Source organism: Oxyura jamaicensis, chromosome Z (genome assembly GCF_011077185.1).
Source record: "Oxyura jamaicensis isolate SHBP4307 breed ruddy duck chromosome Z, BPBGC_Ojam_1.0, whole genome shotgun sequence".
NCBI lineage: Eukaryota > Metazoa > Chordata > Aves > Anseriformes > Anatidae > Oxyura > Oxyura jamaicensis.
The window spans coordinates 20,952,848-21,070,271 of NC_048926.1; the positions used below are offsets into that span (position 1 = coordinate 20,952,848).

The 117,424-nt window shown below is 38.3% G+C and overlaps 3 protein-coding genes across 8 annotated transcripts; 1 reads left to right on the forward strand and 2 right to left on the reverse strand.

Moving 5' to 3' along the window:
- Positions 1-17,158: 17,158 nt before the first annotated feature.
- Positions 17,159-52,097, reverse strand: ERCC8 (ERCC excision repair 8, CSA ubiquitin ligase complex subunit). Of its 5 annotated transcripts, none has more exons than XM_035309258.1 (12): positions 51,963-52,097; positions 50,411-50,506; positions 50,168-50,269; positions 44,431-44,554; positions 42,705-42,786; positions 42,117-42,185; positions 40,539-40,605; positions 37,977-38,080; positions 36,472-36,596; positions 26,601-26,798; positions 21,340-21,426; positions 17,159-18,931 (listed from the first exon to the last, which is right to left on the reverse strand). In XM_035309258.1, exons 1-12 carry the CDS (start codon positions 52,037-52,039, stop codon positions 18,863-18,865), a joined length of 1,200 nt encoding a protein of 399 aa, XP_035165149.1. In that variant the 5' UTR covers positions 52,040-52,097; the 3' UTR covers positions 17,159-18,862. The 5 variants fall into 5 exon arrangements, with proteins under 5 accessions (XP_035165149.1, XP_035165151.1, XP_035165152.1 ...); XM_035309260.1 differs by lacking the exon at positions 51,963-52,097 and adding an exon at positions 47,810-47,974 and having other exon boundaries at positions 50,411-50,428; XM_035309261.1 differs by lacking the exons at positions 50,168-50,269; positions 51,963-52,097.
- Positions 52,098-52,172: 75 nt separating this feature from the next.
- NDUFAF2 (NADH:ubiquinone oxidoreductase complex assembly factor 2) lies at positions 52,173-112,906 on the forward strand. The gene is made up of 4 exons (XM_035309264.1): positions 52,173-52,377; positions 92,100-92,189; positions 99,318-99,358; positions 111,759-112,906. The coding sequence occupies exons 1-4, from the start codon at positions 52,251-52,253 to the stop codon at positions 112,014-112,016; spliced, it is 516 nt and encodes a 171-aa protein (XP_035165155.1). The 5' UTR covers positions 52,173-52,250; the 3' UTR covers positions 112,017-112,906.
- SMIM15 (small integral membrane protein 15) lies at positions 112,900-115,131 on the reverse strand. 2 transcript variants are annotated; one of them, XM_035309265.1, is made up of 2 exons: positions 114,989-115,131; positions 112,900-114,786 (listed from the first exon to the last, which is right to left on the reverse strand). In XM_035309265.1, exon 2 carries the CDS (start codon positions 114,759-114,761, stop codon positions 114,537-114,539), a length of 225 nt encoding a protein of 74 aa, XP_035165156.1. In that variant the 5' UTR covers positions 114,762-114,786; positions 114,989-115,131; the 3' UTR covers positions 112,900-114,536. The 2 variants fall into 2 exon arrangements, with proteins under 2 accessions (XP_035165156.1, XP_035165157.1); XM_035309266.1 differs by having other exon boundaries at positions 114,971-115,047.
- Positions 115,132-117,424: the final 2,293 nt, after the last annotated feature.

The window sequence follows — 117,424 nt, forward strand, 5'->3', positions numbered from 1 at the left end:
CATGGCTACACGACGATATTATTTTTTTTTTCCTAGAGATATTTGCAAAAGGCATTAAGGACATCACCCTATATGTACTATGTAAGGCCATCGTACTCCCGTATGTAGAAATGTGGACACCCAATGACTTTCTTTTATGAGAGGACGCACTCCGCATCTTTCTTGCACCTCCTCTCCTTTGAGCCTTTTACACCATCTCGAAGGGACAGCGGTTAGCATCATAGAATCAACTCAATTCTATGAGCAGAAAAAAGTTGGCAAAGACCTTCATGATCATCAAGTCCAACCATCAACCTGACTTACTGAGTCCATTCACTAAACCATGTCCCTTAGTGCCACCACATCCATGCGTCTCTTAAATCCCTCCAGGCTGGGGACTCTACTGCTTCCCTGGCATCTGGTTCCAGTGCCTGACCACCCTCTGCATGAAGAAATTCTTCCTGGAGTCCATTCTAAGCCTTCTCTGGCACAACCTGAGACCTTAAACAGCCCACAATCCGAGTTACAAGACCACAAAACAAAAAGAAAATAAAATAATGTGTGGATAGACAAGCTGTGCTCCATAGTTCCTATTCACTTACATGGGAATGTAAGTGCTCTAGGGATCCCTCAAGTCTGATCCCTCCTGTACACCCCTGGCCAGCTAGCACAGACATGAATACTCATCATCATATTTTCCTCCACGAGAGAAGCAGACAGTCTTGGATTATAACACAGACTTTTAGTCAAAATATTACTTGTATCCACTTTTTCTTTAACCTTTGCAAACAAATGTGAGGTTTTCACAGGAAGCACCTGGACCACCACCAGACACAAGCAAGACAACACATGCCTGCCCATTGTCCTTAAAGATCTTCTAAAGGAAGACACACACTTGCAGCATTATCAATCGCAACAATTCACATAAACATATCTGGACTCCTCATATTTGTCCCAGCTCAGGTGTCTGTTAAGTAGCATAACCACAGCAACAGCGAGCACAGAGCAAGTAACTAACGTTTCCTCGAGGGCTCAGCAAACACTTATCAGGCTGCCGAGGCTGACAGAGCTGGCTGCGCTCAGTAGGCACCATGGCAGGAGAGGGGAGGAGAGGAGAGGAGCTGACTCTATCAGCTAATACAGCAGTTGCTTGTGTTGCTACCGGGCTGAGCATTGCCTCCTTTGGGGGATTTTACTGGCCTGGCCTTATTAGTGCCTCATGGAAAAAATGCTGTGCAGCCCATGTCGGACAAGCAGATGATTCAAAATTAGCAGGCCAGCATGGATGCATTTTTATTCCCATACTGTCATTGATCTTTAAGGCAGGTTTTTCCATGAGAGTGATCTTTTAAGTAGGCAGTACTAACACGTCACTGCTGCTGGTCAGGTGGGAGACATGCTTCCAGAGGTGCTCTGAGTACTCTGTTTTTTCCCAAAGTGCTCAAAAAAATGGTGACCTATTCTCCATAAACACCAGTGATAGGACCCACAGGAACGGGGTGAAGCTGAGGTAGGGGAAGTTTAGAATAGACATCAGGAGGAGGTTCTTCACTGAGAGGGTGGTTGCGCACTGGAACAGGCTCCCCAGTGAAGTAGTCACTTCACCGAGCCTGTCTGAATTTAAGAAGAGATTGGACTGTGCACTTAGTCACATGGTCTGAACTTTTGGGTAGACCTGTGCGGTGCCAGGAGTTGGACTTGATGATCCTTATGGGTCCCTTCCAACTCAGGATATTCTATGATTCTATGATTCTATGAAAATTCCTGCATTTCTACTCTGCAAAAACATTGCTGCCAACAATTTAGAGCAATGTGTTTTTGCAAATAAAACTGTCTCTTTTTTGTGTTTGAAGGAGTGCAGCAGAGCTATCACATAGTGACAGTCTTAAGGATATGAGTAGAAGTGTGACTTGAAAAATTCATTCTGCCTTGGAGAATCTGCCCTGAAACCTAAAATGTTCTGTAGAAGAATCTGGGGCCAGTGTGAAAGTAAAGTGGGAAAAAATCCTCCAAACACACCAGTGAAACTTTTAGTCTGAACTGAGTAAACCAAATGGTTTCTTCCAAAAAAGGTCCCAGTCTTCCTAGTTTAGCTGAGAAATGAGTTGTCAGTGAGAGCCTTGAAATGCAAGGGGGAATGCTGCTGGGGTGGCTGCTGCGAGGGCTGTGCTGCCGCTGAGGATGCTCTCCCAGGCTGCTTTGGCTGCTGCATCTGGGGACGTGCTCGGCAACAGGAGATGTCGTTCTTCTTCTCTTGCAATTTCTTTACTGTTGGGGCTGAGAGTTTAAATAGGTCAAGAATAACAGGTGGAATTGGGAATGTGGCTTTGTATCTGATGGCAGAGCATTATCTGACTCTTATGTGTAGGTGGGAGCTGAGAAAAAATCCTTTTAAGTGGACTTGTTTTCATATCTCCACCCATTTTAACATGCCTTAACACTCACTCTAGTGTAGCTACAGGCAAAATAATGAGTTATAAGAACAGCTCAAACAGAGATTAATGCAATCCTTTACAGCATGTTGAATCCTATATATATATATAAAAAAAATCCTAGTCTTTCAAAACAAAGCTTACACTTTCTTTGTTGTTACGGTTCAATGAATTAATCCTGTGTTAATCAACAGCATAGTACTACAGAGTAACACAGAGCCCCATGTTCTTCAGCTGGAAAAAAACTGGGAGTTACATTTTCAGGGAGGTTTGCAACAGCTACATTCTTAGACTGTTTTTGCAGCAGAGGTACTACTTTCTCTGTGCATGTGATGCACACACACAAAGATGATTTTTAGAGGGAGAGAGACTGGGATGAGTTCTGTAATCTTATAAACCAGTAGTTTCTCTTCAAGTCTTAGACACTGGATATTATAAAACTGTTAAATAAGGCTGCCAGTCCTTTTCTGTCGTTCTAACATAGCTCCTCAAGTATTTCTAAAACACACTCTGAAACTCTCTCCCTTTGCTGCTTCCTTCCTGACTATTGTCTTATCCAGAGGATTTACTGTGGTTGAAGTAAACCATTATTATATGTATCGTGCCCACCTTTGCTTACTGAGAGATGCTGTAAGAGGACAGAATAGAAATTTTGAACTTAATAGCAGAATTTTTAGAGACATCTCATGCTCTCATCTGCTAGGCTGCCCTCAGCTAGATCTTGGTCTTCATTGCTTATAATGAGTTCTACATACATCTCATAGTCTCAAAGGTGACACAAGCTCATACATATGAATGCAGATGAAATCTCTCTCTGCAGATATAATGTCACTATGACACAGAGAAAGGTCTAAATTACTGCACTTACTATTCTCTCTCAGCCATTTTTAAGGCACTTTGTCTCTTCATCAAGTTCTCGAGACAAACAAAAAGAAGTTGCTTCCAAGCACCTTTGCTTCTTCTGGTGGTAGCATTTTCATATATGAGGCCATGCAGGAATTAGGGCTCTTTGTCAGGACATGCCCCCTAATCCTTCGGGTCTAAGACCTTGAACATGGAAGAGAATACTGAAGTAAGTCATCCTAAATACTGCCAGTTGGTGTAATAGCAATGAACAAATAACCATACAAAAATAAAATAGCAGTTAATAATAAAGAACTACAAGAAGCCAGCATCATTCCATTTCTCCCACTCTCTGGTTGTCAGTTTGGTCAGTTCTCGTCCCAGGTCTTTGATTCTGCTAGAAGATCCGGGTGAATTTATAGCAGAATTTGTAATAGAAATAATTATTTTTCTTTTTAAGACAGAAATTGAAAGGCCATTTGAAATTTCACTGGAATTCCTGAAAGCAAAGTGATCCCACAGTCCAGCTTGCCTTTTATTCTTCCTTTTAAAATAGTTTAGCTATTTCAGTCTAAATGGTGAAACAGCTTCTCCCGTGACTTAAAATTGAAAAAAATATCTCAGTGTCACTAAGGAAGTGGCAAAATATTCTGCAAGAAAACTCTCACTGACTTTGGCAACTACATTTGTTCATCTCGTGCAAAGGAAAGGTTCAAATATCTGTATCTCTTAATCTTGCAGGGAAGTCCAGGTGAAGTTGTAAAGTTCTGAGCATGTAGGTCAGGTTTGGTTTCCCAAATTCAACATGAGTGTAGACACCATTTGGAAAACTCTCACAGTCTCAGGTTCCACCAAGAGGAGGTTTAGATTAGCCACTAGGAAGAATTTCTTCACGCAGAAGGTGGCCAAGCATTGGAATGGGCTATCAGGGAGTCACCATTGCTGGAAATATTTAAAAGAAGTTAGGATGTGTCTGTAAGGGACATGTTTTAGTGACGGGACTCAGTAAGTCAAGTTGATGGCTGGACTTGGTGGTCCTGAAGGTCTTTTCCACGGTAAGTAACCATCTGCTACCAGTGCTCTTTCATTGGGTTTTCTTAACTGTATCATATTAGGTCTAGTGGGGTCATTTCAGAGCTTTGCTTATCCAGCCAGACATGCCCTTCACCCTCTCCAAAAGGCCTTTTTATGTCTGAACTCCTCCACCTGGGCCTGATTCACTGCAGTCATCCATTTGTCTCTGTGTGGGATGTGTGCAGCCCTCCTGCCCACTGCAAGCGCCCAAGCCTCTCTCAAGGAGCTCACTAGAAAGCTTCATCAAAATCGAGATCTCCAACAAACTGTGCCACTGAAAGACAGGCTCTTGCACTGGCTCATTTGCTGTCAGCACCTTTTGTGCCTCCCCACACGGGCATACTCCTTTACCCTGTGTTTTGTTGTTTTCCACGTAAGATTTGAGCTTGTCTTGCTACCAGCCTGTGAAGTGTGAGTGAGCCATTGAAGCATTGCTAACAGCTGAGTTTCAGAATGTGGCAGGCAAGAGTCAAGTGTCAGGGAAATGTGTGCCTTTCCACAAATGTTTTAATGGTTAATCTTTAACAGTTAAAAGGCTTTTTGATTAGAGTTCCTGAGGAAACACCTTGTTCCCCCTCCACCCCCTCAACAGGCCATAAAGGAAGGTGGGGAGGCTGAGAATGGTCTAAAAATGTGAAAGGAAGGTGGATTAGATAGAACAGAGAGAGAGATACAGAGAGAGAAATAACCTGAGCAGACAAAGCAGGGTAGTTTCCATACAAATTCTTTCCATTACGCTGGATTTCTTTTAAGGACTCTGCTGAGACAGCAGGATTTTCATGCATGGAAGCTGAAGAAGCAATCTAGTCCTGCTTTCCTTCTTGCCACCTGAGGTGGGGCAAAGTTAATTTTAACTGCTTTGAACTCCCTCGCCCAAACTGCCAGGACGTCCCTGTGCCTGTTCAGCCTGTCTTGAGCTGAACAGCCCCGAGGGGCTCCAGCGCTGCAGACTCTGGTGGCTGCTGCGGTGCAGACCTGGCAGGCAGCGGTGGTGGAGGTGGTGGAGCAGGGCTCTTCCTGCTGACTCTGCCTGACCTTGCCATCTCTGGGAATGACTTTGTCTCCTGCAAAAGGTGGTAGTGCTGAGAGAGATAATGTGGGGTTTGGGATAATATCTATGCACTTGTAGATTTCTGCAGTGCCAGTCTGGGACATCTTCTCGGCTGCTTTGTATCAGCTCAGATTGTATCAGTTCTGGGACAACTATCATTTTCTTCAAAGCAGTTCTGACAACAGAGCATCAAGCATCTCTGTCAAGGCACTCTATGCAGTGTTCTGTAGATATCCTCTGTATTTCTTTGTTAATTATCTTGTAAAATCTTAGAATACATCCATAAATGTAATCAAAGACTACTTTGTTTTGCTGCTAATGTTAGGTAAAGGTTTACCTACTATATTAAATCATTCACATGTTTACTGTACCTGTACTCTAACATCGAGAATATATGAATCTTAATATAAAGAAGGGGTAAAAGCTTTTGGATAGGAGAAATGGAGTGGATGATGTGATCATGCAGGAGAAGCAAGATATGTTTGTTGGCTACAGCCAGTTTTCCATTCTCTAGGTAACTGATGGTTTTGGACACCCAGGACAATGTGAAAGCATGTGATACAGCTGAGAGCACAATGCAGAAAAGTCTCATGAATATTTAAGACGTAACCATAAACAAATGTCTGACTCATTTTCTAGGACATAATGACAGAAGTGGGTCTTGAGATCTGATAAGAATGAGAAGTTATAACCTGGGTAGACTAGCTTGGTGTAAGGTTGTAAAAAGGGTGGAGATACTTGTTAGAAGAGTCAATGAACAAAAATTGCTCACACAGGCTAGGTCAGAATTTTGGACTGTATTGAAAGGAAAGAAAAGTGGTTGAAAGAGGAAGTGACATGGTGGAAGAATAAAAGCATATATATATATATATATATTTAAAAAAAGGAGCTAAAAAAAAAAGGTAAAAACAATTAGCTAGCTCTTAATACAGGAATGATCTAATGATCTTAAAATTTGTGGCACCTTTCATTAAATAGGTGAAATAGGTGGTAGGCATGGGAATAAGTGAAGAGGAAGTCATCAGGATGGGAGATGAGGGAATGAAAGTTAATGGACTCTGAGACACTGAGCACAAAAACAAACAAACAAACAAAAAGTTAGACCAGATTTTATGAATAGTTATATGGGAAAAAGTGGTAAAATCTCAATGCTGGATGGAGCAGAGCTTACAGCTTTGTGTCGTGGGGGCTGCTGGTCTTAGATATGATGAAGGAAGACAAGGCAATGGAGAACACTTTAAAAGAAATTAAGTAATGCCATTTGAACTTGCCTAAGATTAAGGTGAAATGGCATTTAGAAAATCATGGGGGAAAAGTCAAAAATGTGAAATTTTGGTAGAGAAATTTTAGTAGAGAAAGATTATGGAGAGACAGCATTTACAAATCAGGATAAAGAACAAATATGGCAGCTGTTCTATATTGCAAAGTTATAAAATAGGGAGACACTTTAATTTGGCAATTAGTAGTGCTCCTGATTTTCTGCAATACTTCAGTTACACTTAATTAACTAAATTTCCTTTTACATAAACTAGAGATTGAGCATTTATATGAGAGCTTTTGTTATTAAGAGTAAGATTTTAAGAAGCTGTAGTTGACCAGGTAAAACAATAATGAAAACAAGTCAATTGTAAATCAAAAATAATATTTAAATGTCAGGTTTTCAGGACAACCTTTTCCTAGTGACTTAATGAACAAAAGCCGCAATGTGGGAACTAATGAGCTCTTCCAGAAGTATATTGCACTGGGTCCAAGTGAGTTAAAAAGCAGCTGTTACTCTAGAAACTGCCTGTATATGTTCACATAGGGTTACGAAAAAGCTAATGAATCCTCCCTCCCATTTGCCTTGTTCTGTGGGTATGGTTCAGCCCTAACATAGCCAAATAGGTTTCAGATCAAAGCCCTCACGTTCTTCTGCTCAAAAACACTATTTGACCTGGCAAACCGCTGTATGCACCTAAGCACGTAGCCATGCCAGCCAAATGGAAATGGGGAAGCAATGGGAGGATGGGCAGAAGGGCTGCCCGGAGAGGCTGGATGATATTTCCAAAGCAAAGAGAGCACCAGTTCTAAGCAGAAGAGCTTGATGAACACTACTCAGTGAGCAGAAGGTTGAAGATTTGAGTGTGGAGACAGGCTGGGACTGAGTCCCGGCTTGGCGAGCTGTGTGTGGGCATGGCTGTGTGCAGCAGAGAGCAGAGAAAGGAGATGCAAATTAACAGCAGTGATTAGAGGCAGGAGCTGGAGACCGTGAAAGACTTGAACTGAACTGCCTCTGGGAAAAGCAGTGGAGACAGAGTGAAGACAGAGCTGTGTGGTGTCCACTGCTCTCACAACCCAAGGGTGGAGTGGCGCCTTCACTCGCTGAGGTCCGTGAGGTCAGGAGCCCAGTGGTGGGCACTGCCATGATGACACACTGCTGCAGCACAGGGTTGTTAAGCATCCATGCCCTGTGCATGCACAAACAGGGCTCTACCTTCCCTTCTGTAAACTAGAAAGGGTGCTGTGCTTCTTTTACCTTCATCCTTCCTCTGCCTGTTAAGCTTAATGCTTGAGCAGGCTGGTGAGCTACAGAACCACACTCTACTCTTTGACTTGTACAGTTTTTCCTCTCTCTGGCAGGAAAAGAAACCTTGCTGGCTCAGTTCTTAAGGTTTCTGGGACATATAAGCATTCCTACTGATAGGAGATATACCACTGAGAAGACCTTATTACGTATTTAGGGTAGACAGAACAAGCCTGCTGAAGTCCTGAAGCCTATAATCCCAACTCAGGGCAATTCTGCTAAGCAGCAGTATCACTCACATCCCAGAGGTCTGCATGTCTCACAGATACCTGCATTTAACAGGGCAGCCCATCACAGAGTGTTATTTAAATTACTTTGATATACTTCGTTAGTCAACATAAACTTTAATAGGTATCTGTAGTGGCAGAACAGGATGAAGCAGCTGTTTCGCACATTCACTTAGGCCCTCAGGTATATTAGCTGTGTGCAAAACAATTAAATGTTCTGGAAACTTTCTTTATAAACAATGATGAATAGCATTCAGATGGTGGAGCTCTGTGCAACTTGAGAGATGCATTTATTTATTTATTTATTTATTTATTTATTTATTTATTTCCCTGGGAAACAATTTGTGCACTACCCGGAGAACGTGCCACACAGTGCGAGTGAGTGCAAAATGTGACCATTTCCCACAGGAGATGTGCAGAAATCCTGCATGGCATAAGGCTCCTGTTGCACAGTGGCCGTGCAAAACCACAGGACAGTGTCAGGCTGTTTGGATACTTCGGTTGCTAAGCTTCAAATCAGGAGGGTGGTTATGCATGCTCTATGTAGAAAGGTATACTCTCTGGGCCACATACTCCACTTGGAAGCAGTAGTAATAGGCAAAAGAAAAGAGCTTCATTCAAATCCATTTTACAAAGTCCCAAAACATTTTTTTTCATGTTTGCTAGCATGAGAATCATAATCAGCTGATTTCCTTAGGAGTTACAGTACAGTGTAGGAGGCGATAGCAACAGTAATTAAGTGTTGAGCAACATGAGACACTCCCTCCTGACTGCCACAAAACATGAGAACTCGGTATTCTTACCCTACACCTCCCGTTGGCATATCCTTTATTACAGCAAACACAGACTCCGCAGGCTGCTGCATTCACTGTGCTCTTTTGGTGGGTAAATCCACCAAGAACAGGACAGAAGCGTGCTAACCCTGGAGCAAGGATAGCAGCCTGGCCGTGGCAGCAGGAGGCTCCGCATGGGTGGATGGAGCAGCACCACATTAGGCTGGGCTGCTGCAGCAGGGCTGCTCATGTAAGCTAGAGTTTAACACGTCTGGATGATGCTGCTGCCTGCAGAGTAGACATACCCTAAGTTACAAGAAAGGATCCCCCCGCCCCCCTCCCTTTCCCCCAGACAAGATTTTTTTCTTAAAATAGTCCTGACAGCTTAAAGTTTCACTGTGCAGACCAAGACACATTTCTGTGGATGAAAGTAGCACAATGCAGGCAAGCCTTAATAGCTACAGTTCCTTCAGAGGCCACCCTGAACTACTAGCACAGAGGATTATGAGTCAATTTTAAATTTTAAATACAAATGGAACTGGCTTGCTACCAAATGTAAGTCTATTCTTCCCAATTATCTCCACTGAGAGCATAACATATTCCTTCATTTATTATGAATTCATTTTTTTGGATCTAACTTTTCTAAAAATATGATTCCAGATTTTCTTAGGATATTTTAATGATCCTTTTGGAGGCTAAGACCTTAGACTTAGAAGAATATCTCAGCCTATCACAACTAATATAAAACAAGTATGCAAAGACTTGTAACTGATATGAAAAAAGTATCCTAATAGATAAATGCTTGCAGTCAACAGAAACAGAAAATGCTCAGTATCTTTCAAACACAGCCACTGAGATAACCAAAAAAACTTTTTAATAACCCCTCTTTTCTCTGCCCCCTGTGTTACTCTATTCTGTACTAAACAAAGGCATACTATTTTTGTTGCTGAGTAAATTACCCCATTCTTGCTTAAACATGTTACTCTAGATTACAAACATATGGCTGTAAAAATAACTGGTTGGACTGATTTAAACTGCTGATGTTAATCTCCAATTTGGCATGAGGAAATTTACTATAAAACCTTTTTAGGATCACTGATGCAGCTCTGTCCCACAGCTGCAAGAAAAAGGTGGATTTGTAATCTTCAAAGTGTTCTGGGACAGTAGCACCTCTCCTGTGAGGAGAGGCTGAGAGAGCTGGGCCGCTCAGCCTGCAGAAGAGGCGGGTGAGGGGGATCTCACCAGTGCCTATAAGTATCTGAAGGGAGCGTGCAAAGAGGACAGAGCCAGGCTCTTCTCAGTGCCAGGACCAGAGGCCATGAGCACAAACTGGAGCACAGGAGGTTCCTTCTGAACACCAGGCAGAACTTCTGGGCTGTGCAGGTGACAGGGCACTGGCACAGGTTTCCCAGTGAGGCTGTGGAGTCTTCATCCTTGGAGAACTTCAGAAGCTGCCTGGATGTGGTCTTGGGTCAACCTGCTTGGGGTGTCCCTGCTTGGCTAGAGGTGGGACCAGATGGACCCAGAGGTCTCTGCCTGCCTCAGCCCTTCTGTGATTCTGAACAGACCTCCTTAACTAAAAGTCTCCATCTTAGCACAAAACCGAAATGCATAACCAAAAGCGCTCTCTTTTCTTTCTCCCATAATTTGAAAGCAAGTGGAGACAAAATGAAAACCAAAAAAATCCTCCGTATGCCTGTGCAATTGAAGAAAAAAAAAAAAAGAAAAAAAAAAAGTTTCATATGTAAGTAAAAAGATCTTCTTTAGTAGTTCCAATTTTTTTTTCCCAGTCTCTTGGGCCTGGTGGAATTTGGCAGGAGTGGGGTGGTTACATGCAGCTGACATAGTGGATGACATTGGTTAGCTGTCATCCCGGCAGGACGTGTGGGCTGGTGGGTAAGGCTGACCACACAGCGCACGGATATGATTAGGAGGGAAGAAACTGTGGGCAGCAGCTATGCACCTGCCTGAATTCCTGGCCACTCAGTCATGCCTTTTTATCCTCCATTCCCATTGTTTTCATAAAATAGACCGAAAGAAAACAAAAACAAGGGGAGGAGGAAGAAGGCATGTCCATTTTGTAACTCATCTTTAACTACAAAAAAGGACTTCAATTACATGTTTTACATATTTTCATTTAGTCGGATGTTACAAGCAGGTAACTGCTCTCTACTGAAACCAGTCTTACCTTTAAGATTGTCTCTTAGGTGTCAAAACCTCAGCACACATCTCCATGGCTATGCATATGGCAAGCATTCACACTCTCTCTTTGTGGACTGCCGTAACCATGCTAGTCCGTGTGTGTTGTATGTCAAAAAAAGTAGCGGGACATTTCCCATTGATTAACTAATATGCCCATTAGTTAACCACAAATCTCAAACTTTATTTGTATAAGCTAATACTAAGGCTACGTGTTCATCCTGACAGGTCCTAGACCAACATTCAGTGAAGGGCTTGCAATTCTCTCCTGTATGCACTAGACTTTTACCTCCCCCAAAAAATTGCTAAGAAGAAAAGTAAGAACTTTCCTCTAATGGTGCCAAAAAAGTATCATTTCTATTTTATATATATATATCCTGTATATACCTTATATATATATGTATACACACATATACATATATACATACAAGGTAGGATAAGGGCTGTAACACAAAGGTGAACGCTGGGGAAAAAGTAAATTCTGTTGATATTCCCAAATCCAAGAAATTTTTGGCTTTGCAATGACAGGTGTCATACAGCCCAGAATTTAAGCTGAGTATATGAGAAACTTATTATTGATTTAAAAAGATGTCTTGTGCAGTGAGAAGCCTGGCCTGACTACAAATCCAAACAATGCTAAAAAGTGGCAAACAAATACTTGCATTTTCAGTCTCATGAGCATAATATAACAGCAAATATAAGAGCGAGTATATCAGGTATAGAGAAAGGGGCAAAAGCAGGGAAGCACATGGTGTTAACCTGTTTTTTACAGAATTTGGGAGTTAACTGTCTCTGTATGCTCACTTGCTGATGCTTTCCCCCAGGTCTGTGTAAAACAGGAAAAAACAATCTGCTTGTTGCTTGGATGTCTAGATGCCCAACTCTTCAAGTGTCATAATTTAGACATAAATAAATAATCAAGGAGTCCCGTCTGACCACAGAGCTCAGCTTTCACTCAGGCTGCAGGAGGCTTTTCTTAGGTGATCTGGATTTCTTCAGTTGGGCTGGATAAGACTGGCTTCCACCTCCACTGTTTCCCTCGGCTAGAAGGGAAAGGAAAAGCTTTGATCTCTTGTCAGGGCAAAGGCATTCTATCCCTCTTTCGGTACCTTGTGTTTCAAGCTCAAATAAAAGCCTTCTCATCTTCCTTGGGATGCAAAGCAAGTCTTTCAAGCACTGGTAAATTCCTGGAATGGCCTGAAAGGATGAAAACATTTTCTATATTTTCTATATCTGTATTCTAACATGACTGCTAAATCCCAGTACCTGCTACTGAGATAAAGTGCTCTCCTGTTCAGCTCAAACTCTTTTCCAACTCTAAATTTCCTTACTCTTTTTAACATCAGCTTAAAATCCAGTTATCAGCTTGCTGTCTCTTAGTAAATGACTTTATTTCAACACGAATACAGTACTCCTTCTGACACCTGAATATGTTTTCAAAAGTTTTTGTTTTTTTTTTCTCTGATTGACACATGAAGTGCAATTAAGTCTGTATTACCTCACTTGCTGTGTTTCTGTCTCTGAAAGAGCTCAAATACTATAAAAATATGTGCTATAGAAACAAAATAGTCATAAAATAAGGGGAAAATTCTGATATAACTAGTACATTAAAAAATCTGGAAAACATAAATAATAAATTTACTACATCTAGAAAAATGCCACAGGAATTTTAGAAGAATTTTCACAGAAACTGATGTCTGAGATGATGCTCAGTACCAAAAGGTTTCAAAACTTGGACACTAAACATCACCTATCAGCTACTGCCATTATACTGAGGGTTTGCAGCTGCTTGATTGTAGAAAGGGCCTGGATTCTTGCCCAGATGAGACAGAGATGTTTCTATCTTCCCTCACCAGAAACATCTCTCCTTCCATCAGGAGGGAGGAGAACATCATCAACTGATAGCAGAAGAGAATATGGGAAGATGCCTGTGTAAGAGATAATAGGTGTTAATAGGAGCAATAACCCCCCCAGGCAACTAATTCCTATTTTTAGCTGTCTGGGACAGCGTCAAACACTAACCCAACAGGTACCTGAAGAAATAAATACTTGGGCAAATAAATCCCCAGCCCACCTCTTCCTGAGCTGAATCCCACGTTGCATTCATGGCACAGCTTATGCAAAACTGGTGTGATGCAAAAAGTTACACTGCAACAGCATGAAAACGAGCCCTGTAAAGTCATAGAGGAGTAGAACAGAGCAGAACAGTTCAGTTGGAAGGGACCCTCACAGACCATCTGGTCCAACTGCTCGGCCACTTCAGGGCTAACCAAAAGGTAAATCATGTTACTGAGGGCATTGTCCAAATGCCTCTTGATCATTGACAGGCCTGGGGCATCAACCACATCCCTGTGAAACCTGTTCCAGTGTTTGACCACCCTCAGGGTAAAAGAATTTTCCTAATGTCCAGCCTGAACCTCCCCTGGTGCTGCTTTGTTCCATTCCCTCGTGTCCTGTTGTTGGTGACCAGGGAGCAGAGACCAGCTCCTCTCTTTCCGCTTCCCCTTCTTCCAGTCAGGCCGCCTCTTGGCCTCCCCTTCGTGAGACTGCAGAGCCCGAGTGTCCTCAGCCTCTCCTCAGACAGGCCTTTCTAGCTCTGTTGCCTTCCTCTGGATGCTTCTAAATACCTTAACATCCTTTTTGCATCGTGGACCGCTGAACTCCACACAATATTCAAGGTGAGGCCACAGCAATGCTAAACACAGCAGGAAAATCACCTTTTTTCCATTTTCAGATAATCAAGCTTTTGTTTGGAAGAATCCCATGGGACTTGGCCCTGGAAAGAAGATGGCTCCTGGAGAGCTGGTTGATTTTCAAGCATCACCTCAGTTCAAGCATGATCCATCCCTGCTCACAGGAAATCAAGCAAAGGTGGAAGAATATCTGTGCAGATGAAAAGGCAGATCCTGACAAAACTCAATATTAAAATAGGAAGCATACAAGAGGTGAAAGCAATATATAAATACATATATATATATTTGTATTTATATATATTGTATTGTATATTTATATATTATATTGTATATTTAAATATATAAATACATATATATATATATTGCTTTCACCTCTTGTATATTTATATATTTTTTATATATTTAGCCAAAAAACACTTGGATTTAAATCTGGTGATGGATGTGAATGCCAAAAGAAAGCTTTCTACAGGTATCTAAGCAGAAAAAGGAAAACTACTAGGTAAAGTGTGGGCCCACTGAAAACGTGGGCAAGGTAACTGGAGACAAAGGACACGGGAAAGACTGAGGTACTCCGTGCTTCTTCACCACAATGCTTACTTATGAAACTGGCCTTTAGCCATTCCAAGTCCCTGAGATGAATCAAAAGGAGAAAGAAAAGATTCACCCTTGGTGAAGAAGAATCAGTGAGTGAACAGCCGCACAGACTGGATATACACAAGTCTGTTGTGCTTGACTGGATGCACCCACAGCTGCTCATGTTGTTGCAAAGCTGCTCCCAGTTATCTTGCAAAGGTCATGGCAAGCAGGAGGGGTTTCTGAGAACTGTAAATTCAATTCTGTCCTCAAAGAAGGTCAAGGAGGAGGATACAGACCATTCAACCTCACCTCCTTCCCTGCGAAGGTAATACAAGTAACCCTGGAAACCATTTCCAGACACGTGAAGCAAAAGAAGGTGACTGGGAGCAGTCATCTGGGGAAATCATGACTGATCAGCCTTCTAGCCTTCCCCAAGGGTTCGTCTATCTTGGCAGGTGAGGGGAGAACAGTGGGTGATGCCTACCCTGACTTCAGTAAGGCTTTTGATACTGTCTTGCAAAGCACCCTTATACATAAGCTGAAAAACTAGGTAAGTGGACAGTGAAACAGAGTGACAAATGGGTGAAGTGCCAGGCCCAGAAGCTTGCAATTAGTGGCTTAAAGCCCAGTTGGAGGCCAGTCAGTAGTGGTACATGCCACAGGTGCATACTGGAGCCAGTACTGCTTAACAACTTCACTAATGACCTGGATGATAAAACAGGATGCACCTCCAACAAGTTTGCAGATGACATATGACTGGGAGGAGTGCTTGGCACACCAGATGGTTGTGCTGCTGCTGCCATTCAGAGGGACCTCAACACATGGGAGAAACAGGCAAACAGCAATCTCATGATGATCAATAAAGCAAAATGCCAAATGCGGCTCCTGGGGAAGAACAACCCCATGAAGCAGAACGAGCCATGGATCAACCTGCCAGCAACTTTGTTGAAAAGGACCTGGGAGTTTTGCTGCACACCACGAACCAACAGTGCACCCTTGCAGCAAAGAAGGCCATCAGAATTTTGGGTTGCATTAGGAAGAATGCTGTCAGCAGGTTGAGTGGGGTGATCCTTCATGAGGAGGGGCTGAAAGAGCTGGGAATATTTAGCTTGGAGAGGAGAAGGCTCAGGGGGACCATATCAACATCTATAAATACCTGATGGAGTGGAGAAAAGGCAGTGTAGAGAAGAGGAAGTCAGACTCCTCTCAGTGATATCCAACAATGAGGCAAGAGGCACTCGGTGCAAACTGAAATACAGAAAATGTCATTTAAACCTAAGAAGAAACTTCTGCTGAGGGTGCTCAAACACTGGAACATGTTCAGAAGTTGTGGCGATGATCAAAACCCAGCTGGACACAGCCCAGAATGATCTGCTCTAGGTTACCATGTGTGGTGGTTTTACTCAGGTGGGCGGCCGAGCTCCACCACAACCGCTCTCTCACTCCCCCTCCTCACAGAGGAATGGGGAGAAAATACGATGAAAGGGGCTCAAGGGTTGAGATAAGGACGAGGAGATTGGGCAGTAATTATCGTGATGGGCAAAACAGACTCAGCATAGGGAGACAGTAAGATTTATTGCCTATTACTAACAAGCTAGAGAAGTGAGAAACAAAGGAAAGAAACGAAAAGCACCTTCCCCCCCCCCCCCCCCCCAACCGCCCTCTACTACCTCCTCCCCCCAAGTGGCGCAGGGGAACGGGGTAGTGGGGGTTATGGTCAGTCTATAGCAATTCTTCTCTGCCGCTCCTCAGTCACTCTTGTCCCCTGTGCTGTGGGGTCCCTCCCACAGGATGCAGTCCTTACCGAACTGATCAGGCGTGGGCTGCCCACATGCAGCAGCTCTTCAAGAACTGCTCTAGATATGGGTCCATACCACGGGGTCCATCCCTTGGGAGCAAACTGCTCCAACCTGGGTCCCCCACAGGCAGCAGCTCCTGCCAGGTCACCTGCTCCTGCGTGGTCTCCTCTCCATGACCTTCAGGTCTGGCCCGGAATCTGCTCCGGCAGGGGTCTTCCACAGGCCGCAGCCTCCGTCGGTGCAGGTCCACCTGCTCCACCGTGGTCTCCTCCACGGGCTGCAGCGTGGAACCCTGCTCCACCGTGGTACTCCATGGGCTGCAGGGGGACAGCCTGCTTCACCATGGGTCTCACCACAGTCCGCAGGGGACTTCTGCTCTGGCACCTGGAGCACCTCTCCCCCTCCTTCTTCACTGACCTTGGCGCCTGCAAGGCTGTTCCTCACTCCTCTCACTCTCCCAGGTGCTGTGTGGCGCAGTGTGTTTTTTTTTGTTGGCTCAGCTCTGATGTTCTCTCATCACTTATTGGCTCAGCTCTGGTCAGCAGTGGGGCCCTTACCAAACATGGGGCAACTTCTAGATCCTTCTCACAGAAGTCACCCCTATGGCCCCCTACTACCAAAACCTTGCCACGTAAAACCACTACACCATGCTTCAAGGAGGGAGCTTGCACTAGATGATCTTCAGTGGATCCTTCCAACTTCAATGACTGTGTTCAAAGCATGGGAAAAAAAAGAACAGAAATAATACAACACTCATTTATGGGTTTTGCTTTTATAATTTCTCACCTTTCTAAATAAATTTGGATTTCTCTACCTCTCCCATTTTATACACCATTCCAAGGCCACCACAGACCTGCATTCTTGCCTTTTTTTTGGTGTGCGTGTGCATTTGTGAACCTTTTTTCTTACATCAACACCATTTATGGTCATGTTACAGACAACTGAAAAGTGATTGAAAAAATAATTAATTTATTCTTTGATAAGGAGCTTTGCTACGACTAACTGAGCAACATTTTAGAAAATCAAATACCAAACACATGCATTGCAGTTGAAATATACAAAATTGAAATGAACAATTATCACATGCAAAAAAAGTCACCCTTAATAATATTAAAAATAAAATAAAATAAAAATATGTAATCTTGCTTCAAATTTGTTCCCCAGGTTTTCCACTTTTAGATGGAACAGACACCGTTGGTAATGAAAACTATCATCAAAAAAAAAAAAAAAGTAGAAAATTCTCTTCTCTAGTCTTGTAAAATGATAGATTGGTCCTTAAACTAACTTCCTTTGAAACTTCTGGAAGTCTTTCACCTACCAACTATCAATCTAATAGGTCAAGTTAAATTTTAGGTCTGCCTCAGCAAATTTGTACTATGTATGAAACTTGCTTAATCATAACATTCCCTTGATATGCCGACTCTTCGCTTTGTATTATTCCACTTATAGACTGATATAGAAACAGTCTTTATCTTGTATAGATATTAAAATACAAAAGCACAGTGAGTTAATTCCAGGATGCATAATAATCGGCCTAACAATGCACATTATACAAAGATTAACTAATTTTCTTTCATTTATTTATACAGTATTTTTTTCCTTCTGCCTGAACTTTTGCTCCTAGCATCACATCTGTTTTGAAAGGCATTTTTTTCCTGGAAGAACTGTATGGAAATCTGATGGGAATCTCCAGCTGAGGTCTCAGACTGGTGATTAGGCTACGTCTGAGGTACAAACTAGTGACTGAGATTAGACAATGAATCTAAAAAACTCCTCCTTTCCAAAACAGAGAAGGTCTTTGGACCAGTAATTCAGATGAAAGCAGTTTTGAAGGACTACATTCAATATGTCTTGGCCTATGATCCATTCTTCGCCTTATACTATACCTCAAGCCTGTTTCTGTCCAGGAATTCTTCATACTGGCAAGTGATGTGAGCAAGGCATACGTAGACACCTGATCTTGAAAACCTCTTAGCATGAGCAATAAAAACTTTAATAAAATTAATCTCTGTTCTTAACTTTATGGGACAGATTAAGATACTAGCTGATGGGATCACCACACAAAAAATTTTGAACAGACAATGCCAGCTATACCTCTCTTTCTGAACTGAATAGAGCTGAATATAACTGAAAATTAATTAAATGCAAAAGAACACCACAAAAGCACAGGTACTTGAAAACAGACCCATTCCACTCCATCTAGACATTGCAAAAATAAACTTAAAGTAACCCTGACCTAGTCCTCCTTAAGGCAAAGTACTTTGTATCATCTCTCTCTGAAAGAAAGGGATTATCTCGCTATGTATTAATGATACCAGAAACAATGCAATATTAACTGGTCCCAAGGGCTTTTTATTTTTTTCTTCATCAGTTGTTCAACATGGAACAAAATACACAAATACAAAAGGGTCAGTATAAATATCAGTAAATCTGAAAAAGTAATCCTTTAGATGTGACAGTAACAGTGAATAAACAAACAAACAAACAAACAAAACCAAAGAGAAAAGTGGAAACTTATTTCTGAAAGACCTTGCTTTTAACAGAGCATTACATGGAATCTGGTCACAATAAATCTGACAACATCCACTTCTGTAGATAAAGTCCTTGAATGCAGTGCTTGAATGTCAATTTTATATCACCATGTAATTGAAATTCAGCCTTCATCATCACTGCTGCTCCATGCATCTTCATATGCTGGATTTAAATGCTGCTGAGGCAGACACTAATGAAAATAAAAATTGTCTCAGTGGTTTGTTTAATTAAAAATAATAAAATCAAATAAGGTCAATGTTAAAGGCATTTCTTAAACTACTATTTGTAGACAAACTATTGTGTGTCTTATGGGTACTGGATTTTTTGTTAACTACTTCTTGGGCCATTTTGCTGTTTTGAGACAAGATAAATTATAAGAAGAAACAATATTTAATTACATTTTCAACAAAAATATCTAAAGCACTGGCTGAAAGCTTTACATATGATAGATAGATATGACAGGTAGATATTACTGTTTGTTTTGTGTCACTGGTTTCTGAATCATAATTTCACTAGCCTCGTATAACTTGGCACTAGTGTCTCAAGAGGTAGTCCTGGCCTCTATCCACTTAGAGACACACAGAATGGTTTGGCATGGAAGGGAGCTTAAATATCACCCAGTTCTAACCCCCTGCCATGGGCAGGGACACCTCCCACCAGACCAGGTTGCTCAAAGCCCCATCCAGCCTGACCTTGAGCAGCACTTCCAGGGATGGGGCATCCACAGCTTCTCCGGACAACCTGTGCCAATGCCTCACCACCCTCACAGTAAAGAATTTCTTCCTTCTATCTAATCTAACCCTACCCTCTTTTAGTTTAAAACCATTCCCCCTTGTCCTATCATGCCACGCCCTGACAAAGAGTCCCTCCCCAGCTTTCCTGTAGGCCCCCTTTACATACTGGAAGGCTGCTATAAGGTCTCCCAAGAGTCTTCTCTCCAGGATGAACAACCCAAACTCCCTCAGCCTGTCTTTGTAGGAGAGGCTCCAGCCTTCCTCTGGACTTGTTCTAACAGCTCCATGTCCTTCTTGTGCTGGGGGCCCCAGAGCTGAATGCAGAACTCCAGGCAGAGCCTCATGAGAGCAGAGCAGAGGGAGACAATCACCTCCCTCGCCCTGCTGGCCAGGCTTCTTTTGATGCAGCCCAGGATACGTTTGGCTTTCTGGGCTGCAGGCACACATTGCTGTCTCATGTTGAGCTTCTCATCCACCAACACACCCAGGTCCTTCTCCTCAGGGCTGCTCTCAATCCATTCTCTGCCCAGCAGCTAGTTCTCAGCTCAGCTTCCTTTGCATCCACTCAATGGTTCATGCGATCACACACTGCACTAAATCATAGTCTGGATTCTGGGTAAAACTGCTTTTCTTTTTTACTTCTGTCCTGGGTTCAGATTCTGCACATACCGGCACTCAAGTGTCTGTTCATGAGAGGTAGCAGGAACTAGTAACTGATGGAGGGCAGAACTGCTTCTTTCAGAAGCAGTGCTAATTTACAAAATTTGCAAATAACAACTGCAGCTTAACAGCTTTCAAAACAATGGCACATTTGACAGCTCTGTAACGTCATACTTAAAGTGGCAGTTATAATCAGAGCTAGTCATGCAATGTATTTTGTGTTTATTTTTTTTTTTTAGTGTTTAAAAAAAAATACATTTGCCAATAGCAAAATTCTCAGCTAAAACAAGAATGTTTATTTCAGGTCAGTTGAACACATTTTGCCTTTGTCCAACTTTTGAAGCTACTTTTTAAAATTTGCTTAAACGTAGGATAGTTTTGAAATATGTTGTGTTTCAAAGCAAAGAAATGTTACAAAACTGTTACAATTCCTATCATTTCCCCAACAAAATGAAACATTTCAGAAATTTAAAAAAGTGGATTTTTTTGTATGCTATGAGCCAAAACATTACTATCTCTTGATTTATTAACACAAATATAGTTTGCCATGCTCTGATTTTGTGAATGGTTTCAGTTTCTCATTATCTAGAAATTTCTTCCCCTCCCCTCAAACTGTTAATTCCAATTTTTATGGCCTGGATCTAATATGAAGAGGAAAAACATACACTCTTGGAAAACACTGCTTTAATGATCTTCCTGATAACAGCCTGAATGTCTTGCCTCAGATACTACAGTTAGCTTACCAGAATCTTCTTTTTCCTATTTCTGCATCAAAAATATTTGGGTGTGAAGTATAGCACCCCTAATCTTATTGTTTAGTAAACTGTATATTCCTAAACAAATTGAAACCCTTCCAATACCTTTCCAATTCCAAAATAGCATAAACTACATAAAACAGTATGGAAATTAAGGAACTTAAAGTCAAAGTTGAAAGACTTACAGCCAAATGACAAGTACTACTTTTAATTAAACAAGAAGCTAGATATCTGCAAAAGATTATATGAGACTAACAATGAAAAAGCCCTCTCAAAACCCCACAACAACCAGACGGCTGCTCTGAAGCAGTAGGTGATTCTCCTTTAAATCAGCAATTGCTACAAATACTGATGATCTAACACCTACTTCCTATGTAATTATTTCCCCCCCCAAGTATAACAGTCATAAAAAACATAGTCTAAACTGACAAAATATTAATTATAATTACCTTGTCAGAAACATCATCAGGAACCGGCTCTCGAAGAGCTGGTATCCACGCGAGGATATTGCAGTCTTTGCCACCACTATAGAGTTCCTTTAAGAGAGCAATCAAAAATGACTCCTATACAAATATACTGGACACCAACCAATGTTCAGGAAAAAAAGTGTATGACATATTTATTTAGAAATAAAGACAAATATATCATCTCGAGTTTGTAATATAATCTTGATAAACAATATGCTTTAAAAATATGCTAAGCAAAAAGAGTAAGTTTTGGTATTTCCCCAGACTGCTCACCAAAACACTACAGCTCTTATTTGAATGAACTTTATTGCTTAAATGCACTTTTCTTCTTCTCTCTTTCATGGGTCCTGAACAGAAATCTATTTTAAAAGTTAGTAAGCATAAAGGATGATTTATTGTCAATGGGGAAGTAAGAAAAGGAAAAAAAAAAAGGGAAAAGGAAACATTTTTTTAATGTAACTGAAAAGTATGAATCAACTCAAAATCATCTAAAAAGATACATGCCAGCAGAGTGCATAAGTATGGAGCAAAGAAGTATTAAGTAAACATAGTTTCAGTATGCCTAGGGAAGGAAAAGAACAAATAAAGAACAATATGAAACCTGTGTCCTGCTGGTAAGGCAGAGATCAGAAAGACCGATTTATTATTTTTAATATAAATAACCCTATTTATTATGGTAATGACAAAGGACTGAGATCCCATTGTGCAAGGCACCCTGCAAACACATGGAAGCAAACAGTCTCTGCACTGAACAGCTAACAGTCAAATACAGCTTTATCTATGTAGTTCGTTTGTATATGAACTTCTCTGTCATTGCAAACTGAGAATGTTTTGCTAATGAGAAATACTGCACGACCTTTGCATTACATTTTGCACTAACAATACTTATATTTTCCCAATGAACAAGCACAAAGTTATTCTCTTATGCCTTCAATCTTTAGTCATACTCCTGCTTATTATATAAAATGTCTGACAACACTTGAGTGTTGCCATGTGTTTAAACTGCCCAAGAGAGATACACAAAATATTTTTTCTGTATTAAGGCTGACATTAAAAAAGCTTTGCTTTAAACGTGCTGGCTTCCGAACCCAAGATAATAACTGTGCATATGTGCATAATTATTATATGTTGATTCAACATAAATTCAATAAACTATTCCAGTTCCATCTTTGCAGAATGTCTCCTTCTGTATTCTCTATATTTAATTCTAGAACTGCCTGAATTACACTGCTGGTGTCGGAACTTAATGCCTAATTCCTCAAAATACCCATTTAGTCTTGGGTATTACTGGGTAGTTTTATTCAAGTGAGCTAACATACTCACTTCTGTAAAACCACTCCCATGAATGAAGTTACTCACACATCAAACACTTACAAGTTTAGAGTTTATAGTTTTATGATAGAGAAACAACCTACTTATCTTGCTTAATAGAAGACTACAGGTCAAAGTTACACCAAGGTACAGGTCAAATCTCACTTCATCCTGTCAGCAGTACTTTACTCAATCATCCCCTTTTTGGCAGGATGCAGAATATCACTTGAACTTTAAAACAAGAAACTCCTCCCCCCCTCCCCCCCCCCCAAATTCCTCTTTGTAAGTAATGTAATGGGGACATCAGCATACTTCCACTTAATCTTTATTAATACTTGTCTCATTTTTTGATCCTGGAATTGCAAGATCTTCAGTTAATATACACTGCATTGACTAATATTTACAATTAATTATTACAGCGTGAAATGGTGACTCACACAAAGTCAGTCAAAATAGGTGCCAGCGGATAAAGCTCCTTTCATGTTTACAGTACAGTATAGTGTAATATTTCCATATGATGCTTTAAAACTCCGAGGAAAGGTTGCAATAAGACTGAATCTAACTTTTAGTTTCTTTACGTGTTGTCCTATGCTGTATTTGCCAAATACCTTTGCAGATGTCATTGGCATTTCCTGAACAATAGAAGTAACTATAATTTAGAACAACAGTGGTTCCTGAGACATGGCTAATATTTTATGACATGTTATTTGTGCGTGGGGCTTTACTTCACTTCTTTTTCTGAGAGGGAAACGTAAGTCTTGTTTGTTTACTTAAATTATTTTAAGCAGTTAACATCGCACAATGGTATCCAGCATATTCAATCGAACAGTAAACATCATCTAAAAGATTTCACAATGAGGATTTCCTCTTCCACACCACCCTTGAAATTACCTACCTCTGATTAGATTAATGGCTCTTATTAATGGGCCAAATTCTGCAGTTCTTATTACTCAAGCAGACTAACGTCTTATTAACTTCACAGAGAGATTTACGTAAGGAAAAAAAATAGGCCAACAATAATATAGTGGATTTTATGGCTCTATTCCCAGGATCTCATAAGGGATATATACACACATTAACTAAATCTCTTACCACCCTGTGGAAATAGCTCCACACAGTATCTCAAACACAAAGGGTTTTCCACACAAACCTGCTAATTAATTTGGACCTAATAAGAACAGACAAAGAGTAATATCATTGGATTGCAAATAGCTAGCTGCTTGGGTATCTGGCATCATATTGATTACATGGCTCTGATCAAACAGAAGAAACTTCTCACCTCAGATACAAAATTGGTGCAATGTTGAAGTGCCTTTAAAGACTAGGCCAGTTATGAGTTGAAATGATGATAACGATTAAAATACAGCTAAATAAACAGAAAGAAAGTAAAGGACTGGCTGCAATCAATATTAGCCAGAAGCTTTGAACATAGGAAAAACAGTAAGGAAAAACTACTGACCAAATTTGGGGGTGGGTAGGAAAAGCAGTTTGGGAGGGTTAAAGAAAGAAAGAAAAAAAAGTTTAAAATAATATTAATGAAAAACAACAACAACAACAAAAAAAAAAAACTAACAAAGACAGAGACCAACTACTAGGTGGAAATAGTAAAAACTACACAGAACAGATGTAGACCTAGTTTCATATGAACAGAGTTTACCAGTTTTGGATGTGCTAAAAAGTAAGAAAGTTGTGAGAAAATGTCACCATTAGGTGAGTAACTTGCAAAGAGACTTAGAAGAGTTGTCTCAGATAACTTCTGGCCTCATTATGTCTTAATAAACAATGAAATATGACAAAGCAGAAAGTGAGCTAATACACCATTCAGAAAAACTAAACAAAAGTAAGTGGAATAATACAGATATTGAAGAACGAATTGACATTTCTTTAACCTTAAACAAGACAGAGGAAACATGAGTAAAGGAACTGGTTAATGAAGAGTTAAGATATTAGGAATATAAATAAAATAAAGCAAAACATTTTGCAAATAATCAGGTTTTACCAAGCAAAATTGATTTTATTTACAATTAGTTCAACTGAAAATAGAAATGCACAGTTGTGAATTTCTCTAACATACTGACTTAATATTGCTTGCAGGAGTAAAATAGAATAAGTAACTATATATTTTACAAATATGGCTGCATTCTCAAAAAAAGGAGATGTAACTAGGAAATCATAGTTTCTAGATGAATTATATGAAGACTGATCAATGTAATTGTCTCAAGACAGAACGAGCTATTTGGAAGCACAAGTGTGAACATAAACAGATGAAATACCACTGCCACTACCTTCAGTGCTGACACAAAGACTATAATAATGTGATTCCATCAGAGAAACAATTTAATACTACCAAAGGCAAGGACATTTAAAGAAAAAGAAAATGCATCCACAGTTCAAGAACGCAGAAATGTACTGTGGTAAAGCGTGAGTCTAAAAGAGAGTCAGGGATCACAGAGGATAAACAAATGAAGTTTCTGTCAACATAAACCTACAGCTACAGTGACTGAGCACCCACCCAATGCAGCTCATGGGTGGATGTACACATGCTCACAAATCATGAGTGATCGTTTTCTAAGGATCTTAAAAGGGAAGCACAACACAGAAAGATGCATTTCCAAACTGGAAAACGTGATATACATTGAGATTTAGGAAGTCTCATCTCTTCAGCTTATCAAAAAGAATACCAACGACTTTTATATAAGCACACCATCACTTTCATTTGGAAACTATTCTTAAAAAGACATAGGGCTTTTTACTCTAGTCAAGAACAGTCAAAAAGAACTAATAAACAGAAACTAAATCCAGAAAAGATGTATCTTAGATATTACATGAATATTCCACCTTCCAGTGGATACTCTACCTGACATTCCAGAATATTTTACCATGTGTAGTAAAGCCCTGGTTCTATTGACTCATCTCTGTAAGTTGTTTAAAACTTTCTGTGACGTCTATCTCAGTGGCAGGGAAACTGTGTTTAAATCAAAGTTACAGGACTCAAAGCGAGAGCCACTAGATTAAATTCTGATGTGTTTTATAAGAGGTCACAAAAAGTACCGCTAGCCCTTTCTTGACTAAAATATTTCTGCCTGATATTTTAGAACTGAAAGACTAGAAAGGAGCAGCTGGAACATTAGGCACAATCCTCAGCACATAAAGGCAAGTATACAATGAACTTAAAATCCATGCTAACCTTTACTCTGCTCTTGCCACACCACAAGCCATAAGAACAATCTTTTGTAAAATATCACATGACAAATTGGTCTTTGTTACTCTTAAGTCTTAAATGATGTGAGAAAAATATACCACAGGAGGAAAGGAAAACTCTGAAAGAAAATAAAAAAGTTTGGCATAGCCACAAATCCCTGTAATGCTACGCTATCTCTTAGATGAAACATTTTCAGATTAATTTAAGAAGCTTACCAGGTTCTCAATGACTTTATTGAAACTGTTCGTAGATCCAGTGATGGGTATAACTACAGACATCTGAACAAGATTATATTAGCTAAATACTTCAGAGGTTTCTCAGTACTGCATGTAATACTAATGCACTTCACCTCAACGAACAACACATTCTTTCTTACTGTGAATATTCTTTGGTATTTCAGGGAAAGGCAAATACCTCCTCTTCACTCTTACAGAAAACACGAAAAAGTCTTAACGTATAAGATGTATTAATAGCAATATACTGCCAAAAATTATTATAGGAATATGGAAAGTTACGTATGTGAGAAGAAATGAATAGTGGACGGAACCCAGCATACAAAGGGCCATCACAGGAATTTGACCAAACCTTTTTTCAGTCAATACAAAGGCCACAGAACTCTCTGTTTAGTCAAATTTTTTGATTAAAGTTCTTCCCTGAAAATGATTCTTTTTCTGCATATGGTTTGTCAATCTGCATAAATATTCCAGGTTTTTGCCAATACTTTACTTACCTGAAAGTTAGGTTGAAATACACAGCAGTCAACAGTATTATAATGTCCTCTCAGCATAGTTATCAGTTCTCCTGAGAAAACTGTATAAACAGAAATAGTACTACCACATGGTACAAAGGCAAACTCCGGACTACAGCCACAAGAAATGGCGAATTTGAGTCCTTTTCTACTTTCATTGCGGACTTTGCCATAGTTCACCTGCAAAATAAAAGATTATGTAGTTAGCTATTAATTAAAACAACATGAGATAATTTACATAAAAAGATAAATTTTATTTCTTCATTAATACACAATAAAATTCATTAAGTAAGCTTCACAATGCTAACTCAACCCTTGAGATTCCCAATTACTGATGTGTATCAAGAGAATAATTTTGTCCTGTTAATGTTCACTCTCGCCTTCATATTAACTTTAAGGAAGGGAAAGAAAGATATGCCTAAAAAACAGCAATTTCACACTTAGAAATAAAATTTGCCTAGGTTGTTATGTGCCAGATTTACACTGAGTACCTAAACTACCACTGAAATCAGAACTGGTTCAGGAATTACCTCCTTAAACATACAACAAGATGATACAACATAATTGCTTTCTCTCAAATACTGAAACCATTAAAAGAACTCATTACACACAACACTATACAGTTATAAGACATATTATCTTAGGTTCCAACAATTGGATACTTAAAATTTAAAGCTTTAAAGATGCAGCAATTACCTTTTCACAGCAAGTTCTCCTTACAATATGCCAAGTGCACACACACAAAAAAACATTGATACATCACATCTAAATATTATTTTCAAATAGGAACAGAAGGAAGAAGGTAACAATGTTTCTTCTAGTTGGTAGTGGGTGTAGGCCAAGCCACAGGGTTTTATTTACAATTTCAGCAGGAAGTGTAAAGTTAGTGGTCTCAGCCTAGCTTTTATTGAGTGCATTCATGTCAGAAAGATATTTAAAATCCCACCAGTTTCCTGCAAGACTTTTGCCCACAGACTGAAGAAAAACTGACCTGCCATTACTTTTCACTCTGTAAGTAACCTTTATCAGTCACCCAATGCTGCAGAGAACTAAACTTCTGAAGTGCATGCACCAATAGGATAGCAAAGAACAGAAACACCAGTCTAGCCAACACAAGAACTAGCTCAAGAGGTTCTCAGTACGTCATCCTTTGCTGTAGGAAGAAAGAACAGAGGAAAAGTATCTGCAACACAGAGATCCTGCATCTCTCCCTCATGAGTTAGCAAGAAATGACAGAAGATAATAAGCAGCCTGAAAACAACTGAAGGGCAAGCAGAAGGATGGCATGAGTAAAGGATGTCAAAGATAAAAGAGCTTAATAATTTGTTAAAATATTATCTACTAGTTAAGAATGATAAACAAAAATTCCCTGACCATATAAAAAATGTTCCTGCCCATGGCAGAGGCATTGGAATAAGACAGTCTTTAAGGTCCCTTCCACTCCAAACCATGCTATTCTATGAAAAATGCCTGTCTTCTATCAGCAGCTGAAACCTGGAGTTCACCACCAAGAAATTCAGTATTGTTCACTGTAAGAACACCTGGGCTAAGAACAAATGCCACATTTCTGTGACCCTGGCTTATGAGTTGTGTGAAGTGCCTTGAAAATGAAAGTAGCATTACAAAGAATAGCTTATTAGCATCTATACATCCAAGCTCTTGATAAGTCTTATACAGATAAAAAGCTCCTGAAGGTTAAAAGCGTTGTTTCCAAACTGGGAAACGCTGCAGTTGGAAACAGCAGTCTAAGTAGGTTCTCTATAATATATCAAAAGTAATTCATGAAAAAATACAGAAGCGTATTTACAGGAACAGCTGTACTGGGCTTACGTGACAAGGTTTTGGTAGCGGGGGGGCTGCAGGGGTGGCCCAGCAGCTGCCCCCTGTCAGATAAGAGCCAGCTCCAGCCAGATCCAAAAGGGACCTGCTGCTGGCCAGAGCCCATAGGAGATATTTGCACCTCTGCGAGAGCATATTTAAGAAAGGGGAAAAAAAATGCTGCGTAGCAGCAGCTGGGAGAGCAAGGAGTGAGAAGCAGCCCTGCAGCCCCCCAGGTCAGTGCAGCAGGAGGGCAGGAGGAGCTCCAGGCAGGCAGCAGCAGTTCCCCTGCGGCCTGTGCAGAGGCCCCTGGTGGAGCAGGCTGTCCCCCTGCAGCCCATGGGTCCCACACGGAGCAGATCTCCACACTGCAGCCCGTGGAGGAGCCCCCGCTGGAGCAGGTGGATGTGGCCTGGAGGAGGCTGAGGCCCATGGAGAGCCCCCGCAAGAGCAGGCCCCGGGCCGGAGCTGCAGCCCGTGGAGAGGAGCCCACACAGGAGCAGGGGTCTGGGGGGAGCTGCCGCCCATGGGGGACCCGTGCTGGAGCAGTTTGATCCTGGGGGATGGACCCCATGGTACGGAGCCGTGTGGGAGCAGGTCTTAAAGAGCTTCTGCCTGTGGGCAGCCCCCACAGGCTCAGTCTGGGAAGGACGGCGTCCCGTGGGAGGGACCCCACGGGGAGCAGGGGCAGAGACGGACCATGAAGGAGCAATGGAGACGAAGCGTCAGGGACTGACCGCAGCCACCATTCCCTGTTCCCCTGTGCCCCTTGAGGGGAGGAGGTAGAAGAGGGTAGATGGAGAGAAGGTGGTTTTAGTTTGCTTTTATTTTCTCACTGCTCTAGTCTGCTAGTGATAGGCAATAAATTATATTAATCTTCCTATGCGAGTTTGTTTTGCCTCTGACGATAATTAGTGAGTAATCTCCCTGTCCTTATCTCAAGCCATGATCCTTTTTTCATCATGTTTTCTCCCTGTTCCTCTGAGGAAGGGGAGTGAGAGAGCTGCATGCCCGAGTTAGCTAGCCATCAGCATGAAACCATCACATCAGTATGCCTTACACCTAAATAAACTTAATCAAAACTATTATAATTTTGACCAAAAAAAAAACCATATTTTTTAATGTAGAGGGAGAAATCAACTACAAATGCCTGAAATTCACAAAATATTTCATGATTTAAAAGAAATAGTCTTTCCAATAAAAGTAACAATATTTTAAGACATACAAATTCACTGTACTACATAGCATTATACAGATCTTGTTTTCAAATAATATCATTCTGTAACCATTGCTCTTTGACAAAAATGCACACCTACTTGTATATGCGCTGTTAATAAAGCTCCCTGGGTTAATTTTAAAGCTCTCTAATTTCCATGGCTTTTAGTGAAAAAAAAATCTGTGTTTCTCAGTGTGAAATCTTTCAACAATAAGCTAACACATTTTTAAATGTTGTCAGGTAAATATTCTAAAACAGATGTCTTTCCTTGCCAGGTTCCTGATCTGTACCATGTTGATTGCCTTCATACATTTGAGGCAAATACAAGGATCAGTCAGGATGAGCCAGGCAAGGAGGGAGACTACTTGTTGCTGTAAGGTTAAATAAAGTGTGCTCATAGCTAAGAGCACTTATGTAAGAAAAATTTAGTAAAAAGGAGTCTAAAGAAAAATCTCTCTCATCATAAAAGTGTGTATGAAGAAAGAGTTTTATTAGCATACAGATAGGTTGTTTTTTTTATATTGAGAGAATATTTTAATGAGATATGGGTATTACATTATGTCCCTTGTGGATACTATTGCTCATTTTGTAAAGATAGTGTCTGTAAACACTGACTGTGTTAAGCCTTGTTAATGCTAGCACTTTTAAGAGGCATATTGCTGTGCCTATAAAGAGCAATTAAAGTCCTTTTCATAACATGTCAGCTCTAAGAGCCACAATTCCCAAGTCACAACACTACTCATAGCAAAGGCATGTACAATAAAAGGGAGGAGTAAAGGCTAGGAAGAAAAAAAAATCTGGATATACATAGTGTAAACACTTCTGTTGGTAGAGATGCGATGGAAAAGAAAGAATGCTGCCAAATCAAGAACTGAATTAAGATCATAAAAACTGTTTTTGTTCTTTGCACAAAGAAAGAAGCAAAAATTTGCCTCCTCCTATTTGATTATGCCTATTCTCAGTGAATCAGTGCTCTGTATTCCATTTTGCAATAAAGGATGCACACAAGATGTGAACAATTCCAACATTAACTTCTTTTACTAGCAGAAACAATCCACTAGGCCCCAAGCTAGTCTTACTGCTCAAAAATTTCACGTGCATGGATTAATTTCTGTATCTTTTGATGGAGGAATATTCAAATTTGAAGAAAAAAGAAGACAGATCTATCACTGAGGTATAGAAGGACTTCAGAAAACCATTGTGAAGACTTGTTAAGCATTATATGAAGGTGCTTAAACTTGTGATGCACATTTTCTTCTTTGCACACATTCTTCAGCATCTTGATTCTCTTTTGTGCCCAGTAGGTTTCTTAACAGGGATGGGATGCTGAATCATTGCATTTTAGAACTTACACCTTTTTCCGTGGCAACAAATAACATGTCTTTATTTTGTTTTATGCCAATGTTTTACTGAGTGATTCATCACAGGGGTCTTATCTTAAAAGGAAAGAAAAGACACTAAGTGCTATTACTGGTTTATAATGAAAACCAACAAATCTTGTCAAGAAGTCCCCATACTCTGAGTTTATAACTGTAAAGGAAAACTGTTCATTATCTCTTGTAATGTTCAAACCACAATTCACTTTTCCCAATTACAATGTTTATTCTCTATCATCTACTCATGTAACTAGGAGTATTTTTGAACAGCTTGTGACGTTTGTTGGTTACTGAGACTACTGAAAAACTGCCATGCAAAATGGTCTCTTCTTTGAAATAACTAACCTTAAAAAAGAATTATAGTTTCAGTGGTGTTATTACATACCAGCTAAATAAGTGTATCTGTACCACAGTTTGAAATTCTGCTGCAAAAATAACTATATGGTATTCAATAAAATTAATTGATAGGGTACATTCTCTTTGATCTTCACAGTTCAATTTTTATTTTGATCAGACTTTTTGTATTGTCACTTAGCTGTGGAATGATTGCAATCAGCGAAAACACATTATGCATTGGTTACGTGCACTGTTTTAATTGGCTTAATATCCCCAAAGGAAGTATAAAGGCACTAACCACATATATTAGGGTAGTGAGGGAAGAACATCATGTTGTCTTCTACAGGAAAGCTACAGTATCACTTCCACAAGGGGATCCAAAATTGCTGTATTTCTTTCTCAACACTGCAAGCACAGTTCCTGTTTTACTTCCATGCCCCCACTCTGTAGAATAGTGCTGTTAATGGACGGGGATGTGAGCATCCTACAGTGGCACTGGCAGCTTGTTCCTTGTGCAAACTTCTCCAAATGCTTCCTGTTAGACTAACTCCAGCGGAGTATATTAAGAATGATCAATCATAAAAAAAATAAAAAAATAAAAAATCTTTCAACATAGAGGAAAAACATGCTTTGTATTAAAACTGCAGTGTCACCTCATACCAGAGCTGGAACTTGCCCAACCTCATAAAGAACTGAACCAAACAGCTCAAACTACAGATTAATAATCAATTATTTCTAAGGAGCTCACTAAAAGTTCACTAGCTACATAGGTGCCATATTGTGCAAAGGCATGCCAGTTAAAGTGTGCGACAGGGGAGAAATGCAGTTTTTATATATGTAAGAGCAGTGTTTATATCTATAATATATACATATATATAGGCTGTCTTATTCCTTGAAACAACAATGATGCATTTCATCAGCTTAGTTATAATGAAATTGCAGCTGAAACGCACTTGCTACCTTGGATCTAATTGTTTCAGTTTTCTCAAGCAGTTAATCTTACATGGAAAGATGTGCTAGGAAGACACACTGAATCAGAATATCCTGAGTTGGACAGGACGCACAAGGATCATTAGGTCCACCCAGGACCACCCAAAAATCAGACCTTAAACTGTATTCATTTTAACATTTCTCAGTATTTTTTCCTATAATATTCACAACTTAGTTTCTTCTTCTAACTTACTAATTCAAGGAAGCTAAAAAAAAAAGGTGCACAATTTTTACTGTATTTAATTCACAAAAAGGAAAAAGAGTAGCAGGTACAATATCTCTTCATTGTTCATACCTAAATGTTAGAACTTATGTGCTTTTTTCAATGTTTAAATTGATATTACAGTCATTTGTATTTCTGTAGACTATCCACATAAAAATATACTATTTTTTTTCAGTAGAAGAGTTGAAAACATAAATCAGTTGGCATTCTAATAATATTTTTTTAAAAAAAAACTAACTAACCAAAACAAAAAATTATAACTCAGGACTCTTGGTCCTTGTCTCTCTCCACTGAGACTCTTCAGGGGTCTGTTGTGGGACCGGTACTGTTTAATATCTTTATTAAGTGACATAGACAGTGGGATCGAGTGCACCCTCAGCAGGTTTTCAGATGAAACCAAGCTGAGTGGTGCAGCTGATACACCAGAAGGAAGAGACGCCATCCAAAGGGACCTGGACAAGCTAGAAAAGTGGGCCCGCATAAACATCATGAGGTTCAACAAAGCCAAGTGCCAGGTGCTGCACCTGGGTTGTGGAAATCCCAGACATGAGCATGGACTAGAAGTCCTTGAGAGTGTGCCTGAGGAGAAAGGCTTGGGGGTTCTGGTGGATGAGAAGCTCGACATGAGCCAGCAGTGTGTGCTTGCAGCCCAGAAGGCCAACTGAGTCCTGGGTTGCATCAACAGAGGGGTAGCCAGCACGTGGAGGGAGGGAATTGTGCCCCTCTGCTCTGCCCTTGTGAGGCCCCAGCTGGAGTGCTGCATCCAGTTCTGGGGCCCCCAGCACAAGAAAGACCCAGGCCTGTTAGAGCGAGTTCAGAGGAGGGCCATGAGGATGATCAGAGGGGTGGAGCATCTCTCCTATGAAGACAGGCTGAGGGAGCTGGGGCTGTTCAGCCTGGAGAAGAGAAGCTCTGGGGTGACCTCATTGCAACTTTCCAATACTTAAAGGGGGCTTATAAGAGAGATGCAGAATGACTTTTTGCTTGAGCAGATAATGACAGGACAAGGGAGAATGGTTTTAAACTAACAGAGAGAGGCTTACATGAGATTTTAGGAGGAAATTCTTCAGTCAGAGGGTGGTGTGGAACTGGAACAAGTTGCCAAGAATTCTGTATGCCCCATCCCTGGAGGTGTTCAAGGCCAGGCTGGAAGAGGCCTTGATCTAGTGGTTGGCATCGCTGCCCATGACAGGGGCATTGGAACTAGGTAATCTTTAAGGTCCCTCCAAACCCAAGCTGTTTTGTGGACTCTCCGGATGGAAACAATGAAGTGACAGCAGCCACTTTCAGATCTGTCTCAAAGTCAGAATTTTCTAGCTTAAGCATCCCAGCTACAAAACAATCCTCCCAGTGAAAGCAAACAAACAAACAAAAACGAAATAGCCAACTTTTATGGAAAAGGGTCCATAAATGTCCTATATTAATGATTTGAGAAATTTGGGAGGACAGCTGAAACTTATCTGTATTTGTTTCTAGCACTTGCACTTAACCCTACTTGCATATTCAACCCCACAAGAGTACAAGCCAAACTTGACATAGTTATCAAGTATTTAAAGCTAGTTTACAGAGAAGTACTCATGTTTCCTATCTGCTGTTGTGTGGTTCTCTTTCTCTTCATAAAAGCTAGGTATCCACCAAAACCTCTATTTGTTGATAAAAACTACTGCTGAAATCAGGAATAAAAAATTGGGACATTTGGGCAAGGAAGCATATATAGGAATTTGGGTGGAGAGATGTAGAAAAAAACTGATGCATACAAGCAAACGGAGGTTACTTTTTTGTGTACATTTTCCCCCAGTGTGGTGAGAGATTCAATATAGTCACCTGCTTTTAGTGCAGGCTCCTTTATATAATTGTATGTCCAGCCAAAGAGAAGGGGGAAGGTGGTATTAGCAAGAAGGAAAAAAAAATGTTCAAAAGGACTAGCTAGCAGGGGAAATAAAAGGACTGTGGTATGAGCACATATTACATTCACATGCATTTGTCTGCTGTTGTCTTATAATTATTTTAAGATTACCTCTAGATAAGGGATAAGGTGTGTGAATAAAGAAAACTGAGCAAAATAAATCTGGACCTTAGATAACAAGATAGAATCATGCTACTCAATGCCAAAAAAAAAAAAAAAAAAAAGTAGAACAGCCAATGAAACAAGCCAATAAACTAACAGGCACAGAAAAACAAGAAACAGTGACACAGCTGGTTGTAGTAGAGTGAACAAACTATATTATCCACTTTGGTAATGGTGATTTGAAGACAGAAAGATGTTTGTATATAAAGTACTGAGAACAAGCTGGCAAATATGGGTAGCATGGGGACAGAAAAGTGCTTTCATTTAAATGCCTACAGGGAATGGTTTTTGCCCTGTTCTGAAACTAAGCATCAGAATTAAAACTGACTGGCTTACGAGGTGGCTCTGTGCAAACCTCAACAAATTCAACAAGGTCACACACCTGGATGGGGGCAATCACAAGCACAAAGATAGGCTGGGCAGAGAATTAGCTGACAGCAGCCCTGAGGAGCACTTGGGGGTATCAATTGATTAAAAATTCACAGTCAGTGGGCAAGGTGAGCCTGCAGCCCAGAAAGACACCTGTCCTGGTCTGCATCAAAAGGAGTGTGGTCAGCAGGTGGAGGGAGGTGATTGTCCCCCTCTGATCTACTCTTGTGAGATCCCACCTGAAGGACTGCATTCAGCTCTGGGCACCCTAATGTAAGAAGGACGTGGACCTATTGGACAAGCCCAGAGGAGGGCAACAAGGATGAATGAGAGGGCTGGAGTGGCTCTTCTATGAAGACAGGCTGAGGGAGGTGGGCTTGTTCAGCCTGGAGAAGAGAAGACTCCGGGAAAACCTCAGAGTGGCTTTCCAGTACCTAAAGGGATTCTGTAAAAAAGCTGGAGAGGAACTCTTTGGAAGGACTACAGCAGTTGGACAAGGGCTTTAAACTACAAGAGGGAAGATTTAGATTAGATATTTGGAAGAAATTCATTACTCAGAGGGTGGTGAGGCACTGGAACAGGTTGCCCAGAGAAGCTGTGGATGCCCCATCCCTGGAAGTGCTCAAGGCCAGGCTGGATGGGGCTTTGGGCAACCTGGTCTGGTGGGAGGTGTTCCTGCCCATGGCAGGGGGTTGAATCTGGGTGGTCTTTAAGGTCCCTTCCAACCCAAACCTTTCTGTGATTCTATGAAAACATTTCTAAGACAAAGATAAAATTTATTATCCTGACATCAATGACAGACCATCTTCCCATGACTAGCTAAAATCCCATGGAAATTGAGCTACCTATTGTGTCCTTCTTTCAATTTAAATATAGGAGACAATTTTATTTACTGATTAGAATATTAAAACAGGCCATAGAAAGCACTGGAGCATCAGAAGAGATTTTCTTCTTGTTTAGTTGCGATGCAAATACAGAGGGATAGAAAATTTTGACACTGTTCTAAGACTCCCCAGGAGAGATTCCACAAAAACATAAAGGAGAGCTGCAAGAAATCCAGACAGTCAATTAGTGAAACACTCTGATATGGACATGTGTCCTGTAAATAGTACAATGGCAACTGTAAAAAATTCTACAAACAGTCACCGTATATCAAGTTTTTCATTACTGTCTGAAGTATTTTCAGCTATGCTTACAAATAATGAACTTCAAGTTAACAATCAATCTTCAAGTAGACTCAGGCTTCTTCATATATATATATATTTAATTTTAATGAACAAAAATAAGAAAAGAACTCTGGAAAAGAAAATGCTCAAAAAGTCTTCAATGTGATTAAGCAGCTGTATCCTTTATGAAAATGAATAAACAGCTGAAGTTGTAACGACAGTTACACAAATATGTGACCTTTTAAAATCAAATATAAGTAAAATAATAACTGAAGATCCTTGAAAACTTACTAATGTATTTTCTCCAGTGGAGCTGTTCCAGAGTCTCATCCGATCATCCGTACCAATGGTCAACAGATGAAGCCCATCACTCATATAGCATAAACCATTAACTCTCCCATTGTGAGCTGTATTTGCTGTCAGGAAAAAGAGCTGGTTCAGATTTCTACAGAGGAATTTCTTTTTTGTATAGGCATTTAAAGGTATGGTACTTGAAGTACTGTTTAAATGGTAATGTATAAGTAAATTAATAATTTAACTATTGGTTTATAAAAGCATGACTCTCTCCATGGTCACTTAATTTAAAAGAAAAACAATAATAAACAGCTGGTATATACAACAGTTCATTGCACATATTGCTTATAGCTTAATAGAAATGCATTCCATTGATTTCACCTGGCAAAACTGCACATTCTTAAGTAGGATAAAGTGCTAAAATCCAGCTCCATTCTATCACAGCACAACTATGGTGCCCACAAATTAACTCACTGAGAAATAGAATAGGTATCTCTGTCTGCATTATACTGCAGTACACGATTCAGATATACCTCATCGGATAAGAAGAATAAAAGAAGTATTATCTGTTTTCCAACAATATTAATCACTGTGAATTATGCTACAAAAATTCCTTCATTCAGAACCACAATATACAGTCAGTTTCTACTTTGTGATTTAATACCACTTACTATGTATTTTTACCTCAGAGCAGAGACTGTTCAAGTAATTTTTTGGCTTTCCAAAATTAAGTATCTTTGGTCTAAAGTTGATCTAGAGTTAAATTTATGAACTATAATCTACAGTACTGAATCTTTCCCTTTAATTTAGTTTGCTTTTTAGGCATAGGAATGTGACCAAATACAAACACATGCAAATAAGTTGATGTTGTAAGCTAATAAGAACTGATACTAGGCACCATTAATGTGTGATGTACTGAAAAAAAGTTTGATTTAATTTTACAGGAAGCTAAATGATACTACCATAAATCTAAACTCTGTTATATACCCTATAGGATATAATTAAGTAACATAATTGATTTTATAGCACCTTGTCTGAGACAAAATATTCTAGTGGCTTGCACTGGAATCAAGATTAATTTAAATAGGAAAAGGAATGTTCTTTTTGTGGGTTTTATTTGTTTTGTCTTGCTTTTAAGAGAGGGTAATTAACTACTGGAACAGCTCATAAGGTATGAAGTGATTGTTGATTTTATGAAACCTAATCTACATCAGCAATGAATTCTTCTGCTCATAAAATGGATGGCAAATTTTCCCGTTTTAAGGGAAAAAACATTTAGAACAGACACAATCCTGTTGTCAAGGAGATGTCTCTAAACAATATCCCCAACCACAAACACAGTCTCTGTAACAGACGTACCTGAAAAAATTCAATGGAATGTGTTATGCAGTAGGTAACAGCTGGGTTATCATTACTGTCCTTGCTGGCCTTAGTATTCCATACTTACGAAATATAAGAAAGCTAGTTACATATGGATTACTACCAGTTATGGTCTGTTTTACCTGCCTCAGAAGATGCTTTGGTCTTTTCTCCATTGTGCTGATCAAGCGTAGTTAGACATCCAGATGCTCTCCTCACATCCCATAATTTTACTTTACTGTCAGCACTAAGAAAAACAAATTTCACTGATGTATGCATTAGGGAAAATGTTTTCACCCAGGTCGATATCTGACTTTACCCAACCCACCTGGCACTCACCCTGGTCCAACAACTACTCTGAACTACGCATCATGCAGTCACATTTAAGCCAATAGAATTTAATGAAGAGATTTTAAGACAGACTTCAGACTTCTGTTTATATGAATTAATAAATACAGCTGGTACCCTTTAGGCACCTAAGTTGAGTGAAATGGTTGCCTGGGAACTCAGGCAACTGCTTTTGCTATTGCAGCAGTATAGTGTCACTGGTACACAAGCTGGCTACCTACATGTAGGCTGGCTAAGAAGTCACATGCTCAGTTGTCATACAGCACAATGACTGAAAAAACAGTGTGACAGCTGGCTTCTGTAAGAATGTACTGGGTCTGTCTACATTGTCATACTGGCACAAGGAGGGAAAGACCAAGTTTAACTGTATCTTTACCAGCAACAAAACCTACCCTAACTATTGCATAGGTTTCTGTACAGATTCAGACAGCTACACTGCAGGCAGTGCACTTTGGCACCTCGATTTGAGCACTCCACTAGTGTGCTTTATGTGTACCACAAGATTCCAAATACGTGAGAAAAATTCATAGAAAAGGCCATTTTCTATGCACTAAGTGCATGTGTTTACCAAAATGATTGGTACAGTTCCCCTCAAATTAACCATCCTCTTCGATTAAAACAACCAAAAACATAGGTCACTTTTCACTCCAGTTAAACAAAGACAGTATAACCAAGCTGCTTCTTAGATAAGCCATCTTCTACCTGAAGTAAAACACGCCTTTTCCTGTTCATTCCCCAGTTAGATCTGCACAAAGTGAAAACACATATGGTAGACATATACTGACTGACCAAAACAAAAACAACCACCTATAAGATTATTCCACATCTGTTCTACACCCAACAAAGCTAATGTTTAGTTTTTTTAATGTAAAAGCAAGCTCTTCTGTGCTCCCCTCTACTACAGGCCGGTTCTGTTTACTTCCAAGAGGTATTCAAGCTAACACATTACTCTGCTACAAACAGATATTGTAGGACCATAAATAGAGGCCATTGAGGTTTGAGCTTATCATAAAGTGAGCAACCAGTTGCAGGTAGTTCACTGAAATATTCTTGACAACGGCATATAAGGAGATTCCTTATTACAAAAGCCTGTCATCCAGTTTTGATGATACAGTGTCTATTGGCTAATCTTTTCAAGCCATTTCTAATGAGAAAGAAAGAGCTTATCATCTCTATTGCCTGAAACTGAAGAGAATGGAAAACATTTAGAAAAAAAGATTAAAAAAAAAAAAAAAAGTAGTACTGGTCAGTTTCTCCTTTCTATATTCATTACTTCAGTGTTGACAAGTCTTATCCATATTTGTCTTGGCAGGCAGAAAGACTGCATTATGTTATTAGGAAATACTAGTCCAAACAAGTAGTAAAGTCCAATCAGTAGTAAATCAAGAAATGAAGCCAGGAGAAACATATTTAACATGCAATTACCATAACGCAACATAACAAGATAGGTAGATTTTATAGTTCCATGACTCTGAAGCAAAATGCTTAAGGAGATGTCAACAAATAAATATTTAATAAATATCAAAAATTGCTACTATTTGCGTGATGGAAAGACAAGGCAACAGTTTTTCATTTGCTAAAACAAAATCACACTGTTAAAAAAGTTCCCAACTCTTCTGAGCCTTCTAAAAGCACAGCAGCCCAAACCAAGGGCATGTAATCCTGTCATTGAAATGAATTGTACAGACTTGAATTCTGTAATTGAATTATTCAAATTTCACTCTCAGCTTAAAAAAACAAAAACAAAATCAGCCATTTCTCTCTATAATTCGAAAGAAAAAACTTGCCATTCAAAAAACTGAGTAATGCCATAAAAATCATATCTAACCATTTCAAAAGCTATAGGAAAGCCAAGAATATCTTTTACATTGAAAATTACTACAGTGAAAAAAATGGCCTGAGATTATCAACATACAATTCATACTGACTGAATTACTGAAGCTGGGAATAATTTTAGCTAACCTACCTGTGCTATTTGACATAACTGACCATGATTAACCAGGATGGTACTGAGAGTTAAGTATGTGTTACTTTGTTAAAAAACAGATTAGCAACATGCATACCATTAAACAGTTTGAAGTGAGCATCTCTATATTGCTATATAATTTGCCTGTAACTCTAAACGCTACTACTATTTTCAAAATTCAGCACAATCTTCCTATAAAGTAAGCATAACTTGGATAGCTCTTCAGGCTGCTTTTTTGGGGTAAGATCTACGAAAATGAAAATAAGTTAAAGTGAAAAATGAAGACTAACTTTCTAAGTGCATTTGAATTGTAAAGTACATTCACAATGAATACATCAAATTTTGCCATTAGACATTTTTATTGTATATAACAGTAGAGCAGCATCTCTACCTTGCTGTTGCCAAAATATATTCATGACGTGGGGACCAAGACACTGCCAGTACTTCTTGCCTGTGACCTACAAACAGTAAGAAAAAGCTTATATTATATTCTAGGAAAATATTTATATTTATACACACTATTTTACATAAATGACTAAAAATAAACCAAATGATTAAGTCTATAAAACAGACCAATCCAGAACAATAATCTAAATTGCCTAAATTGTAACATATATTTGGATTTTGTGAAAACAATTTTGAGCTAGAGATTACTCCCCTTTCCTCTTCCTCACATGGGACTGCAATAAGCTAAACATGAGGCATAGAGTATTATAGATGTATAAGTTTTGATAACAAAGATGGTTTTATATGTGCAAAATACAATATTTTGCACTGTTGTTGAGACTACTTTAAATATCATTATTAAATTTTAGCACTGATGTTCTCAAATGCAGAAGAAACATTACTACCGTTTTTCAGCAAGTCTTTACAAAATATTTAACAAAAAATATATACTTATGCTATAAAGCTTTATTCAGCTTACCCTTAAACATTCTGCTCTTGAATTTGGGGTAACCCTTATTATGTTCTAGAAATTAAGATAAATGTTCTCTTAGTGGTAACATACCCAGTGCAGCTTAGCGGCAAGAAATATATATGTAAACTTCACAAGTTAGAAAGTTTCAAAAACATCTAACAAATACAGACAATAGGAAGTCTGGGTCAACCTAAATGCAAAGACTGTAACTAAACTTCACATAATAATATAAACACACTCCTGAAAAATAAAGTCATAAAAATACATTCTTGCTATGCAGTTTAGAGCTATGTGAACCACCTTGATTCTGGTGCATTAGTTGGCTTTCCTTTACGTGACCATATGTGTAAGTTCTCATCCCTTAAAAAGTAAACACTAGGAAAATACCGGATTTTAGAAGTTGTGAATATTATTTGCTTTTTACTACAACCTCCTAAATATACTGGGAAATTCTTATAAAACACCTACATACCTGCTATTAGACAGTGCTTTGTAGCAAAGTAACACTAGACAATAAGGGCAAATTCTTATTAAGTGCAAAAAGTAATACATTACATAATAAGAAAAACCTATGGCTTAATAAATTAGATAAATACGAGGCATTAGGATGTTATTCTTCTAGGCTAAGTAGTATCTTAATTTTTATCGATACCAGTAAAAAAATATGCAAGCATCTCTACAGGATATTTTGTTAAAAACAGTGACTTTTTTGTTCTTTAAAACAGAAACACCCCAAAAAACAGCATACCCCATATTGAATTTATGTGAATACAAAAACAATACTATTAATTAGTAATCACTATTGATTAGATCATGAAAGTGTCCCAGCATTCATAATAACTATTCATTAATTAATATCTGTATTCTCCAATTCATTACCACTAGACTAACACCCAGAAGAATCTTTTTCACTGTGCAACTTTCCCAACTGGCACTAAATACATTAGTCATGTTACTTACAAAGAATACATTGTATACAATGTTTCTTTATAGGGCCTAGTTTACTCAAAGTAGTTATTGTTTAACATTTATGTTTCAGACTAAAAGTACCCTGCAGAATGTGAGAACAGGATCCAGACTTCAAGTCACAGAGCTGTACTTTGGGGCTTTTGGTACCAACTGTAAACAAGAGAAACAAAAGACAGCTGAAAAAATACCGTAATTGGAAAGAAAAACAACAATCTTAGCAGTAACAAAGAAGTAGAAGAAAATTTTAGCTGCTTAACTGTTCATTTAATGAGAGTAACAAACTCTGTAACATTTACATTTTTAGTGCAAGTAAATTTACTATCTAACAAGTACTGTTTAGTTGGACCCAATATGAAGCCAACCACTTAAATGACTTATTCTGTTAGGTTTAAATAATCTTTATAAGCTACTTATGTACTTAAAGGTAACTTAGTTGTAACTAGGAATTTTCATCTAGAAGGTGAATGGAATAATGTATTATTTCAGAAGAACAAATGAGAATTCTCATCAACACCATTCAACCAACTGAAATGTTTTCTTCAACAATGTCTTTTTTATGAAGACTGAAACTATGTAAGAATGTCAGGAGGAGAAAAAGTTCCAAATATTACTTGCTTTTTACTATAACCTCCTAAATATAGGGAATTTCTGGAAAAAACACTTACATACCTGCTACTAAACAGTGCTTTGTAGCAACTGGAGACATATGATGGCTATAGACTGTTCCCTCAAAGTGAAATACATCTGCAGGCTGATAATAAAAATATTAAAATAATCAGACTGTAAATACGTTATCAGAATGTAAATCCTCACAATTAAGTATTTTTTGAGTCACAGCTACAAATGAGGCTAATACAAATACTACTATTTGCACACTAACAATAACTCCCCTAGTTAGAAATCCAATCATGTAAACATTGCGAAGTAAGAAAGTTTGCTTTCAACGCTAGACAACTATGCCAGAGCTGGGAGGAGACCCAGAAGAAAGTCCAAGGAAACTGGCTGATCAGAAACATGAATTCAGAGGATTTATGGATTATCATAAATTAAAAGTAAGCAAAGAAAAAAAGAGCAAAAAAGAAAGCTGCAATATGGAGAAAAAGTTAACAAGAAAGAGGTACTCAGCCTAGATCTAAAAGCCCCTTGTCAATGCACAAGCCTCGCATGCTAAATTACATTCCTAGAAATAATTTGTATTTATAAAAACAACAACACACAATTAGCCACTTTCTCGATGTTAAAAATTAATGAAATATTATATTGGCTTTCATAATCAGTACAATGAATTTCAGGTATCATTGCTTTTGTTGTCTAAGTCTGTATAGAAAAAAACTAATATTCACACTAAGTTGTTTGTGTTTAGTGGAAGAACAGGTCAATCAATTAGCTTCATGTGAACATTGTGTCTTGTAAGTGATGCTCACAAAACCACCTACCTGGAAAATGAACTGACCTCTGCATTTAGGAGGAGATTTAGTGACTGCAAACATATCTTCGCACCTCACAAAAAAAAAGTCTGTCATCCTAGGAGCATAACTTATACTTTTAATTTTTCATTCTTTCACTGTGCATTGAAACAACAGTCAAATAGCACCAGCGTAAACCCATTAATACTGGAAATCCATTAATATATGAATACTGGAAGCACAGTAAACTGCTCTGCAGAATTCATTGTTCAACAGTTAGGTGCTAGGATTAATGAGTCATCCTAAAAGCCTACAAAAACTGTTATCTTTATTAAAGTCAGTTACATTGGTTACCATTTTCTTAGTGGCTTCTCTCATTCTCCACCAATTTTTAGAAGAAGTATCCGTAGCATTTACAACAACAGAATTTTGGACTTAATGACCCAGTGAGTTCATTTCAACCCCATGTGACTATTGCTCTCCATATGAAACACTTTGTCCTCTTTATTTCTAAATGTCAAGAAGATCAGTCCTTCAAAAGCAGTATTTATACCTTGGTTACTTAACATAATTAGCCCTGCTGTATGCTGCTGTTGCTACACAACACAACTAAATAAACTGGAGAGGAAAAGAGGAGGAGAGGGGAAGAAGGGGAGAGCAATCCCAGAGAACGAGCTACACCTTCAGACCAGTGGACAAATTTGTTTAGCATAAATAAACTAACTGTATTCCTGTTCACAGCAAAAACAGAAAGGAACTGTCCCAAGGGCTCCATGCTCCCATACAGTTTAAGCACTCAGGTCTTCAGAAACAGGCAGCTACACACCAATGAATGCATGAATGCCAGAACCATGCCACCCACAGTTCTAACAACTGGCTGTTTTTCATCCATCTAAATGCTCACTCCTGTCAAGCTCTGGGTGAACTGCAGATATGAAATGAGTGACATGTATAAAAAGAAGCCTAAAGATGCAGAAATTCTTTCTTACTTGTAAAGTATTAGTATCCCAAATTTTCAAGGTTTTATCAAATGAGCTGGATGTAAACATGCCAGTATCATGAGGATACCACTGGACTGTCTCCACACTGAATCTATGTACATCAGGATGGTTCCTAAAATAAAGTAAAAGATTCCAGTTGGTTTGTGTCTTGGTAATTCACTTATTATACTTAAGTTTTCAAGACAAAGTAGTTACTTTGATGCCTCAAATTTCAATCTACCAGTGTAAACTGTCTAACAGAGTCCTTATTTCAGCAATCATTTTCAAAATATGCTATCTGTAGCATACCTCAAATTAAGATACTCAGTCTAAGGCATAAAAGGCATTAATGTCTTTTGAAATTTTTCAATTCTTCTGCTTAAAAATCTAATGTTTAATTATAGGGCCTAACACTGCAAACATCCCACTACTACATTCCATTGGCTTAGAACCAGATCCACTGAAAAAGACAACCACATAAACGGTTCAAAAAATTCATGATTATTAGCTAATAATTACAGCTAAAGTTATTGGAAATTCAGTTATAATAAAGTCACCACACAACAGTAGATTAAGTTACTGAGAGTTATTTTTTTTTTTGCATTCACAGATATAAAAGGAGGAATGATATAAAACTTTCAACTCAACAGTGCATAGTAACAAAATGTAATCTAATTAATAATAAATTAACAGTGCTGGGAAGAAGGGACACCAGAGCCAATCTTTTTACAGCTCCAGGATATGATTCAACCAGACAGACTCTGAACAGGACAGGCAGTTCCACATACCTGCTAGGCCACTCATATCTGAGCTGCATCCACATGGATTCAGCTTCAGGGCCCCATACCATGCTCCAAGGTTCAGAAGCACCATACTGTTGTGGGTTAACCCTGGTAGCTAAGCACCACCAGAACTGCTTGCTCAGTTACTCATTCTCCCCAAGTGGAATGGGAGAGAGAATTGGAAGGGCAAAATGAGAAAACTCGTGGGTTGAGATAAGAGACTAGTAACTCGAAAGAAACAACTGAACAAAAAGAACTAACAACAAAAAACGAGCAGCACAAAAGCAATTGCTCACCACAAACCGCCCAATGAACAGACAGTCCCTAGGCAACAGCAGCCCCTGGAAAACTACTCCCCCACACCTGCCCCAAGTCTTTATATGATTTTATATGACTTTATGTGATATGGAATACCCCTTTGGTCAGCTCAAATCAAGAGTAAGGGCTGCATTCCCTCCCAGCCTCTCATCCAGCCCCAGCCTATTCACCGAGGGAGCACAGTGCAAAACAGTGAAAACCTGTATGCTGTGCAAGTCCTGTTCAATGACAACAAAGACACTGGTGTGCTATCAACACTGTTTTGGTCACAAATCTGAAACACAGCACCATGCAAGCTACTATGAAGAAAAATAACTCTATCCCAGCTGGACCCGGTACACATGCAAAGTCCAACTGGCTCTTTCTGGAGCTAATGAAGGGCTCACAGGATTTCTTCACTCCAACTCTTATCTGTACATTGTTCTTTCAAGTCTCCTGGCCTCCAAAGTGACAACTATTGCCGGGGTATCATTGTGTAAATACAGATCCAGATCTTCTGTATAGATCTGGCACTACACCTAAGCTGATAAACATTTCTGTTTACTTAGGTTGCTAGAAAGCACAGAAGGTATCTGAGTGTCTCTAAATAGAGTCAGCCTGAAGCCAGCACTGACAATACTAAGAACTATTGAGCAATTATTGAGCTTAGTTTAATAACTCCTCATTGGTTATCTCTAAGCCATAACCCTACAATAGCCTGTTACCTTTTGCTTAGTCTAGCCTGATTCTGGGCACCTATTCTAGAGGGGACCAGGGTAAATATCTTCAGTATCTGTAGTGCCAGGAAATTAGGCCTGACTCAGTGTGAACTTACTCCTGCAGAGGCATTTGCACACACCATGCAGAAAAATATCAATTCACTGTACAGAAAAAAAAAAAAAAGGAAAAAAAAAAAAAAAGAAGAAATTCGTGGAACTAATTATGCTGGTGCAGTACATACAAGTGTACAGGCCTGGACTGTGTTCAGTACTGCACCAAAACAGTCAGTTCTCCCATATTCCCTCTTGAGAAGCTCTGCAGAAATCATCTCTGTCTGGCCAGGTTTAGTCATGGCCATGTGCCATTCCACTTGGCCTCATCTCTTGAGGTTGTGTATGTTTCTAGTTCATTCTAAATGCAGTATTTTTCCCCATTACTCAGGATATCCCAACCTTTGATACAAAAGAAAAATATAGAAATAATTCTACAGATGGTAGTGTCACTGTCATTCATCTTGGATAGGTTTCAAATATAGGAGAAGACCCTATACAAACCATGTATTATCTAGAAGCTGGTACCGTTCAGTTGCTCTCAAATGTCAGTTTTTGTTACGTGACAGCACGAATTGTACGAAACCAGGTAAAAGCTCAGTGTGTTCATGCCCAGCAGAGCAAGGAAAAATGTAAAAAAATATTTTTTATTCCGATGATAGCCCCTCATTCTAGATAGGAAACATTGGGTATCTTGCAGTCTACTGTCTGGAATTATCTCCTCTAATGGTCTAAACTACTGGACCCTCAGCTAGCCCAGGTCAGAAGCTATTAAGAAATACCTTCAAACGGCACGTTAAGAGAGCTTACTGTTTAAGTGAATTTCATACCAGAGTTGCCTTGTGCCCTGCAAACTTGGAGCACAGACAAACCTTTGCAATACATAATTATCATATGTTTCAAAGATAGGAGCCAGATAGTCAGATGGGAAGTATTTCTCACTGGTAATTATAAATTCATTTATGTCATGAAATCTGCATGAATGGTATTCTAATATCTGAAGCTGTATCTGCAGTTAATTAAGCTACAGTAAGTACTTAAGACATACCAGAAAGCTACACGAATACTTGGAATAAATAATTTGAGGCAAAAACCTTGCTATGGTTACTTTAAGAAATAATAACAACAACAACCCCATAATTTAGAACACTGTGCTACACACACTTAGATTTGCTGCTATGATTTAAACTCCTATACAAGTGATGAGAAATAAAAGACAAATCTACCCAAAATAAACACCTGCTCAAGAAACAGACTGCCAACTTGCTATAGTCATAAACATAATTTTTAAGTATGGAGTGCTTCAACATACCAGACTGAGAAGTAAACAATGGCTTGATTTTAGCACAGATTTATATATATATATATATATATATATATATATATATATTTTCTATGTGTTATCAGCACACATTTCTTCAGTATGCTGTGTTCCAAAATTTATTTTAGTTTTGGGATTCAGGGATATACAGTCATTACTTGTTCTTAATTACAGTATTAATTTATTTTGTTTAACAAGTCCCAGCCATCAACACTTACCAAATACAGCTTACTTGCAGTAGATTCTTTTCCTACCCATTTGTTTTGATGTAAGTTCTAAAAGTCCTTTTTCTTTCTCATGATCCAAGGTAACAATCTGTTACAAATATGTTCCACTCTTGCTGATCTATTCATGAAGCTCTTAGACCTCAACTAATCTGAAGACTAGAGAAAAATAAGGGAAAAATGTAGCTACTGATTTTTTTTACAGAGTTGGATAGATGTTGTTGTTACCCTCATATAAAGTTCTAGCCTATGGGAAAACCTTAATATCTAAGCACAAGGAAAAAACAGCTTTTGCTAGAGGACAAAGCCAATATTGTAAGACCTTCCTTGCACGGAGTTTTGAGTTTTTATACTGATTATACAAGCATTATGGTAGTACCCAGTCTTCAGAATAGCATGTCCAATATTTGTCAGTAATGAATCTGTCCTCATTCAAACATGTTCTTAAAAAGTTCTGCATTAATTACTACTAGACTTGATGAACTTAAAATAGCTACTTGTAAATCTGGGAGCAGGGAGAGGGGAAATTTGACACTGTTACCCATGATATCCTTGTCTCTAAATGGCAGAAACATGGATTTGATGGATGGACCACTCAGTTGGTAAGGAATTGTCTGGATGGTCACATCAAAGAGTTGAGGTCAATGGCACAATGTCCAGGTGGAAATCAGTGATGAGTGTTGTCAGTATTGGGTCACTAACGGTCAGTACTGGGATGGGCGCTGTTTAACATCTTTGTTGGTGACATTGACAGTGGAATTGAGTGCACCCTCACCAAGTTTGCTGATGACACCAAGCTGTGTGGTGCAGTCAACAAGCTGGAGGGAAGGGATGCCATCCAGAGGGACCTGGGCAAGCCTGAGAGGTGGGCTTGTGTGAACATCATGAGGTTCAACAAGGCCAAGCACAAGGTCCTGCATTTGGACAGAGGCAATCCCAAGCACCAGCACAGGCAGGGTGGAGAAGGGATTGAGAGCAGCCCTGAGGAGAAGGACCTGGTGGTATTGATTGACAAGAAGCTCAACATGAGCTGGCGATGCATACTTGCAGCCCAGAAAGCCAACCATATCCTAGGCTGCATTAAAAGAAGCATGACAGCAGGGAGAAGGAGGTGATTCTGCCCCTATGCTCTGGTCTCATGACACCTCACCTGGAGAACTGCGTTCAGCTCTGGGGACAGCACAAGAAGGACATAGAAGTATTAGAACAAGCCCAGAGGAGGCCCCCGAGGATGATCAAAGGGCTGGAGCACCTCCCCTACGAAGACAGGCTGAGGGAGTTGGGGTTGTTCAGCCTGGAAAAAGAAGGCTCCAGGGAGACCTTGCAGCAGCCTTAATGTACCTAAAGGGGGCCTGCAGGAAAGCTGGGGAGGAAAAATTTGTCAAGGAGTGCAGTGATGGGACAAGGAGCAATGGCTTTAAACTTAAAAAGAGGGCAGATTTAGATTAGATCTAAGGAAGAAATTATTTACCGTGGATGTGGTGAAATAGTGGCACAAGTTGCGCAGAGAAGCTGTGGATGCCCCATCCCTGGAAGGGCTGCTCAAGGCCAGGCTGGATGGGGCTTTGAGCAACCTGGTCTGGTGGGAGGTGTCCCTGCCCATGGCAGGGGGCTGGAACTGGTGGTCTTTAAGGTCACTTCCAATACAAACTATTTTGTGATTCTAACTAAAACCCACAACTGTAAATATTTCTTTTTTTCCAATTAGCTGAACAAGTTACACAAAGGTTATTTTTCCTTTACTTAAACACATAATTATTCCAAGATGCATATATGTTTTTAATGCAAGTAATATTTCTAAAACCGTCATGAAGTGATTGCCTCATAGCTGATTGCATAAAGTCAGCAGATTTTAATATAAACCAGTAAGAAATCTCAAGGGTGAAGAATTGTGACATGGAAGAGGATTTATTTTTCTTACTGTTAGAACATGAGACCAGAGCCCTATCTCTGGCCATGGTCTACATCAACGCAAACCTCTCTACTTTAGTTTTCGTTTGAGCACAATTAATCCTTTCCATTTTAACTGTCAAACTACCAGAGATCTGCTCAAACAGTATCAATGATGAATAACTGTACATGCATAGTAGCTCTTAGAACCAAAAAAAAAAAAAAAAAAAAAAAACCAACAATCTCAATACTTAGTAAATCACATAAATCATCACAATATTTCTTGCTTTTTTTTCCTTGTATGCCAAAAACATAAGCCACAATCCAGTCCTCAAAGATTTCTGGCACTATTTTCATGTCTTCTGTAGCCTAGAAATAGGAATGCACATTAACCTGTGAATTTAGTGCTAGTCTCTCAACAGATATCACTATGAACTTTTACAAGAATTTCTGAGTACATACCTTCCCACAGAACAAAGTGCTTTACATGTGTAACTTGGTTTTCTGCTCAGGTTTTCAAGGTCGTAAAGTACAATAACACCATCTGAACCACCTGATAACATGCTGAAAGGGTAAATAAAGCAGTGAAGTTATATGTATGATCTCTATTTGATCAATATAAGTTCAGAAGTAAAATAATTTGCTATTACCAAAAGACAGTGAAGTGCTTAAAAACATGTTTACCAAACTAAAGTATATACTTACTATCTTCCCTCAACAGGCTCAATATCAAGGCTGTTAATACCATTCCCATGTATTCTTTCCACATCTCTATCTTTATTTAATTCCAAACTTAGAACCCTTAAAAAGAAGAAAAGCATAGATGAACAGTAAGAACAACAGATCTTTAAAATGACGCTATGTAGTTATAAACAGCTATGAGCGTATTTTCACTCTCCTCAATGCATCTAACTCATTCCCATCTTTTTTCTTTTTTCCCCAAAATTAGACTTGCAGACACAATACAAGAAATAAGACTTGGAAATAAGACTTGAAAATTTGACATTAAAAGTATTTTATTCTCTGTGTTGTTTGGAGGGTAAAATGGAAGTATGTATGTAAAATAGGCTCAAAAAATACCAAAGCTGCACTTGGGGTCAACGTATGAAGCATAAAAACAGGAATGTAGTTTAACAATACAACATAGGGTAAACATTACAAAGTATTTGTCACAGCTGCAACAAATATTAGTTACTTAGAAGCCTCAACATGCCTTACCATTTCTACTTGGAACTATGGACATCTAGTGGACAGATGGGTTTAGTGTAACAAATTAGAGTATTGCCTGTCACGGCACAATCTTTTTGTGTTATGTTTTCTGCAGCATCAAATAAAAACTGTGCTCTCCACATGGTGAAGCTTCCCTGAAACACCTTGGAGCTGTGATTAGTATTTTCTAATATTTTCTATGAGAAACTTATAATGTTGCAGGCAGACCCCTGACAGCATGCCTATAGACACGCTTCAAGAGCGGTAAGTTCTTTAAGCTCTTTTAAAATATGGGAAACAAAATAACTTTGTTAGGTTTTTGACTTGTACAAGATATTTAATTAAAAACTTTTGAGTTCAAGATTGAATTTAGTGAAGTGATAAAACCCCTTCAAGAAATGTTATAAATCATGTGTCTTGAAAAGGTAGTTACAAATGCAACCTGCTGAAGAATGTAAAATATTTTTTTCAAAACCAAAATGGAAACGTTTAGGAAGGAGGGTTAGGTAAGTGGTTAAAAAGGTTAGGTAAATGGTTATTTGAGTAATGTAAATTCTGCACACAGTGTTTCCTTCTCAGTGCTGAATGACACGTGAGGGGAGAGAAAGCACGTTTTGTCAAGATGCACAAGAGAAACGAGCTTCCTGAATTACAGCAATTCCACCATTTACAGTTTATTTTCCTTTACAGCGACAGAGCCACAAAAGCCCAAGTGGGGAGGCACAGGTGGGTAAATCAGCGGCACAAATCCTCCCAGCTGGGAGGATGCTGTTAGGAACCGAGCTGCGGTTGGCCCTACCAGATTTATCTTCGAAAAACAGCCGCGAATCTTATTCCCTGATCAAATATTATCGCGATATTCGCAGGAGCCCCGACAAGCCCCTCCGTCCCGTCACCGCTCCTCCGCCGGCCCCAGCGCTGCCCACCGGCAGCGGCGAGCACAACGCACGTGAGGGCCCCGCCGCCGCCCCGCGGGCAGCGCCGGGCTCCCCTCGGCGGGCTCTCGGCGGCCTCCCCGCCCTCGGCCCCGGCCCCCGGGCCCCGCTACCTCCGGGTGGCCTCGGCGCGGCGCAGCCGCAGGGGGTCATCGAGCCCGGCCTGACGGCCCGACAGAAACCCCAACATGGCGACCCCGCGGCGACATACGCCGCCGATCCGCCATCTTGGGACCGGGCTCGCCGGGGTTGGCCGAAGGCGGGCGGGCCTCCGCCAATGGCGAGCGGCGTTGCTGGCATGCCCGCCGCCGGCTCTAGGGGCGGGGTGGAGAGCGGCGGCGGGGCCGTTTGGTGACGGTTGGTGACCGTTGGGGGCCGTGGTTGCCGTTGGTTGTCCCGCCATGAGCCGGGCCCGTCAGGCGCTGCGGGCTCTGTGCCTGCGGCTGTTCGGTCCCGACAAGGAGCTGGCGGGCACCGACCAGTTCGGCAACAAGTACTACCGCGTGCCCGAGCACGAGTCCCCCGCAGGTAGGCGGGGCAGGGCCGTTACCCGCGGGGTGTGGTGGGGAGCGCAGCGGGTGTCTGTCCGGGCGGCTGTTGTAGGGCGAGGAGGAGGTGCAGCCCGTTAGCCAGGAGGTTTAGGGCACGGCTGCCAGCCTGGAGCGGGGAGGTAGGTTGCAATGGGCTCTTGTCGTTACTTCTGAACTGTTTTTAAGTGCACTCCTGCGTTTGTCTTCACTGCGCTTCTGAGGAAAAACGATTTTCTCCGTTTATGACTCTATTTGGGGAACCTAGGTGTGCTTACAGTACGTCTTCACATCATTCTTAATGGTGCACAACCACGGTTAACTGACGGAAGGTGTCACCATTGAAGTTGTGTGAGGGAGTGTACGTGCCACAGTGTTTTACAGCTATGTTTTCATTCCCTACACAGGCTTGTTTATCAGTTTGCTGTACTCCATATATTTTACATGATCAATTCAACCACAACACCCCAAGGCTGTGGAGACTCATTCCATATGATATTCTTCAGAGTAAAAACAGGAGTAGAAGCAGAAGGTTTGAGGCTGTGCGGTCACTGAAATCAGTGCTCTTCCTGAAATGCAGGGGGTAGGGATGGCACACATCACCCCTTCAGATACATGTAATGTCTTCTAGAGTAATGGTGCCTTCCATGTAGTTCCCTGACTTGTTTTACTGTACAGCTTTTGAAGAACTGGCAGTGACTTAAAGCAGGTCTGCTTGAACAAGTGTTTGGGAAGATGATACGCATGCCCTTTTGTCAGCAATGATTATTCTGGGTTAATACAGCAACGTAACAATCCCACGCTTCCTGTGTTTTGTATTTGGTCTTCTCACTACTGGGGCTTATGGTGACTTTGAGAAGCATACAAAAGTATGTTAAGGAAAGCAGTCGATATTCTGCACAGCTTTGTATTAAGGTTTAGAGGGCTTCATATATCGCAGGTGGATGTTCACAAGAAGAAAACTTCTTTTACTCAGAAAGTGTTCATCTTTATGCTGAAGGGAAAGAGAGCCAAAAAAGAATCCATGAGTATCAGAGGGGTAGATACAGAGTTTACTGCTACCAAAAGAGAGAGATCTCTTCTCCCTATTTTCTTTCTCACTGCTGCTAACTTTTTATTTATTTGACCTTCCTGCAGAAAACTTAGTAAAATGATTTAAAATGACTTGAAGAATAAGCTGCAGGCTAGAGCTGGGACAGAAGAGAGAATTAAGACGATGAGCTGTTAGATAGGGTAAGGTTATACAAGTTGTCTTGAAACAAAGTCAAGAGCTATCATGTTTACAGTCTCACCATACAAACTTCTTTACCATGTTTACTTCAGTTTTCCTTGATTTTCTATTAGAAAACTTGCTGTTTAGCTCTTTTCAACTTCCCATGAGCAGACCCAGTTAAATGGATATTGCTTGAGGAATTTTAAATTAGGAATTTTAAAATAATATTAAAAAACAGACAAAGAATAAGTATCTGGCAAGGGGCTAATGTTTTATTCACTCTTCCCATGCTTCTCTTCTATTTTTAGAATGAAAGTAAGGGAAGGGTTATAATTTTGCTCTACAAACTGAAATCTGGGATACTAGAAAGTAATACCACATCTTTCATAAATGTCTTAATTCACAGAGACAGTTCTCTCTTTTTGTCCTTCATATGTAAATACAGTACAGGAGAGTGTACATGGAAAAATATTACTAGGCATCTATGTGAAAATATTTCTGATAATTCTGTTTGATATTTATCTTATTGATGAATGCTTACAGGGCAGTAATCTTGGCTTTTTTTTAAAAAAAAAAACCTCATCATCAGCAGAATGAAAGAATTCTGAATGAAGTAAGCAAGAATTCCCCCCTTAAAGAAGTGATGGTGGAACATTTTCATGAATGTGTTTATACTTTGCTTTTTGTTCTGTTGATTTGTTCTGTATTATACGAACTGATGGAACTCGCTGTTAAAATCAGACACACTTGACCATAGTATGTAGGTTATAACAATTATTAAGGAAGGAGGAAATAAGTAGAATGAAAACAGTATGCTCTACAAAAATGGCCTTCAGTACATTCAGAAAGTGGATAGAAGAAATTCTGTGAATATCTAAGAAGAGTATAGGTGAAAAGGTGTGTAGGACACATAACTCCTTCAGCTGTTAAGTCCCAGTACACATTACCCTGCTGTGGATGGTGGCTTGGAAGCAGAGCAATAAATTAATGTGGCCAAATCATGGACTTTTAGTGACCTCAAAAAGACAAAGTGCTCCATGAATCCAGTTAACTGTCATGGGTGCTAGAGAAATGGAAGAACAAATAATAACTCTTAAATATATTCACAAGATTATGAGTGAAAACTGACAAATTGTTTTTACACAAATTTAACAAATTGTTTATGTTCTTAATCAGAATTGTTTTCTAAGTTGATAATGCCTTCATGTCTTTTTTAGAACATTTTGTATGTAAAATTTAACTGTGAATTATGAATGTGCTGTGTGGGTGCACAATAGGTTGGAAACTTTTGTCAGAATAGTCAGAAATGTTGCCCTGTGACTTGGAGGGGGATATCCAGGGAGATAATCTAGCTGTTTGGTGACGTTCTGAACTACTCAAATTTTTTACTAATGATAAGAATGTAGAACATGAAACTATTTTTATTAAATTTTAAGGATGCAGAAGGAAATGGAGAAGTTGTGATCATCTTATAACAGGTCTAGAATTCAACTAGGTCAAACTGTTTATTTCTTAAAAAAACATAGTGGAGTTGTTAAAGACTTCTGACAGCATGATAAATGACAAATTATCTGTAATAGAGCATGTACGATATTAATAATATTATAAATTTCAATTCCATGTTCTCTTAATTTGGGTACCAGTTTTCTCTGTGTTCAACTTGTAGGCCAGTGTCTATTTTCCTCACAAAGCAGACTGAGTCGGGGTATTTGTTGTCATTAGTATTACTTCTTTTGAAATTTAGTCTTCAGCTTAGCCTCTTGCAGCAATCTGTCATTACTTTGTATTATTTGAATGTAGGAGATTTTATATCCCTTAAATTTCCCCAGTTGACAGAGACTTATTTCTGCAGTCGTATCTTCTTACTTCTGTGGATAAAGATCCTACTCATTTTTCATATGGTACAAGAAGAGAACAGGTAACAGCCTTGGTCTGATCCAGAGCAGGAAATTATGCTGGTCTTGCCTCATGTTGGTATTATCTTGGGGCTGAGGATAATGTAGTGATTTTTTCACTACCACTCTGTTTCCTCCAGGAAAGTGGTAACAGGTAGTTCCAGCAACTGCCTTGGTTGTTAGTAACGGTAACATGCTCTTACCTTACAGAATTTGTGATGAGCATTTTGTGTTGGTCAGACTTGTGTACCACAGGATCATACCAGCACTTGTGGGCTTTTAAAACCAGTAAAACATGGATGATGAGGAAGGAAATTTATTTTAGTCTATAGAAACTAAAATGTGTACATGCAGAAATTTTCTGAAGCTCCATTTTCAAAGAAATTAGGAATTTAGGTCTGGAGGATAAATGTACCAAGTGCTCTTTTTGTGTTGAAGAGCACTGTTTGTTGTACATGAAGAACATCTGCAGCATATACAACTCGTATGTTGTGGGGGATGGGAACAGCACTGAAAAGAAAATTATTTCTGGAGCAAATACTGTAGAAAGACTTGGTTGTTGTGTACAGGTTCCACTGAGTGATCCCATTCAGTGTGTCTGTGCCGTACTGTTGAGTTTTAGCTCCAGCAGGTGGCTCTGTACCATACAGCTGCTCTCTCACTCTCCCCAGGTTGTGTGGGGAATAGAATCAGAAATGTAATGGTGTGAGGACTCATAGGCTGACACAAAGATGGCTTACTAGGTAAAGCAAGACCCACATGCGCAAGCAATACAGAATGGGGAATTGGTTTATTACTTCCCATCAGCAGCCAGGTGTTCAGCCACTCCCAGGAAAGCAGGACTTGTCATACGTAATGGTTTCTTGGGAAGACAAATGGCATTACTTAAAACTCCCCACCTTCTTCCTTTTTTAACCCGAGTTTTTACTGCTGATCACAGCACCACACGATGTGGGACACCCCTTTGGCCATCCTGGGCCAGCTGTCCTGGCTGTGTCCCCTCCCAGCTCCTACTGCACCCCCAGCTCCTTGCTGCAGGGCAGCACGAGGAGCTGAAACGTCCTGGACTCTGTGCAAGCACCGCTCTGCAACAACTAGAACATGGGTGTGTTATCACCACTATTTCCATCAAATGTCCAAAACACAGCAACATACAAGCCTCTAGGAAGAAAACTAACTCTATCCCAGCCAAAACCATAACACGAGCTTTTTTGTTCTCCAGATTTGGAGAGACTAAATAGCTGTAGCACAGTGCTGGGCCAAATATGCTCTATGCCTTTGTACGGTACCTGACTAAATAAGCCCTTGTAGAAGGAGAGTGCAAAACAGACAGCTGCTGCTTTATCTTTGATTTCCTGTGCTTGGTAGGTCTGCTGGGTCCCAGACCTGGGGCTGGACTGTTTCAGACAAGCAGAGAGATTCTACCTTGAACTGGACGTGAGGATAGACCATTTGTAGTAGTATCTATAGAACTAAAAGCCAGCTGCCAACTTTCTTTTGGCCTGTGCTAATGTCTCATGGAAGTTAGAATAGAAATACATGGATTCTATGGTACAAAGAATTTACATTTAGTTTCTTTTGGTTGTTCTCTCCTAGACACAGTTTTAGGTCCAGGACTCTCTTGAACCTTGGGGTTCTGTCTACCATTAGTAAGGATTGGTTGTAGCAGATCAGTGCATCTAAGGTCTTGGTGTTGACTTCCCTTGCACCTCAGTTCAGATGCAGTGGGACTGACGGTACGTTGTGTGGTATTTTTCAGGGACTTGAAGTAGGAAGAAACTCATCTTCTAAGGAAAGCCAAACCTTCAACACTATGGTGAAGTAGGTTTGTTTTGAAGAAAAAATGACTCTTTTTAATAACATTGTATAGGTGTTTTTCTGCTTTCTTTTTAAAGAAGATTACCCTTAAGTGATGACAATGATTAAGTATTACAACTGCATTGTGCTTGTCATGAGATGAGCATCCAGCATAACTCATTAACTCTGAGATGACTATTAAGATGCCAGTCCTGAAAGCAGATGCAATAGAAGCTGGGAGTAGACTACAGGGTAGTGGTGATTGATGACTCATTTTGGTATTTCAGACAAGTATTTCACTAAAAAGACTAAATTTATCAATGTAATGCATTCATTTTTCTTATTGTATAAGACACTGCCATGGCATTTCCATGGCATTGCTACATGATGAATTGTTTTTGCTGCAGAACATGGAGTGACTCTTAAAATGTTCATATATATTAATTACAAAACAAAATCTTCAGTTTATATTGACAAACTTTTTTTCTGTAGGAAATAACCAATTCCGTTTTCCATTGAAAAAGTTTATGGAGACTCTTCCTGCATTTTTATTAATAAACTGCTATAAAGGGTCACTGAATAATTTAAGATCAGGTGTATATATATATATATATATATTACCTTTTCTAAAGGCTGATTAATGACCAGTTTATATTTAACCTTTTCGTGTCATCTGTTTTAAGGACTAGTAGTTAAAATGAGCATTCCATAAAATAATAGCCATGTGCAAGTTATTATAAGAACAGTCGATTAGCAACAGAGGTTAGTTTCTGTAAATGCTTATGTATCAGTGCTAAAAGCATGGATCACTAGTTTTAGAGATCCCTGTAGAAAACAATAGACTAAGGTTAAACTTGGCTTGGAGCTGCATTGTGACAGGAATAGCTGGAAAAAGCCTGAAGTTTTTATGTCTTGCATAAACTGCACATTAGGGGGCATAAGTGGTCTGAGCTTGTGATGATCTGAGCTTTTAAGATGGAAGCTGACACACAAGACAACTTTCTCACTATTCTTGTAAATTCTATCTAAAACAATAGTGGCAATGTTTCTGTGGGAAACCTTTCTGCATGTGGAATACCCTTTTAACTTCACATTGAAAGTGTTTTTTTCTGAGGAACTGTTTTTCACCATAAAACAGAAATGTACAAATAAGAAAGAATCTGTACAGGAAAAGAAATAATTGCTCAATTCTGGGAAACATGTAGGATGTCCTGACTTCAATAGAAATATGTACATGTATTTAAAGAAAACAAACAAAAAAACATTCTGATGGAATTAAACGAATCCTGTATGACTGTTTTTGGTTTCTTGTATTTTTTCCTATTCTGTTTTAGTAGTAGTCTGTTGCCTTCCTATGCATCAGAAGCATAGAGCAGAATTTCTACTTTTTTTTTTTTTTCTTCAGAGTTTTCTATCAAATAAATCTGTTGCTGAAGGCTAGATTGAAACATTCCTGTAACGTTTTGTAATGAACAGGATAGAGGGGAAAGAACAATGTCTCATCACTAAAGCTTGTCTTCTGAGATTAGAGCTAATGCTTTTCTTTTGAATATTATGTTTCTTGCTAACATAAATGAAATCTGAGGAAGAGGCAGAAATTGATTCTGACAGTACAAAGCATTTGCAAACTGATTATTGAATATTACTGGTGTACATCCAAAAAGAAGTTCTTCAAGCTTATTTTTCAAGTCTGGTGGAAAGTTACAGGTTTGTCCAGATGGTGGCAACCGTTGTTTCAGAAACAACCTTTATTGGAAACTCACGGACTTGAGCTTTCCATTGAGACTGCATAACAGAAACCTAGCGCTAAAATAATTGTGTGTATGTGTATTCGTACAGAAATAAAACTTGCATTGCAGACTGCCAGCTTCTAGGACAGTAATTCTGGAATGACAAAATAGCTTTTCAGTCTGGGTGATACATTATTATGCTGCAAAGCAATTACACTGTGAAGAGCTTATTGCAGATTATAAAAGCATTAATATTTGAAAAACAGTGTTTGGGTGCAGTGCTAGGTTTTTGTGTCAGCTGCCAGAAGTGAATTGACAACAGGCGTGGTATGTTAATCTTGCCGACTTGAAAACCACAAATAGCAATAAGTAGTCATATGCACAAGCAGCAACTTGGCTGGGTTGGATCTCTGGTATGTACATTGATATTTTACTGAGTTGCTGATTTAGTTGAGTATGCTTGCCAGTGTTTAGTTTTATATGCTGAACACTTGTTACTTTTAATTATTCTGGTTTGGGTTTGAGAGCTTGTTTTCATACTTGCAGAGTGTGTGTTGTTTTTTGTTTATTTGAGATTTGTTGGGTCAAAAGTAAAAATGCATTTTAAATTTTCTTGCATTAATAACTTTCTCTTTTTATATATAAAGAAACAGTGGAGTACTAGGCAGATAAATGTTTTTAATATCTATAAAAATCTTAGCTGATGTTGTTAGTCACACTGTCTTAAACAGCTGCCACCTGCAGTGTTCTAAAAACAGCCCTTCTGGTGGTTGTTATGAACATGTTTCTCTAGACATTTTTTCTAAGAGGTAAAATAACTAACTTGTGCTGACTTGCTGAAGTTGCTTGCACTTTGTTTTCCTATCTCTATAATTCAAAGTAGCGTGACTCACCACATCACTCCACTCACTGTAAGTTAGCACAGGTGAGCCTGTTTTGAGTCCAAAGTGTCAGGAAAAGGCAGCTGTTCCAAGAATAGAAGGACAACTTTTGTTGCTTCCCTGTGGAAAAAGTCAGCAGCCTTGCCCATATTTCATCCTTGGAAAATGATCACTACAGAGATAAGAGTGTGTTGCAAACATGATCATATCAATCGTGACTGTCGTCATATTATCATATACACTGTATGGCTAAACTTCTAGATTAATGGGGAAAAAAAAAAGGAGAATTTTACTTATTTTTCTTGTTGAAGAAAGAGGAAAAAAATAAGAAAAAAACACTGTATAAAGCTCTAGGGTTTGAAGTTGTATTAGTAAACTACAGAACAGATCTAATGTACAGCAGAGACCTGAAGTATATCTAGCTGGTATAGGAAATGTTTCTCTAATATCCCTATTTAATTTTATTACTTATATGAATCTGGGTGAACAAAATTATAAATACTGTCCAAATGCTTTGTTCATTTTGATAGTTATGTGAAAATTTTTGATGTCTACTTCTGCTGGTAGCTTATTTGGTATATTCATTTATAGGATATAGTGGTTTATTAATGTGAAATAAGACTAGGAAGAAAACTAGAACATTTTAAAAATAGAGGGGCTATATTATTATTTTTTAAAAAGGAAAATAGAGAATAGAAAGTAAAGAGCTGAAGAAGAGAGTGCAGATGAGAAATAACAGTGAAAGAGAGGTTAAATAAAAGGAGCTGAGGAAGGCTGGCATGCTACCCTGTGGGCCACTGTAACCTTTTCAGTTTCTCCTGAAGAATAGAGAAGGTGGTAAGGAATTAGGTTTGACTTCTGCTTTGTACAATAAGCTTTTTGTATTCTTTATAGATCATCAAAATACCAAATGAAGTTTCTGTCATAAGAGGCCTGATAGTTTTAAGGTCAGATTTACAGAGATAGAAACAGCTTTACATTGAGGGGAGGGAAGAGTCATTTTCATGTTCTGCCTCTGGGTACAGGAGTTGCATAAAGAAGAAAAAAGACTTAAAGATGAGCATGACAGGCTGAAGAAATGGAAACAATGAAATAGGGAGGTAAAATCTTAACTTCCAGATGTCCTTTGTTTATGGCCATGTGCGTATAAAACATGAGGTTACCATTCTTCACTTGAAGTGAAGGACTAATGTCACAAACTTCTTCAGTCTAGATGATCTAAAAGGGAATCAAGAACAACTGCAGTCAGTATGAAGTTTGAGTCGAGTCTGGTCAGGGAAAGTCAAAGAACGGATGAATTCTGGCAGATGCCTGACAGGTGGTGACTAATGCTTTAGGAGTTAGAATATGCCACAAGCCTTGGAACTCATGAAGCATGTGGACCTACTGACATTTTGTACCTGTAAGAAGGATATTGAACTTGGGTTAGGGCAGGGGTAGGGGAAGAAAAGCTGGCCCCCAATCTACCACCAGAAAGGTAGAAAGACCATTGTAGACTTCAATTTTGGTGTTGAAAGCTGGTCATATTGAGTCACTGTTACTCAGAAAGACAGTGAAAATGTGTGTCAGTGAGAATGGCGTCACCTCAGCCAAAATGTTTTTGAATGTTATGGTTAATATAGAGAATGAATGGGGTAGCATAGTTATATAAGGGTCTTTGCTTCCATATGGTCAGTATTTGGATAGGGGTGTTGTTTGGAAGTGTATTGGAAGAAAATGCCTGTTTGGCAAATAGGTGCTTCTGCATCTAGTCTGCCTACATTGTCCTAATTTTTATTCCAGCCTTGCAGTTGAACTTCCTATAATGTAGCATTTCCAAGCAACGTAGTTTTATAAGCATCTAGACGTGTGTAGATTTTCTATCCCCTCAGTGCTAGCTGCTTATTCCCATCAGTCATTTATTTGCTTCTTTGTAAGAAGATGGCAAAAAGGTTCAGGATGTAAACTGAGGCTTACCTTCCAGTGCCATGGAATAAATGTTTATTTTCCACTGAGGAATCTTAAATTAAGATGATCTAATGAGGCAGCTTGGAGTAACGGAATACTGCTAGTGCTTCCTAGCCTCATAGTCCTATCTACTCCTTTTTCACCCTCACCAGTATTCATGTTTTTCCTCCTTTTTGATTAGTGTGTGGAAGTTACAGTTGAGAATGGTGAAATTAACAGTTGTAACAGGAAGATACTATGTAATGAAGAAATGGAGATTAATTCAGATCAATTGCTACTTCCTATTTTCTTGTATGGAAAATTACATGCATCTTCTACAACATCCCTGTTTGGTCAGAAATATTATTTATCATGTTTTGTTTTCTGGATCAGGATGCACCATCCCAAAGGCTGACTGCAGTGAAGGTAAGGTTACCACTGAAGCAGGGGAGGAGTCCACTCAGGAGCATTGTTCATGGATTAGTATAAAGGTTAAATCATGTAGATTGATAATTATCACTGCACTGTTAAATGAGCTAAACTGCTAGTATAGTTACTCCCAAAGAGTGATCACAAGAAAGGAACCAAACATCTTTTTGATTCGGTGTCTTCAGTACAATAAACTGATGTTCAGAGAAGACTGCGTTTTGTAGTCCGTCATCTGCTTCAGCTACTGTAATGGAGACTTAGTGATTATGAATTGGATAGGAGGGGTATAAAGTTCCCAGTCATGCTGAATGGCAGAATCTGTGACTTCCTGTAGGATTTCAGGCAGTTATTTGAAGCAGATGCATCAAGTAGCAAGTTACTAAAGGAATACTTGTTTTTTCCTCCTATGACCAAACTGTTCACAAGATATCTTTTTTTTAAGAAGACATTTGGAAGGCACAGCTCACAGTAGCATTGTGTGTGGGGAAGAAAACATAGGCAATTTAAAAAGAATTTAAATTTTTAAAAATTTATTTGCAATTTAAAAGAACTTCAAGGATAGTTGTATAAGGTGAGCCATGTTACTGGTAGTTTTTCTGGGAGTGTCATGTTATGATTTTGTTTGCTTGGTCCATGGAAAACCACCTCTCTTTAGGTTGTGTTGCATCAGATACTGGTGGTGCCTTAATATGGTCCTTGCTGCTACTTTTTCAGACCAGCGTGGGCCATGCAAGAGCTGTGGTGGGTTCAAGTTGACCATACGTTTAGAGTTTGTTGTTACTGGGAGATGCTACAAAAGCTGTTCCAAAGTTATGGCTGAAGTAAGTCACAGAATCACAGAATGATTTGGGTTGGAAGGGAGCTTTAAAGATACCTAGTTCAACCCTCCTGTTTGGTCATTTGATCTTGCCCTCTTGTATAAGGGAAGTAGCAACTTTTTCTATTATACTAGGAAGAAATTGAAATACTGAATTCCAGTTGGCACAATCATGACAGTATTGAAACAACCAAGGACTATTTTAAACTTCAGATGGATTGATATTCCTTAAAAGCTTAAAAAAGGTACAAAAGTTTGTACTGATGTTAACAGCCTCTAGCTGTGAAACTGTGAATGTGTCCATTATAGTGATGAGACCTTCATAAATGTTTATAATGTATCTTTGTCTATTTTTAGTTAGTCAAGAAATGTTAGTTAATAGAGGAAGACTTGATTATGGCCAAAACTATGTGTCAATCTCTTTTACTACATCAGATTTTTAAAGACGACTTTGGACTTCTCAAAGATATGAGAAGAAATAGATTCTATTGAAGTGAATGACAAAGCTTCTGCTGTCTTGCAGATTTTGATCTCTTTTTGCCATTCTTGCAAAGTAGCTACTGAAAGAGCTCTGTACATAAATGTATTTTTAATTTAATGCATGTGGCATGTATTGGGGTTTAAACTGATTTAAAACTATAAACTGTAAATACTTGATCTGAGCAATAGTCTAGAAACAGTAGATTCTAAAATTTCTGAAAATAAACTTAATGGCTCCATTTTGTGAGAAACTGTGTGGTTATAATAAAATTAACATTTGGGCTTTTGTCCATGATACAGTAGATCTCTGAATAGAGAGTATAAATTAGTATTTGTCAAAAAAAAAAAAAAAAAGCAGATGGTCTTTTTCCTTTGTCGGGCTGCTTACATTTACTTTCTCATCTTGGCCTCTCCCTCTCCTATTGCAAGTGCTTGTGCAGCATCATGCTTTGTCATCTGTGTAACCTAGTGTGCTTCCTGTTTTCAGGAACTGTTGTTACCTGGTCTAGTTCATGGTATGAGCCATACAAATACAACATTGTAAGGCAGTAAAGCACCCAGGGAGGAGACCAAGGCAGGTCTGCTACTTTCAGTGGTTCTTCTAGTTCAAATGCCAGTTGTACAGCTTGCCAATCCACATTCACAATGGAACAGTTCTGGTAGTTCTAAAGAATCAAGGTTGCACTGCTCACTGTTGCCTATCTGTAAAAGCAGAAATTTGCAAGGTACTCGTATTGTTTTTCTTAGTTCATATTTGTAAGAGCATTGTGAACTTTGTTTTGTAAACTAAGATAACAGTGGAAAAATTCTTAATTAAAGCTTGTATAATGATCATAAAGGAATCAAAGGAAAACGGTTCAAAAATCAAAGGTTCTAGAAATAAGTTGTGGTTATAGTCTTACGTGGCTAGGATTTTTTGTTGTTTTTTAAGTTCAGCATAGTACTTTTGTATCTCTGTAAGAATTCATTTAGTATGAACTAAATGAATCTGTTTCATCTAATAGAATTTATTTGGTATTGTAATGTGGATATTTTTTCCTTTAAAAAAGAAAATTGTTTTCTTAGTCTACTCCTGATTTGAGAACCAAGAATACAGCAGTAGTGATTTTTTTAATAAGCAAATCATGATATTGCTTCAGTGTGATGCACCAAGATTTCCTAGGTTGTTCTTGAAATAATTGTGAGAAAATGTTAGTTTGTGAAATGGGCTGTTTTTGTGAAATTTCTGTCATCCCAGATAAAAGACATGTCATGTAAGCAGTTGCTGAGCCAGAGCTTGAAAATGGGCCCCTTCTGTGTTTGGATCTGACCCAGATATGCAGCAGTAGGGAATGAAGTCCAAAAAATTGGAGCCATGATCTCTAGTTGTACCTAAAGGTGAAGTGAGATTGTTTTGGCTGATGTGCATAATAGATTGATGATGCTGAAAGGGACAAATCTTTACCCTCCCTCAAGCTGGCTGTGGCACTTGTGAGACATGTTGCAGGGCCAGTTAAACTCAATGTTTTTATAGGATATTTGTGTAGTGTTAGAAAAAAGCATAAATCATTTTTTTAAAAATGAAAAATGTGGTAGTATTTGCTAGAATAGGAAAGTATAGTGTGATTTGTTTTGGTTGAAGGTGTATGGCAGGTATGTTAAACATTTTTATGGTCCTGGAAGAAGCCATTTTAGCGCTCTCACCAGAAGAGACTGCCAAATTGAGGGTTTTAACAAAGTTTCTATAAAGATTCTGTCAGTGCAATTCTATGAATTTTTTACTTCCCTTCAGGTGTTCTGTGGGTTTACATGGTCTGTGCATGTCCTGTGAGATCACAAAGTAATGCTTCTGAGGAACTCTTCCTGATGATTCTAGGACAGGGCTTTCTTCTGATCTGGAGAATCAGGAAAGGATGCCCAACCTATTCTGAGGTCAAATTAACTCTTAGACTTTTGCAACAGCCACAGGATTTCCAAGTGTGATTATCAGTGCTCTGAAATGGATACAGGCAGTCTCTATTTTGTGCAAAAGGGCTGTTCAGTATAGCCCGTAACTCTGACCTGATCTCTTCTGTGTCTTAGTTGTTGTGTATTTAGTATTTTGCTTTGCTATCGTTGAGACAGCTGGTGAGCAGACAGTTCAAATAAGGAACGAATGAGTCACCCAAGCACCTCAGAGTCAGTTGCATCTACCATGTGTACAGGGAGAGAAAGAGCTTCAACCAGCAACACATCCTGAGCTCTCTCCTGAGTGACAGCTGTGCACTTGGCTGTCTGTCTGGCTTTTATGAATAGTGGCTTTGTTTGCATCTCTAAGCTTTGTGTATCTACATACATGTAGTAAGCTTTGTTTGAAAAGCCGTCATCAAAGTATCTTGTAGTAATGCATTTGTAAATTGTTAAAGTACATGAGAAAATGTGACTTCTAGTATGAATTGCTTATCTTGGGACCCAAAAAAGGCTCTGGACTGAGTTTTGTCACATGGTTGCATAGCTGTAAATATTACTAGTTTACCATGAAAATCATTTATCACAACCAGTATACCTCCGGAATAGAGACAGGGAAGGGGCAAAACCCCATGTTATACTATGCAAGGGAAGATGGAATTATCTAAGTTACTTTTATGTTCGATGTCTACATCTAAAGAATGATCTAAGTTTTCACCCTGGAGGTCTGCTGCTACGAAAATCTTACTGCAGTGGATCATGGACTTTACCATGAAGATCAGTAAGAAGACATAGCTGCACTTAACCTGAATTTATGTCCCACCTGAATTTATGTTTAACCTTGTCACCCTCTTAGATAAGAAGAATGAATCAGATGGTGGGTGAAGATGGAAACTGAGCGGTGCTGTTCCTTAGGAGAACTTCAGTCTCTTTTGATGGAAAAAAAAATGTTATTCTGAATGCTTTTTTCTATCTAAGCATTTTTAACATCATCTGCAACTTGAAAAAGTTGATTTGAATTACTCTGGCTTAAATGTTAGGAATAACACGATGTTTAAGTGCATGTTAATTGATTGTTTCAGACTCTGCTTGCCAACATCCATGCACTTTTACTTACTGTGTGGGCTAAATACATTCAGTAATCTCTGGCTTGTGGAAATTTTTTCCAGCTTGGTCACTACTCTTTAAAAGGGGATATAGTAGTACACTGACACAAAGTTACATTACCACTGGTAACTGAGACAAAAGAGCCTGGTGATTTAAAATATCCACTAAAAATCTATTTGTAGAATCTGATGGCTGAGCTGAAAGGGATTGTGTTTCCTTCCTCAAGTGTTCTTATATCCCTGTAAATGCATCATTCTGGGTATAAAGAGTTCATGAAGGGATCTTACTGTAGTGGGGAGAGATGGCCTAACTTGAACCAGTATTGCAACTAACTAAATGCATATGGGAAGTTAAGTGGAACTGAATTGTGTGAGCTAGAAGAAATGAAGTAGGTAATTGTGGCACAATGGAAGTCAAATTTTGCACAATGCTTTGTTCTGTTCGGATGTATATAGCACAAATGGAGGTGCTCTGAGGGATGAGGAGAGGATAGTTCTTACCTTTTCATTTAAAAGTTGCTTTTGTTCAGTTGGCCAGCATAGCCTGAAACCAGGGGTAGACTCACTGGCTGTTTTCCTGGCTGGGTAAGCAGAATAGACTTATTAATGAGTCTAGACAAAATATTGCAAGGCATTACATAATGCTAAAATTACAGCTGCCAGGTCATATGTTCTGTATATTGATCAGGTGTGGATTTATATAGGCACCTAAGTGGATTATAGACATCTTTACTGTTACACTGACATTGCTTAGTGTAATGCAGTGGGATTGATGATCACTGGTCATTGTTTCTGGCAACCCTGTTTTACTGTGACTTCCTCTATATATCTCCCTTCAAGTATTAATAAAGTTAGAAAATCTCAAATATGCTATTTCTTCCTTACTGCAATTTCATTATCTATAGAGAGCTGTTTTGTTTCTTGTTCTACTAAACACTAAACTGAAGAGTCTCATTTTTTGAAACTGGAAGAACCCAAAAGAACCACATTAAGAGCAAAAATAAGTTCAGTTTCTGCATGGAGAAATATATTTCTTTATGCACAGTTTTTTCAAATTGCTGACCTTATAGCAGGAGAACACTCTGCTGTAGAACTACTTCAATATTTTCTGTATCACTGACCAGAGAGCAAGAGGTGTCTGTAGTTTTCTGTTAGCTTGCTGGCTATTGCTGCACTATTTTCCCATCCATGTCATTCAAATTTTTTTACAAGTATTGCTTGTATGCGTATTATTTGTAAGTGTATTAGCTTCTGAGCTACAAACTGTGGCTTGCCTCTGAGTGTCTGCTTACCTGTTGAGACAGAAAGATAGTCTTCTTCAGAAAACTTTGAATGTGATTCGTAAGAAAAGACACTTAAGACAAATGTGGATGGTAATGTAGCCTGACTAACTGAAATTCTTGTTTTAGACTTCTTGGCAAAGTAGAATGTATAGGAAAATTTTGAAATTAGTTTGTCAATATTAGAAGAGAGGATAAATTCAGTTTGTCTGATACAGACTGGTCTTTGATAAGAGTCCACCTGGCTTAGGCTACAGAAAGACAACAGAGGAAGGGACAGTTTGCAGAGGAGTTTGAAAACAACTGTTATCCAGGGTGGAAAACAGAGATCCAGTGGAGGGCCTAGAGACAGAAGTGAAGTGCTCACAGTTTCTGAGTAGAAAAGCAGTATTTGCAGCAGTATTATAAATTCATGAGAAGGATGGAATGCATATGCCAAGTCAGGAGAAAATGATGTTTTAGTAATTGAGCCTGGATGACAGATTTAGCAGTGTGGAAAATCAGGAAAGTTTTGCTGAAAAAATCTTTTGCAGAAAGAACTGGTAAGTTTGAGATATATACCACGTATAGAGATGAGAGCTCCAATTCTAAAATACTACCAGTATAACAGAAGGAGAGTGATGGCATTTTTCATAGTGATTGTGGGGAAAGGAAGGAGAATTAAGATCTGGTTTTAATATAAAGATCAGACATCTATTTGGAGGTGTTGGCGAGACAGATCTTAAGGCAGAAGGAGGGAGGTACATCTTGAAGTTCTTAGAAGAGAATAATCCATGTTTGTGTATGAGATGGGAGAAGCCTAACAGTAAATTTGAACAACTATGGAAAGGTGCTTAGCAGTAATGTGCATCAGAAACCAACTCTGGTGAGAGATTGGCTTTAGCTTTCTATGCTATACAATATTTGTCTGAAGGGTATTTGTGTTACGAAGATTGCAGTGTATTCAGAGATGAAATACAGAAAGAGAAGAGGGGAACAAGGAGTTCCCTAGTGCCAGGAGGCAGTAGCCTTTTAAGTACTGCAAAATAATTATTAGTTATGTTTCTCTGAGAGCAGCTGTTAGAACAATTGCCACAAATCCTGTAGTGCACTGGAGCTTTCTAGCTCATCTTGCTGTTCAAAATGCTGACACAACAGAAAGATCTGGAAGCCAATGAGGTAGCATAAGAGAGACAAATGTAACCATGGCAAGAAAAGTGTCTTTTTTGTTGTTGTTGTTCATTTTTCAAATGAGTGCACTCCAGATAAGACTTTCTAGGCTATCAGAAATTAATTATATTTATTATTTCTGAGTAATGTGATTATTCACATCGCTTTGCAAATGGTGCAACAGTTCTGGAACACAAGCTTTTACAGCAGTTTTACATACACATTAATATACTGATAAGTAGTTTTGAGAGACTGTAGAATGACCATGTTTGCTATTAAGAGATGAACCTTGTGTATATTGGAGGTATTGTATAGTGGAGTATATTATATCGAGTATATATATAGTGCAGTATATTATATAGTGCATATATTATATGCACTATTACCTTTATTTAAGGTAATCTGACATTATTTAAGCAATGCTTAAAAAATTGTAGAAATACTTCAGTTTGTGCCTGAAGGATAAAATAAGCATTTCCATTTAGTTTTTTAATTTCACTAAGGCTCTACACTACAGCTAATAGGACAATTTTTCTTTAAGGATCCAACAACTGATGGAAGCACCCAGTTTCTGCTTTCTCATGGGTAGTGGAAAAGGAGAGGCCATTGAAAGAAATAGATGCAGAAAGGAGATGAAAATACAAGCACATATGAACCCAGCTGTCTTTGGAAGGACCAGATATTTTTTTACAAAATCATAGAACCATAGAATGGTTTGGGTTGGAAGGGACCTTAAAGACCATCTAATTCAAACCCACTGCCGTAGACAGGGACCCCTCCCATCAGACCAAGCTGCCCAAAGCCCCATCCAGCCTGGCCTTGAGCGCCTCCAGGGATGGGGCATCCACAGATCTCTGGGCAGCCTGTGCCAGTGCCTCGCCACCTTCACAGTAAAGAATTTCTTCCTCTATCTAATCTAAATTTACCCTAATTTAGTTTAAAGCCATCATTGCTTGTTGTGTCATTGCTTTTCAAGTTGTGTTGTTATTTTTTCTTTGTTACTGCTGATGTCCAAGTTATTGTCTGCAAAGTCTTCCAGAGAAGAGTCAAGGAGGAGAATGTCCTATCACACAACTTCCTGTTGTTGCAGTGTCAGGCTGTTTGTTGTGAATCACTCTATTTCCTTGTTAACATGTGATAGATAAATGATGGAAACTGTACAGAGTTTTTGAAAGTTGATGTTCCTGGGGAGGGCATATCTTTCATACCATGTCATAAATGTGACAATCCTGCAAATAATAGATTTGATCACTGTATTTCTTTTCTGCTTTAAAAAACTTGCATTATAAGGCTTGCTTAGCTTCATCTCAATTTTCATGATGATATTTTTTATGACTTTTTAAAGTGGAACAACTTACCTCACTTTTGCTTAGGGATTGTTATGTTACAAAATACCTTTGAGAAAGAACATAAAGAGTTCACAGTTAATGTGAACTGTACACAGTTAATGTAACATAAACAGATAAAGAGCAAAATAAACCCTTTTGTTTATTTCTATTATTCATTTCATTGTCCCTTCATTTGTGGTTTTGCCCCCTTCTGTTACTGTCATTGATTACTCTGTGTTTTAAAACAAAAATTAGCTTCACAAGGTTGTAGTGCTACCAATCTTTCTAAGAAAAAAATTGTTAGATCTCATGCCATTTACAAATGTTTGTAGTTGCTTTAGGAAGAAGATGGGAGGGGGGAAGGAAATATTCATGAACTTATGTGCATGTGTTATTAAATTTAAAACAAAACAAAATCAATACTATGTCCAATCAACATGAAATTCAACCAAGCTAAATGCTGAGTTCTGTGCCTGGAACAGAGTAATGCTGGACACAGATACAGCCAAGTGGCTGGGGAGCAGCTCAGCAGAAAGGGTTCTGCAGGTGGTGGTCGACAGCAGGTTCAACATGAGCCAGCAGTGGGCCCTGGCAGCCAAGGGGACAAACTCCATTTTGGGGTGCATTGAAAACAACACAGCCAGACAGTCAGAAGAGGTGATTCTTCTGCTATATTTAGTGTTGGTGTAGCCTCACCGTGAATATTTTGTGCAGCTCTGGGCTCCACAATAACAAAAGGATGTTAAGGTAATTGAAAGCATCCAGAGGGGGGCAGCAAAGCTGTTAAGAGGGATGGAAGGCATGGCCCTGTCTCTCCTCAGAGGACACACGGATTGTCCAATCTAGAGAAGAGGTGGCTCAGAGGTGGCCTCATTGCTCTCTGCAACTTACTGAGGAGGGGAAGCAGGGGTAGAGGTGCTGGTCTCTGCTTCGTGGGAACTGATCACAGGACGTGAGGAAACAGGACAAAGTGGTACCAGGGGAGGTTCAGACTGGACGTGAGGAAAAATGTCTTTATAGTGAGGGTAGTCAAACACTGTAACAGGCTTTCTAGAGAGGTGTTTGATGCTCCAGGTTTGTTTAAGGGGCATTTGGATAATGTTTTAACTTCTGGTTAGCCCCAGAGTGGTCAGGTGGTTGCACTAGGTGATCTGTGAAGGCCTTTTCCAACTGAGCTATTCTATTCTAATGTTATTGACTATTGAGCAGAAAAGTCAGGGGAAATATTGTGGTGGAGTTTTAACCATGATCATTAAAAGACATGAGCAAGACAAAGTTTGTAGATAGAAGGCAACATTTTTAATAACACAACCAATATATATCATAAGGAAAAAATAAACAGACCAATTTTTGATCTAAGAAACATTAATTCAGGTTTTGAGTCAGAAGTCAACTACTTGAATGATAAACATGTGAGTTGGGAACATATGGAAGAACATCAATACAATCTGCAGGTGATGAACCTTAATGCCATAAAAATTACAATTTTTGTGCATCTGAAATACTTCTGACACCTTGCACAAATGTAAGCTTAGTGTCATTCTAGGTTTATGTGACTTATTTTATTACTATTATTTATTACCACTCTTTATATTACTACTTTGTGCATTTTCTTTTATATATATTGGCAAATGACTGAATTCTTCTCCTAATACGACTTTGTACTACATAAAATTCTAAAACTGTTTCACTTCGGGTTAGGGCTCATTTCAAGTACATACATTTACTATTCTTGCTAAACATACATATGTAGTTGATATGCTAATGACTTTCAAGGTTATATTGGAAGGAGAAAACATTAAACTGCTTAGTAACTATAACTATGGTGCCAGAAGATGGCACTGAACAAATACATAGCACATCTTAGATTTTGTAGGGTTCATTTTTCTTGCCTAGGTTTTAAAGTGAGTTGGTGTTTACACTTATGGTAGGAAGCTTTGCAGTTGGCATGTCTGAGTCTGCACTGAAACTGGAAAAATCTACACTTCATTGTGTTAGATGAAGGTTTAATCAGCTCCCCATGGAAAGTGCTGGCTGCAGCAATCTGTGGTTTAATAAAGCATCATGGCCTAGGACTTGAGAGGTGAATAAAATGGAAGTAATTGTTTTTGATAAACAGTTGTGAGGTTTTGAAATAGTGCAAGACAAAACTATATCTTACGCTGAATGGTAACAAGTGCCAAATGGTGGTAGATTAGTACAGGTACAGTGGATTCCTGGTGCTTGTCCTTTGCATATATTGTAGTGAGTACTATCAGCTGAGCTCTGGATACTTTGAGAAGTGGACCCTGATTTTCTTATTGTACCTTCCTTTTTTTCTGGCAGGCTCCATAGGTAAATTTAACAAAATAATACAATATCCAAGAAGCTGTTATAATTTAAGCTATTAAAATGCATTCAGTAATTACCGTTTTTACTATCTTCCCTAGCAGAATCTGTAGCTATACTCAGGTGCTAAAAGCAGTGAGTGGAAACTGTTATGGAACATCTGCTTGACTACGCAAAGTGACTGGCATTAAAGAATAGATTGGTATGTGCTTTTCTTTTGCTGGTAGAACTAATAAACATTTGTCAATGTGAAACTGAAATCAAGTCCCAGCATTATTTGATCTGGTATGTTGTGACTCAATGAAGCAAAAACAGAGACCTGCTGAAATTTATGTGTGTGTGTGTCATGCTGAGCAGAGAATTTGCATTCTAGTAATAGCAGGTTTATAAGAGTGAGTTTAATGAGTATGAGCTAAAAGGGAGGACTGGTATTTTTCTCTGAGTGAGTTGCCCTGCTGACCTGCTTATTTGTTAGAGCATAAGATTTCACCAAACTGCCCCCTTAGCAATTGCAAGCCAACATTCTTACCTTACCTGCAAACCTGTTTTTTTTTTTTTTTTTGACACAGACTAGTTCTCTCACTTTTCTTTTTTAATAAGTAAGCAAGTCATACTCAGGTCATTCTGGTTCACATAAAACAGAATGCAGTTACAAGTTATCTGGGGCAGGTGAGAGACTTGACCAAATCAGTGCTTCAGTGACCATAAGAGTAATAAAACCTCAGTACCTTTTCAAGGGAATAATTCTGTAACTGTCCATATTTAGCTTGCTTTCCTCATTTTGAGAACTAACTGAAAGTTTGAGGCATAGAAAAAGCAGATGCCCTATTCAATTCTTGTGCAAACTGAATAACAGGCTTGTGTTTGGGGAGATAGGGTTTTTGTTGAAACATCCAAAACAGAATCACACATTTCAGTGTTTATAGAGTATGGCTCAGTATGTCCCCCCACCCCCTGGTCCCAACACACACTTTCATCCTTGAAGAGGATAAAACAAATAGCTAGTTTTTAGCTATATGAATATATAAATTGTTTTTATCAGTGAATTTCTCATTGTGAATGGTATTCTTATATATGGAAAGGAGATGAGAAGGATATGTAATAAATTATGTAATTTATCCACTACATTCTAATGTACATAAAATTCATAAATTATCCATAAAGAAGTTTACACAATAGATTGTTTAGTCTGCTCACAACTTGGAAAAGTAGTATTGTTTTACATATTTCATGTTAATGTCTACAGAAGAGAAATAGTCTTTAAAAACAAAATACATGGGCTGCTATATTACATTGGGTAGGCTGTGTGTGTTTTCTAAACTGTGGTAATTGAATGAGAAAGTGTATTTTGCTTTACGGTATTAAGAGAACCGTGATCTGTTCAAAACTGTACCAACAGTTCCAGTCTTAGATATTTACTTATGTATTTTCTTTCTTTCCATCAACTTCTAATGTAAGTGAAGATTTAGAAGAAACAGAATCTGTCTCTGCAGACTGAATTTGCTCTCCTTGAATATTTGAGAATCTTGACACTACAGGAATTTTTCTCAGTTTTACTGCAGCTAATTTCTGAGCTTTTATCAATGTAAAATACTCTAAAATGAATAGAGAGTTCAAATACTGATTTGAAAACCCTTTGGTATATACTGAAGACCTCTCCATTTAATTCTACTAGTAAAAGTAATAGAAAATGTAACTTAATTTTATATAAAAGGTAAATATTTATATATATATATATATATATATATATATATATATGGGTTATTTAACCCTTTCAGTGACACAGAGAGAGATAATGAGAAAAATGACTTGTCTCAAGCTGCTAGACACTATCTAGGGTAGCTCTATTTTAGTGCAGCTCAAATTCTAACATGAGAAAATTGCAGAAATTTACAATTCAAAGTATGTTTCATCAGGGAGAAATCCACAGATTGTTTTGACACTCAGTTAGAAATTCAGCATGAAGATGGACGTCTCATGAAATTTGCAGCTGCTGATTGAATTTATATTTCCATAAAGGCTATCAACAGTAGCAGCCTGCAGGGGAAGTGGGGGGGAAATGACAAAAATTGTGAGGCTAGCATTTTTTCTTCAGCCTTATAGTAGCAAATTACTTGTAATAAGGTCCTACACTGACCAGGATTAAAGAAAAATATAGGCAGCCAGGAGGGAATGATATCTCAGTTTAATTGATTTGAACTAAAAACATCTGAATTTGATATTTAAATACACGTTTAGGCATGTGTATGGTAAGTAAAATTCAACTACAAATCAGAAGTGTCCTTAAATTGAAAAATAAGACTCTTACTGGTAATTACAGAGGGTTTATCATACAGGTAATTTGATTTTATAATATATTCCCAGGACACACAGATAGAATGATATCAAGACGTACAAAAGTAGGTCGTCTTTATTAGGGGTGAAAATCTCATCTCTCAAATGCAGTTGCTCCCTCTCATTCATAGACACACATACATATATGAGAGGATGTGCAAGATCTGAATTTATTTTTCTGAGTAACAGCTCTCATTATGTTGATCATTTTAAAAGCAAACATGCATTTGCAAAAACAAGTTGATGTTGTCAAAACAATTAGTAAGAAATGTCATTGAGATAAATGGCATAATATAATTGATCTTTTGTTTATGATGCTTTTATCTTGCTTTCCATACATGTTTTCACAGAAGGAATTGTGTGGGGAAAAATGTTAAATGTTGTAGAAATATCTTCCTTTTTTTTTGGGAGGAACACTATTATAATCATCCTTGAGAGACTACAATTTCCTTAACATCCATGTTTCAAAATACTTGTGGTCTCCAGGAAAGGTGAATGTTTAGGTATTCTTTTTTCATCTCAGTGCTTAGAGATCTATGCATGTAACTCCCAATGCGTAACAGTGCAGCTATACCCACCAAGTTGTATTCAGAAGCCTTTTCCTCATAGTGAGTAATCTGCATTTGTACCATCCTATGCTGCAGTTCCATCATGTCTTGCAAGCTAAGCAAGGTCAACAAAAAATATCAGTAGACAATTAAATGTTCCAGAAACTGGTAAGGGAGTTTTCTATAGCTGATAAAATTTCTTTGGTATTAAAGACAAAAGCAGGTAATGACTGTACAACTTACTATGATAAGGATTGTTTTTTTATTAATTGTTCTAAAGTGTCTCCAAACTATGTTCAGTCTTTACATCTTGCATGACAAGTCTCATTCGAACATGCTGAAAAAGAGTTACACTTTCCTAAGCAGTTAGGAGATTTCCCTTGTTTCATTGCAGAGTTTTGCTTCAGTATGAGACATAGGTCATGTGTCATCATGATATCAGTACAGTTCCTTCATATACTGAGGTCTTTAAGAACGAAGGAGTGTGGCGTCATAATTTAAAAACATAGGGATCATGTAACTTAGCTACTCAAATCAGAAAGGAGTATGTTAGAATGCTAATGAGATTAGTTCAGTAACTTTGCAGTAATTACAGTCTCTATGAACATCATTATTACTGGAAGTTTACATTTTAGAGATTGAATTGGGAAAATTAAGTGAAGTATATTTTTAACCTTACTTCTTAAAATTAAAGTACAGCTTATGAACCTACAAGTGTTTGAAGTACCTGGAAATGAAATTGTTTGATGGCGGAGTTTATAAGTATCAACAAGAAAGCTTGTTTTTATTTTTGTTTTGTTTTATATTTTTTGTTGTGTTTGTTTTTGTTTTTCTGTTCTGGTGATTATAAACTCTAAAGTTTGCCATCCAAAGGCAATCTTGCATTTTTTTTTGCTGGCATAAGCATAGATGTTTTTGCATAGAAACCTCTACATATACTTATTAATTAGCTACAGTAGTTGCAATCAGCGCTTTCGCATTTAATAACAGCAAGATACTGTAAAATCAACAGGCACACAATTGAGTATTTAGGTACTTGATTAGGTACTAACATACTGCAAGAGCACATAGTCCTCTGTATTTCCTGGTTAGCCTAAAGTTTCTTTACTGAAGTGGAAGAACTGATCAGTGGGGAATAGATGTTACTTTATTTTTTTCTAACTTGCCAGGTAACACAGAAACTTCCAAATTTGAATAGAAAAATACAATTACTGGGTTGACACAAGCTGAAAAAGGTTTTTGGTTTTCCCCTAATCCTTAGTCCCTGTTCCACTCCTTTCTTTTCATGCTTAAAATACTTTTTAAAGAAAATGAGACATTGCCGCAGTACCTTGGTTGTGTGATTTTTTTTATTTTTTTTTTTAATTTTTTTCCTTCTTAAACACCTACAGCACTCCGAGCTGACCAAAAGCAGCTAAAATGTTTGTTTTTCCTGAGTTAGCATTATTGCAAAATACATTAACAGATGTACACAGGCCAGCTTAAAGAGACAAACTTTTGAAGCAAGGTTTTAAAGTAATCTAACAAGGTATAGTAAGATTTAAATAAGGCTTTTTTTTTTTTTTTTCTTTTTGCTTTTGAAAGATTCTGCAATGTCAATACCTATCCACTAAAGAGCTGTACTTTTTAGAAAGCATTATTCGATTTAATTAAAAATTTTAAAAGATACCAAGAAGGTACCAGTTACCTTGGAAACACTTGCTTTTCTTACAACTCTAGCCAAGTAAAGATTTTTTGTTTCTGTATATAACAAATGACTATATTATGCAAATTGCTGACTTTCAACATTAAAAGGTATGGAAGTACAATGATAATTAAGCTTCTATAAGCAATTCCATAGCATTCTTTTAATCAGCATATTACAAATTATGCTCTCAATCCTATTTTTCCTTTTGGCTTCTGTAGCTGAGTATGTATAGTGAAGATGTGAAAAAACACTCAAGAAATTTCGGTATAAACAAACTTAATATAAAGCAAGCTACAGGGCTGGTGAATATGTCATATTGAACTCATGTCAAGTGTCAAACTAGTGAATGAGAAATACATTTAGAAAGTTGTTTCTAAACTTGCATGCTCTTTTAGATATGTTATTTTAAGCGTCTCTTTTTCAACTCTCATACATTTTATGTGTAAATTAGGATGAAAGAATAAAACCGGGAAATTTTCTGGCCTATAAAGTGTCTACACAGCTTTTTAGGGATTCTGGGGGTCAAGCTATTATAATAATTACTATAAATTGCAAAGAATTGGGTATATCCTCTGTTTATTAGAACTGAGATAACAGTTTTGAGTTTAAGTTGTATATCAATGTAATGGTATTATATATACTGTCTTTAAGCCCTTTTCAGTAATAATTGTTTTCTTACAGTATATGATATGTGTAAGGTTCAGTTAGTTTACCTGAGTAAAAATTTAAACTTTCAATTTGGAAATAAGCAATGGTAGCTTACTTGTATTTGAACTCATTGGTGCAACATTTGTTATACATAACATTGGTAGTTTGAAGCATGGAAAATTTTGATAGCATTTTGAGGTATTATTTCAATGTTTTCAAACAAACTTCAATATTTTATATATAACATGAATAAAATGTGCAAAAGATGGTTGTAAGATCTCACTCTTCAGCTGTTAATACAGTGGCTGTATTCTCAGGTGGCAATGCCCCTGTGAGTACACCTGGATTTGGTGGAGTAACGTCATTTTTCATGTCAGTATGTACCTCTTCACAGCCTTCTAGGCTGCTTTATCCAAGAGCTGATGGGGAAAGGCAGTCAGTGTGGTCACTTTACCTGGTTGCATTGATCCTGACTGTTTCATCTCACAAGGCACTTCATTGCCATGCGGGTTATTTTGTAAAAGTACAAAACTTCCTGTTAGACTCAGCTGCATGATGAAATAGAAAGTGTTTTCTTTTGGGGCAACCCTGGCAGACTCTACCATTATCTGCTGTTATTTCAGTCTCTGTTAGTTAATTCATTTGCTTTAAGATGTATGGTTTTCCTCTTGACTCTAGTAGGCTACACTTAGCAGATATTTCTGCAAACCATTTGCTTGCTGAGGGTCATGCTGCATTCACTTCTCTAATTTGCTTCCTCATCTCACAAAAAGAAGCAATCCCCTAGCTGGTATTGTGTGAGGACCACACTGTGTTTAGGTCATGTTCTCTAATTTCCCCCTCCCCCTTTTTCCCAAAGCCTCAAGTTTTCACAGCAGTAAATATTTATTGTTTTCTCCCCAAAGTTGTATTATAACTCATGAAGAATCTTACATGACCTGCTGGATGAGGTAACCTTTCTTCACCTGAGAGAGTTTTTTCAGAGTTCAGTGTATCTCAAGCTGACAGTGGCATTTGCAGAGAGGGTCAGTAGCTGTCAGATTGTACTCAGACAGTTCAAACAGATTTCAGACTCCACCACCACCTTCAGAGTCACACTGGCACATTTAGATGGGGCCCACCTCCACCTTCTGTGGCTCAAATATTAGGACTCTGTTCATGTCTAGCTGAGATGCAGACTTTGAAGGAGTTGTCTAATTACTTTGCAGCTGAGAATAAGCAACTTAATTGCTGTAGGAGTTTATTATTTATTTATCGTTGCATTATGCTGATGTATCTGAATCCCTTTTTTTATGGTCTGAGTCTGTATTTGTGAGACTTCTGTTGGTAAAAGGACTAGGTCCTTTACATATACCTTCTCTTCTGTTTTCAAATGTTCTGTCTTGGAGAACATGAATAGTTCAAGCACAGCTGCAAAATATAATTTTGGAACTTACATGATAGAGTAAGTAGCATATAAATTGTAGGACAAATCATTTTTAGTGCTATGTAAAAGAAATGCCTGTAGGATAGGCATATATCTGATATGGATAATATATCTCAAAGGACAAGTTACTTTGTTGGCTAACCTTCCTTCAGAAGTTGTGCTCATGTTGACTCCCCTATACTTTGCAATGAAAAACAAAATAAAGTGGAATACGAGTGTTCTCTAATCCTTCAAGTACTATGCACACTATTAGTTTTAATAGTGTTCAGACCTCGTATGTGACTGAATTTGCTTTGCAAATCTCAAACCAGTAATCCTTTTGTAAAATTTATTAAAACATGCTTAAAAAACAAAACAAAACACAACAGCAATTGCATTAGCTCCTTGAGAGTGTATGTGCAGCTAGCTGTAATAATTCCATTTAATGGAGAAGAAAAAGGCAAATGAGAGTTTGTAAATGACTTATAATTGAAATATAATTAATCATCCAAACCAGACTATAACACTGCTGTGGTGGGTCATATTGCTTAATTGATGTTCTCCACAGCTGTAACTTTCTTTTCATTTCATTTCATTTACAATTCATACCCGTGCTGTCATTTGTCCATTTCTCTTCCCTGCATGACTGCCTTTTTGTTTATCTTCCTGCATTATGTTTTTATTTATAGAGTACAAGTTACTGTACACTTTCTGTCTGCTTGCTTTATACATTCTAAATTCACATTTTAAGCCATTCTTCATATATTTACGGAAAATATTCAGTACTTTATTCCTGGATTTATTCACATTTTGACAGTAATTGGTAGAAAATAGTTTCTTGAATCTGAAAGACCAAAGCAAAACTAAAGAACAGTTGGGAGAAATCTTCTGCATGCCAAAGCACTGAACATTGATCAGCTATTCAAGGAAGTAGGATCATTTAGACTTTTGTTGCAAAAACAATTGTGATGTTGCATATTTCTAGTATGTTTATTATAGATTCATTTACAAAACAGAAGTTCTTTTTAAAGATGTCATACAAAGTTGTTGGGCTTTGTGCTGCTTTAATGAGGTATAATGTGCAAGGCTTTTAATGAGCAAGAAATGGGGGCCAGGTTTTGGTATGTCATGCTGGGGGACTAGAGTGACAATGGGCATTCAGCAGAGAGCTTTTAAATCTCATTGTCCAGTGCAAAACTGCAATAAGAGGTGTTGTTAATGGAGTTAAGAGCAGGCTTTCAAAACATATGTATAAAAGCCATGCGCTCTGATCCCTGGTGCAGTTACAGGTTCATCTTTTTCAGATGGTTAGATTTGTCATTCCTGAAAAGAAAACATTCAACACAGGATGCTTTTTTCATATATTGACATAGAAGTAGGTGAATACAACTTGACTGCTCAGCAGCTTATAATTGTTCATAGCATTGTAACTTTATTAACATAAACTGTTTAATGTTAGAGAAAAAAACACAGTTCTAGCATCTCCTCTGAGCAATTTGTATGTCTTACAATGACAAAAAGTAATAAAAAAGATAAAACAAGATGTTAGATTGGGTACAAAGAAGAGCAATGAGAATGTCTGAATTCATTTTGTCCTTATAAACAGAAAACAGGATAATCTATGCAGTTCAGAGGACAGTTATCACATATCTATATAAGACCTGAAGTAAGCATAAAAGCAGACTTCTTTCCTAAAGAGCTTTCAGGCTGATGTCACAAGTGAAGTTTTAGTATTTCTTTCTTACATTTTTAAGGAAAGGCAAGGCAAGATTTGCTGCTAATTCTGTATAACACCTGAGTCCATAGTACCAAAGGATAAATTATATTCACGGCCAAGAAGGATACCAGTACCACATCTGAAGCAGAATCTTATGGAGCTGAAGGAAAGGCTCTCTTCTGCCTCTTCTGTAGCTTACATTTATCAGTCATGCTTTCAAATAGAATAGAACAGTTCAGTTGAAAGGGACCTTCAGAGATGATCTAGTTCAACTGACTAACCTCTTCTGAGAGGTCAAAATTAAAACTGTGTTAATGAGGGCCTTATCCAAAATACCCCTTGAACACTGACAGGCACATCAACCAGCTCACCAGGAAGCCTGTTCCAGTATTCGACCACCCTCACTATAAAGACATTTTTCCTCAGGTCCAGTCTGAACCTCCCCTGGTGCTGCTTTCAGCTGTTCCTTGCATACTGGCACTGGTGACCTGGGAGCAGAGACCAGCACTTCCCTCTCCACATCCCCTCCTCAGGAAGTTGCAGAGAGGCCACCTCTGAGCCCCCTCTTTTCCAGACTGGAAAATGTAAATGCCTTCAGGGTCTCCTCACAAGACAGGCCCTGTTACCAGTTCTGTTGCACCTCTCTGGACACTTACCTCCCATTGCTTTTACTGTAAATAATACTACTAAAACGAGAATGTATGTATAATGGTAAGAGAAGTAAAAGCTTCAGAAAAAGTGTAGTTTTGCATTATAATCTCCTAAAGTATGGTTACCTGAAGTACAGATTTACTGTTGAAGCCTCTGCCATGTATCTTGCTCTCCCAGCATAGTGGTTTATCAGCTAAAGAGTTATGAAGTGATCATTTCTTGCTGAGAACTAAGCCATGTTCAGAGCCTAGCCAGTCTTACAGGCATTCATAACAACAGAACCGGCTTCCTAGATTTGCTGGACGATTTTTTCAGCCTACCTCTTAATTTTTTAATTATTTTGTGTAATTTTTTAATAATGTTTTATTATATCATAGTATTTTTGTATTTTATAAAGTATAAAATGAAATAATAGTTTATTTTTAATATAAAAAATTGAATACCTAATCTATCAATGATTAATGGTTGTGGCGATCTTTTTCTCCCTTTGTTTGTCTTTGACCTCATTAATAGAAGTGTTGCATCTATTAATTTTTTTGATACCAGTTCATAGCTTTTTAACATTAGAGTCAGAGTTGCAGTAGCAACTACCAGTTTGCCAGGGAGCATGTGCATGCATGGAAACTGTGAAACTGTCCTTCTCATCATTAGCTGCTTGACAGTCATACGTGAGTAAAATTTTTGAATTGTTTCTGGGCAAATTGTACTGTCCAGAGACTTGCTAGAGCAGATATTGGCACCGTGTATAGCTCTTGACCATTATTTTAAGAATGAGACAGTCAGAATAGAATCATCATCATAATCACTTGTTTGGTCTTTGTGGAAGTAAAGTATTTCTCAGTGTGCATGAGCCCTTGGCAAATCCCTGACTGCACACTGATGTCTGATCTTTTGGGGAAATAATGTGAAGTAGCTGCACCAAATGTTTAATATTCTCACTTCATATTTTGCATTCCAGTTCCCTTCCTGCTGGTTTTATAATACGTTTTAATTTTTTTTACTGGACCAGCTTCTTACTCCCAGTGCACAAGTGGAGTGTTACATTCTGTTTAGATATTGCAGACTTCCTAAAGTCTGCGCGTTTGTCTGCTTACCCAAGTGTAACACCTACAGTGCAGTGAAAATGCACCATTTGGGCCTTGTCTTTTTTTCCTAGGGCTAAGGTTTTTGTGGTATTTTTGTTGTTGTGTAGTTTAGTTTTGTATTTTTTCTCCTTTCTGTCTGTAAAGAAGATGCTGTAGAGCACCTGGATCCAGAGAATTCTGTGACTTTTTTTTTTTAATTATGTGAGTTTAGTTTTGCTGCTTAGAAGAATTTGTGATACCTCAGAATGGATGTCCTCATTTGGTTTTTAATCCCTTTAGCCCTAAGTGCTCTGAAAAAATACTCTGGTTACCAGAGAGAGAGAGAATTTGTATATTTTTACTGGTAATTAACTACCCTTTTGTGAAAGTAGTGTGTGTGTGTGTTTTCTGTTGTGTGTTTGGTTTTGTTTGCTTGTTTGTTTTCCTTTTTTTTTTTTTTTTTTTCTCCTTCAGTAGTACAGGCATCAAAGGTAAAAACCAGTATGGTTTTATCATTGTCTATGACATAGATTCCTAAGGTATTGATATGGTGTAGGTAGTGCTACCTGTATCCTCAAGAACAGTGATGGCATCTGCATCCTCAAGAACAATGTGACAGAAGCAATTACTTATAAAACTAAAGAGTCAGGGTTCTGGACAAATAGACCGGGACTACGTACTAACAATTAACATATTCAAATTCAGCCCAGCAGCCAAAATCTGTAGAAGTACTTACACAATTCATGCCACACCATATCCAATAAACTAATACCTCAGCTGAGTAAATGTCCTCAGAATATAAGGAACAGGGTAAATAAGCTTTGCTGCTTAACAGCATGCAGTATAGCCTCTTTACCAAAAGGCAGTAGGTGACCAGCACTATGAAGTTGGGGTATGTCTGGACTGCAGTCCAGAAGTGACTGTAATGCATGCTGACGTATGTTGATGTATTTGGGATTTTTCTACCAGTAGTGAGAATTAATAGCAAAGTAACTCGCAGACATACAAATTGAACAAGTTTATCCAAGGCCTTAGGATTATTTGGCATCTGTGACAGAGTATACAAAGGAAAAAAAAAAAAAAAACAAAGGCAGTTTAGGTTCATACGTAGGAGCTGGTGCCACATCTTTGGATCTTCCAGCATGTAGGTATAAATCCAAATCCTACAGGATGGCTTTTGCAGGTTGATGATGTAAAAGCATCTTTTGGCATACTGAAGGTCTTAAAGCCTTCTCTCAGTCTGGAGGACGTTATGGGGCCATAATGGGTAGGGTTCATGGTTGCCATCCAAGATTTCAAAGCAATATTCATCACCAATGGAAAGAGTATGTCAGAAGTACTTTGAAATCTAATATGCAGCTAGAATGTCATACCAATGGCAAGCAAAGCTTTTCTCCTTCCACAAACAAATGTTTTAAAGTGATGTTTTACTAAGCTTGTCTTCACATCTGGCAGTATACTCCGTAATCTATTTTCCAATAGCTTGTAAATGGCTGTGTTATATCCCTGGTGTGTTTATCTAAATGTGTGTATGTATGTATAAATACATGTGTGCATGTGTATTTATTCTTAAAATTTTAATCTCTGAAGTGATTCCATTCAGAAATGGGTCAAGTGATGCTGGCACAAACTGTGCATGGTTTTCACTGAGTATTTTGCAAAGTTGCAAAAGGTTCTCTGTAGCTCAGTGATCTGTACAGTGACTTTTCTTGTACAAATGTTTTATACTGGGTATTCCAGGCTGTAGCTTGATACCATTAGAGTCAATAGAAAACTTGTTGGTTTTCATGTCATATTGTTGTTTGCAAGTGCTCTCATCCTCCTGCCCCCTTCCCAAGACTAAAGTAAAAGTTTGCATTTTCCTTTAATGATTTAGTAAAATAGATTATTCTCTATGCTGTTTGATTATGTTTGTAAAACAAAACAATATCATTTAAATAAAACACTTATTGTAAAGTCTTTCGAAAACTTGAACTTTCCATGTCAAAACTTGCTTTAATTTAGGGATTTTTTTTTGTTTCCTCTTAACAGTTTAGAGATGCTTAAACACAACTGCCATAATCCTGATGGAAATTGTTAAACTTTTGGCATTTAGAACACTCAGACAGAAATACAGTTTGTAGGGTAAAGAAGAGACCAGCTTGAAAGAGAAAGGAGTGCATGTATACACTAGCATTTTGAATTAATTGTTAGTATAAAATTATTAATATAAAATGACTTCTGGGAGACTATCTGTATTAACTTTTGCTTACAGTTTAAATCAAGAAACATTATGAAAATCATCTTACAGGACTCGGTTCTTAAAGGTGGCAAGCTGTTTCTTAAGGAACTGACCTTATTAACATGGTACTATATTGTCTTGCTGAGTAAACTAAATGCAGAGAGCAGTGTGTTAAGGAACACCTTCTGACTTCTGTCAGATCTGTGGTTATAGATCACCTTAGGAAAATGGATAGTTAAGTAGTTATTAGCACTGCACACTGTCTAATTGTTGTCCTGTTGTACAGTTGTTGATTGCATCACTATTAGAATACTTGCTCCATCACCAGTTCCAGAAATTACAGTGATATATCAATGAGCCTTACAACCCATGTATGTGCATATTTCTTCCTGTCAAAGACATTGCTTCCAGACAAATTTTTTGTATTGTTTGTCATCTTAGTTTTCTGGGTACTTAACAGATGTGTTCAGGGTAGAGTCCTAGACTAGGCAGGCAGTGGTCTTCAAAAAAAGCATAGACTTACAATTAAGAGAGAGAAAACATATATGGGCATTTAAAAAAACAAACAAGCAAACAAAACACCTATAGAGTCTGTTTTCTGCTATTTCTTTTTTAACTTGTTTTTCACATTTTAACTGTAGCAAATATATACTTAAACTCAGAGATCTATTTTTTCCGTTCCCATCCCCCCAGCCCTACCTTTGGGATTGTATAAGTATTTTTTTCAGATTTATTGATCTGTTCTGTGTCTTTATTATCAACATTTTGGTTGAGTAACTTTCATTTGAATGTTGGTATTATCTGTATTACACATTTTATGCTCCTGAAACTTTTAATTTGTTCTGAAAGACTAATTAGGCAATGAGTCATAGAAAAAATGTATAGGTATATACATATATTGAACATATCAGTGACTGTATACATGCAAGGGATTTACTAAGCAAAAATGTAGTGAGGGTGGGCTGATAAAAGTGTAGCGCCTTTGATTTAAGAGGGGAAAAAGCAGTCTGCTGTTTGTGTCAAACTGGAAAGTTTTAATAGGCATAAACATTTTAAACTGGTAAATGGGATCAAATTGTTGCCTGTACACTATAGGTGTTTGAAAGATGTTATGAAAGCAGATTGCCTTTTTAAAGAGTTTAGAGAAAAGGTTGTTCCCTATTAAGCAAAACAGGGACAGTAAGAAGAAAGAAACTGAGAAGCTAAATACAGAGAAAAACAGATAAGCTAATACTGTCAAAATCATTCTAACCAGACAAAAGATACAAATGGACAAAAGATACAAATTGGTATTTGAAATTGGAATGATTCCCTGTAGACCTGGTTAACTTACAGTATTATTCATGTTAGGTAAAAACCTTACAGTATTATTCACTTTACACTATTAATAATGTTAAGATTAGATGAAGGAGTGCAGGACTGAGTTTTCAGAGAATCACAGAGTCATCTAGGCTGGAAGAGACCTCAAAGATTTTGCCTGCTTGGAAGGCACTGTTCTGTAAGGCACTATGTAAGAGAATAAGGCATTTAATTTTGTTATAGCTTGCATGACTCCAGCAAGAATGTTACTAAGCAATTTTTCTATGTGCCAGCAAATAATTTTCTTGCACTCTCTTTGCAGAAATAAACAGTTTGGCTCTTCTTTCAAAGAATAATGTGTGGTCTTTCTTCTTGATGTAGGTTTGTTTTTTGTTTCCTTGCCAAGTACCTAAACATTGTGATGGATCAGTTATCAATTTGTGGACTGTTGGACAGTAAACCTTGTTTGCAAAAACTTCAGTTTTCAGCATATGCTTTTAAGAAGGGCAAATTCTCGATGATACCTAGAGTTGGGTTTGTTAAGTTAACATCTTGGATTAAAATTTAGGACAGTCAGGCTAACTACACTATAATGCTGTTGAAATAGTAGCGTTGGTCATATTTACAAGAGTGAGGACTTCTCTGAAGTACCAACAGTCCATCCTAGAAAAGCTTTTGAAGTTTATTTATATACATATCCTTTTCATTGAGAAACTGACAGTGGATTCTATCAAGATGTGAAAAGTCATCATCAATGGAAATTTCAACGGAGAAGTAAAGTCTGTGTGCTGCCATTACACTCATAACTGTTTCTGATAAAACATACAACGCAGGCACATGTATCTGGCAAAGCTAACATTCCCTCATCTAAATTAAGTTTTAAAATTTGATGTCTTCTCTGGTGACTGCAAGTACATTGTGACAATGGAAACAAAAGCAAAAAGCTTTCTCTTCTGCAAGAGACCGTATGTCCCTTAAGTCTGATTTCATCTGTGTTAAACTACTTGGGCCATATTTTTTAAGGTATACTGACCAGAGGCTTCAGTAAATGTAGAGTAGTTACGCTAGTGTTAATGGCTGGGTCAGGTGTCTGGAAGATTGTCAAACTCAGAGAAGATGGGAGAAATGATCAAAGCTCTGAATTTGCTGTGAATAGGTAGTTTCTGGTATGTAAGAGAAGTCACTTAAAACTAGTTTGGCTATCTTTAGCTTTTGTTGCAACATGAACCTACCCTTAATATTTTTGTACGATCTCAAACACATCATTTGTGGGATATTAATAATACTTAATGAATGTTATTGGAAAAAAATCTCTCAGGTAAGTGAATTAAACATGGCAAACTGTTTCTCCCTTGTTGGATGCTAGTTGAAAGTCCTGTAGAAAATCTGAGCAATGTAGGAATAATAATTTTGATACACAGTGTGGGATTGTTGGAGCTGCAGTTAAAATAAAATAAGAAGTAATACTAAGGCAGCATCGTTAAGATTCTGGCACTGTCAGCTGGCATTTATTTTAGGAAAAAGGTACTAGCAAGCATGTACTGCCTATGAGCCTTTTCCTTGGACATTGTGTTCCCAAAAGCAGACACAATTGTCCTGACTTCATACCTTCAATAGAAATCTGAAGAAACCCATCTTCCTTTGCAATGAAAATAGCACTTGCAGACAACTCTATAAATCCAAATTTATAGTTGTTAAATGTAAGATAAATAGCAAAATAAAAACAGCAAATATTAAAATCATGATTTTGGATCTGAGTGCCAGGTACTTACTTACAGCATCTCAGGACTTGCTCATTCAACACAAGTTTAGTATTGGTTGGTCCTGCACCACTGTAAAACTGGAAGTCATTGATCCTTGTTCTGTTGAGGTTAATGGAAATAGGAACCATAGAATGAAGCAACCTGTGGTCTCACTTGCTACTCTTAAAAGTTGTAATGAGTTTCTAATATAATTTTATAAACCATAAAGAACTTTAATTTACTTGAAGTTTATGAAGTATTGGAGAAAATGCATAAATTGTGGTTAGAAATAGATGTGACATATGAATACTAAAATTTTTGTCTTCTGTTTCAGTCACTTAGCTAAAAATCTATGCCAAGGAGCGATCTAAGCTTGTACAAATTAATTTTCACCTTTAAAAGGTTTGTTTTTCTTCACAACATTTTTTTTCTCAAATAGAGACAAGAATTTACTTAGTTTGAAGGTGATGCATCACTTACGCAGCTAGGAGAGTCATAATTTATTTTTTTGTCTTTCCTAGAGAAGTAATTCTCTGTTTTATGGGAAGAAATCATGACAGTTCAGTTGCTTTGCTAACTAGCAAAACAAGTGGAGTTTATCAATGTTTTACTGGGCATGAGATGAGAAACTGGGGACGCATTCAGTGAGCTACTTAAGGTAGTGCTAGAAAAAAAAATTTAGAAACTTTTGTTTTCACTAGGCAAAGTTTATGTTGCATTACTGATGACATAATGTATTGACAGTAAATGAGCAATATCAACCCTTAGAAGTGTGTAGCACTTTTGTAAATAGGTATGCTTTCAAATTGTTTGCTTGTTTCTTCAAAAAGTTTACAGCAGTGCCATGCAACTGAAATTCAGTCTGCTTAGTCTTTTTTATCTTAAACTGAAGGCTGCATATTTGGTCTGAGTGTTTTTTGTTTGTTTGTTCGTTTGTTTTTTCTTTAACATTACTTTTCTCTAAGCAATTAATGGTGTTTCTTGCAGGGACTCTTATTCTAACAGTGCAAAATCAGGGAGTGAAAAGAGCCCTTTTCCTGAGTTCTTCTGAGTGTCTGAGATTTGTTTTGCTTCAAAGTTGTGAATTGTTGCTTTAATGTGGTAGCTCTATGCATACACACATCTAAGCAAATGATCTCATTTCCATCTGCTGAGTACAAAACATCCTGGTATTTCGCAGCTACAAGGAGCTCTTGCTTAGTTCAGGTATCAAAAATATCTAGGTCCCTGCTGGTGGTCCAGTTTCTTTCTTAACTGATAAGGCATGCCATAGTTTGTCCTTGTTGTACATGTTAAGTGTACTTATCTGGAGCTTAGAAGATAAATCTTTTTCAAATAACAATTTTATAAACTGTGAAAATTCATCTAGGACTACTAGATATCTTTCAAATTATATATATATTGTTTTAAGAAACTGGTGTCGAAAGAATTTTCCTTCAATTACGGATAAATACAAGCTTGATATTATTCATTATTCAACTTCATTTTGCATTTTGATATAGAGGGCTCTTTTTTTTTTTTTTTTTTTTTTTTTTGTATAGGTATGGTTTAGTGGCTGCAGTGAAAATTACTAGGATTTTTTGTTTCTAGGAGAGGGACCCTTCCCTAGAATATATTGAAGTATTCATTAAATATTCATTTCATAACATCTGCACGTCTACAGTTAACCATGTTTTTGTCTGCAGAGAAGGCTGTAGAAATTCAGAAGATAATCCATTAAGCCATTTGCTCTCCCCTCATGTCAGCAGGCTTCTTAATGCCTGTTAAACACTTTTATTTTCAAGCTTTAATAGAAATTAAAGACATCACACTGGCTTTCAGACAAACTGGGACAGAAAGTCTTAGAGGAAATATGTGCAGTAAGAAAGTATGCAAATACAACAAGACAAATCCAACAGTTGAAGTCAGTGTTGCAAGTGCATTGTGAATGCAGAGAGATGTAAAAGCCACCAGTGCTACTATGCAATCATTCTTCAAAATAACATCTTTGAGAAATAATTTTGTGAGTTTGGCTCTTCAATGTGATTTGACTGTAGAACACAGGGAATGAATTTTTTACATGTGTCTTGCATTGTGCGTGCAGCACAATGCAAAGCATTGTATGTTAAAAGTAGATTATACATTCTCAAATAAAATATATTCTTAACTAAAGATGTAACTTCAATCACAGTTTGAGGTAGCAGGTAGAAAAATACATTCCTTCATTACTTTTGCTTACATTAATTTACTCACAGTGTTCTTATACCTGCATAGGACTGAAATAATGGACAGTTTTTAAAGTGATGCTGTGCTCACAGTAAAATGTATTGACTATCCAATAATGGAGAAGAGTGTTAGTCCCAAGACTTCTAAAGGATCTGGCCTAGTAAGATATATCTTCAATTTTTCTGGAAATCTTCCCAATGGGGAGAAAATAAGTCTGTATCTTTCTTTTGCTTAATAGGTTATATAAAGGTTGTTAAAACGATTTATCCACAGTATTGTTGAAAAGAAATTATTTTAAGCAAGTATATGAAGTATAATATGTTCAGCATATACAAAGTGTGTATTTATAAAACAAATAAATATAAAACATACATTTTTTAACACCGATAAAAGAATCTAATCTTGGTGAGGAAGGCACAGAACACTGTATTTTCTTTACCTGATGATGCATCTCTGAAACAGTAAAAATGTTATACAGCAGTCACCAAAACTGATACATTGTTTAAAAGTAAAAAGAGATACTAGAAGTTAAAGAAGGTACTTAGAGAAGGAATAGCAATATCTATACAAATTCTTATTATTTTGCTGTATTAAATACTTGATAATGAACAGTAGTATGTACTTCAGCTATTAATCAGTGATGGGCTAATTGTAACTACTGACTTTCAATATGAAAAATACATATTTTATGCAGTTACTTCTTTCATTGTTTCCTCCTGATGTCAAATTTCTCTATAGAAGCCTCAGTGCTGGGAGAAAAAGCTGGGAAATGTTAGGCATTTTTTTGTCTGTAAAGAATGGGGAACTTTCACATATTTCCCAGTATATGTTAATTTAAAAATATTAATGCTCTCTCACAAGTGAAAGCTTAGTGGTTAAAAGTATTTTAAATACTCTTTTAAAATCTGAAATATACACCATATATTCTTCTGTACAGTAGCATAGTATCTGGCAGTACATCTGCTGTATACTATATCATCAGTCAAACAGTAATTTTTCCTTTTGGGGTATAGTAGAACCTGTGGAAAGGGTGTAGGTCATGGTTCTCTGTCGGAAAGGGAAACAGACCCGAGTAACGATGCAAACTCGATGCGAGTATAATCGTCCTCCATTTATTGCAGGTTCTCACAGAGTATATATAGGCAACTAACTACAGCGCGCGCTGATAACAACTTACAATTGGTCTAGCTTCTCCATGCACTTGTCTCTAGCTTGTTTCCTCATTATCTCTAATACAAGGACATGGGAAACATCTCAAAGCCACCTGCAAATTCCTTTCCCACAGTTCTCCACACTGGCTCCTCTTATAATGTATCAAATGTTTACTATAAGAGATATGCCTAATCTAATGGTTTTATTTTTTAATACAGAAAATACTCAGTTTTCAAGTGCATGCAAAAAGACTCGTGCACAGAGCAGTTGCCACCAATAGGACTGATGTGGCTTGGCTGCTGGGAAAAGCTCACCAGTGAACCATCTGTGCTGGTTTTTGACTCTAGGGCAGTTTCAAGTTTCTGATTCCTCACCAGCAAAGGTGTGAAAAATGTCCAACTGAAGGAGAAAACGGGTGATGGAAAACTGATTGGAAACTTGCCTTAGAGAAGCATTCTAAAAGTGAAGGATAGGCAGAGGTGGACAATTTGACTTGAAATATATTTGTCATTAGTAATCCAAGCGAACTGTAAAACATGTAAGCTTCTGTTAAAATTAGTAAAATAGATAACATTTCAGATAGGCTTCTATGGGAGATGGTAATTGTCTTCTTAGTATTTTAATCCTTCATATTTATCCTGCAGCCATCGTTACACTTGTGTAAGAAGAATTCTTTCAAAACAATAGCATAATCAGCAATTTAAATGTTGTATATATATATTTAACTGTGCCTTTTTTTTTCCTTTTTTTTTTTTTTTGCTATAGGGCAGATTATACCAGAGAGAAGATTTGTAGAAGCAATAAATCAGCAAGCTTATCAGTATGAGATGGGTGACTTTCCAACAGAATGGGAAGGTAAATCTTGAAAATTTTGGTTTTATTTTAATATAACTTAGCCATTAAATTTAGGTTCAGTATTTTTAATGAAGTGCCTGACTATATGAATAGGTTGTCTCTTACCTTGCCTTTTGAGTAATGCAGACTTTTCATTTAACGGCTTAGTTATTAAGAATTCTTAACATAACCCCTTTAGAAATAGGATAAACGTTTAGGAAATCGCTACTTAATAAAAATGTAAATAAAGCCTGTGTGATTATGACTTTCTCCTATTAAATGTGAAAATACTTGAGCCTGAGGGGGGATCAGTTAGAATAACCAAAACTGAACATATTAAACTTCTTAATTATGCCTTTACTGCAGTGCTAATTTGTATATCAGTTGAATTATCGGTGGCACAGTGATGTTAGTTGTTGCTGTTGTTTTCAGAGTAGTATCTGTTTTCCTGCCCTCTGGTTTCCTATACTCCTCTTTGCACAATCTCTCTACAAGAGCTGGAGAGCCTGTAAATAATTAAGCATTTTTCCACCAGTACTCGTGAAAATTTCTATGTCCCAAAGTTTCAGACAAATCCAGGGAGGCTGGGGAAATTCCTCAAAATTAACTGAGCAGCCCCTGGAGAAAGAGAGAAAGGAGAGAAGGAATGTGAGTTGGTCCTTGAGGCTATAGGAGCTTGAGCCAAGAATGGGATCAACTGAGCCAAATGGACTCTATGAGGTAAGCAAGGATCATCTGAAACATGGGAATTCCACAAAAAAAGCTACCCCATGTTTTTTTTTTCTGTTGGATACCGATCTAAGTTGTATAAACAGTTTTGTGGAAATTTAAAATAAATTTTTAAAGCCCAAACTGGAACTTCTACTGTGTTTGTAGAGGCTCTTCACAGAATTACCTTGTCTTTGCTACATATTGAGATATGAACTAGTGATGTGGGATGCTCTGAAGTTCCGTTCATTGCTATTTCTTTTCTGTTTCCTATAAAATGCAAAATTTTCTTAGCAAGAAATGGGAAAGAATGAAAAGAGTAGAGAGTTTTAGTAATGCTGTAGTATACAGTCAACTGAGTAGGAAAAGTTTAATACAAGGTTTTGAGACATGCTTTGCTGAAAGGCTCCTTACAATTCTCTCCCTGTGTTTTTTTGTCTTTAAGAGGAAAAGAGAAATCTGATGTTTCCCAGTCCCAGAAGACCTGTGCTGAACTTTCACTCTGTTACCTCATGTCCAGGCTCTTGAAAAATTCCCAGTGCATTCTTCCTTTGGGTGTTCACTTGATAACTTGTGCTGTTGTGGACACTGATCATTCCAGTAAATAGTCTGAGCCTTTGCAGGAGGATTTCTAAAATAGTTGCTGTTTATCTCTGAACAGTAGAAAATTAATATAAGATTAGAAGGTTGTATAATTCTTCCTATTATTTTTTCCTTATTGGGGGATTTGGGGGAGGAGGAGGTTAGTATTCTAAATCCTCTCTGCTGGGCACATGCTTATACCTCTAGGGGCCTTCTCTCCAAATACTGCATATGCGCTCTGACATTGGCAGCCTCTCTGCTTCAGTTTTGTCTGGGTCATCAATAGCATTTTCCTTTTCTAGCCTTCTCATTCTTTCCAGTTAAAGGACTGTACTAAAGTCTCTGCTCCTTTTTTCTGGAGAGCTGCAGAGAGCTTCTTTCACCTGAGCTGTCTTTGTTCTACCAGGGCTCAGCTTTTTCACTTCTGACTAATCCTTAGTGACTATCAGATGTAAAGCCACTTACCCAGGCACCCTTTCCCTCTCCCCTTTCCTTACATCACACTGTGATGTAACCTAAATGAATAAAAGTACGGTTGCTGGAAATACTTAAGGGCAGGAGCTGCCCGAGGAAAACCTGCATGAAATTAGGGGCAAAGGGATTGCTTAAAGAGTGGGAGCAGGCTGTAGTGAAATTTGAAGGGGGTCTAAGATAAATCTCATTGTATTTCTAAGACATACGCCTGTACTGCTGGTAGACTAAGGGGCTGATTTTGGTGCTGTATTTATCAAGTTATAAACGTGAAATAGAGTAAGTGAGACCAAGTAGGAAGCTATAAAGCAAGCAATCATCCAGATTACAGGCTCAATGTGTGCAAGCTGCTTCTCAGATTTGGGAGAGGATGCTTGTGTGTTATTCCTGGGAGTTTACCAAATACAGGGCTGAGGGATCACTCCCGAAGGGTTTGACTGGAATTTTCTCCTGAAGATACTAATTTTAAGTGCATAACAGGATTAAGTTTCCTAAGTTATCAGACCTGTGAAATTTACAAAACGCCTAAATGTCCATCAAGGCTTTTGTAGAACTGAAACATTCTCAATGTTACAAAGATAGAAGGATAATCCCCTTGTGTTCTCCTTAGTGTTAACTATTTGTGTGCAGCATATAAAGTCAGTTTTTGTTTCAAAAATACAAAAATGTTTCCTTTTACATTGTAGTTTTGAATTTAGAAAGTAATTCTGGCACACAATGCAAATAGTACATATTTTTGTTTAGATGAGGCCTCTTATATTTTAGTACAAGGTGAGAGTGCATACTTTTCCCTAGGCAGCCAACATATAAACTTTCTGTGACATTAGTTCTGAATGTTCCCCTACTGTAGTACGTGTAGGTTACCTCCTCAGGACGTGTCAGTAGTGCTCTGAGAGGAGATCAGTAATTTCACATACTTACAGAGATTCATGAGATTGCATGCTTCTTGCAGCATTTTATTGCTTGTCTGCTCCTAGTCCTCTTTTTTTTTTTTCTCCTGGTAACATTTAGTGATTAATGGGAGTCTTAATTTGCATGCTCACTTTTACACTTACTGCAGTGTGCTATATGCCAGTAGGAGTTTTAAAGTTCAATGAAAATCTCATGCATACCAATGAGAATGCAAATGAGCACTGATGAAAAAATGCTAGGGTCGCAAGGTAGGAAACGTCCAACCATCTTGCTTAATTAACTTTAAAATTTCTTTTAGACAAAAGTCGCCTTACAATGTGTACAGAATGTAGGAAATGCCATCCAGATGACATTAGAAGCAGCATAGTAATTAGTTTGACAATAGAGGCAATCAATTCATTTTGCAAAAGTATTGTGGGGTTTAGGGGTCAGGGAAGCATGTTTTGGTTGCAGTCAGTACATACATGTAATCTTCATTGCTTTAGCTAGTTTAAAGCATCATGACTGACAATGCAAGAGAACATTTTGTTTTGTTGATGTAGAGGATGAGAGTGTTCATGTGGAAATACCTTCCATCTGTAAGTGTGTCACTGGACACTAATTGTGTGTGTGTGTGTTCAAATAAAATGCAATAAAGCACACACCTGCCTTGTGCCCATCAACAAATAGGTATAAATCTGTTTACTAGTTTAAACCTTTGTTGACCAGTAAACCTTTGTTGACCAGAAGTGTAATGGAGAGCATAAAGAAAGCTGGGAAAGCTATATACTGACTATCCACCTCCAAATTATATATACTGGCAGTGTTTTTAAAGGAGAGAGTAAAGTGTATTAATTTCTATCATTCTGTTGGATTTTGTTAAGACTGGTGCTAAATTAGTAAGGTATCACAGATTATACATTTTTTCAACATTCATTTTTTCTTTGTTACCATGAATTTCTTATGCCTAAGTTACAAAGGGCTTGTGTCCAGTGTTTTACAACTCTATGTTGGATGCTGGAAATATTGTTGATACTATAGAAAATTTGGAAGGATTTTTTAAACTTTTGTTTGAAGTAGAACCACCAGAAAACTGTTGAGGATTACATATATTGAAATCCCCCAGACCTTCTCCCTAAAGACTGATGAAGAGTAGTCAGGTAAATGATTTTTTTTTAAAAAAAAGAATTCAATTAGAAATTGAATTAGAAAAGATTTATAAAATGCTTTGAAACTAAAGTAGAATATACTAGAATACACCCAATTCAGATGATGTTTTCTTTGCCTTTAATCTTGTAATGTATCCAGAGCTGTACTTTATGTAAAATATTTCTGAAATGCATTTTCACAGAGGGAATATTATATATTAAAGCTAACTAACTTCATCTTATAAAGAGATTTTAGTGATTTTTGTTACCATATTTCTCCCTCAGCTCCCCAGCAGTGGAGGAATTTTCCATTAAATGATAATTTTCTAATGCAGCTCATTAGAGACTCTAAAATGAGTTTACCTGTAGGAAAATGGTCACTCATCTTTGAGTCAGCAAGTTTTATTTAGGATTGAGGTGAAAAAGGTTTGTAATCCTGACGTTTGTTAAAAAGAAGGAAGGTTGATAGCACCTATATAGCATGTAGTTAAATGTTTATTATAGCCTGGTACCTGTATAATTTTTTGTGTGTATTTGAATAAATACATGATAATTATGGGTCTGCTTGATGAGAAATATACCTAAGCTGAGGATTGTTCTCTTGCTTTTGAGCATGGGATCTAACTGAGATGTATTAATGAATGAAAACAAATTGCATAATGCTCCTTCTTCTTCAGAGGTTCTGTTCACAGAACTTGTTACAGTATATTACTCTTCACTGTTCTGTTTGTGGCTTGTTAAACTCAGATAATTAAATGAAAATATAATTTAATAGAAACACTCCATTCATCTGAAAATCGTTAATGAAACAACCAAATAAAAGTCTCATCCACCAGTAAAACAAAATCTATTGTAGTGACTATATATAAGCAACAGTTTCTAACTGCAGCTTGATTTTTGTAGGATTGCAAATTTGGAGAATCACTAGTTGTAATCTAGTTGTTAGAATGCAGCTATATATATGCTGGCATTGTAAGAAAATACTGGCATTTTCAACAACATTAAGCAGTTTTTAGGTGCTGAGAGCTGTGGAATTGTATTATTACAAATAACCTCTGTACAACTGAGAAATGACACGTATGAATGAAGGAGGATGGTACTTTGTTGAAAGTAATCTCTTAAATTTAGGAGGCTTAATAATTCATTTTTCACCAGACATTTTAAACTACTACTTTTCCAATTTTCTCCAACAGTGCATCTTTTATTGGTTAGTCTCCAGCAGACATACTTCACTATACTTGATATTTCTAGCACTTTCTTGTTTTTCTGTATGTGGTTAGAACTGTTGCTAAGTATGAGCAAAGATGACTTCTGTCAGGAGGAAAGGCTTGTGTTATGACTTTCTCTAATAACATTGTTGATCCTTTTACAAAGAGTGTCTGCAAGGCTGGCAGCTGAGAAGTGTCAGTCTCCATCATGCCAATTTAGGCTCTGGTCTTGCCAGATTTTATATCTGGAAATTCTAGTAAAATTGAAGTGCTTGAAAGTGCTACAGATACATGCAATTCTTTTTCTAACTCTGTAGAATTTAATGAAGTCATATGGTTGCATTTGCATTATCATAATGGGCTTTTTTTTTTGCCTTCCAGTAATGTAAAACTTTTGCAGAAAGGCTGATGTTGACTGTTCAGTAATCAGATACTTCCCCACATTGGCATATTTGGGTCTAATCTTTGTTAGTATCAAAAGACTACTGAGAAGAGCTGTCACATAGTGGTGTTCGTAAGATGTCTCTGAAAGTGTCATCTGATAGACAAGAAACAAAAGTAAGACCTTGTTTCGTTTCATATCATTAAAGATATCTCTTTGTTAACCTTTAATTAAGGCTGTTGGCCTTGCCACTTTTTCTAAGCTATGCAATGGCATTTTGCTTCCTTTAATATCATTCTTATATTAATTGGAAGCTATTTCTCCTAAAACCAGTTTCATAATGTTGCTGAAGCAGAATAGCATTAGAGTTTCATCATTGCACTTTCAGTAGGTGGGTGAAATTATGACTCCATGCAGCTCGTAGTGTTTTGGACTTGCTGCCTGACCCATTCCCAGTTCCCCCCAGCATCTGGTGTAAATGGCATCGAAAAATTAAAATTTGAAATAGTTCTTTTTTAAAGCATTTCTGAAACTTCAAAGAGTGTCAGGTCAGAGCAGGAATTTGATTGTGGGATAACAAAATGTCATTTTTGCTCTAATTTTGAAGCACAGTAACAAGCATCTAAATCTTAATTATTCAAACATACAAAATAACATTTTGCTGTTTCTCTGCACTTGGAACTGGCATTCCGTATGTTTGTCCTTCTGCTCATTAATAGCCACTTGCGTTCTCCTACTCATTCATCTGAAAAATAAAAGCAGAAAAAAATGAATGTCTACAAAATATGCAAACTGGCACTTAGCAATTCTGTGGATTTGAACAGTTGTGAGAAAGCGCTACAGTAGTGGTACTTTTAAAGAGATGGATATTGACTTGTTCACAGTCAGGGAATGTGTTTCTCTGATAACATCTGTATAGAGTTGGGGCTCTCTATTATAACTCATTGACCGAATGAAGCAAGATTGGACACGGTACCACTTTTCCATCTGTAGTGAATCCCTTGGATTGCTGCATCTTGTCAGCTCCACACTGACTTCAAGTTAGTGGTGGGAGTGGGCAAACATCTATTGACTTTGGTTCATAATGGAAAACCAAAATTACAGGACAATCAGCATCGACACTGCTTCAATTCCTCTGCTGTCCTTTCCAGCATGAATTTACTGAGATGGAGGGGGTGTGCCTTCCTTCGCTGCGTTACAGTACCTCCTCCTTGATGTAGCATGTAATCCTATGCATCCATCTGACATGATGCAACCAGGGCTCATGCAGGTTTGGGTCTGTATCTTGAATCCTTGTAAAGGAACTCCAGGCAGCACTAATGTCAATAAGAGGTTTTCAAGCTTTAATAATGCCTGGGGCATATAAAGGAATCCTTTTTCTCCTGAGTGGTCTAAAGCTTTTCATAGTTCTTAGAAGTCATCTTGTCATCTTCTCAGGGTGAAGCTCTGCTTTGTATAGCAAGCTCAACAAAAGGCTGGGCCTTGAGCCCTGCTTACGTCCTGTTTCAGCAGTCTGGGTGGTATGTGAACTGTGCTTAAGCTCTCATAATCAGAGTGCCTTTTTTCCCTTCTGTGAAGAATGAGAGTATTGACATGGGAAATAACATCCTGGAACTTTATACTTCGGGAAATTATATTATGCTAGGTTGTGGCAAATTTTTGTATAAATATTTACTTTCTCTTACAAAGTCATCATTTTGAGTTGTAATACTGGCTGCGGTCTTTGATATAATCAATTAGATTTTTATTTCTTTTGCAGCTTGGATAAGAAAAAAAAGAAAGGATCCACCAACCATTGAAGTAAGAGATGAATTGTTTTTATGTTTTCAATTGTTGTAGTTAAACTATGATAATACATTTTAAGTGAGCTTATCTGTCCAGTAATTTATCACTTTATGGGGAGAATTTAGTGCATTGCTTGCCTAATTTGTGAAATTTAGATGTCTAACTCTTAGGAAAAAAAGAAATGGGAATAAATACTCCAATCAATGTCTTTAGTTGTTTCTCTTATCTATGTGAAATAAGAGTCTTTAAGATAATCATGGTCACATGAGAATTTATTTAATCAGATGAATTCTCAAATTGCTGCTGTGCATTTTTAAAACAAGTCCTCTATGTATTAATAGTTGTGTTTTTTTCAAGGTAGTTGACATGAAACTGGGGGTTTCAAATTCAGTTGCCAATGCATTCATAAGTACAAGAAAATAAAATGTATTAATATTTTACAGTGCTAACAAGATGAGGGAGTAACAGCCATGACTTCTTCCATAAGTAGTTTCTAATGGAACAATGCAGTGAAATATCCTACTGTTTTTCATGTTGATGAGTTTGTAAAGAGTGGAATGAGTTTAACTGTTGATCTGTGTATGCACACATATGCACTCTTTACCCTTGACTTGCTTTACAAGTTGTTAAGTGCCAGCTAGAGTGATTGAGTAGACGTAGCATGGGTTACCATAGAAGACTCAAACTGGCACCCAGAGGGGCAGGTTCTTGGCTTGCATCAGTAGAAATGAACTGCACTGAATGCAGTGAAGCTACGCTGGCATGCTCTGGCCAAGGGCTTGGCTACTTAGGTCTTCTGAAGTGCACTGGTTGTGAGAAGTTGTCCAGCCTACCTGTATGTTAGTACGAACTCAGGAAGCTTGTCCATTGATGTTTACAAGCCATAGCTCACAGAAGTGAGCCTCCCACACAACTTCAGGCTTTTCAACATTTAACTCTGCCTCTTTTTCCCATTTGCCACTGAGGTTTTAGAGAACATAAGGGTTATAATACACTAATGAATGGAAGAAAATTAGGTAAAATTTCTCCTCAAAGCTCTTTAGGACCTGAAACAAAGGAACACACTTGGTATTAACCTTCAGAGAAGCATTATTTTGTTGTTTAAACTATTTTTTTCCTCCTGCCTTCTAATCCTAGTTATCTGTGCAGAAGGGATACTTCAGTAGTGTTCTTTCTAAGCTTGGGGCTGACCTCCTTACAAGTAGTTGTGGCTCATGCTAATGGTATACATATAACTCTTATTGTTGAACATATCACCTCATGTGTTACTTGAAGACGTGGGGTGTTGCATGTCTTTTATGCTGTCATTTTCAAAAGCCAGACTGCCCTAATTAGGCTAAGATGAACCTGGCCCAGTAGAACATGGATAGCACTGGTTTTAGAATTCGGGCAATAAAGCTCCTTCTGGCACTGGAGCTGTTCATCCTGTATCCAAAGGGAGTCTCTGCTGATGAGAGCACTGTGGATCAATGGTGTTCTGAATATTTTAGCTTCCAGAAAAAGCGGTTTATGCAGGATTAGACATTATTGTGAATAGTGGTGCATTCAGAGTAACAAGACTGCTTATACCTTCAGTTTCATAAGGTAATAGATACGAAAAATTATTTAACAGCTAGGTACTTTACCTGCAGGGCACTGCATTGACCTTATCAGAGCAGAAGTGATATACCAGGAATTTGAAAGGTAGTTACATATTCTTTGGAGTAATCTCTAACGTGCTTTTTTTCCCCTCCTATGTAAGAAAAGCTAGCTCAAATATAAGTATATTATAAATTATTGTTAATTTGAAAATATTATAGTCACATTTGAAATGTGATATGCAGCTTTATTTTTTTTTTCTGTAATATGGGGGTGATAAGCATGTTCTGTTTTTCTCCAGCTTTGAAACCCATATATCACAATATAATTATACTAGAGAAGCACATACAGATTACTGTTTTGCCCACATATGTAGGACTGATTGGCTTTAGTGTTTTAGGTACATAAACTTTACTGGCTGCTATTCTGTGTTATATTCCCATTTTGACAGTAATGCTGATATGGTAAACTGCTGTTTGACAGCTAGGGAACTAGAGAATATTTCTGACCATGTTTCTTGTTGAAACCCTGTATAACAAATCTCCTTGTTCTTTCACATATTTCTCACAGGGCTAGACTATTTCTGAAAAGGAATGCAAAGCCCACAAATTTTGTATTTTGCGCTTTAATGACATTTTACTGTCAACATCATATTGTAACACCACAAAACAGCATTACAGTTCCTGAAACATAAGTTTCTGCAATTATGCCAGTATTCCTACCTTTGTAGTCTGTAGTAACACTTTTTTGATTATTTTCCTTTTTTTCCAATGTCCATTGTGCATCTTTTTTTATTATCGAATTTGACGTGTTAAGCTTTATTAAAATTTCTGTTCCCTTTCTTTATTCTGTTTGCCTAACATCCCCCTTTACTGTGTTTTTTGTTTGTTTTTGTATTTGTTAGGCTTCTCTTTTATTCAACTTATCTTTTTTTATCTTAAGCTTATCTGTTATTTACCCCCATCTCCTCACACCTAACCTTCAGGGAGTTGTAGAGAGCAATGAGGCCTCCCCTGAGCCTCCTCTCCTCCAGACTAAACAACCCCAGTGCCCTCAGCCGCTCCCCATAGGACTTGTGTTCCAGGCCCTTCACCAGCTTCGTAGCCCTGCTCTGGACACACTCCAGGGCTTTGGTGTCCTTCTTGTAGTGAGGGGCCCAAAACTGAACCCAGTACTCAAGGGGTGGCCTCACCAGAGCAGAGTACAGGGGGACGATCACCTCCTGGTCCTGCTGGCTACACTATTCCTGATACAAGCCAGGATGCCGTTGGCCTTCTTGGCCACCTGGGCACACTGCTGGCTCATGTTCAGGCGAGCATCAGTCAGCACACCCAGATCCCTTTTTCTCTGCACAGCTTTCCAGCCACTCTGCCCCAGGTCTGTAGCACTGCATGTGGTTGTTGTGGCCAAAGTGCAGGACCTGGCACTTAGCCATGTTGAACCTCATCCCATTGGCCTCTGCCCATCAACCCAGCCTCTCCAGGTCCCTCTGCAGAGCCTACCCTCCGGCAGATTGACACTTCCCTCACCTTGGTGTCATTTAAAAACTTACTGAAGTGAGAATGAATGTGAGTTGTCTTTACTTACACTGGTCAGCACAGTGACTTTATGACAACAGCTAAGGCTATTAGACACTGTTCTTAAGGCTTAGTAATGTTTTGTAATCAGGCCATTCTTTCTTCCAGAAATACCTAACATCTAACATCTTTTTTGTTGTCATTATAAAGCATTAATTTTCATGCAGAGGATTAGATTTTAATTTTCCTTATGGAAGAATACTACAGTGACTTCACAAGACAACTTGTTCAGTGTAGAGTGTTCACGTGCATACAGTTTCTTTCTTTCATATCCCCAACTGCAATTCCCCCTTCCCCCTCGCCTCCCCCCACCATTTTTGGAGGACACTCTTTTGGAGCAGGACTTTTATGCTCTGGGCTAGTCGTAACCCAAGAACAGTGCTTAGTGCCTTGGTTATTTCTAATCTGACCACCAATAGAAGGCAAAGCAAGCTTCTGGGATATTGGAAGCAGTTGCTTGCCTTTTGATATTATTACAGATTGAAATATGCCAAATCTCATTCTTGGTTATGGTGAGGGTGAAAACTTCTCAAGTGAATGCATATCAAGTTGTTTCTTATCTTGTATTTAAACTTACCCTGATTAGGGTGTCCATTTTGATAGAAAACTTTGCATCACATCTGTACCCTACGTAAGCATATGTGTGCAAACACATATATACACATAGACACATACATATACACATATATACATACTGCTTTATAATATATGAGAATCTGAGCTTGTATATACATATTTTTGCATAGTTATATCATTCTGTCACCTGTCCCTTTACATATATTATGTATGATCATATATGGTTGTCTGAAAATAAACTGTCTTTACATTTGTTCCTGTGCAGCTCTAAATCATATTTTAAACAATTTAACAAGTGATGAATAATTGAAGTAGCACATTTCCTTACTGCCTGTATAGGAAAGTAGATGGGTGTAGCCTTTTTGGGGAAAACAGGAAATCTTTCTTGTCTAGAGAAGATTTTAAATAAATGAAAATATTTAAAGACTACAAATACTAAAATATTTTTAAATCCTATTTTGTGGAAGCAGATTTGATAATTTATCTCTTTGTGTTGAACTTTGTTTACCTGAAATTATTACTAAAAATTGTCTTCGGATATAGCGCTTGTTTTATAGGAGTAATGTTTCATCAAAGGAAATTATTTCTTTAAGAGGCTGCTCTCATTCTTCAACCTATAGTTAACTTCTCTTTCAGTATGACTCATCAAAGCCACTAAGTTGGAAGGTAAACATAAATATACTGTCTAACATACACTCATATCTCTCATTTTTCCTTCTGGCTATGGACTTTAGTCCTGATTTAAAACGTGGCATCTTCGTATTTTGGATTTCTCACAGTTCAGTTCTAAAGGAAAGAGAAGTTGCTCTCAGAGGGAAGGGGGGAAATCCTTCTCGTGAGGACTCCTTTTCGGTCTCATGTTGGTACTATATCACCAAACTAAATTTAAAAGATGTTAAATACTGTAGCACCTTTAGGAGTGGTGTGGGTATGTCATGTTCTTTTTACACACCTTCATGAATTCCAAGCAAAGTTCTGCTGACAAGAACTTATTGAGACTTCAGTGATAAAGCAACTTTGCATGGCATTCACAAGCTTTGCTGCATTCTATATCTCATACTCATTCTGGGCCATTTATGCAAAATATGCATAAAAATATGCTTCTGTTGGTACAGCTCCTAACTGAGATAGTTGCTGGTTGCATAAGATAGTTCTAAGCTTGCGTATGATCAATGATATTTAGCACATAGCCAGGTTTCCCCCTGGGAAACATAGACAGTGGGAGTCATATCATCAAAATTGTTTTAGATATCTTGTATCTAAGACATGTTGAGTTTTCAGCTTCTAAACTGGAGATAAAGAATTAAGAGTGAGATTTTTAAGGATGAAGCGAACCTTAAAAATATCAGGCATCTAGTTAAGGTTTTTAATCTTTTCTGTGCATAACTTCCATTTGGTTTCTTTAATATTTCTGATTTCAGTGGGCACCGGAGTTGTAGAGGCTTTTAAAGAATCCTGATGTCTGTAACACAACGTATCAATGTATTGAGAAATTTAAGCCTTGTTTTTTCCCCGCAACCGACCTTGCAGTTACACACTACTCCTGACAATGTCCTGAGGTTCAAAAGCATCAGAGTAGCTTGGCATTGTTTATGACCTTGTTGGTAGAATGGAAATAGAAATAAGGTTACAGGCAATCTTGAGGTGCCAGAGAATGTATGAACTAAAACCACAGAACAGGTTCTCATGGCAGTGCCTAGAGAAACTGTTATGGACAGGAATGTGGTTCGTTTCTGAACCTGCCAGTGTGATGGCCCGCAATTGCCAGATGCCCACCTGCAGTAAAACTACTCTGTGAACACACATCTTTGTACTTGAAGACACTGAACTGTAACCTAGGTGCTTTCTTTGGTGTCCGTACACGGCTGCATGGCAAAAGGTATGCCCAGTTGAAATCAAAACCTCACTGTTGCGTTGTATGCAGGTAATATGTGGTAATATTGATATATATGTGGTAATATGCATGCATATATGGTAATATTTCATGGGAGGTAAAATAGAATTGCATGTTTCTTTAACTAGTGCCAAGAGCCTGGAAATAGTTTGAAATAAGTACCATAGTGAAGGAGTGCTTTTCTCATGCATTATGTACTTGTTACACAGTAATAAAACCCAGTAGCTTCTGAACTGCATAGTTTTATAATGGGTGAAATGTTGAGAGGGAGAGAAGAAGGGAGGAAAAACGTACTTCAGTGACTTGTAATAAGCATCGGGTTTCAATGGTTTTCCCTCCCTGTCCATCCCCCACCCCCAGTAATTGCACTGAAATTGCATTCTGTTTGGTTGCCACAGCGCATACTTGCTTTTCCCATTTGTTTGATCGTAAGAATTATTTATTTGAGAGATGGTATGCTATAAGCTAGTTTCAATCACGGAGATTCATTTATACAGAATGCACCTTCCTTTAACCAGAATGGGGTGCAGTTTAGAAAAAAATCATTGTTTCACACTGTTTGGATTGCACATTATAGTTTGCTTTTATCTTCTTTCAGATGCTTCAGTTGAGAAGTTTCAAAATGAGAGCACTGACATGGAGATTGTACATTCTTACTCAGAGAATAGGGTTTAGCAAATGAGTATTTTATTCCTGAAGCCACAAGAAAGCTATGGAATATGACTAATTGTTCTGGGAAATGGTGTTAAAAAAAGCTAAGGGATAAACAGCTCTTCTGAGCAAAATACTTTCCACCATTATTGTCAGGGATCACAACCATGATTGAAAATTTGGGACATATTCAAATGTTTTTACTTGCACTAAATAGTATTTTACGTAGTAAACTGTACATGATCCCAGAGAGGATTATTACTCAGTGTGAAAGGGCATTGTACTTGACAATATAGAGCTGAGCTACAAAGCCTAAATTAATGCGAGCGTTCAGAGGAGTTGTTGGGTGTGGGATATGAAGAAGCCATCATCTTTTAGAGTTTTTCCTCTTATTCATTTTAACTTTGTTTTCAGGTTCAAAACATAGGTGCTTGTCAACATCCACAGAAGGTCCCCATACTTCCCACTTGCCCGTGTTGCAGATCACAAGTCTGTATGGGAGAGAGCTGCTGCCATTCTGCTGCTCCTGTCAGTGTGGGTGGGAGTGCATGGAGCGTTGATTTGGATCTCTTGTAATTCACTGTCAGCACAGCTGAATGGGGGTGGAGGGAAAAGTAACGTGTACCAGGAAGAGGGCTGGTACAGATTGCATCATGCATAGAGTAAGGGGAAAGCAAGCACCAGACTGGGACTGAGTCACAGCTACAGTTCCTTGTTTGCTCTGTAGGCACCAAGGCTATGTGCTGCTGCCCTTTATTCCTGGCAGACTGCACTGGTGCCAGGCTAGTTTGTGATTTTAGCAGCTTTTACATAGTTTCAGCTGTGGTCTTGAACATTTCTGTGGTTCTGTACAGAAATCTTTGCTGTATTGCAAAAATAAGTCAGAAGCAAACCCCTTCTGGCTCCAGGTGTTTTCAACACACTTTACATTCCAGGATCTGTGCCCTTCCTCTTTCTTTTCCCTCTCATTACAACATTCTTGCCAAATGTTTGTGCCATAATGTAGTGCCCTAGAAACTCCTTCAGCCCATGCCAGTTATTCTGTAGCTCAGGAAGAACAATACAATAATTCAGTCATAGCTACCATTGCTTCTGCGTAGGTTTGATTTACACAAAAATTGCTGTGAATTATCATTAGTATTTAACAGATTTAACTTGGTAGTAAATATGGCATTGCATTTAAAACTAAATACTGGGCTATTATTAAAGCATCTACTTGTAACTAATACATTGGTTTAACACACACCGTTTGGTTTAGCACACGCTGTGCTTTAAACCTTCATTGCAAGTTTTATGCTGTTACTGATTAAAAGTAAAGAGCTTGCATGCCTCTCATTTGCAGCATCAGGAGCCCAAACTAAGCGCTGTCTTCACAAGGCACAAACAGCACTCAGCTTAAGTAAACTTTAACAGATATACCTATGGAATTACTTTTCCCTTAAGGAATAGTGGGAGTGAAAGTTTCTCTTGCCAAAAAGCATGCAGTACCATTACAGGTCTGTTTCTGTATCTGCATATGTTCAAGGGGTTGCTGCTGGTTGTAAGTAAAAGTAAGTGTTTTGAAACAGCAGCTATGCTTGTTCAGTAATTTGTTTGAGTAGTTTATCTGATTTACATTCAAAGGTCAAAAAAAAAAACTTGTACAAAACATAGACAATGAAAGATCCATAAATTGTCATGTATCCTACCAAGATAATTCTGATCAGTTTAGTTTTGAATTACGTAGGGAGCATCCTTTTTAAAAAATAAGATCTATTGTACAGAACACAGTCTGTATTTTAATGCTGCAATTAGTCAGATACTTGAAGAAACAGAACAAAACTAAATAAAGCAAATCTTGGATTGATTTGACTTATACTAATTGTTGATTGACCAGAGATATTTAGAAAATCTCTTTATAGAATTAGCAACCAGCTGGCTCAGTGTTTGATTTAAATCAGTATTTTAATAAAGTCAGATAAGTCTTTTTAGTTTAAACTGCTCTTCTGTTTTTCCCATGCACTGACACAGCCCTTCATTTACCACATCATTTGTTATTCCCAGCCTGGTGCTGCTGAGCTCATGCTCAGTTGCTGAGTTAACAAGACCTGTCCTGGGTCAGAACATGCAGTGCTTCCCAGTGACAAGGTCATCTCTTTGCCTTCTAGTCTTGAAATATGGGATAACTTCCCATTATTTTGTCTTGCCTATTTAACATGTGGAACTGGAAAAGGGAGTTCAGTGAACCAGTTTGGCAATACTACAGAAGCAGATGATTTGACATGACATCTAGCACTTTGCTGGACATCTGTTTATTTTGTCAGTAAAGAAAAAATTCTGTCATTTTAAATTGTCTCACAATCAACTTTTTGAATATTTTTTCAAAACAGATTTTTCTCTTTCTGTCTCTCTCTTGAAATTTTTGAGTTTAAAAAGGATTTCTGCTAACTTGTATGTGCATTCTTAAGAGTTCAAAGTTCAAGGTCACTCATAACTAAACAAAGCTAGACACTAAAATGCAAGTATTCTATGAATATGCAGTGTCTGTACAGCTCAAAGAACATTAATCTTTCCAGATGTTTCTCAGTTCTGGCACCAAATACTAGTGAGCTGACACTGTTCAAATCAGGTGAAATTGTAAGTATATCAGAGTATGTAATTAAAATAACTTAGAAAATTGGAACAGTTTTTAAGGCAACATTAGGAAGCTATTTTTTATTTTAATCAATATACAAACCTAGCTGAAATGGAATCTTTGGTCAAAAATAGTAATACATTAAGCCCTTGTATTTATGGGCTTTGATGTAGTCTCTAGAAAATTGTCTGAATAGAACAAAAACAGGTAGCAGTGTTAAAATAACCTTTAAACAAAATCCCTTTTGATATTGTTACATTGTACTGTATGTCTAGCCACCGTTAGCCTTAGAGCTAGTTGCTCGTAAGTCTGGATTGTCCTTTTCTTTCAGGAGATTGAAAATGCTCCATGAGACACAAGTGGTATTATAACCTGTGGATGGCTTGAAGACGTAGAGGGAAATGGGAAGGAAGGAAGAGGAAGGGGATGAGGGGTTCCTCAGATTGAAGGGTTCAGGAGTGCTGCAGGATAAAAAGGGTGAAGTAAAGGCATTTGCCTGTAAAGAAGATGAGCAAGAAGTACTCTTCAAGGACTAGTCACTTCTGAGCAAGACCCCAGCTGTGGGAATAAGCAAGCATAGAGAAACCTGTTTTGCATTTATGGTATTTTTCTACCAGGAGGAACTAATCTTATTTATTCTGTAAGTCTGTTTGTTTATTCAGAAAGAGTAAAACAGCAACATTGTGAGACCCTTGAGGAGTGAAAGAACAATCCACTCTAAACCTTCAACACAAAAAGCAGGTCCTCTATCTGCAGACTTACAGCCACTGAAAGTACTTTGACTGGGGACAGACATCTGAATTTTTCTCCTTTCCACAGAGAATAGACATAGTTTCCAAATAACAGAGAATGCTTGGCAATGCATCTCTGTGCAAGTTAAGTGAGAGCTCCAAACAAAAATACAGCTTGCAAAAGTTAGCAAGAAAAGCAGAAATTACTGAAAATCCCTGATCAGCTCACTCAGATGTAGTAGCTGGAACAGGAACACCAAGAGGGTCACATGCCAGCAGCATGAAATACAGTGTGGTCCCTTTTGCAGCAGTGCACTTGGGAGTCACCCAGATTTCCTGGACTGCGCTCCCTCCATGAGCAGGTCAGCACATTCAGATTTGGAACTACTGAGACTCCTTGGATTTATCTATTTATTTATTTACATGCCTGTAGTGGCAAGGAAACTTCAGTCTCTTAACTGCTTCAAACTGTAGTGCCTATGGTAATTGAGCCAACAGTATTTAGCTGCACAATCTCAATGTTTAAAGAATGTATAAATTCTAGTGAGAATTGAGAATGAAGTAAACAAACAAAGAAACAAAAAACACCCAAGAAGTACTTAGTGTCTATGAGCTACTTTCACAGAACAAACTTAGTATCAAAGGACAAGATGTTTATGCTAAGAAAACCCTAATCTGTTTGACTCAACTTCTCTAATCTGCTGCAAGATTCCTGATTCACATTTTCTTTGGTTTCAACACAGGAACCCTAAATTCAGTGCACATGTTAGTAGAATGAATTTCCTGCATAAACTGGATGTGCACAGTTTCTTTCAACCTGAATTTTTTGTCTTGATGTGATTGTATAGATTCTGAAGAAAGAACTTCTGCATATTTTTTTTTTTTGGTATATTGGCTAATAACAATCATTTCTCATGCTATCTTTTTCAAGATAAACATGGTTATTTTACTAAATTGCAGCTATACTTTGACTACTGAAAGCTGATAAAAGAGCTTTATCTGAGTCCAAAAACCAGATGATGATACATCAACGTGTAAAATGGGCTTAAAGCGTTCAGGATTTAGTTACAGCTGTTATTATTTGACCACATAAATTTGTTAAAGGGATCATTGGAAAAGATTCAAAGTTATTAAGTAGCTGTTCACAGTAACTGAATTAAATTCCTGTTTTAATAAACCATTTTGTGCTGTTGTAGCAGATACTATGAAGCCGTCTTCAGACATCACAAAAGTATATGCTCTAATTTCTTAGTAGTGGGGTAATACAAGTACCCCTTGAAATGAATAAGGTCATGCTTGAGTCATGTGGTAAACAAGACAGAATTGAGAGATCTGGTAATGAGGTTTTGCTAGCTATATTGGCTGTTGAAAACTTGGCCTTGGTACACTTGGCAATATTTTTATTTTTGTATGGGAGAATTTTCCCCACTGCCCCCTCAAGTCTGCAAAGTCATTTATATGCTGCTTGTGTATTTTCTTGGTATATAAGCATGTAAAGTGTTTTGCCTCTGTTCAGTATGTTTGTGAATTTAAGCAAAGAGGCAATTAAGGACTAAGGAAAATATGTTAATATTTATATCCCTGTGATAAGGCTTTAAGTACTGCCTTATACATATGTGTGTTCTTAAATGTTGCACATGCTGTGTCAACTCTTGGCAATATCACTTGCATTTTAATGCTGTTCCTAAAATAATGCTGTGGTCTTCTGCACAGAGAGTAAGTGTACTGGTCTAGTTTCTCCCTAGCTCTGCCATGTACTTGTAACCTGGAGAAAGCTGCTCAGCTTTTTCCTCCTCTATCACAGTTCTGACTTTGTATATTAGCAACTTCCTTGTTAAATGATGTTGGTTACAATTAAGTTCTCTTTGGGGTCAGAGTATTGTCAGATTATTATAAAAATTCATATCGCTTTTCTGCTGCTGCTTCTACTACTCTTCACTCTCTGCCATAACAAAAGCATAGACAAGTTTTGTTTGCAGAATTTACATCCTTACAAATCATCCTTACAAATCTGTTAGCTACAGTAAACATTGTCATTCTAAGCGTTGGTGCACGCAATGTCCTTACCACAATACCCAGTTGGCCTTTGCTGGCAGGCAGTTATCAGCTAAGGATGTGTTGGCCTTACTAGGCTGTCTTTTGGATTTCCAGGGCAGGGTTTACCCCAGCCAGTTTGATGTGTTTGTTGTTGTTGTTGTTGTTTTGTTTTGTTTTTTTTTCTTCTCTCCTGAATTACTAGTACCATCTCAGTAAGTCAGTAATTTCAGTTCTGTCCTACCTCCTTTCAGTTATTTTATTTATCATGTATTTATTAATCTTGCTTTGCTTTAGCATATGCACTAACAGAGTCAAGGCTGTCCATCTGCATTTCCCAAAACTGCACCCTGGGGCACAGATGCCTGAAGTTCAAGGCATAGTGGGTTACAGGAGGAAAAACAAGTGATAAATAGCTGTTTAGCAGTAAGTCCTACATAGAAAATAAGGTTAAAGGTAACTTGATTTTCAGTGCCTTTGTGAATAACTATCTAATTATTCTTTCTGATCTAATAGAATAGCGAAATTGGGACATTACAGTACAGCTTTGCTTCAACAACATAATCAGAGCATTAACATTTTAAACTAAGGCTGAAATTGCAGTTGTAGAGAAACAATTAATTTTACCGCATTTTATTTTACCTACAGAGCCAAACACTTGGAGTATAAAATAAAACAATTTCTTTAAAATGTTTCGTTCCAACATTGTGCGTTGCATTTTCATCCGTTCTATCCAATTATCTTTCTGCTGTGTTTTTAGGAGATTCTTAAGAATGAAAATTACAGACAAGAGATGGAGCAGAAGATCAAAGATGTGTATGAGAAGGATAAGCTTCTTCAGGCCAAGGAGTACAAGGAGGGACTTGTTGCTGAACCAGTTCGTACACACGTTAAAGGCCACGCATCAGCTCCTTACTTCGGAAAGAGCGAGCCTTCCCAAGATCCAGCAAGCACCGCAAACACATTTCAGCCAGGTTCCTGGATCCCGCCAGGCAGCGGCAGTAGTCAACCTAAATAACCATCTGTAATGTATAGATATTGGCAATGGATAAACACGTCAACAGATGGCATAAACAGGCGTTATGCGTGGCGAGTGTGCACTTAACTGGTATTAAAACCAAGTACCATGTATTTTTGCAGAACAGTTCAAACAAGTTTAGTTGTGACAAACTACTTTAAAATGCTTTAATTTAGTGAAAAACAGGATGCGTTAGTAAGTTCATTCTCTGCAGTTGCTGTTCTTCGATTATTCTTTAAAAATTTTAGGTGGGTTTTCTGGATAACAATTTTCTTAAATATGTTGCTTTTTTTTTCTTGAAGATGGATTTATTTTTTAAATCGTTTTTGATGTAATAAACTTTGGTTAATTAAGTACACTTAAATTATCTTCCCAAACATAGGCATTTAATATAGTTCTTCAGAATTCCTGTTCACTTCTATGACAGTGCCCAGCATTGCTGAACTTGGAAGCTTTCCTCTGGCAGTTAGATGGAGAAGTTGATTCAATTAACAGGAATCACTATGACACTACAGTAATTTTAGAGACATTCTTGCAACTTTAATAAAGGAATCAACATATTTAAATAAAGTTTTACTTAAAGCCAGCGGTAAGCCCAGGATAAAGTCAGTCTGAGTTAAACTGTCTATCATTATTGTAAGAGGTTAGAAGCATTTAGTAAAGCTGGTGAAAAATGGCAAAGAGGTTTCAGGAGAAGGGATTGCCACTAATACCCCTCCACCTCCAATAATTTTTTATGTCTGGTATATGCTAAGACTTCCCAAGACTTCCCTAAATTATTAGATGCGTTTGGAGCTTGTTCAGATACATAAAATGTGCACATTGTTTGCTTAGAAATGATGCTTGAGAAATTCAAGTCAAAATAAAAGTCCATACAATCTTCTGAAAAAGTATCAAATTTATTTATGCAGTGCATCCTTAATCAGTTCTGTTCAATGTGTTTTAAACTACGTAGGTACTAAAGGTGGCATACACATTTGACATTTGAGAAAACGGTCACTTAATCCCATGTACCACAAGATGTGGGTATTTCATTCTAATAATGCTTGCCTTGACCAATAAAACTGAAAGATGGTCATCAGTTTCTGGTTGCAGGTAAGTACTTCACTTTTACTTAGTCATTTCAGTTAAACTTCCCCCTTCTTAGCCTGCTACAGTCAACCAGCCCTACGGGTCTCTTTGCTTCCTCTGATATTAAGGTTTCATTTTTAACCATATAATAAAGGAGTAGTTGGTAGCAAGCATGACTTTGTGCTGCCGTTTAGAAATATGTAAAGTCTGAAAATGTAATGACTTTGACAAGCTTTAAAACTAGATTAATAATCAAAATTAGGCTTTGAAAAAAAATCATTTGTTAGAAAAACGTGAATTGGAATTAAGGTTTAAAAATTTTGGCATATTTACAACAGAATCCCCACTAAGACTTTTTCTACTGTGCCAGCATTTTGCAACCTGGAGAGTGGCGAAATTTCAAGGGCCACAAGAACACAATGTCATCACCTAGAGTCTGAATGTCCTAAATCAAAGGTAGCAAGTAGGAAGAACCTCTGTCACCAGCATGCACATCCTACTCGTGTACTCTCTCCACAGCCACCTAGGTCACGAAGACCATTGGGCCTTTGCTCTGACCCCATTTATGGCTACTCTCTGAGGCCTAAAAAGCTTCTGAAGACAGAAGCGAGTTACAGGTGCACTGTTCAGGTGATAATGAGGGAAAACCAAACAATGCTGTAGTGTACTTTGTAGAACATGAATAGCCTCTGACAAATGGAGGCATTAAGAACAAAAAATCAGTTTCCTAGAGAAAACAAAGACTGATGATGGGTCAGTAGTTCTGGAAACAAGAAAAGCTAAGTTAGGTTCTTCGAGCAGCTAAGCCCCACCATCAACTAAGCTACAGCAGTTCCTAGGGCAAACAATGAATGAACTGCACGGCCATACGCCCTGAGTGTCAATGAAACACATTAGCAAACCAAGAAGCTTGGAAGCCAGCTTCTCTACAGCTCTGCTGCAGGTGTACCAAAGCTTGCCTTCCTGTATTCCAGTTTACCAGGAACTACAAAATACATGTAAGCACAACATGATCACACCAGAGAGGTCCTGCAACACAGAAAATGGCTTGCTATACCAAGAAACCAAAGGTTATAGCATTTAATGAGTCATCCCCATAATTTGACACTTTTAAGACACTTGTTAAGTCATAGCTCATCTATAGAAAAAAATGTAATAAATAAATGACCCCAGTGCTACCCACCTAAATCATTTTTGAATTTAACATGCAAATTTAGAAAAGCAGCCTGCACTGGAATGCAAGGAGATTAAATGGCTGTAACGTGTGTCACTTGGGCAAACTTTAACACAGATCATTTCGGCAGAAAAAAAATATACTGAAGGAGTTAAATTTCATACTTCAAGATGTAAGAGGATCAAGTATCAAAGGAAGGTTACAACACAAAACGTACAACAGTGCTTCATTAAAAAAAGTGGATTCTTTTCACGGGGCAGGCCTTTCCTGCCCATTTAATCCTTCTTGGCTCGCTTGGCTTTTGCAATGTTCTCCTGGCGCTTCTGCTTCTTCTTTTGCTCTCGCTCTCTGGCCTCGATCATTTTCGCGAGCTTCCACGACAGCGCCGCGCTGATTATGAACAGCGGCGTCAGGGCCAGGATGACGGTGGTGAGGAAACCGTACGGGTCCTTGGCAGCCCACTCCACGACGTACTCGGCCCAGCCCTTCACGTCCAACATCTTACCCGCTCCTCGCGCGGCGACGCTGCAGGAGGAGAGAGAAAAAAATAAGGAAGGGCTTCCGAGCGCCCTGAGGAGAGCGGCCGCCGCTTCACGCCGAGCCGCCCCTCCCCGCTGCTGCGGGCAGCGAGCGGGCCGCGCCCGCAGCCAGGCCCCGGCCATGTCGCCGGGCAGCCTGTCGCGACATGCCCCGCGGTAACAGACCCCACCTGCGGGCGGCGCGGTGCCTGCGGGCCCAAGCGCCGTGCCGTGAGGGCGGGACGTGCCCCGGCCGCCCCCCGCCGCCCCTCGCCCGCCGCCGCCCGTCCCGGAGCGCTGCGGGGCCGCGCGGCGGAAGCAGGAAGGGGGCGGCCCCGCCACGCCTGCCTACAGCGGCACCGCCCCGCCCCGTCATGGCCGCCCGGCGGCGGTTGGGGCCGTTAGCGGCCGGCGTCACGCGGCGCGGGGCTGAGGCGGCAGCGGTGGCTGTTTTCTGTCCGTGAATATTTCTGTCGCTCCAAGGGCAGAAGGCAGGGGAATGAGAATGCGTTTTGACAAAGGGGAGTTACTGACAAGAGGCGGGGATCACCCAAAATGCTTTAGAGCGAGCAAGTTAAATGCAGTCTCGGACTACGTGCTACTTCTCGTGAAGGGCTACCTGTGAGCTCCCACCTGTTCGAGAGTTCAGACTCTTGTAACATCCTCTGAAAACTTTACCTCTGCACATGACTTAACTCAGGCATGCACATAAGCATTAATGCTCTTGGGGTACAGCTCCCTGTTTGATCTGTAATTTGCAAATGTTGGTAAAAATATACCTACCTAAATTTATTGGTGCTTAGATATTAGCTCTGAGGTGTTGTTTTGTATCACTGTATGGTGTTTTTGCGTGCTGTCCAGCCAAGCATGCCTAACATCATCACCTTTAAACCTACTGCAAAATTAATTTCTGGTTCCAGTCTTTCCCATAATAATAATAGTCTCATCTGTCTGTTCCTGTCTCCATCTCTTCTAAGCTTTTATTGATCTACAGACAAAAGTGCCTGATTCACCAGAGCAGGGAAGAAACAAAAAGCAGGGATTTTTTAATTAGCTTTCCTAAGAAAATATCTTATGTAATTACCTTCTGTGTGTGTCCTCCTTCCCCTCACAGCTTCTGAAGCTGTTGGCCAGTTACACTGGCAAAGCAGCAGAGACCTCCTACATAATGATTATGTCCTGATCAGGTTTGTGAAAGTGAGCAGCTACCTGGAGGAGAGAGGCCCGGGCTATGCACAGCCTTGCATCTGTGTTAGTCAGGAATGAAGGGATGCCCTCCTGAGGGAGGCTTAATTCAGAACAGTTCAATCTCCTTGTTTTGCTTTTCTGAGTTACATTTTCAGTTGTTCCTCTCCTAGTAGTCAAAGAGTGAGCAGAAATTCCAGAGTTCTCTGTCAGTTAAACAAAGCAGTGCAACTGTTCGCCCACCATCAGAGTCCTTCAACAGAGCACCTTAAGCATGCGTTTATGTTCCCTGTAATTTTGGCAGTTAGCTGCTACTTTGTAAATCTGCACTTTATTTGACATCTCTTCTGGGATACCTTTAACTGACCGTCCTGTTAACTTCTAAGCAAGTGCCTGTGTGTATTTTAGTCCAGGCACTGTTTAATTTTGCGTGTCAGTTATAAGCAGAAGAGTGAGAGAATTGTAAGGGTGAGGACGGGGAGGGAAGGGTACACTGCTGAAAGATCATGTCATTTAAAGTGTGTTTTGAGAGTCATTTTCTGCTGCTTCATACCAAATATCCCCATGTTTTACTTAGGCCTCATTCCATATGTCTAGGATAGGAAGGAACCTTACTTAGGGTGGAATTAAACTTGTCCATAACTACATGCCAGCTCAATGCCAGCAGCTACTAAACTAGCATCAAGGTATCATACAGCAGGAATTTATGAACCATCAAGTTTGATAAAATCACTTGTCAATTTTTAAAATTTATATACATGAGAAGCTTAAAAGTTCGTTTCAATGGAATTTCATGAGAACATGCCGGAGGGGACAAGCATTACTGTCCATTGTCATGCTTTCAAAGGGGGAGTGGGCAGAGGAATGGAAATGGCTCTCCAAAAATCCAGCAATAATAAAGTAAGATTCAGTGCGCAGAAATGTGCTGAGGATGTATTACGGGCATGGGAAACGGGAGAGTTACTTGCATGAAAGCAGAGCATTTCTCATGCCAACAGTCACTGAAGAGTCTATGAGTGTTGGAGTGTGCGTGCTGAAGTCAAGCTTTGAGTAAACGCATTTGTTTCACGGGGATGTGTTGACGTGCGTCAGTGGTCCAGAATCTTTCTATATAAGGAAGTTGCTAAATGTTTCGCGCTGTGTAATCTCTAACTACCCTTTCGTCATCTGTGAATTCTGAGTATAAACTGGTTCCTTGAAGCTACTTTTTTCTATATGTAGTGTCAGTTCTACAATAACCTTTGTGTTTACTTACTAATTTTGTGGGCATGTTGTATTCCACCTGCTGAATGTTCCTGTCTCTATAAGAGCCAGGTAGAAATCTTGTGCCATTGCACAAGGAGAGTTTTGAAAATTAACTATTTTTTTCCCCTCCCTGATCCTGTAAAATCTCTAATCTCTGAAAGCTTTATTGGCACTTTTTTGTCAGTGCATGATGCATCCACATTATGTGCCAGCCA

What these genes read in the sequence shown, in the direction of transcription:
- ERCC8 (XM_035309258.1), bottom strand. Translation starts at nt 52,039, where the DNA reads ATGTTGGGGTTTCTGTCGGGCCGTCAGGCCGGGCTCGATGACCCCCTG. An exon ending in GCACTTTGTTCTGTGGGAAG is followed by an intron (nt 44,555 to 50,167) that starts GTATGTACTCAG and finishes ACTTTATTTTAG; the next exon opens with GAACCATCCTGATGTACATA. An exon ending in CCACTGGAGAAAATACATTA is followed by an intron (nt 26,799 to 36,471) that starts GTAAGTTTTCAA and finishes TTTATTTTGCAG; the next exon opens with GTGAACTATGGCAAAGTCCG.
- NDUFAF2 (XM_035309264.1), top strand. Translation starts at nt 52,251, where the DNA reads ATGAGCCGGGCCCGTCAGGCGCTGCGGGCTCTGTGCCTGCGGCTGTTC. An exon ending in CGAGCACGAGTCCCCCGCAG is followed by an intron (nt 52,378 to 92,099) that starts GTAGGCGGGGCA and finishes TTTTTGCTATAG; the next exon opens with GGCAGATTATACCAGAGAGA. An exon ending in AGGATCCACCAACCATTGAA is followed by an intron (nt 99,359 to 111,758) that starts GTAAGAGATGAA and finishes CTGTGTTTTTAG; the next exon opens with GAGATTCTTAAGAATGAAAA.
- SMIM15 (XM_035309265.1), bottom strand. Translation starts at nt 114,761, where the DNA reads ATGTTGGACGTGAAGGGCTGGGCCGAGTACGTCGTGGAGTGGGCTGCC.